This window comes from Hyalella azteca, unplaced genomic scaffold (genome assembly GCF_000764305.2).
Source record: "Hyalella azteca isolate HAZT.00-mixed unplaced genomic scaffold, Hazt_2.0.2 contig5529, whole genome shotgun sequence".
NCBI lineage: Eukaryota > Metazoa > Arthropoda > Malacostraca > Amphipoda > Hyalellidae > Hyalella > Hyalella azteca.
Genome location: NW_025935717.1, coordinates 188,235 through 332,413, shown reverse-complemented (window position 1 = coordinate 332,413; position 144,179 = coordinate 188,235). Strand labels below are relative to the sequence as shown.

The following is a 144,179-nucleotide window of genomic DNA, read 5'->3' as shown; positions in this document are numbered from 1 at the left end:
AAATCAGAAATAGTTATTTTTCAACTGCGTCACAAAATTTATTATTGCGACGTTATAATAACTAATAAATCCAATTAAGACTTCCGGTTATATGAATTAATAACTAAATTAAGTTCGTTTCCGTTTTCTCTGCTATCGTTGGATATTCACAATGACTACAATGGAGAAATCGATATACGTTGTAATTTTTAGCAAGATTTTATAAGCGAAAATTGTGTACATTTCACAAATATTGGTATAGTAAATATTTGTAAATAATGTAAATGTAAATATTTCACAAATATTATACAAAAAATTGTTCGTGGTAAAAATAATATCTGGAAACAGCGGAAGACGGATGTCGTAGCTATGAATAGTGTAATTGTCCACAGCTGATTAACCATTCAAACTTATTTGTTTTAATATACTCATTTCATAAATATCTTTTGTGTTATTATTTACGAATTGAGATATTAGACCGATTCAAGATGGATCCTGAAATCACCCTTTTCTATCACAAATATTTAATATATTTAATGTCCATGGCAGATACTCAAGGTATTTTAATAAATCCCACTTATAGCCAAACAATACTTACAGAGAAGCCACCGGATTTTTTGTAGCCTTTTTTATGCTTGTCAAAGAGCGAGTCGAAGTTCTCATGCGACTGAAAATGTTTTTTCATGTCATTTTCGTCGTAATAATCTTTCTTTTTGGAGTAAATTTTGGTGTGGTGATGCGTTTTTGAACCCTGTTGAACAAAGGATTTTTTTTAGTTGAAAAATTCAACAAAATTCTAGCGTCATAAAATATTTGTACCAACCATCGACAACTATATACAACTTCCCGAAATTTAAAAATACAACTATTTAAAATTTTGAACTATTTTTCTATATACAACTTCAGATCATAATTTTAATTAATATATTAAGACAATTAGCTCACCTTATCATGATGTCCTTTCTTGAATGTTTTCTTCGAGCCTTTTTTATGCCCTTTCTTTCCCTTTTTTCCTTTCTTAAAGTGGCCTTTATAGGACTCCTGGTGCTCTTTTTCGTGATGTTTCTTGCCGCCTTTGTCGATGAATTTCTGTTCAATTTTTTTTCATGAGTTGGTGCAGTTTTATTGAAATTTTGTATGAAAAATCATTACAGCAAATAGAAAGGGAGATTTCCGTCAAGTTCAATATAAATATGAAATTTGTTGAATAACTATTGATTGTTCAAGGATATTGCTATCACAAGTATTTCAGTATTTGAGAGGCTATTGAAATAAGGCTATTATTTAGGTATATATTTAAAAATCCCCCGGAAAATCATTCCTTAAAAGGCATTAATACTGCTGCTTGCCTAAAACGAGCCCAATACTAATTGAAATGAATTTCAAACTGCAAAAGATAATTTTAACATATTTTGCACGTGCTTTGAAAGATCTGAAGTCGAGGTTTAATAGAAAAATTAATTTAAGATAAATATTTTAGTTTAGAGTAAAAAACGAAACCGAGGAAGAGAAAACAGTTGCGCTGCTGCTTTACCATTTGATTCACATATTTAAAAGTGCAGTGTATTTCTCATATAATTTGACTAAAATTTCACCTTGTGGTGCTTCTTGTCGTGCGCTTTGTGCTGTTCTTTCTTGAAGCCTTCCTTCTCTTTCCCTCCTTTACTGGCTTCAGTTCCTTCTTCTTTGTATAGCTTTTTCTGGGCGCCTGAGGATTCGTGGTAGTCTAATGGGAGATAAAATATTATAAATGTGAGAATATGATATTATTTCATCATTAATGACTCAATATTGATCATATTACTGTACGATATTATGCATTAATAATTTTCGTGTGTGAACTTCTATCATGGCAAAATGGCTACATAAACACTAAAATTTGCTTCCCGCATAACGTTCAGATTGTACGATTGATACCTCTGTACGACGGTTTTAGAGAATTTCCTAAACATTATACAATAATTGTATATCTGTGTAAATTTGAGAATAGCATTTTATGGTGCATTAAACATAGGATTTATATTTTCAGCATGAGCTTTTGCTGGTATTGTTGGTATCATTACATCAGAATTATTTTTTATATTGCGGATAAGTTATTTTCCTACCATCGAAAATACTAGTACTTCGTTATTACCAGTTATCTGGGCTAATTTAGCTTTGGCATTTTATAATCCGTTATCAGTAGCCATTTTATTTCCTTTAGTTACGCGAAAAGTGGAAACTATAATGGCTACTGGAACCACAACCTCGTTGAAGTTAATTGGAGTTTGTCCATATCCAGCGAACCTGTCAAATGTCATAGACATGAATAATTAATAGGTAAGCGGTAAGTAAAAAAAATTGATATGTGTTACTGCAGAAAAATCGAAAAAATTACTGCATAACGATTTCAACGAACAAACCTTTTCCCCCGTGAGGATGGCCATGTCCATCGGAAGAGGCTGGTTTTATTTCTTCAGACCCTACGACAAGTGAGACTTGTTGACTTTTTTCTTTCTTCAGTACGGGACCGAGGGCCTGTGGGCTTTCACCTTTAGCCCTAACTTCAATGCCAGAATTATCACTTTCAATTTTATCCTGAATATGAGCCGGTATTTTATTCTGAACTGAATGACCAACATTAGGTTGAAGTTGTTCATGACCAGAAACGGTTTGAGCTGCTGGATGAACATCATGAGGCTGAGGTTGCTCTGAACTTGCGACTGGCTGAAGTTGTTCATGGCCTACAGAAATTGGAGCTTGTGTAGGAGTAACGGGGGCTTGAACTGGTTGGTACACTATTTCAGGTTGAATATGCTGGTTGGCAGAGTAATCGCCTCCACCAATACTATTTTCAAGCACAGATATGATCACTGGTTTTTGAGAAGGTTGATTTCTAAGGGAACTTGTTTTCTGGCTATTATCGAGTGATTGGTTTTGTACAATCTGGGATTGTTGTTCAAATCCTCCTTGTGGAGAATCCGAGGCGTATTGAGTAGGTGAGGGGTGTATAGGCATATTTTGTTGAGCATGAGGCTGTCGGGCATGAGGTTGTTGAGCATTCAATTGCTGATGATCATAAAGAGTTGGCTCTTCCGGAACATTTGATGCATGTTCGTCAGCAGCCGCTGGCAGCTGATGTGTAACCGAGGATTGTTGTTGCACGACTTTTGGTTGTTGATGTATTTTAGGACGATATTGGTGGACAGCCGGTTGTTGCTGATTATCAACGGACTGTTGGCGCTGGACCAAGTATGGCGGTCGCGTATCAGACGATTGTTGATAATGCGTCGGCTCCTCTAAACTTGATGGTCCAGAAAAAACGATTGCATTCAAATTTTGTTGAACCCTTCTATCATTTGCCTTCGCCAATGCATCAGCTGCAGCGTTTAATTTATCTTGGGTGTCCGTTTGATCATTAAGAGTCTTAGCATTCAATGAAACAGTAATTGACTTATTAGTGGATGACGTTCCACCTCCAGATGGTGTTTTTACAAAGAGGGCTTGAGTAACTCCCGGATCGTTGCCCAGGTTAGGAGCCTCAGTATTAGATACCTTTTCAATATTCAGTAGAGTTGAGTCTTTTGGTTCACCGGCATTGTGATTTTCTTGACCATTTTCAGGAAGAGGAGCTGTTACTACACTTGTTTGAATCAATGCTTTATCTAATGCCTGCTGGGGTAGTTCTGCGTCAAGTTCTTGATGAAACACGGTGATATTTGGACGTATAGTTTGGTTGAATGACCGAATCGCCGATGGGGTTGGAACCGGGCTCGATAGACCTCCAGCATTTTGAACGACTTCTTGTGCATCCGCTTGGACGTGGGAATTCCTTCTTAGTTTTTGGCCAAAACCTCCAAAATCTGGACCTATTAAGTGCAGAAGCAGCTCATCTTCACTTAGTTCATGGCTACGAGCGGGGTGTGCTAACACGTTCGAGCTCTGCTGCACAATAAAGTCTTCTTTTACAGAAGTTAGCTTTTCAGGATGGCTAACCACCTGACGATGAACAATGTTCGGATTTTGATCGGAAATTCGATCATGAGGGACGACCACGTTCGCAGGTTGTGCTGTACTTTTTTCAAACGAAGCATATGAAACTACTGACTGCCGCTCGTCGGTTTGCTTTAAACCTGTAAGCAACGGCAAATGCATGATTTTAATAGGCTCGGGAGTCGGAGCATTCCTAATGCGACTCTTGGTATCGACTTCATTGTTCTGTGGCATGGCTGTGTCGGTAAAGTAAAAGATGGAAGATGTTGAAGATTCATTTGGTACCGAGGCTTGAGTGGTAGAAAACGCAGTGGATATACCAGAGCTACCAGGCTGGTAGATTATAACAGGAACAGGGACCTCTTGAGCTGACTGAGCTTGGAGGTCTCCACTGAGTGATTGAGCTTGCAATAACCTCTCGTGTTCTGCCTGCTGTTGTTGCTGGAGAAGCTGTTGTTGTTGCTGCTGTAGCAGCAATTGTTGTAACTGAAGCTTCTGCAAGTTTTCGAGGTGCTGCTTATTGAAATGAGGATTATTCTGTTGTTGTTTCTGTAGTTCTTGTTGTTGCTGTTGTTGTTGTTTTTGTAGGTATTGTTGTTGCTGATGATGTTGTTCCAGAGGCTGAACCTCGATATTGATGGCAAGCCCTTGTTTGACGGGACTTTTTGAAACTTTATCATCTAATTCAGCAACGGCTGGAGAATTCATTCCCGTAGACGCCGGTTTCAAAACGGTAGTCGAGACAATTTTTTTGACAGGCGCGCTATGGGACCCTTTATCCCCGTGGCCATGTCCTTTTCCATGTCCTGAAGACTCTCCTTTGGCCTCCTTATGTCCTTCTTTACCTTCGTATGCTTTGTGGTGGTCTTCGTGGTGCTTGTGACCAAAGGATTTGGAATCTCCTTCCTTGTGCTTGTGTTTTTTGCTCTTGTCACTGTGGCCTTTTTCGCCATGGGCGGCATGCTCCTTTAGAGCCTGTAAAGAAATTAATGAATTTTTAACGATACAAAATTCTGGAAAATTCTAATTTGACTTTCTTAATTTAATTTAAATTTAATTTTTCATTTTTTTTTAATCAGCATGTACGCAAAAAACGAGCACGAAGCAGGAAGTCATGAAAAATCAAAATTGGTTAATATCAGAAAAAAAATCATGTATTTGTTTAACTGGAACAAATAATGCAACAAAAAATAAGCCTGTATAAATTCACTTGAAATACGTGAAGGAAACTCCAATGTTGAATTCAACCCTTTTTTGCCCATACATTTCTTCCGTTAATTCATCTAATTTCAGGCAAGGGATCAGTTTCATGGCATGATTATATCGATCATCATTTTCTGTATTTTTCTGGTCTTTCCTCTGACATCTAAATTTTAATATATAATCTCCGTCAATAAAAGTTGACAAAAAAAGCTACTAAACAAACGAAAATTGACAAAGGCAATGGATTTCCAGCTTTTCTTTATTTCTCTTTTTTGGCATATTTTCCCCATTGCCTTGCTCCATTTATAATCAATTTATTAAATATCTTCCGAACAATTACTTGTAGAATCATTTATTTCATTTTAATGCATTACTCATGCTGGTCCAAGCAGTCTTTATTTCTTAGTTTGTCTCTTTTTATAATTTCTAATTCATTTCATCTTGCAAGTTAAATATAAATGCAAACTCATCTTCTAAACTTTCAGTTTTTTTCTATATATTTATTAAAGCTTTTAACTATGACAAACCTCCTCGACGGTTTTCATTAATTAATATTTTCAGCTGCACTGCAATAAGGCTATCATTTTATTATTCCAATTTTATAGTAAATTAATGCCAACTAACCTAACCTAACCTAACCTAACCTAACCTCATGTGCAGTTTTACGTTAAATTTTTTTCACCATACTATCACTACATACTGTACTATCACTGATAGTTTAGAATCACTTTTTCACCATACTATCTTCCTATCACCACACTATCACTACATACTGTACTATATCAGTAGGAGTTAATCATGAAGCTGGTCCTATAAAGCCTGGAATTGATAAGGTCTGTAATCAGTAGGAGTTAATCATGAAGCTGGTCTTATGAATCCTGGAATTGATAAGGTCTGTTATCAGTAGGAGTTAATCATGAAGCTAGTCTTATAAAGCCTGGAATTGATAAGGTCTGTTATCAGTAGGAGTCTATCACGAAGCTAGTCTTATAAAGCCTGGAATTACGATGTAATTAATTAATTAAACGTAATTAATTACGAATTACGATTAATTTTACGACTATAAATTCGATGCGTAAATGGTCATTCAGTGAATATTAAGTTGATCAATTAACAGTTCAGTCACACTCAATAATTCATTTATGAAAAAAACTAATTACGAATTAATCATTACTTCATGCATTTACTTAAGTCATTTTTAACAACAATTTACTTCACAATAGACTCTCATCTTTCTGTGATTGCTATTTAAAATTTCAAAATACTCATATGTACCTACTTACCTCAGTTTACCCTTACAAGATAAGTTCCTCCAGCATCACTCGACAAATTTTATAACAGTGTCAATGATAGTTCCTCTACTACCTTTAGCAACACTCATTAATTTCATAATATTGTCGATGATAGCTCTTCTATTACCTTTTTCTTCTGCCCCTTGTTCGTATGTTTTTTGAACCCTTCCTTATGTCCCTTCTTTCCCTCGGCGTGCTCGTGGTAGTGATGTTCATGATGGTCTTTATGCTCACCACCACCGTATTTCTTTCCCTTCTCGGTGTGGTGCTTCTAATATGGCAAAGATCATACAATAATACAACAATTTCTGTGACATCAGCATTATTTTCCTAATCTCAAATTCAGCCCGCGAACAGCAGGCGGTCTCTATTGAGACTCTTTATTTAAAATTAATATTACATTTGGATTATAACGGTGGAAACATTTGGATTTGAATTTGTTTAGAGTCACAATTTTGATTGTACTTGATTTATTTTAGTGGAATCCTTTGCCTTGTGTTCACTTTTAATACTATTTTCAACATAATTTCAATAATATTTCAAAATATTTTCGATATTAATCTCAATATTAATGTAATTAGTATAATTCCAATAATATTCTCAACATATTTTGATAATATTTCCAATATAATATCAATTACATTTTAAATAAAATTTCAATACGACTCTCAATATAATTTCAATAATATTTTTATTTAGAATTTTCAAAAATATTTTCCCTAATAATTTTCACTAATATTTCTGCTCATAATTTTCAATGTTCCAAGTCACTTTTTCGTGTTGTTTTGCGTAGTCTTTAAGATGGGCGCCTTTGTGGAAGCTATCGCCGCTGTGGCCGCTCTTCTTCTTAGATGAATGGCCTTTTTTGTGGCCCGAGAGCTGCTTGCTGTAACCTGTAAGCACAAAATTATACACAAAAATAATGAGTGGGACTTTGTTCAAATAGCAATACACTTTTTGCCATCGTGTAAGTCATAGTGACCCACTAAAGGGAAAAAGTGCGTCTCTATCTCTGTTCCAGCTGTTGATAAGGAAGTGCGCCTCTATCTCTGTTCGTGCTGTTGGTAAGAAAGTGCGTCTCTATCTCTGTTCGTGCTGTTGATAAGAAAGTGCGTCTCTATCTCTGTTCGTGCTGTTGGTAAGAAAGTGCGTCTCTATCTCTGTCCGTGCTGTTGATAAGAAAGTGCGTCTCCATCTCTGTTCGTGCTGTTGATAAGAAAGTGCGTCTCCATCTCTGTTCGTGCCGTTGATCAGAAAGTGCGTCTCTATCTGGACACTATAACCATTAATTAATTTTTTGAGTGTAACGAGACAAATTTTAATGAGAAAAAATTACTGGATGTAAGAGTATACTAATTATTGTAAAATAGACGTAAAAAATTAAATTTGAAAAAAAAAATAAAATTCGGAAAAAAATTAAAATTCTGAAAATAAATTAGAATTTCGAAAAAATATTATTATTAAAGTAGGGATAAATTAAGAGTGATTAGGCAGAAGCAATTGCCTTCATTTTTTTAGAATTGGTAGACGAAATGCGGAATTAAGAATAAAGTGAATAAAGGGAAAGTGTGATTTATTAAAATATTTTATTGAAAGGAAGTAGCGCAATGATGGAAAAATTTAACTGAACAAAGTACCTAAACAAAACATTCTGAAATAAATGTAGCCTAAGAACATAATCAAAACCTAATAACTTATAGCCTTGCGCTGTTATTTGATCTAAGTTAAGAGATAATGCAACCAGAGCGGCATTCTACTTTTAAAAATCATTGATGTGTCAATAAATGGTTATGAATTGTGATTATTATTATAACAAATTAAATTTTCATTCAATAAATTAACTCGCACCTGAAGACTCGGCAAGAAGATCCTCAATGTTAAGCGGTTTACGATCCTTTACTTCGTCGCCGGATCGTCCGATAAGCTCCGACAACGCAGCGAAACGTGCCTGCACTCAGAGAAATGTGTGAGATTTTGTCTAAATATCGATGTAATTTTTACTAGTGTGTGTGTGTGTACGTGTCACCCTGACCCAGTCTAGCCTGGCAAAAGGGCACATCCATGTCGCCTTTAACCAAAAATTCGTGCTGTTAGTGAGAAAATGTGCCTCTATTTGTACAATTTGACTCAATTCGTTTTCTATGAGTGCTGTCATTTTTGTACTATCATGGCGGGCAGGATATACGTGCCTTAATACAGAACTTTATATTGATTCTTCCGGTATACTAGTTTACCTTTACTAAATAAATAGCTGTTAACTCCGCACCATTACAAGTTTTAAATCTTTTGCTAAATGCAACATCTCCACTATGCACCGTCGGAAAAAAAACTACTTCAATATTCTAGAAAAAACTTTGTTATAGATTTGTAAAAACTATTTTAATATTAGTACACATAGTATGAAACAAGAAGAATTATTATAGATACGATTTAGAAAAATTACAATCTGATCGTCTAATCCTGGTAACGAAATTGCACAAAGAAACACACGTGCTTGTAGGCCCCAAAAAAACCATAACTAGTAATTTCCCCAGAAAAAAAAATAACCTCAAATGCTTGCAGATCCCTCAGCGCTCTGTGATGCGATGTGGTGGTGCTGATGGTGGTAGCTGTGGTGGTGATGATGATGGTAAGCACCACCACGATGGTGGTGGGTGGCACTCTAAATTGGTACCAGGCACTCATCTGCGAATATTAATTTCTAATTATTCTCGATAAATATGTCAATCACCCCCAGCTTCGGTGTTTTAGGCATAAAAATGTATTACTCTTTTAATTTTTCATCTTCTATAATATGATGCAAACTAGCTGATGAAAGTTTGGTAAATCATATGCCATATCGTCAGGAAAAAAATTAAATATAAAATGACCGTTTAAATTAAAACGAACTCGAAATTGCTCGTTCGTATGAATTTTTCATGTCAGTATAAACTATATATTTATGTAAACATTGATTGCTATATTGCAGGATCTATTTAGCTCGTTATACTTCTTAGTTTCTATTATATATGTAATATGTATTAGTTAAAATTGTTCATTCGTTAGCTTAAATTAAATGGAGTTTGTATTGTATTTTATTCCCATTCCGAAGCCAAAGCCGTGCCAGCCAAGCGCGTCACTGGCTTCGAACAATGATTGGCTTCGTCTTCCGGCGTGCAATCACCAATCCGATAAAAACTTAATCGATTGTTAGGATACGATTGTAGTAAATAAGAGATGATCATAAACTGTAGCGTTTTTAAAGTAGTAGACTTCTTTCATCGGGATAATTTTAGATCTCCATACTCAACATCGGACAAGTTCCAACATCTCTCAACATCGGACAAGATCCAACATCCTCCCTCAACATCGGACAAGTTACAACATCTTCCTTCAACATCGGACAAGTTACAACATCTCTCAATATCGGACAAGATCCAACATCTTCCCCCAACATCGGACAAGTTACAACATCTTCCTTCAACATCGGACAAGTTACAACTCCAACATCTTTCAACATCGGACAAGTTCCAACATCTTTCAACATCGGACAAGTTCCAACATCTTTCAACATCGGACAAGTTCCAACATCTTTCAATATCGGACAAGTTCCAACATTTCTCAACATCGGACAAGTTCTCTCAACATATGACAAGTTCCAACATCTTCTCTAACATTGGACTAAATCCAACATTTTCTCTCAACATCGGACAAGTTCCAGCATCTTCTCTCAACATCGGACATGTTACAACATATTCCCTCAACATCGGACAAGTTACAACATCTTCCTTCAACATCGGACAAGATCCAACATCTTCTCTCGACATCGGACAAGTTCCAACATCTGCTCTCAACATTGGAAAAGTTCCAACATCTCTCAATCTCGGGCAAGTTCCAATATCTTCTTTGAATACCGTACAAGTTCCAACATCTCTCAATATCGGACAAGTTCCAACATCTTCTCGCAACATCGGACAAGTTCCAACATCTTCTCGCAACATCGGACAAGTTTCATCAAAACAAAACCCAGTGCCGTATCACGAATCACGGATGCTCAATCGCGGCCTAAATTTGGCAACCGTGAGGATTGCTTGCCGTTAAATCGTCACGTCAGACTTATACGTCAGGGTGCAAAAACTGTGTGGAGTCATGCTACGTCAGGGTGCAAAAACTGTGTGGAGTCATGCTACGTCAGGGTGCAAAAACTGTGTGGAGTCATGCTACGTCAGGGTGCAAAAACTGTGTTGAGTCATGCTACGTCAGGACGTTATGTTTCGATGGGAGGTATTAATCAAAGCAAGTACCTAATTAAAATTTTATATGTTTTTCTTGATTCGAAAATGATAATTTTGTAATTACAAGAAACGGGGAAAGCCATTCAAGATATTTGGTATCCTAGAACCCAGTTTATGATTATTTTTTTTTTAATGAATAGTGCCATAGGCATATAGGTTAGCTAGGGTGCCTGGTTTATGTACAAAGGAATTAAATAGTGGTCAATCGGAAATAATATAATTTTTGGGAACAATTTGACCCTAAAGGCTGAAATAAATTTTTGTGTTGGCGTTCACACAGTGGGCTTGCAAACCTAAACCGGTCATCAAAAATTCAACTTTTAACGTTAGTAGACTGTTCAATGTCAATATTTATTGAGTTGTAAATTAACTAACTGATAGAATGCTTCTAAAATGCACAAAACCATTTATAATTATTAAACGTGCAAAACATTAGCATTTGAAATTATGATATAATAAAGTAGATATCACGGCGAAATAAATAACAGTGAACTTCATCAAAAATAATTAATTCTAGTATATATAGTTTGAGTTTCAGGACGGTGCAATGAAGCATTCATTGTTCGCTGATTTTATTACTTTTCAGCATGGTACTTAAAATCCCTTAAAATTTTATAAAAATATGCGTATTTCCTACATTCGTTCATACATACGTACTCTTAGCAATTTAATAAAGGGCTGATGGAACCACCATAACCGCACAACTGATAACTCGTAGATAATCGTACGAGAAAATGCATTAAAGGCCTTATGGTTACAGTTCAGAGTACCAGGATTGTAGCTGCAATTTGTGGGTTCGATCCCAGGTACCCACTACAGTTCTGGATCAAATCAGCGAAGAGGCCGGGCGGTTAAGCACAACAAATTTGGTTCAGTGAATTGCGTATTCGAGATCGCAACAAGCTGTGAATATTCTCCGATATTAGGCATCGGCGACAGGAACGCTGTCGCCGCTGACACTGCTAATGAACGCTGACACTGCTATACTACATCATAATATACTAAGCTATAATAAATTAAACTATACTACTATATACTAAGTAGAATTGGTCACCTTGACGTCCGATCTCCTCGACGTCCAGCGGCCGACTGAGTGATAATCCCTCGTACGTTATAATCGTCCCCTCGTAAGTGAGTGCTTCTCTTCTTCACGCTGCATTCGCCTCTCAGTAACAATGCTTGTAGGTAACCGCGACTGCCTTGCACCACAATCACTCTCCCTAACGCATCTTGCAACAAACCAATCGTCTGCATCCGGCCGCAAATTTTTTTTATTTCCAGATCCGATTGCATTTCGCCAGCTTTTTGCATCTATCAGTAATTCTTTACAATTTGTATCATGGATTTTAATTTTTGTCAATGTAGTTGAATTTGCTTCAATTCTTTTCACTGATTTATGTTTCCGGCAGATTTTAGTTTGCCGGACACATGTTTGATGGAGATGGGATCAAGATTTCATATCCCATTGGGACTGTAAATGGTCGTTTCAGTATGCTGGCTTTTATTTGTACAATTCAAAATAAGGTTTCGATTTCAGCTTGCATCGTTTCACTCTCATTTCTCTCTTTGCTCAAGTTGAACCGCTGTTTCATTCCAAACATCATTCATGCAGCTATTAGTTGTTTAACTTTTTAAATTTTCTTTTAACGTGAACACTTTTATGTTCACCAAAATGGTTTTTCTGTTCATGGTTATTTTTCGTTATTAGTCATTGTTGCTGTCTGAGCAAATATTTTCAAGTGAAGCTAATCTTCATTAAAACCATTTTTTCATCAAAACAAACTGCGAAGAATTCAGACTTTTTCCTAAGCGTCAATCAACTCCGCATTTGAATTAAAAAATATATATAATAATCACGTGTCTATGTTCTGAAACTGAGACTCTCTTTCATCATTCGTCATTTACTCCGCTTTGAAATTCAAACCCATCATCGTCGATTTAATCCATAAGAATATACGCGATTTGCGATTTACAGCAGCATCGATTTACGCTTTGAAATTTATGTCACCAGTGGAGCGATTCATAAATAATTTTCGACTCTTGATTTTTTTCCGTCATACTCAACAACAATTAGTACGTGCATTCTTGCAACAATTCAAATAATTTATTGAACATTTGATATTATAGGTATTGAACGATTTAATGAGATATTCGTAAAATTTTCAGTTATCAATGGCATTTCCACATGTTGTCAAAGCAACCTCGATTTAGCTGTGCTTGTGATCAATAAGTCTGCATCTAGAAGGTCTTAACATGAAGTATTAAATACAAAGTTACGCATGAAAGAGAAAATTAACAAAAGAGTCTAAGCTTCATTAAACGGTAAAACGAGTGATGTAGTTCTTCACTATAGATGGAGCTAGCGTCGCCAAGCGTTAACGTCCGCACAATGAGTTGCATTGTACAAAACTTTTTAACCTTAACTTTTACAGAGTCTGTCAAGCTCGGACGAGTGCACAACCGCTTACGATGTACCAGGATATCATAGCTCAGATCGTCCAATGCATCCGGAATCCTGGAAACGAATGAACAATCATGACTCGTCCTTAGGTCACGTTGCTATATACAAATAAATCTTCATCAGAGACATATTTTCAAAAATTTTATATCCATAAAACGCTTCGAGTCATAGACAGTTATTTGCATTTTTATTTGGCTTTTTCGATGCTGCGATGATGATGGGTCCAGTCATTTTTATCATATGAAATTATAAATCTGTTCATGTTCAGAGTACCAACATCGGAGAGAGAGAGTTGTGGGTTCGATCCAGCTACCTGTGACAGTTCTGGTCGAAATTGGCGAAATAGCCGCACGGTTAAGCACAGCAAATTTTGAGCAGTGAGTTCCATGTTCGAGTCCCTCAACCAGCTGTGAAATTCTGCGATGGTCAAATCGGCGACGGTTCTCACGGCTAATCAATTCTGTCACCGATAATTCTATTAATACGTATATTACTCAATAGATTATGCTTACTTTCAATGACATTTCTGCGCAGCATAGCGAAAACTAAGTCGGATAGGAAAGTAGGAAAGGTGCAGTGTCTTGGGAGCGGCTACAATACTGCATACATGCATGATCGCTGTGGTCTGACAAGGGAATGGGGCTTTTCTCAGTATAGAGGTTGTCTACGGATATCATCCTGAGGCAACCCGTGACAAGCCTCAAGGCAGAATTGTTATTTTAAGTATTGAAACGGCTGCTCGAGAGGTGACTGTTGGAATATGGGGCTGCATACTTTTGTGAATTGTTCATGGATGGCCTCGAGATAGTCTTTTAGGAGATCTTAATGTCACCCTCGAACAAGCCACTGTTGGGGTCGGCCAGGGCTTTCAGTATGCACATAAAGACACCTGTCTAGTTGGCATTGGTCGGGATTTTGAAAATATAATATAACATAACATAGTGATGTCGGCGCTGAAGTGTAGGCCTGATGTGGCCTTTCGCCGATTTTTTTCCTTTTCGTGCCTTGTTCATAGAAGATCTAAAATCGTGTCATTTGACCGGATCTTTTCATGACTGACGATAGTTTGAAGTAGCTACTAGACTTACACCAGGTTCGATAATGAGCTAGGCATTTCAAATCTGAACATATCTTTTTCCATAGCTTTATCTATTCTGTTCTTGAACGCGTTCATACTTGGAGCGCCAACGATGTCATCGGGGAGGCTGTTCCACATGTCGGTGATTCGAAGCGAGAAGAAATTTTGTCGCGTGGAGAAGTTGCAGCGTAGTTTTTTTAGCTTATAGCCGTGGCCCCTGGTGTTGGTTCTTGTTTCAAATTCTAGTAACCCTTCAGGGACCTTGTATACCAGAGGAATGTAGCTATTGTACACCGTGGCCTAGGTAAGAATGCGTAGTTGGGGTGTTCGTGGTGAAAAAGGTCAACGATAACTGGCCCCGGGGGCTACGGCCAACTTCTTGGCAGCGAACCATGGATACACGGACCAGATGGAGACGTGGACCAGATGGATGCGCGGACCAGATGGAGACGCGGAGCAGATGGAGACGTGAACCAGATGAAGACGCGGACCAGATGGAGTCATACAAGAGCTCAGCTCGACAGCAGGGACGAAGGTTCTTATGTCGTCGACGTAGCAGGCGACCGAACCCTACTATGCAGCCGTAGGTGAAGTGATTAGGAAGTGAAGAGGTCACGTTCTTTGTGGGACTTCCGAGTGTATGGTAAAGGACGCTGGTGACTACTGCTGGATTCAAGTGTCATTATAATTGGGGAATTAATTTACATTAAATGCGTTACTTTCCGTGAATATGTTGGTGGCTACCGTGTACAATTAGTTCCATCCTTGTGATTCTATGCAAATTCGTTGTATTTGCAAAGAAGAAATTTTAATATTGCACGACTCGTTTAAGGCTGATATTTTATCTTTTTAAATACTCAAAGCAGCCCCATACTGCTTGAGCTAAAGATATTCTCTAGCTTTATTTTGTTTTGCACTAATTTGGATTGCTCGACAGTTTTCTACATGAAAAATATGTGAAAACAATTATTTTGCAGTCAAAGCATTTTCATTTTTGTCTAACAACTTATTTTTCATTACACGTATTCTAGATTAAATGTGAGTTTTCATGAATGTTTTTTTTCATGTTGGATCCCCTGCTGAAGTGTTGAAGTTGTGGTGTTTGTGTGGATTTCAGACTCTGTACATCTAATTGATTTTCGTATATATAACCACTGAACGGAGGTGGGCAGTAGCGCGCTACATGTAGCGGCCGCTTCTGGAGCCGCTATATTTTCAGTAGCGGTAGCACCCGCTACATATTTAAGCAGCGATAGGAGGTTTTGCCGCTACAGCGCTACCGCTACATTTATAGATAAAGCCTTTTAGATTTTACTTAATAGTATTAAATATTATTGAAAAACCAGCATGATACATTATACATTATATAAATTACAGAATAAAACTGTACAAAAGATTTCGGTGTAATGTTGTCAACCGCAGCCTGTTACTAGTGTCAACATGTTAGTTGTTAGTCCAGAGGTGGGCAGTAGCGCGCTACATGTAGCGGTAGCGGTAGCGGCGCTGCATTTAAAGCAATGTAGCGGTAGCGGTAGCGCCCGCTACATTTAGAGCATGTAGCGGTAGCGGTAGCGGCCGCTACATTTCAAAGTAGCGCTACCCAGCTCTGTCACTGGGCAGGGTTGCTCACTGATTAAAGTTCAGAGTACCAAGATTTTAGCAGAGAGGTGCGGGTTCGATCCCAGCTCTGTGCGGCAGTTTCTGGTCAGAATCGGTAAGGAGGCCGGGCGGTTAAGCACAGGAAATTTGATGCAGTGAGTTGCGAGTTTGAGCCCGCAACAAGCTGTGGATATTCTGCAATGTTATGAATCCGCGATAGGCGATAATAAACGCTGAAACCGCAATATATATGAATGATTGTGGATTTAAACAATCATAAATAAAGTTCAAATTATTGAAAGTAATATTTATTTTAATAAATACGTAAATTTTTGCGTGATTTTATTTCAAATAGAACTGAAATATTCACAGGAATCAATGAAAGGTAATTTCATTCTAGATGAAATGAAATATTTAGATTGACTTTCACGTTTATGAGAGTTCCGAATACATTAGAATTTTACACCAATACACGAATAAAAATTGTAAGCAATGCATTTTGCTTGAAATACCTGAAAATGTTTCATCTGTTAGTTTAAAAGCAAAGAAAATTAACAATTTTTTCGCTATTGCCATGTTCTAATACAAAACAGTCCGCTATGAATTAGGAATCAAAAACAATGTATAAAGTTTCACCTAGCGTCAAAAAATACTCTTCAATGAAAAAAATTATGTAACTCTCAATTCACTTAGACTATATTTGAGGGAGGTTATTGTGGTTAAAAGCTGCCAAAAATTTAATTGAACTGGCTTAGGTGCGTGATTATTCTTATTCTTCAGCGGAAAAACATCCTCTAAATGGGAGTAAATGTGAGAATATGTTCAACATGTTTGTACACGCTCACTGAAATACGCTGTTTCCATTAAAGCTAGTTAATGTAGTTTTCCAAATTCTTCCAATTTCATCTACCTGAATTATTCTCTATATCAGTTTTTTTGTCAATAGCAGCGTTATATCCACAGAACCACTTGACGCCATCTTGCGTTGTACGTCCGGCATTGTAGTACGTGTGGTGTTCAAGTTATCACAACACTGACTAGCCTGTACGTGAGTTTTACTTTTAAACTTCAGAGTTTTCTGAGAAAAACTAATTTAAGTTATACAAATTCGACTTGAGTTTCATTTTCATCCTATTATTTAGTTTCAGTGCTGCAATCAAGCAAGAGATAACTGAATTTTTGAAGAGTAGGTAGGTATTTGTATTCTCATTCTGGCTCTCTTAATAATAGCCTACCTACTTTGCTACTTAGACTCTTAGAGTTAGAGACAGACTAAATTAAAGTTAATCTTTATGTTAACTGCTCGAAAATTGTTTGTATGGAAATGGAAAGAAGACTAAGAATGTTTTCATCCCAGTCATTTGTTATTCATCTTATGATTAGACTGGAAACAATTGAGTCCTTTTGAATAATTTTTTACTGCGTGAACCTACTACGGACTACCAAACTTGTTATTACTTGTAGTAGATCGCTACATTCTAATCAAATGTATTGTATACTAGTAGGCTTACTAGGCTACCTACCTAGGTACTACGTACTAGGTAGTGTTTGTAGTGACTACAAACTCATTTCTACAATTACTCAAATTACTTCAAAATCAAAAACTTGATACAAAAAAATTATTACAATTCCTCAACTCATTACTACAAAATACATACCATCAAACGGAACGGTATTATTGCAGATTAACTACATCCAAAAAAAGGGTGTTTTTTTTTTAATTATATGTTTTTTGGGGTGTAGATTACGAATCTGAAATCCATTTTTGGCGGTCGGCATCGGAAAACCGATTTTTTTCGCGACTTACTAACATGGGGGTTACGTAACTTATGTTACCCACTCACCTTTATTTACTAACATGGGGGTTACGTAACTTACGTTACCCACTCACCTTTATATAAAGGGTCGGATTGTTCATCGAAATTTTACAAAAAGCTCTTAGGTTGGGTTAAGTCAGCCAAGTTCCTTTTTTTAGATAGCATTTTGATCTAAAAGGAACCTGGGCGAACCAACCCAACCTGCGAGTTGGCGTTAGGTTGTGATCTCTCGATGTGGCAATGTATCTCCAGATTTATGGACAAAGAAGACGAAAATGTTACCCGTTGCAGTGCAACGGGTAACATTTTCGTCTTCTTCTCGCAGAGATTTTGCAGATTTTAGGCATTTTTAGCGCGATTTTTGGGTCGGAAAAAATCGGTTTTCCGATGCCGACCGCCAAAAATGGATTTCAGATTCGTAATCTACACCCCAAAAAACATATAATTCAAAAAAAAAAACACCCTTTTTTTTGGATGTAGTTAATCTGCAATAATACCAACGGAATGGGGTAAAAAGGGATGGGTGGGGTAAATAGGGACGCACGTCCCAAATTTTGTAGAAATGTTGTAGCAGCTAAACTAATCAAAATATTGCAAAACTAAATATAGTGGTGTAAACTTCAACATATTTACTATGATCAGTATGATACTATCTAGGTAATTAGGTATTATGTATAAAGCTAGTCAAGAAATCAAACATTTACTATCTCTAAAAAATTGCTGAAAAAAAAGTGTGAAAAGTGCAATTTTGGAAAAGTACCTCTGCTAAGGTCTGGACTCTCTGGAGCAAAAAAATATTCGCTCATTTCGCTGTATTGAAAAATCTTACTGACATGAAAGATTGAAAGTTGCACCCAGGTGTTGGCTTGAAAATGTAATTGACAGAATTTACCTATCTCATTCAAAAAAAAATGGCAGCCATTTCCGTGCGATGGGGTAAAAAGGGATGCCCCTCTGGGGTAAATAGGGACACCCTCAAAAATGCATTTACAGTAGAGGCTCCGTTAACAAAAAAAAAATTGATTAACAACAAAGAATTTTGATTACATTTACCTTGCTCGGTGAAAAAAAAATCACTTAGCTATCGAAAAATTAGTGCATCATCGATCGTCACAAAATTGTACATAGAATGCTATATATAGAATTGTGCACCGGGCATCATAGAATGGAAAGTAATTGACCTAAACTATGATTTATTTCTTCAAAACATATGATGGTTGTCACTAAAACATTAGTTTCTGTTTCAGGTATGTTTTTCATGATCTTTTTTGTTACGGTGAAGTGAAATCACTAGACTCAATTGAAATTGTGCGAAATTACAAACCATCCTGTAAGCTTTCAGATACAGAAGAAATGCTACATGGCCACTGATATGAAGCTTGCAGTGGACAAGGTTGTTGTCAATGCTCAATGGCATGTCCATCAGAGTCCATGGATACAGTAATATCACATTATTAATACCGGTACAATAATTAATGAATATGGTAATATCATATCACTAAAGGAAAAACAAGTAAAAATCACAGAAAATGTCATTTATTTTACATCTACATCATCTACAATGAAAGAGGAGGACTTCAGATTACTGTTAGTAATAGATGAGTACACTCTGCATGCTTCAAACGTTTTAAAATTAACTTTTATTGCAAGTGTCTTGGATTACCCCGTTTCAGGGGTAAATTTGGACGGTTTTATTTTGCATCTGGCACCTTACAAATACCATATGGAATTTTTTTGAAGATGCACTGATTAATTACCGTATTATTAATGTGATACCGTAAAATGGGGTAACTTAGACCACTTTTTTTATAAATGATGCCATTTTTTTACTTGTTAAATTAAACTTGCATTGAAACATGCAAAATACAGGTCTATACTCTAGCTTCACTCACCATAAATTGCTGGCTCCTGCCTCTCATAGTCTTTATGTAATTTCAAAAAAAGTGATGGTCTTTGTTACCCCAGCTCTTGGGGTAACTTAGACCGGGTGGTAAAATCAATTATATTTTTTGGTAAAATAACTCCAAATAACTCCAGGTTTTGGTGCATTGTAGTAGAACTCTTCTAGTTAAATATGCAAATCACAAACTTGAGGAAAGTGTCATAGTTTGCAAATGAGGGGTGCCGCCCCATAATGAGGGAAATGTGACTACCTAATGGCAGCCCTGATGGGGTAATATTGACTGGCTTGGAAATTAAGTTAAAATTACCATATATAAGACTCTGTATAGTCTGAAACATGAAGAAAAAACATAAATTGGCTGTCAAACATAAAATATGTTATATATGGTAATTTTATATTAACTTCCAAGCTGGTCTATGTTACCCCATCAGGGCTGACATTAGGTGGTCTAAGTTACCCCATTTGGGGGTGGCACCCCCCATTTGCAAACTATGACACTTTCCTAAAATTTGTCATTTGCATATGTAACTAGAAGAGTTCTACTACAATGCATCAAAACCTGGAGTTATTTAACCAAAAAAATTGTAGGGGGTACTCTGACAGGCTTTAAATAATAGTTTTTTTTTTTTTTTGTGGGTCACATTTTTAATTTCTTAACCTATTAGATATGCAAACTTTTTAAATCTTTCTATTGTGTTATGTAGCCTCAGTATTAGGCCTTTAATGCCCATTGACAAAATTTTTCTATGTCAAATAGTTTGTGAGTTGTGGGGGTTTTTGTTAAAAAACGAAAAATGGTCTAAGTTACCCCGCCAGTCTAAGTTACCCCATTTTACAGTATTACTGTATCCATGGACATGCCATTGAGCATTGACAATGACCTTGTCCACTGCAAGCTTCATATTTCAGCAGCCATGTAGCATTTCTTCTGTATCTGTAAGCTTACAGGATGGTTTGTAATTTCGCACAATTTTAATCAAGTCAAGTGATTCCACTATAACAAAAAAGATCGTAAAAAACATACCTGAAACAGAAAATAATGTTTTGGTGACAACCATCATATGTTTTGGAGAAATAAATCCCAGTACTGTAAAATGGGGTAACTTTGACCACTTTTTTTCAAGACAATGCCATTTTTTTACTACATAAGTTAAACTTAAATTGAAACATGCAAAATACAGGTCTATGCTCTAGCTTTACTCACCATAAATTGCTGGCTCCTGCCTCTCATAGTTTTGATGTAATTTAAAAAAAGTGATGGTCTTTGTTACCCCAGCTCTTGGGGTTTCTTTGACCGGGTGGTAAAATCAATTTAATTTTTTGGTCAAATAACTCCAAATAACTCAGGTTGTGGTGCATTGTAGTAGAACTCTTCTAGTTACATATGCAAAAGACAGATTTTAGGAAAGTGTCATAGTTTGCAAATGGGGGTGCCGCCGCCCAATTGGCGAAATGTGACCACCTAATGGCAGCCATGACGGGGTAACATAGACCGGTTTGAAAATTGAGTTAAAATTACCATGTATAAGACTCTGTAGAGTCTGAAACATAAAGAAAAAAACATTAATAGGTGTATCAAACATAAAATATGTTATATAGGTACCTATGGTAATTTTAACTTAATTTCCAAGCCGGTCAATGTTACCCCGTCACGGCTGTCAGCAGGTGGTCAAAGTTCCCCCATTGGGGGGCAGTGCCCCCCATTTGCAAACTATGACACTTTCCTAAAATTTGTCTTTTGCATATGTAACTAGAAGAGTTCTACTACAATGCATCAAAACCTGGAGTTATTTTACCAAAAAATAGAATATTGGAGGGGCTACTCCAACAGGCTTTAAATAATAGCTCTTCTTCGTGAGTCACATTATTAATTTTTTAACCTGTTAGATATGCAAACTTTTTAAATCTTTCTACTGTGTTACGTAGCCTCAGTATTAGGCCTTTGATGGCCATTGACAAAATTTTTCTATGTCAAATCGCTTTTGAGTTTTGGGGGTTTTTGTTAAAAAAACGAAAAGTGGTCAAAGTTACCCCGCCGGTCAAAGTAACCCCATTTTACGGTACACAATTCTATATAGCATTCTATGTACAATTTTGCGACGACCGATGATGCACTAATTTTTCGAGAAGTGAATTTTTTTCGCCAATCGAGGTAAATGTAATCAAAATTTTTTGTTGTTAATCAATTTCTTTGTTAACTGGAGCCTTTGCTAACTGAGGTTCTACTGTAAATGCATTTTTAAGGGTGTCCCTAATAACCCCAGGAGGGGGGTGTCCCTTTTTACCCCATCACGTGGAAATGGCTGCCATTTTTTTTAATGAGATAGGCAAATTCCATCAATTACATTTTCAAGCCAACACCTGGGTGCAACTTTTATGTAAGTAAAATTTTTTAATGCGGCAAATATTTTTTTTGCTCCGGACCTTAGCAGAAGTAATTTTCCATAATCGCATTTTTCACACTTTATCAGTGATTTTTTAGAGATAGTAAATGTTTGATTTCTTGACTAGCTTTATACATAATAGATAGTAAAAATGTTTAAATTTACCCCACTTTTTTTATTTTTTTGCAATATTTTTATTAGTTTAGCTGCTACAACATTTCTACAAAATGTGGGATGCTTGTCCTGATTTACCCCGCTCGTCCCTTTTTACTCCGTTTGACAGTAGGTAGTCTGTTATCCCATTTTGCGGCATGGTAATTAATGAATTTGGTAATATGATATCAATTAAGAAAAAACAAGTAAAAATCACAGAAAATTTCATTTATTCTACATCTACATCATCTACAATGAAAGAGGAGGACTTCAGAGTACTGTTAGTTATGGACGAGTACACTCTGCATGCTTCAAACATTTTTAAATTAAGTTTTATTGCAAGTGTCCCGGATTACCCCGTTCCCAGGGGTAATTTGGGATACTTTTATTTTGCGTCTGGCGCCTCACGTATAGCATATGGAATTTTTCGGTGATGCAATTTGATAGCCCTTGCAAAGAGCTTTAAAATGAGCCCAAACTTGTTTCTGAAATGTTTCATGGTAAGAAGTTATTAACAAAAAACGCTCAAAACCGTCCCTTATTACCCCATCTTACGGTACATTCCTAACTATCTAACAATTATGTTTAGCTTATAAAAAGTATATACTGTGTCAAGTAACTACCTACTTGCACAAAAACAGAATTGTTAACCCTGAACTGATATTTTTGGCAATGGGATGTTTTTTTCTGCAAAACTTACAAATGTTCCTTCCATCTGATCTAATATATACGTGTGTATTTCAACTCTTACATCTAATGCAAATCAAATGAAAGATACTAATTTGTTCTGTTTTACAGGTGAATCTACCCAAATTTTACAGAATGGATTTGGGACCTCCTTTAAACCTCTCCAAGTCAGCTAAGCCAGCACCAAGCAGTCCCACCAAAAAGACTGCAATCTTAACTACAAAGAAATTTTTCTGCAGAAAGCCTGTCAAGAAGAAAATATCTACAGAAGAGAAAGATTCTTCAGACTTTCATTTGGATGACAATGCTGCAGATCGGGCTGATAATGATGTCAGTTGTGATGAAAGTATTCATGATCAGATAGTGTCCAATTCTTCTATAAGAGTTTCATCAAGTGAGAGAGAAAGTGATAGCATCAACTCAATCACTCACATTGTGAGTATTTTTGATGCTGCTAATGGCATACCTGAGTGCCAGAATCTTCCTCTTATTGAAGGAACTGTTGTTGATGCTGCAGCATGCAAGAAAACTCCTGATAATGCTGACTTGCTTGATGAGGGTGAAATCAGCTTGGCTGCTGGAGAAGTTGATGACAATGAATACAAGTGCAAGCAATGTGGCCAAACCTTTGCAAGAGCATCTCAGCTGCGCACGCATTTCAAGCATAAGCATTCTACTCTCAAGGGGGTGAGTGTGTTGTGGGGAATTTGGGGAAGGTAGCTCTGGGGTAATACTTTCAAAACTTGCATCAAGTCCATGTGGCCAATTTAATGTGCATAGTGGTCGATTTCTTATATGTGATTGGTAAGTTTAGCCTGAAAAGTGGTAAGTAATTGACTGAAAGAGTTGAGAATTTGTAACTAATTTGAAAGTACATCCCTAGCACATTTATTGCTCTGAATTGGTGTCCTGTTTTATACTGGTGTGAAGAGTCACAATGTTCTCTCCATCAGCATTTTTGCTTTGATGTTGCTAAGGCCCAGTATGGCTGAAATTGAAATACCAACGTTATTGTGTTTAAATACTATTTTTGACCTCTTTTCAATCATGCTAGTATTTCTTACTTGCTTGGATTTAAAAGCCTGTACAGTAGTGCGCAAGAAACCTATGCAAGTACAAAGGAATATCATTAACATCTTTGTCACTCACTTTAGTTCACTATCATTTTTTTTTTTTGTACCCAGATATACACTTGAATAACTAGGTAATGAATAGATGTACATTTTCAATGCTCCAATATTTGGTTTTAATGTAATAATTATTCTTCATTCATGAATAATAATAGATAAATTGTGTATTGAGTCTTCAACCAACAAATGCTATGTTTCTAAGTGTATCACTACTCTTGTTAAGTAATATCTTAATCAAGTAAATATGCCCCAAAACTTTCTTTCTCTGAGGGTACTGTATTCTTCATTAGCTTGTCAAAATATGGAAATTACAAAAATTGAATTGAAAAAAATGATAGAAAATTGACGTATTGGATTTTTCATTGCTGACAAACTATTGAATGCAGGTCAACCTTTGAATCACATTGTAGTTGAATAATTATTGTCATGTGAATCTACTTTAGAAGCCTTTTCTTAAGTTTCAATATCTATTCATGTCTGATGGAATATGTTGTCCTTCCAATAATGGTGACATATGCTCTTTGAAACGCAAAGCCCTTTGAGTTAGGCTTTTAGAAACTAATTGATGTGAAATTATTTGTAATTTCAGGAAGCCAAGTACGAGTGTGATGAATGCAACGCAACGTTCAGTCGATCAAGCCAGCTTCTTCAGCACCGCCAGACCCATAAGCCTTTTGACGTGACCATCTGCAACCAATGCAACATACCTCTTAATTCTTACGATGAACTCAAGCTACACTACAAAATGCACAGCAAAGCTCATCAGTGTCAGGAGTGTGGCATGACTTTCTCACAGAAAGTTTACCTCACGGTCCATGCCCGCACACACAGTGGGGAGAAGCCCTTCAAGTGCAACTTATGCTCATCTTCTTTCAAGCAGCTGTCACATCTCACAACCCATAAGAGAACTCACACTCACGAACAGCCATTTATATGCCCCTTCTGCCCTGCCCGATTCTCACAGAGCAGCAGCTTGAAAAGGCACAATCGCGTGCACACTGGCGAGAAGCCATACACTTGCACCTTCTGCTCCTCAGCTTTCTCTGACAAGCGCAACCTGACACGCCACATGATGTCACATAAAGGCATTAAACCATATGAGTGCTCTCACTGCCAAGCCAAGTTCTCTCAGAAGATCGACCTACATCGACACAATTTATCGCATTTAGGAGTAAAACCTTTCAAATGTTCCATTTGTAGCGTGTCGTTTAGCAGAAAGAATAACTTGCTTTGGCATGAACGCACTCACGACGAGAAAACATCACTGCAGACTTGTGCTGCTTGCGGCATCAGGTTCAGCAACGTGCGTGACCTGAAGAGGCATTACAAGGAACACAATCTCTCCAAATCACTGTCTTGTAAAATTTGTGGAGCAGTTGTGTCATGTCGCTTCTCTCTCGTGCGACACATGAAGACACACACGGACGTACGCTCATTCGAGTGTTCCATGTGTCCTGCCACCTTCATGCAGGTGGGAACTCTCAAGAAACATGAGATGCGTCACACCGGCGAGAAGAATTTCAAGTGCAATATTTGTGATAAAGCATTCTTCGATGCGCGTTGTGTAAAGAGGCATCGAGTGATGGTGCATGGTGAAGAAAGATTCATAAAAGGGGAAGATGATGAAGGTATTGGGGGAAATTCCCGCAACGAAGCTTTTACGACCGTATATGATCAAAAACCTATTGTTACCCCTACTTCTAAGAGCCCTGCTGTTCCTGCTGCCTCCCCAGGAGTTGCTCAGTTGTCTTCACCGAAAAAGGAGGTAGTTGTTGCCAATGGCATGAGTAACGGTAGCAGGAGCATTACAGTGGAAGAAGCTAGTGGCACTGAGAATCAATTTGAAGCTGTTATGGCTGTAGCTGAACAAACAGGAAGTGACGGAACTCCTACATTGGTGTTCTCTCAAGCAGGGGAAGCTCCCAAAGCATACAGACTTGCCGGGAATTGTCAAAATGAACAGAACCATTTCATTACCTTCTTGGAGGGCAATCAATGGCAAACCTGGTGTATGTGCAATCCCCAGAATCTCCCACCGGAAAATGCTACGCTCACGGACACGAAGCCTGTTAATGTTGGCCATGGAGGTATACAAAATGTAATTCCTGGTACTATTTTCTTCAAGAATCCATCTGCCTCTGACCTTCAAAATTCAGAAATCTCAGTTGATCCATTGGAAGGAAACTGTGCTACTCAAGTACTTAATGTTAGCGGTTCTTCCATTCAGGATGCGCCGTCTTGTTTTGAAACTGAACAGGAGCCCCAATTCAGCTATACAACGGACAGGTTTCCTAATCACGTTATCGAATCTGAATCTAATTCAGTATACACCTTTACCCCGGACGGCGACTCGTATTTGGTACAACCTGCGTCCAGTGACATGGGTTGTGGTGAGGATGGCGCCCATGTGTCGGATTTTCACCCTCCTGAGCTGATGAGACAAGCCTGTGACGAATCCCTGCTGTCACATCTTGAAGACAACTCAAAGGATACAAAACACGAAATACAATTTAAGGATACATATATATCCAATGATTACAACCTTACGGTAAAAAACCCAACTACAGGTAATATTCACATCTCGGGAAAGATAAACGAGCGCGATCCCTTGCAAATAGTCCAGACCACTTCTGAAAGTAATATCGGCAGTAAACAGCGGAAAAAATTTCAATGCACCGTTTGCTACAGATGGTTTTTCAGAAAAGTTCATTTGACGATCCATATGAGACGTCATACCAAAGAAAAACCCTTTAAGTGTTCTATTTGCTTTGCTATGTTCACTCACAACAACACACTTGTGGCCCACATGCGCTCACATACTGGAGAAAAACCTTTCAAGTGCACAGTTTGCAATGTAGGCTTTGCCCAAAAGAGCAACCTAACAGCTCACATGAGGATTCATACAGGTGAAAAGCCCTACCGCTGTGACTTGTGCAATATGGGCTTTCGTCAAGCTAGTCATCTGCCCACGCATCGCAGAACACATTCAAACGAGCGGCCTTATGAATGTTCCTTGTGTTTCAAACGCTTCACTCAGAACAGTGCATTGAAAAGGCATATGAAGACCCACAGCCGCAGGAAGTCAAGCAGTCTTTCTTGTTCAAAGTGTCACGAGCGTTTCCATAGTGAAGAAGAGCTCAAGGAGCATTCCTTGTTGCATGAAGATGAAGTTTTTGCCTACACGTGTGCTGTTGAAAACTGTGGTGAAACGTATGCTAGTAAAAAACTTTTTGACGACCATATCTCGTCCGCACATTCGTGTCCAACCTCTGATGTGACGACCAGTGACATTAATATTAAAACAGTCTTATCTCGCTCCACAAAGGCCAGTAACGAAAATCATATAAGTTCCAGACAAGGTAAAATTCGAACAAAGTCGTCCAAATTTAAAGGTGGTGTTGGAAAATCTTCATCAAATAACGTAGCAGGTAAGAAGAAAAGAAAACTTCATGATCTACCAGAAATTGCAAGTAGTAAAGGCAGCTCGAGTTCTAGAGTTACGGTCCCGAGTCGAAGTAGTGAACGAATTCGCACTGCGTCGTCTCGTCCAAAACCTACAAAAGACCCTGACTTTATCACGGGCGAGTTTATCAGCTTGAGTGAGGAAACTTTTGAGGATCAATCCTCTGATTCCAGCAGCAACTCTCATAAGAAAATCACCACAGATAAGACTAAAGTGGTCAACTTCATGGGCGAATGGTGCTTCTGTGAGGTGCCTCATGGCGCGGATGAGCCTCATTCTAGCAACTGTCGACCTATGGTCACGCAAACGGAACAACGGCAGGCATTCACGGCTTCCGATATATCAACAGAGAGTATAACAGTCAGCAAAAAAGTGTTTAATGTCAATCAAGAAGAGTCTGGTTCTGAATTTTATGCCGTGGTTGATGAGAAAGGCAACCTGATGAAGACATCTGTAACACAAATTCTCAATTCCAATGAGGGAACAAATGTTGGGGAGATCATATCAGAAAAACATCCATCGATCATTGAGTCATTACCAACCGTTATCCCTAATATGAGTGAGAATAACTCTGAGGAACTACATAACTCTCTTCAAACAAGGGAATCTATAATGCTGCAGACTTCAGCTGCAGGTAGCATCGTGAGCGTACCCAATGGGCTTACTGTCCACAGCGACGTTCATACTGATGAAACGAAATCTCAAAAAACCTCAAACAGTATCAGTTATGAGCCCGGCATTTCCATACCTCAAAGCATGGGGTCGAACATCACAGAAAGCCATCGACTGTTAGAAATGACTCCTATGGTGCCCTCGGGAGGCGTTCTGCAGTTGTTGGATGACAGCAGAGTACAAATCGTGGGAACTGTTGGCACGGACGGCAAGATGCAACTCTTTGACCACAGCAACATCCAAGTGGTGGACACCGTACATATCCGTGCCTTGGGCACAGTAACTTCGTCTGCATCTACTTCTATTGCAGGAGAAAATCAAATTATGTCATCGAGTTCGGGTCTCAGTGGATCGTTTGACCGTGTTCAATTGTACGACTGCAATCAGGTCCAGATAATAAACAATGGAAATGAAATGCGAATTGTCAACAACAATTGCAACAATCAAGTGCAGATAGTCAACAACGACTGTAATAACCGAGTGCAGATTGTCAACAACGACTGTAATAACCGAGTGCAGATTGTCAACAACGATTGTAATAACCAAGTGCAGATTGTCAACAACGATTGTAATAACCGTGTGCAGATTGTCAACAACGATTTCAGCAACAGATTGCAGATCGTGAGCAGACAAAACTGCGATGATGCTGCAGGTAGCGCCGCGCTTGCTGGTCACAACGCTGGTGGCCGCCACAGCAGCGGGCTGCAGGTGCTGACATGCTCAGACTCCACGCTCTACCTTGACGCCTCAGCAATGATTGTGGATAATCAAGATGGCTCTGCCTACTCGAGCGTGCAGCAGGTTTGTATAGTAATAGTTGAAATGTGAGTGAGTAAATAATGCTCGCTGTGAAATTTTCTCCTAATAGGCTTTTTAATGTTGATCTAATTCGTAATTATCCAATATTATCCATTTTCAACAGCGGCAATCTTATTATTTTGGGGTCGTCTTCACATTCATCTGTTTTGGGAACTTTAAGTAGCGAATAATAGGGCCGACCACTGTATTATATTGGTAACTATTAATGGCGTACTGAGTTTTTATCAGCACCGGCAATAAATTAATTTGCATCGATATTGCTTTCCAAGATTTATCCGTACATTTCTCATGGGTTCAAATCAATGAGTACAATAATGCAGTGAGTACTGAGTTATATTTTTTTTGTTATTTTATGTCATGAAAAGCCATATTCTCAGTGGTTTGTCGTATTTTCAGGCGATGCTGTCGGACGTCTCAGGACTGGAAGGAGGCAGTTTGGTCATCAGGAGCTACGCGTGTCCTTTGTGCTCAGTTGTACACTCACAGTGGCGGCCGTTCATAGCTCACGTCAAGGAGGTGCATCCTCAGCATCACATGTGTTCCGTGTGCTACAAAGTCTTCAGTAAATCGTCGGAGCTCAAAACTCATTTTAGTGACAAACATTCACTTACTATCAGTACCGGGTCTGAGACTACAACCAAACTGGGTTGCTTTGAATGCAACTTGCACTTCAAAGATGAATTCGACCTGTCCAAGCATCTCAGCGACGCTCATGCGACCCAGGAAACTGTAAGTGCAGATGTGAATGAGGCAGTTCCTGATAAACGTCGAGCAGAAAGTACCACTCGACGAAGAAAAATTCCCATCAAGGGCAAAGGTCCCAAACGCTCGGAGCAAATTACATTGGTTCACCACAGTTTACCAGACACTGTGATTTTGTCAGCCAATAGTTTCAACGACCTTGGCTCGCATGTAGTCAACATCCACGGTCAAGACTCGAATGGCTTGAGCTCAACGACTGTTCATTCTAATTCCTCGATCTCTGGAGGTATTTGTGTGATAAACTCTAACCCTTCTGTTACTCTTAGTGCCGCTAGTGGGACATCTAAATCTAACTCTACAATATTCCCTAGTTCAAGTAATACTTCCAATGATACAGAAAACGTAAGTGTGCGGTTTGGTTCTATGGAATCTTTCAACATAGTTCCTGAATCTACGCAAAATGTCAATTCAATCAGTCAAGCTAACTCGGATTCCTCAGCAGCAGTGAGAACTTCGTGCGACGGCGAGAAAAAGTTCAATCGCGCTTCCCATGCAAAGCGGCGTCAGAAAGCAGAGAAACACACTTGCAAATTTTGCCTCGAAAAATTCACTTCACAGTGCGACCTGGAGCGACACGTGCTCCAGCACACGGGCGTAAAGCCTCACGCATGTGCCACTTGCGGTGCATCCTTCACACGAAAGAGCAGCCTGAATAACCACGAGAGAATACATTCCGGCATCAAGCCATACATGTGTAGTGCGTGCAACAAGTCCTTCTCATACAGATACCAGTTTAACAAGCACCAGAGTACGGCGCACAGCAATAATTAAGCCTTAATTGTCATTTGTCCATAAAGAATTCACATGTATGATGGAAACCAACATGACCCTGACCGACTACCGGTATCAAGATGGAAATTATACGCGTGTTGTACTTTTATGCTTATGTTGATGATCAGAGTATAATGATAATGAGTAAAATGATCGTGCACCATCTGATCAAGGTACTTGTGTGCGGATAAGTAAATTTGTGAAGCACTAAACGTACCGGTACATACATTCCGTGATTCACTACTGTTATTCGTAAAGTTTGAAAATATGACTTAGAGTTCCATCTCCAATTTTGTTTTACGAGGTAAATTGTATCCATATACTCGTATTTATATATACCTATAGATCATGTAAATTCACGTTCATTATACTTGCTTCCTACTTTTATTTTAGTTATTTATTTTCTAATTATTGGATTTTATTAACGTTTTCCTGCACGATCTGCATTTGGTGTAAATGTATAACTTCTTTCCATGCACTCAAGGGCAGTGATCTAATTTAGCACATGGGCCTCAACCTCGTTGTACACTTAAAACTATTTAACATTATGTAATGATAACAAAAAGTATATAACATGAAGTTTAGCTCGTGATTTTTCTTTTAAATTAAGTAGTTTCTAATACTCGTATCGAAAATTTGGAGTACTTTAGCTGACTGTGTGCACAGCCTATTGATACTTATTGGCTTGCTAATAATTACTGATATTTTTTATTAGTGGAATGCAAGTTTAGACACAGTGACATTCCTTGAGTGTCTAACTCTGTGTAAGTTTATAAGCACCTGTACCAATGCTTTAATTATAGCCCCCAAACTTTATTTTATGTTCATTTATGGTAAATTTATGGTGACGTATTGAATATATTTAGGTATAATACATGGTACAATTTAAATATTATTTAAGCATTAAGGAAAAGTTGGCACTGTTGTTCGCATACACGTCTAAGGATGGATGTAAGCGTTTGTTGTTACTACTATTTCTTATTTATAATAAATAATTCCTTTATAGGACGAGTTAGACACCTCATTTTATGTGAAATTTAAGGAAGATAAGTTTAAGTGCGATCTCTCTGAACTAAACCATCTATCTTGCTTAGATCGCAAAGTAGTTCTCATTAGTAAAAAGAAAGTGTTCCGATTCTTTAATCATTTCCGTTGACTACCTCTTACTATTTTATTTAAATCTTATGAATGAAACATTTTCACTCCAATTTGTTCCAAAGCCGAGCCTTGTTCGCTATATTTTAGACGTCAATTATATACCGCTAGTTCTCTTATCCTCCGCTTACTTTAAGTGATGTCAACAAACTTGCGTGTAAATCCGTCCTGTTTGACGCATAGATACTTAAATTTCACTTAATACCGTAGGTGCACGGTTCTCAAGTTGCTTATAATAAATTACTTTCAATGCTTTGGATTGCTTTATATTATATAAATGTTTGATCTAGAGCCAACTTATGCATGACTTTGTTGCGCCTGTGTGAGTTTAAAAAGGCTATAATAAATAATGATGTACAATTGGGAGCATTTAATTCACTACGGTTTCTCCTAGTTTCATGGTCTTTGACCGCAATGATGACCGTTTTGGTCCAATTCAAAATTGGGCTTCATTCTAGTTTCTCTGATTCACTAGTTGCAGCTTGATAGTAAGTTAAACGGCTGTCGTTGCAGTTGCTGGTATGAATGACTTCTTTTCTTTGTTGGTTTGTCATCAGATATTTCAATTTCTCATTTAAAGTATTAATTGCAACGGTTATTCGGTATTGAATTAATAAAGCTGGGTATAAATCTACAATGTAATGAATTCTTTTTTATAACAACTTGCATGTAATCCACGTATTTGTTATTTTGGTCGTGGCAATTAACGCTGTTTGATTGTTCCTGTTATGAATCGCTGAAAAGTAAAGCATAGCAAATTTTATTTATCTTGCCTCTTATTATTCTCATCCAGCTAGTCGAAATTTGGCACTCGCCAACATTTTCAAGTGTATTCATCTTAGTTTTAGATAGTCGCCTATTAACAGCTTTCCTTAAATTGCTCGGGTTCTCGCATGAAGGTGGCCAGCGTCTCGTGTAGTTGTCCTCTTGTATGAAAAATTTCTTCTCTCCTGCACTCCTCATGTTTCTTAGCTATTAATCTTCTGACATTTTAGCGTTGTTCCTTTCTCGCCAGCTTCAGTCGACCAGCCATTTCACATGTGAAACTTCCGCCCCCTCAGGGTGATGAACACATCTCGCTTTGAGAAATTTGCTGAGATTGCAACCTTATACTTGGTGTGCTGAGTTGGCTCATGATTTAAGTACAGTGCGATACACCTTTGTACAAATCTGAAAGATTATTCAAACACTCTCCACCCATTTTACGTCAATTAATCAATTGCTCCTTTCTAAAAGTAAAAGCTTTCGTGCTGGCTTATAACCTAGCTAATAGGTGATCAATTTTCGTTAGGTACTCGATTCATCTTTCAAAGCTTCTTACAGTTTTATTTTATAAGGACAGTTTTATTTTATCACAAAGGGATATTATAAATTACATGAATACCTATATGAAGATGTGTGAACTCACACTGAAGGTTCACGTCTGTTCAAGCGGACGAAGAAAGAACGAGGACTTCAGTTCAGGCAGTGAGAGCACTAAAAGTATATTACAGGAAGGCAAGGAATGGTCCGGCGTGGAGAGTTGTCAATGGCTCAATGCCGAGTTAGTCAATGCCTCAATCGTGACTCTTAACTTTAAAGAGACATTTAGACTGCAATTAGGCATTTATTTGTTTATGTTGGCTAGCTGCCACGCGTCACATATTCGTTTTTTTAGTAGGAGAAGAGGGAAATTGGGTCAGGCAGAATTATCGCAGAAACAACATTAGAGAGCAAAGGCTAGAGTAGAATAGACTTCACTCGGCCGGGGCTCAGCGGCTCAGCCTAGCTACCTACTATGCCACTATCAGTGACTATGGTCACTAGACTGGTCTATAGAGTAGTGGGCAGTGGTGAGTGGGGTGAAATTTGTGCTTACCAGTAGGGTAGCTACCGTAGTAACCGTACTAGGTACTAGGGTAGGCCTAGCCTGGTACTACTGGTAGTACCTACCTATGAAACTATGAATTGTGTGAGCATAAAATGAAATTTGTAAAGAGAAGTTAAAAAGAAAATTCTTATCATATATGGGAAGATAGGAAAATGATTGCAATCAATTGAAATTGACTTAAAAAGTTAAGAGACAAGTTTTCTTTCATTTCATCATTCATGGGCTAGCGCCTAGCCGCCTAGCCCTAGTAGCTTTTGGGCCCATAGCAAATCTAGATTCTAGAATATTGGGTAGAAATATTGAAAAATTACAGGTGAAAAAATTGTTTCACAACCTCAGGACTCTGAACTCACTGAAGTCACAGGTTTTTAATTTTAGAAAATCACAGGCAAAATTCTTCAAACATGAAACATATACTTCTTGTTTGTATTTTTTAGAAGTAATTAGTCAAGCGTTCTAAGTCAAGGTGAAATTGATGATGAGCATGGTAACCTAACAATTTTTTATCTCATTCATAGGTGACTTGACTGACTTCTGCTTCTGAAGTTCTGTAGTAGGGTTACTAGGGTAAACGCATAGTGACAAACCAGAGATTTTTTAGAATCAGTTCATTTTTCATCTCATTTACTCAAGATTTAAACCAATTTCTTATGTATGATAATGCTGGTGGTATCCATGATACTTTGCTTGTCTACTTATAGGACTCAAAAATGAACTTGAGGGAGAGTCTAAAAAACTCTCTGCTTTGCCACTATGCTTTACTTGTCTACTTATAGGACTCAAAAATGAACTTGAGGGAGAGTCTAAAAAACTCTCTGCTTTGCCACTATGGAACGCGCCATACCCAGGATGGTGCCGTTTTCCGCGGATTAATCCGGCGTAAACGAGACTCCAAGCCCTTCTACTGGCGTACAACGCGGCGTACAAAGAGCTAAAATAACGTTATTGGCGCACACGCCCGGCGTACGTCCGCATCTGGCTTGTCTCGACCTCGACGTACGTCTGCATCTGGGCGATCTGGCTTATCAATCGTAAAGTACATGTGCCTGTGTCGATCATGCAGCATTGGTGAGGGTTACACTTCCGTTTTTAGCAAGCATATTGGCAACTTTCTTTCCTGGCGTACTGGCGTACATCCGAAAACGAACCTCCGGCGTACACGCTGCACCTTCCTGACCATGGGGAACGCGGTATATTCCGACATCGTAGGTAATTCTGTCACCTCTCCAGCTTTTTTCCTTTATATTAAGCTTTGTTTTAGTTCCATGCATTTGTTGATGGTTGGAATGGTGACGTCATACAATTGCGCGTCAAAATACTGCCAAAACACTAGGTCTTGGCCATCTAGTGGGAAAATATTGAGATCCAAAGAGAGACAATGCATGCCACCTGGTGAGATCATCGAAAAATGTGTCAAATTTGACAGTTGACCTTGCTCAATCAAATAGTGAATAACTGTTTTTATAGGAAGAATATTATGGATTGAGACTTTTAAATACGTCTGTGAATATATTAGGAATCCTTTAAGTATACTTGTATTCGCTGATTTCAAGTCGTAAATAAATTAGTAGATGATTAAGTTGAGAAATGGATTTAGACACATGAAAACTAATTCCAACACAACTTGAATTGGACACACACAGATTGTTCCAAGCTTTGTACAAAAATTGAAATTTGCTTGATTAAAAGCCTAATAGCTGTTAATTAAAACGTAATTAAGTAGTGTTCTTTATTCGTTAGTGTTCTAATTCAAAGCCGTGTTGTATCCCAATTATTGGGATGTATTGTGACCCAATATAGCTCACACAGCGTACGCCGTACGGAATTCGAACACGTGGATGTCGGCATTACGTATCAGTTAAATTTGAAGCGCTGACGCAATACGACTCACCACGTGCCGAATATTGCCACACACAGTGTTGGAATATAGCGATTTGGTAGGTTTGCATTCTAAAGGCTTTTAAATAGATATGGCAACATTTTGTGACGTTTCATCGTTGCTGGCGCGTAGTACGGTGTTTTGCGAGTCAAATAAAGCAAACAGAACTCGAGTAACGCATACGGTTTTTTTTTTATAGTTTTTCATTTCTCGATGCGTCCTTAATGTGTCGGAATATACCGTGTTTACCCTATATACTTGATTTTCATCAGTGATCACAAGTCACAACTCACAAGCATCAAGCATGAAAAACATCTCACTTTAGGGCTGTGATTAGAGCTTTCCTGCCCTTTCCAGAACTGTGATTGTGATATTCCTGCCAGATGAATTACCTCCTATCTAATTTTAACAAAAAGGCACAATTGGGCGACGAGTTTACAAACGTATTAAAATTTGTCACGCCGGAGCCATGAGATTTCAGAAACAAGTAGGGAAATTCCAATCCTGAATTTACTGTGATCACTGATTAGCAAATCATGGGTCAATAGCCATTGGCCTATTAATGACTTCCAAGTTCCAAGCTGTAAAGCATAGTGTCCAATCACCAATTTTTCATAATCAGGTTTTTTTTAATTTTCTCTTCTGCTCAATATTTAAGCCAATATTTTATGTGTGATAAACCTTGTATGATGGTATTGGTATCCATGATACATTACTTGTCTACTTAAAGTTTACCTTTGAGGAAGTCAAAAACAAACTTTAGGAGGATTTTAAAAAATTCTCTGCTTTGCTTTGACACTATGCTGCACAGCATGGCAAATAGGTAGAGAATACCAATTTCATTGCACCAAAGAGATTTGGATTAAGGTGGATGCCAACTATGCCTCTCCACAAATTACAACTTAAGATTCATATGGCCAGTGCCTCGTATCAATCTACAGTCTACACGGTGTGTAGATTGCCCAATGCCCACTACAGCAAAGAGCATACACAACCCAACCCCATTCAACTAAACCCAATCAAACGATACGCTGTAACCGGGCGCACTAGCGGGTGGAACAAACTCGTTGTTCACTTACTGAAATTTACTCTTATAGTGCTCGTCACAGAAAACGGGAATTAATGAATTACTTAGGGATTTGCTTTTATTTAAGTATTTATTTTCATTTATTAAAAGAAAAGCCAATATGTTAAAATTTTTATACAATAAAAAATAGTTTGCCAAACTCAGTCAAAACCGAATCAATAACCACTCAAATAAACTAAAGACAGTAAACATGAAACTATGGAATGAAACAATTTGTGGAGTGAAACGCACAGCAACTGAAACAAACAAATGAACATCAATATACATGCAATAAGAGACATAATAATTTATTTGCTGTGTGAGGGAATTTAGTAAAGTTAATTTGACTTTAAACATGATCAACAAAATAGGATAGTGAATTAAGGAATATATTATATAGAATTAAAACAGTGACGAGCAAATGCAAGTGCAGATCTTTTAAGTGCAAAAATGATTTAAGAAAACAATCAAAGTAATTATTGCAAGCACAAGCATCGCACTAAAAATTAATCAAGCTGACAGATATGAAAAGAACCATTGTAACAATAAATGACAATACAATGAATGAGAACCAAAATGCATAAAACAATCAGCCTAAAATATGTACATTAGACATAATTGATAATTAAATAATTGGTAATTAAATAATTGATAATTACTAAACAGCCAACTCACCAACTGGTGATGTCGGTGCGAGTTTCAGAACATTCTGTTAACTCGAGACAAGTTTATTTGGCATGCATTAATATAGGTTTATGGGGTCGTTCAATACCTGAAACGAGACATAAAACATAGGGCGACATTAGACACAAATGCATGAAATATGACAAATAATAACCATGTTTGCAATAAGTGAAAACAATAAATAAATGAAATCGATAATAGACATTTGTTAGCTGAAACACATGAGCTTGGTCTGCCCTAAGATTACCCCCGGTAACAACGCAACATAGTGCAATTCAAACCAATTCAATCCTGCCTAATTCAACCTCACATCCTCACCCAATTCATCCCAAAGAAATTCATCCCAACCTAATTCACCCCAACCAAATTCATCCCAACCATATTCAAATTTCAACCAATCCCAACCCCATCCAAATGAACCCTATCCAATATAGCCCAAACCTATTCAACCCAACCCAATGTAATCCTAATTCCTAACCAATTCAACCCAACCTAATGCAGCCACAAGCAATTCAACCCAAGGCAATTCAATCTAACCCAAATCAATTACCTTTTTGTAGCCACAAGAGTGGTACTAAATAAATCATATCTTATTTTATTACCAAAAAGCTGCAAGATTTCAAATTTAACAAAAATGTATGACTTTGGAGCCTTGATAGCATTCTAATAAATGATAAATTTTTCTAGAATCCTGCTCATTTCTAATTCCCTGCTTTACTTCAAAATTTCTTTCAATATCTATATGATGGTGTTAATTTTAAGGTTGCTTTACTGGTCTCAACATACTCAGGAAGATGTTGGCTTTTTGGCCTAAGATGATGGATTTCCATTTCACATGGATAATTTCCATGTGAAATAAACTTCCTGAAACCAGTGTATGCCAATTCTTGGTCTGAATTAGTCAGTCAAATTGTCATATCATGACATGAAAGTGAATATACCAGTATCTATCTTCCACTTGGAGTATAAGGTGATGTATTCTGAGGCAAGTAACTTTCAATTATGTGCAATTGTTAAGCACATTTGCATTTCTTGTCCAGTGAAAGCCATTGGAAAATTGCTAATAACTGCGTTTGTTTATTTTTACCAGAAAAATTCTAACAAAAAAAATAGTACATCTGTATGACCAGGAGAGTTTTGGTATAGGTATAAAGTAAAATATTGCCAGTAATTTTATATGCATAAAAACTCAGCTGTTTAATTATTCCTTTATTCCAGCTAAAAACTTTTAGTTAGGGAAAGATATTTTTATCGTGCTGTATGATTTCCATTTGGTAATTTCCTCTAGTTTATTGCAAACAATAAAATAGGATGACATCTACTTACCGGTTGCGCGTGAGATGTGCTGGACCCAACTCAGTGCCTCTCATTGACTTCTTACAACCAGAGTCAACCTTTGAGAACTTACATCAGATTTTATCCTCAGCTACAGAAATTCCTGAGCATCAGATCAAAATTTTGTGTGGTGAGTGATAGATATTTACTAATATATCCTTGTTTCCTTGTAATTTTAAAACAAAGAACCCACAAAAATTTGCCTTGTCTTATAAACATTAAAATTTTAGAATCCAGGTCAATTAATTTTTTAGCCAACTTCTTTGTTTTTAAATTCATAGTAAATTTGCAATTTAGAAAATCAGATGACCTTAGCATCTTGGTTCTCACATTCTAGATTGTTCTAGGCCTTGTATGATGATGCTGACACATGTCAATCAACTATTGAATATCTATGATTTTCAGTGTCAATAATTTGAATGGATTTTTGAAAGATCATTATGATACCATATTTATTAATCTAGATCTATAATTTTTCTGCCATCTCTTCTTATATGTAACTTAAGTCCACTATAACTACCTATTTGATAATTAGTTTTCAGTAAGTTTGTATCTATCATCAAGCTGATGTTGTGATTTAATGCTTTTATTTCATTTTAAATATGTTTATTTACAGTATATGATATTTTATACTTGTGTGGTTTATAAAGATGTTTGTAGATCAGCTCCCATTTCAACTAAATCTTGATCTTCCATGCAGGTTATCCTCCTAAGCCATTGAAGGGCTATGAATTTTCACAGCTGAAGGAAGTTGGCATAAAAAATGGAGATGTTCTCATTGTTGAGAAGAGAACAAGCACTGACCCCAAACTCTATTCTGAAGGACCTCCTCAAACATCTGTGGTGTCTGAATCAAAACCAGATGCTACTGAGCTACCCATAGCATTGGAACCTATTGATAATGCAGCCCAGAATTGTATAAATACACCTTCTTCTCCCACGAGAATTGGTACAACTGAAATTAATGGTCCTATGGCTATAAACAAAGTTTGTGAAGAATCTGCTGAAGTTTTAGACGCAGCCAATTTAGTGCAGCAAACAGCTCAACCAAGTAAAAAAGTCTCATCCATCCCTAAATTAGACAGGCAAGAGGAAACTACTCACAGTAAAGCACCAAAGCGATCTGCTTCTGGTGTGAGTATTATTCAGTAGGTGGATATTAAATATTGCTATTAGTAATCAATCAAAAATTTACATGAAAAAAATAATAATATATACCATACATGTTAAAAAATAGTTCCATATTTGTTGTGTTGTTACACTATATGTAAAAATAATAATACTATAGATGATAATCTCAACTTTAATTGTTAACACTAAATTTATTTTAAATTAGCTACACTGACTGACAAGCTCAGAAGCCTCACCAATTAGATGATTCTACCTTGCAATATCTTTTTTTTTATCTGGCAATTGATTGCTAGACTAACACAGTACATGGCTGAAATGTGGAAGTTATTAGCTTCAGTAACTTGAATTGAATTGAAAATTTAATTGAATCAGTAGATGCTATTTTTTTATGAACTTGATCATGTTGCTATGCTCCCATATTAAAAATCATCCAATTGTTTTGACTATTGTTTTCACTGACTTTTTAATGTATTTACAAACAATTTTTTATTATCAAATAAACAACATTTTCCATTTTTTTACTGAAATTTATATTTACTGATATTCAAATTTATTTCTACCAGCAGAAGATAAAAACTGGACGTGCTTCTGAGACGAGTGTGATGCTGCCTCCTGGAAGCGCTCATGGTGTTCTGCAGAAGCTTGAGGTTCCTTCAGATAACTCGTGTCTTTTTGCATCAATGGTTTATGTGCTGCACGGTGAGCAAACTATTCTTGTATCTTTTATTATTGTATTTATCAAATACGTACAAGACAAAGCTGCAAGAAATAATTTCTTCCAGTGTGGAGCTTAAATTTACATAGGAATCTATACCTTCATATATCCATCAAAGAATGTTAGTTGGCTATTAACACATTAACTGTTGAGTGGTGTATATATGTGTACCTACAAGTAACTACGTGTAGATATTATATCCATGTGTACATCATTCTTCATGCGTTTACTATGTAATGTACATGTATAAATTGTTCTAAAAAGGATGGGTAAGTATGTGAAAATTATTCCCTGATAATTATATTATGGGCTCGTCTTCCCTAACTGAAATAGCAATTATCAAACTTATGAGAGAATTCAAATTTGTCACCTGCTGGTAGCAAAGTCCAGAATTTGAGTTATTGCAATCAATTTGTTAATGAGGTCTGTGCGATATTATTATCTCGTGAGTACACATTGATTATTGTTCGAATTTATTTCTATTCTATTAAAAGTAAAATATCACTTTCCCCTTCCATCATCACTTTTTTAAATTAATGAGGAAATTTTGTGATGGCAGGAAGCATCTGCAGTTCACGGGTCCAGGATTTGCGTCGTGAGGTGGCGGAGGCCGTGCGGATGAGACACGACCTTATCCCTGACGAGGTGCTGGACAAGCCACGGGCCCAGTACTGCGCCTGGATCATCAGGGACCAGAGCTGGGGAGGCGAGATAGAGCTGGCCGTGCTCAGTGACCTCTACGCCGTTGAAATTGTCACTGTTGATGCCAGAACTGCTAGGATTAACAGGTACTCAGTGACCTCTACGCCGTTGAGATCGTCACTGTTGATGCCAGAACTGCTAGGATTAACAGTTACTCAGTGACCTCTACGCCGTTGAGATCGTTACTGTTGATGCCAGAACTGCTAGGATTAACAGGTACTCAGTGACCTCTACGCTTTGAGATCGTCACTGTTTATGCTGGGATTCACCTATGTTTTGGATAAATATCGGTTGTATAAATAGCTGGAGTTGACTTTTCCAAAAATAATTTTTTTTTCATTCATTTCCCTATCAAGTATTAAATTCATTGAACGCAAATAAATCGTAATAAATTTGTTCCAATTGGCTTTTCTACTCGCCATAAAGAGATGCCTGTCGGACACCACCACTGCGGTGCTTCGAGTGGTCTTTCATAATCTCTTTCCTCAAGAAAAACTCTTTCCTGAAGAACGTAGCCTATAACACTTCTGGACGGTAGCATTATCAGCTGCAAGCCACCAGACAGATCACATCCATTAAAGCAGATCAATCAGCCCTGAGGAAAGTGGTTTTTGTTGTTGTTGTTGTTGTTAGTTGCCCTCCGAGGAAAGTGGTCATATGGCTGATTGGTTGTCATACAGAAATATGCTAGGCGTTCCATTCAGGGCTGATTGGTGCACAAATTTGGTGCCCGGCTGCGCTCCCGCCTTTCTTTCTTCAGTGCACTTGTTGAAACCCTCTGTATGTTCATAATTAATATCCAGAGCCTTTCAACATTTGGGTATTAAAATATTCAAATGACCCTTTTATGTTAATGCATTGTTTTTGTATGAGCAGGTTTGGGGAGTCCTCCAAGTATCCGTTGCGCGTCTTCCTCCTCTATGACGGCATCCACTATGATCCTCTGCACATGGAATCTCCGGTGGTAAACGTAAGCCTCATAACCTGCAGAGTAAATAGCTCATTCAAATAAGCAGGGCATTTTAATATTTCTAATTGTTACGTAGATAATGACGAAATGAACGTACATGTTTCCCGTCGTTAGAAAATTCAATGAATGGTGATAATTTTTCGCATTGAATTGTTTTTTACATCAGTACTTTGATACGCGGTCAGTTGCAAGTTAATAATATAGGTATAGTTACCATTTTACCAATTGCGGCGCAATTACTGCATAGTAACGATTTAAAAACACTTCTAGTTTTTTTCAAGTAATATGATTGTAAATGCATATTCTACACATTTTCTGTGACAGTCTTATGATTATAATATACCTTCACAAGTCGAATCGACCATGGTCGTGATTTTAATGGACCTAGTGTAAAAAAATAGAAGAAATCTTATTGTAGGCTGATTGGATTTCAACTACTTAGGTATTCATCTTATATAGCAACAATACTAAACTAACACTTGTTCGCACAGGGTACGGGTATGTCTTGGGTTATAGGTGTTCATCCCATGTTAGCAACAATACTAAACCAACGCCTATACGCATAGGGCATGTATCGAGTTATACAGTGGCGGGAAATAAATATTCGTACACTTGAAAAATCGTATTTTAATGTATGTAAGTACACAAACTTAACAGGAAAAGTGATTTAAATTATGTATAGAGACGCATAGTATTCAAAAATACTATCAAAAGAAATTAAATCTCAATGCAACAAAAAACAATGCAACATGTTCACTTGTCGGGTGAAAAAAGTATTCGTACAAAACAATATGTATTAAATTAAAATAATGCGGATTTATTGTTTTGTACGAATACTTTTTTCACTCGAAAAGTGAACATGTTGCATTGTTTTTTGTTGCATTGAGATTTAATTTCTTTTGATAGTATTTTTGAATACTATGCGTCTCTATACATAATTTAAATCACTTTTCCTGTTAAGTTTGTGTACTTACATACATTAAAATACGATTTTTCAAGTGTACGAATATTTATTTCCCCCCACTGTAGGTATTCATCCTATGTTTGCAAGACTACTAAACTTTTACTTATTCGCACAGGGCATGTATTACACGTCGTTTTCGAGCAACGACGATGCAATTCTGGCGCAGGCTTTGGAGTTGGCATCGCAGGCTCACGCCAGTGGCAGCTTCACCAACACCGACAACTTCACGCTTCAGTGCGGCCAGTGTGGCCTTAAGCTGCGGGGTGAGACGGAGGCTGTACAGCACGCCAAGTCCACGGCACACACTGCCTTCGAGGAGGTTAAGGCCTGCTAGTCTTCAAAGACTTTATACAACTGAATATTACAACGTTTAATCGACTTACAAACGATGGTATGGTACATTATTAGATGAAGAGTTTCGATTTTAGTAAATTCTTCCACGCCTGGGAAATATACTACAGCTTAATTTGGAAGCTGCATCATGAAGGCCTAAGAGAACTGATTTTCCTGACGCCTGTGGCGTCTATGAACATTGAAATAATCTCTAAATTGATAGCCTTACAGTTTCCGAATACCGTAATTTGTAATATACAAAAGTGAAGTTCAAAGAAAGTATCAGTGTACTTCCAGCATTAAGTTACCGATTTATGTAGCTTTTTAAAGAGGGCACCATTTCTCTAATTTATTCTGTTTTTTTTTCCAAAAGTGTTAAGTTATCACTAGTGCAATGTAATATCAATGCAATGTTTAGTCACGAGTAAATCATCCGATTCCAATAACGCCATCCGCGCCTCTAAGAAAGAAGAATTTTGTTAACCTCTTTTTTTTCATGACCTTTTGAGCAGCCTTTATGGTGTACCGAGACCAGCTTTGTATTGGAAATTCATGACATGATGACTTCTTGCGTTGAATTCCTATTCAGTGAGTGTAATACGGAAATAATCGGCATCGAAATTCATCACTTCAGTATAACTGATGCTTGAAAATCTGATCTCAACTTTTAAAGAAGCTTCTGGTCTGCTCATTTTAGTGTTATGCGTACTTTATTCGGTATAAATGGATGAAATTTATTTTGCATCTTGTTTTATGTTTATTGTTTGCTATATTGTATCAAGTAATACTGTCGATTTAATTGGTTCTTGCAACTTCAGGTTACCTTCGTTTCTTCCATGGAAAGTACAGATACTTTAAGTTTTTTTTAGTGTCAATAAGTTACTCATAAGTTCATCTTTTCATTAAAATTATAAACTCGTTCTTACCTCTAACTTATTGGTTTTTAATTTATAAAACGTTTTGAAACTGTTTATGTTTAAAATCAGCTTGTACTTCCTTTAGGTATTAAATTATTATATAGTTTCTAGTAGCTATAAGCGGTGTTACGAACGATCGCGTTATATTTTTAACTATTAAGGAATTACGATTTTCTGATGTAGTTATCCCGATGACTCGAAGAAAGCTCCACATTTAATTTCCATAAGACGCGCGTACGCTTTTGAATGAAAATTATGATTTAAAATTTTCTTCAATGGTTTATAACTCATCTATATTAGTGGAGGAGAAGCCTTCACTGATGTTATGAAGGCAGGCAGGGTAGAGGCGGCCACAGCGCCATAGATGAGTGAGTTATAATGTCCGGACGGGGAGAAGGAATGATGTTATCCTTTCTTAAGTGTGGATCAGGAACTTCTTTTGATGTACTCTGGTGCTGCAAGAAGTATGGTTAAGGGAGTGATCCCTTAACGCACGCGGCTGGGAGACTAGGCTAAAAACTGCCATGTCGTAGCCACGTCCAGAAATGTCCTAGTTATCCAGGCAGTCGTCGACGCCATCATTGTCATGAAGTTGGTGAGAAGTAGCTCCGTCCAGCTGTTTATTTTCACCCGGGAGGCCGTGAGAGCTCCTATCGACGACGCAGCGACTCGTCTCACCCATAGCTGAGAAATGATCGACAGGGTCGAAGCCGTTTTAAAGCAACGTGACTAGGCGAGGCTTGAGGTGGTTGGATCAAACGGGATTATGACGATGCTAGAATTAAACATAGCCGCGCTGTACTGGCCTTGCACAGTTTCTTGATGACGTTTTGAGTAAGTGTGTTTTTGTGCGCCCACTACTGAGCCACTAGTTTAGAGCAGCGCACATCTCTTTAGCCAAACGGAAGTTCAGCGCAAATGAATCTCCATTGCCGTTTTTCACACTGCTCCACTGTACCTGATAATGGCTACTCTGTCTGTTCTTCACGACATTATTCATGATATCCATTTATGTATGTCTATCTTGAAGTCATGTCTACGTATGTCTATCTTGAAGTCAATGAGCTCAGAGTTCAAGGCATTTAATTGAATAACTCTTGTTCATAACTTGATGTTGTTCATTGTAAGGTGCGCTCCGCCTCACTTGGGCCTCAGGGTTGAGAAGCTGCATCTATTGTCCTTGCAATCTTGGGTGGTACTTATAGGACAAAATGAGTGGTAATATGACTCGGGTTTTTTCATAATAAGAAGACTAACACTACGATAGTCAAATCGTCTGTAAATTTTAAAATTTTCTTTCAATGACGACACTTTAAAGAATGATAATAAATAAATTATTGTATTCTGACTGCTAAAATTACGCAGTTTATTCTTTTTTAATAGACTCTTTTATAAAAATGTCAAATGTAAATCTACACATACGCAAAAAATATATATATTCTAATCATGCCACATGCTAGACTCTTGGATTTCTCTAACCAGCCATCAGTTCAGTTGCAGGTCTGTGGCTACATTTTATATGAATCTGCTTTTGTGTTAAAATGAATTCATGTTACAACTCTTATCCTCATCCTTTGTCCGTGAATACATGAACCGTTTAAATCTTATACGTCTCTACAGACATGCTACATAGTTCCCTTCAGTGGATGAAGGGTTTTATTGAACCCACCTAGCCACCTGCGGTTACATATATTGTGGCTTGTGTCAACGGGTATATATTTATAATGTGTATTGATTGGTCTGAAAAACGATTGAAAATCACAAGAATTCGTGTAGCCCATACCAAAGCGTATTATTCTGAGGTATTTTATATGTATTTATTTCACGATAAGGCGTGTGTTATCAATTTTTCTTATGTAATAATGTAATCCGGTAATCAGCTTTCCAATTTATGAAAAACCTCTATTTTATAAAAATTGGTTTCAGCCAAGATTATGTATTTTAAACACGCTGCATGAGATTTATTCAAAATCAAAAGCTTAACTTCTCGTGTAAATTTTTGAGTCTCACTCATGCCGCCCTGGACGTTAATTTTAGCACTCTGTCAAGAATGAGTTTTCAGAGAAATTTTCAATATCAATGCACGATAATGGTAATATTGATGGAAATATTCCTATTTTTCGTTACTTTTATGTCATTCGCCGCACTAATACACTTTTTAGGTACTCCCTTGCATAAAATTACATACAAAGCATAAATATTCTGATATTCATAATTATGATGAAATTATTTTGTTTACTCAAATTTATCCGTTGCTGACATCGATACTTGCCCCAAAGTTCATAATTATTATCAACGACAACCTCAATGTTTGGAGACATCCACATTTGTGTGTTCAGAGGCTTGCTAACCTCTCAAGTGACGCTTGATGCTTCTTTGACTAATGATTTTATTAAGATTTACATTTAAATAATTGCTCAAGACTTCCAGCTTTAGTGACTATTTAATAAAAGAAGCGTCACGCTTCGTAAGGTCCAGCTGTATTACTTGACCTCTGTTCGGGAAATTAGTTTGTCCGGTCGTGTTTTCCGGTCGTGTTCTGTAGTTCGTTTACTTATTTTAGATGTAGGTAAAGGCCAGGAGATAAGATCCCAGTGCATCGTCAACGTCAACACTTGTGACATGGTGTTTTTTGTCTTTGCTTCGTTAATTTTTTTCTAAGACTATGCTTAGGCTATATCCCATAGGATACATCAAGATTTTTATAAATTTCCATGATAAGACTTTCCGCTCTCATTCTGCCCTCGGCCATAATGATCTCCAAACTGAAGCTAATTAGAATAAGTTCAGATTTGTTTTCTATACAATGTACGTAAATGACAAATAAATGTCCATCTCGATGATTTGTCAGTGGGCATTTCTGAACATAAATTTCAGGAAAAATATTTAACAAATAAAGAAATGGATTGATTCCCCAAGGAGATGCTAATGTTATTTCAGCATCTAGGGGCATTCATGGTCCCCGGGCACTCTAAAATGACTACAAAATTTCGCAATTATGATTTCTGAACCTTTCACCTCTTCAATAAATTGACTATCTACCTAATGGAGTCCAATGTTTACTGCATGCATACCGTTGAACGTGACTTAAATACTTCAATAGATTGTTGATTGACCGATAAATTCAAACAATTGGGTAAAAAGAAAATGTATTGTTTGTGGTCATTTTTTGCATTGATATCACAATTTTTGCTTCTTAAGGTTGAAACTGAGTTCTTCACCCGAGACCGCATCCTCAGCCAAGTTTCTCTTCTTGTGTTGGGGCGACCAGTACTTCAGGCTTCCATTTTCGAGGGTTACGAAGATATCAGAGTTAGGAAGGTAGACACTGTCGAACACCTCGACTGTTTTGCTGCCTTGCAGCTCGAGCGCCGAGTGAGGGAACAGCATTTTCTTGTTCCTGTCGAAACGCAGCGTTCTGATACATGCATTTACGTGAGTCGAAAGTCCCAGGTTAGAGCCAAACATCAAAATAGGGTCCTGAGTTTTGGTGTAGTTTAAGGAGAGGAAATGACACTGTTCTGGGGTGGTACGCCTCATTGCTTTGCAGTATTTCTTGGGCTTGAGATCAGCAAGAGGTTCCGTGTCTTCAATATCCCAATACTGAATTACCTGAGAAAAATTAATTGCAAACAGTTTACTTTCGTGATCTTGGTGGCTGTCCCAGATGATCGAATCTGGAGTCGTTTCAAAATTAATGCACTGAGTGAAAGCATCGGACTCTGATGACTTCGAAACATCAAATATATTGATGAGGTTATCCATAGCAGCCGAGGCTAGCTCAGCTCGTTTATAAGGGTGGAAGTGAACTGCAGTCACATCGTCTGAATGACTGTCAGCGTACGCCCCAAGAAGCTGTTGTTGTTTCCTGACGTCCCAGAAGAGAAGGTATGCATCCTCATTTATAAACGTGGTTCCAGTGCAAAGAAATTCTCCAGTATTATTCAAGTCGAGGCAAGTGAATGGCATCCCCTTACCACCCTCATTTTTGTACTCATAAGTGTGCTCAAACTGGTTGCTTCTCATGTCCCTTACTTTCACTGTACCATCCACACTGCAAGAATAAACTATTTTGTTGTTTGTGGGACAATATCTTATGCCTGTCACTTCTTGCTCATGTGCCTTGAAGGTAGAGAGTGAGTTCCCAACATTGCAATCATAGCAGCTGACCTCTCCGTTCTTACTTCCAATAGCAAGTGATTCTTCTGAGGCACCAACAGCAATTTTAACATATGCTGTGTTTCTGGAGCTGTCAGATAGAGAGATTTTCTTACTCACTCTATACTTCAGTGGAAAAATACTCATTAGTTCACTTTCTGTACAAGAATCTGCATCCTCAACATAATAATCCTTGATATCCAAGTCTTGTGAGGCCATGGTGTCAACTTTCAACAGAGTATCTGCAAAAAAAGAGTAAATGTTAGCTTAAACTTGTATGCATGCACTAGTGCATCATTCAACTTTATTATTACTGAAAAGTTAATCTCAGCAATCATCACTACTCACAAAACTCATTAGGCCTAACTAGCCTATTGGGAGCAGAGAAGGGGAATGGCAAGTGCACAAGACAAGACTATGGGACAAATGGAAAGAATGAGATACAAGGGGAGAAATGTCTAAATTTAAAAATATATAAGGTTAAAAAACATACCACTTTCATTGCCTTTACCATGCTAACATTAAAGATTTTATTTTTCTCGAGGCTTATGAAATCTGATACAGCTTCAAACTTAAGATATTTCCATGGACCATGGCTCATGAATCAAACTCGTGGATTTTTTATATGGCAGCAAGTTTTATAAACTTATAAGATCTGGCAGTGATAAATAAGTTGACAAACTTGAAAATCAGGCTAAAAAGCCAAAATCAAACTATGAATGAAAGAAAAACACTTAAGAACATGGTAAATTTTGCCCATTTCTATGTTGGTATGTCCTTATACCTTATCCAATTTTTTTAGTAAAAAGTAAATAAATGACACATTGTTGTTCACAATGTTTGAAAATCACTCATGATCCTATCATTTTTACCAACAATTTTCTAAGAATACAGTCAATAGCTACCTATTCCCGATTGAAAGATGATCAAATAGAGAAAACATGTGAATAATAATTTAGGCAGAAATTTCTGAAACCATACATAGGTATGTTAACTACATTTTAAATTTGTTTGGTTTGTTTGTGCTACTAGGCTGCTAGGCTGACTGCTAGCCACTTAAAATAAAAGTTACGTAGGCCTCTAACTATTTTGTTTATAAACTAGATTCTTCCTCTTCAAGTCCAGTGGCTGAGTGGCATAATATTGTGCAAATTCAGAAACTGCAAACAATAGTGTCATTGATGGTTGTTGATAAATGATATTACTTAGCCTATTAGTAAACATGTTTTGACAATGTTAGGCTACAGTCATTAAAAGTTTAAGCAGTCAGACTTCTGATCCATTTTTAACTCTGATGACTAATGACTCTAATGTGCATAGTGGCAAAGCAGATGCTTTTTTTTTGGAGCATTATCATACTTACATAAGAAATTGTTTTAAAACTTCAGTAGATGAGGAAATTATAAATGAACTGATTAGCTACTTCAATGATATCTGGTGCTGAACTGCTGATGTGATTATTTATTGCGGTTTGGTAGGAAAGCCGTAAAGGCAAGACTGAGTCATAGTTAATGTCACAGAATTAAACAATAACAATTAAATGAATTCATCGTCCCAAATTCAGTACTATAAAGTTGAATATGTAAACTGAGTCAGATTCTGCTCAAACTTACAGCCAAAGCAAAGCCCAATGCGGCAACAAGTCAACAACGACGTTTCACTGGCACCCACATGCACATGCACACTATCCGCCGAACCGCCGATCCTCTCACCGCGGATAGAACTGAAAATATTCCGGTTTACTGAGGAAGTTTATTATAAATATTTTCATTTCGAAGATTCCATTTCAAGTCTTGCTGAGCAGTATGTACCACTGAAAATTCATAAATTTACCAATCCCATGATAAACGAGATGCACCTATATTCTGTTAATTCTGCGCCAGAGTAATACGAGCACATATCATGTAAATCTCACGTGCGTTAAATTTTACATTGAAATGTCAAACCTGCCACTTCACCTAGTAGAAATTCGCTTAACTTATGCAATTGGAACTTTTACTTTTGGATATACTTTTTTAAACACGTTCCAGTGAATTTATAACTGCTTTAAGTGTATAGTCAGTAAGTAAAATTGGTCATCTGCTCTCCCGTTTTCGTTGAAAACAGCATGGGTGAAAAAGAAGGATGCCACGCTCACCACAGCTTTACGGGTACATCCATAATAAAATTTAATGCTACTATCATCTGTCAGTGGAACCATTATCAAATTTAATGCTAAGTGAATTTACGAAATTTTACGTATCAGGGAATTGCAGATGAAGTAAGTGAATTGCAGATGAAGTACGGTACTATCATTGCTATTGAGCACGTACAGGTCAGCGGTAGTCATCATTCTTCCATGCACATCACATTTTTCGTTAGTAGACAATTATTGTTTCTCGATGTTAATGAATCCTGAGAGAGTAACTATGGTCACCATGGATGCCAATAGGAAACTCAAACGCTAAGAAAATTTTTATTCTTTGGCAGTTATTCACAAAGTGCCATACGCCTTGAGCATCATCTACAAAATAAGACCAGTAATGTGCAACACTTAGTGCATCTTGCTCTTAATGACATTAAGTATTAAAAAAAGTACGTACATATATGACTTTGAAGAGTCATAGATGTCCCAATACATGTATACATGTCCCAATGATCTCTTTGTATTGAGAACTTTCATAGAGGTAAAAAAAATCCAAGTCATCAATTAAAAACATTCCCCGTTAAATTTTACTAAGCATTTCTTTCACAATACCCATAAGTCCAAATCCAAAACATGCTTATTGAAACTCTTTTGAAAGCAATCGACAGGCTAACACTTTATTATAGACGAAAAAACACAATAACGTGTCGAACAAAAAGAATTCCACAAGTCTTTTCCAACAGACTCGTGACTGATTTTCGCCCTCTAGCGATTTCAACCACTTATATGTAACACTAAAGCAATTATTCAGGATTACATTTTCCATATAGACGAGAAGCAAGTTATTATCACTATATACCTATTATTCTTTGTATGCAAATAAGATCAACTTTATTTCTAAATTAAATTTTTATACATTTAGCATGCAAGGCACCAATAACATTATCAAAATACCATTATCATCAGTAAAGTTTTACGTAGTCTCACAAGGCCGACAAGGGTACAGATTTTTTAGGAATCATTCAAACATGTTTCACAATTCTCCCACATTAACTTGGGCCAAAACATTTTCCTCAATTTGACAACAAAATTTATTGATTAAAACTTAACACTTGGCTTTGTAACTAAACCGACGCCCAAACCACTGTAAAACAATTTAATGAAAGCAATATCTTAATTTTTTTTCCATTTACGCAAGGGAACCTCAGTTTAATCACATATTACAAGCGTTCATCTCTACAAAATATATTCAAAAATAACCTTTTATATTTCTATAATTAAATCGAACATTGATATCAATAATAATGACTCATTCATCGAGAGCCAAGGCATTTATGATGTGTAGGCTGACTCTGCTATAATAAGCGCCCACAGCTGAAGAGCTAGAGTTCTGATGTCGTTAGTTTTAGTGACAGCAGCGTTCGTGGGGCAGGCAGGACCATGATGAGCGTCACCGCCTAGCAACATTTCACCGTCGCCTGGCAACATTTCATTTGCGCTTTGCGTATGCGAGTACAATGGTGATTCTAAGCATGTTAATGCCCGAGTATTGTTGGCACAACATACCGAATTTTCGTTCGTATCAAGGCTTGGCGTAGCTGAAGTTTTATTTTTCTCTTCTGCGTGAGGGATGGAAAATTCAGTCGTTGCTGCTAAATTTGGCACATTTGTTGACACTGATAACGTTTCACAATAAAAGTTCACCGCTATGCAGTTAACTGGTAGTTCATTTTCACTACCCACGCTCTCTTCAATATCTCCAAAAGAATTTGCCAACATGGCGACATGGAGGCAGCTTGTGACGTCTTCTCCAGGGACAAAACTTGAATTTCCATCTTCATTTAAGGCCGAGAAATTTGTTGCATCGTCGCCAGGCAGAGTAGAGGAAGTTGTTGCACGAGTGCCAGTGAACTCGGTGGTCAAAAACTGATCACGAGCTGAAAGTTTTGGCGAAAATTTTCCAAGTTTTACATCGACTACAGGGGCAGCCTGCTCTGCCGTTGAGAGGTCTGCTGCCTGACCTAACGTTGAGAGATCAGCTGCCTGACCTGCCGTTGAGAGATCAGCTGCCTGACCTGCCGTTGAGAGATCTGCTGCCTGACCTGCCGTTGAGAGGTCTGCTGCCTGACCTGCCGTTGAGAGATCTGCTGCCTGACCTGCCGTTGAGAGGTCCGCTATCTGACCTGCCGTTGAGAGATCCGCTATCTGACCTGCCGTTGAGAGATCCGCTATCTGACCTGCCGTTGAGAGATCCGCTGTGTTACCTGCCGTTGAGAGATCAGCTGTGTTACCTGCCGTTGAGAGATCTGCTGCCTGACCTGCTGATGAGAGGTCTGCTGTCTGACCAGATTTCGACACCTCCATGGTAATTGTCGACTCTATTTGCCCATTCAAGAGGTCAAAACGTAGAAGCCCTGCATGTGGCTGCCCTCCAAACGAATCAATTGGCACATTAGAAATACCCAAGTGAGACGCGGCTTGAGATATCGCTGAAGAGGCAGGCTTGGAGTTTGCGAATTCAGCACGGGTTTGTTGCGCCTCTTTCTCGGTGATGCGTGCGAGCACCGGTAGAATATTCTTCATGAACTCCTCGAGTGATGAAGACTGCGCGGCTACAGAGACTGACGCTCGGTGACCTGTGAAATCGAATACGATTAGAAAACTTTATAGTTTTAAAATTTAACAGTTATTAACGCGCACATGGAAGATGTCTCTACTTAGAAAGGATGCTATGATGAACGGTGAGAAGTTTCAGCATTTGACAGTGACATGGAGGAAATCACGAAATTAAAATCAGGAGCATTTATCATCCATAGCATAGAACACCTGCAACATTTTACTCACATTCGATAAAAACATTTAAGCCTAGCGAATTCTCCAACGTGACTCGCTGCTCCTCAATCCACCCGAAGACATCGCCGTCGTTCGATGGAGTCACGTACGTTAGATCTTCGACACTTAATTTCTTGGAAATTTCCTCTTCCGTGACTATTCCTTTGGAGAGACGATAATTAGTATCGTAACTTACAGGACCTGAAAACAGCGTAGAGGCTTCATCGATCTTTCCCGCTGATTCATTAATATCTGCAACGATCTTGGTGCCAGAGAAATTATCACATGAAATTAAATGATCATTCTTGGTCAGCGAGAAGCCATTCGATGGTGCGAGTGCATGAGCTGAATATCCCAGAGAATTATTGTGCGAATTATATGGTTCGTCAGGCATTTGTTTGACCTCACATATAATATCAGTTAGGCTTTGCACTGAGTTTATAATATCTCGATTTTTGGACTCAAAATCAGAGAAATCACCACGTGAGGTTGTCGGGAAACACAACAATATTCCATCAATATCACTAGCACTTTGATCGCCTATTGTGGCCTCGGTTACGACGTCAGGGACACCATTTAATATATTATTTAAAGGTTTTTCACTTTCCATAAATGCAGATTCGTTGGCGCCAGAAAAACTTGGCAATACAGGCTGTTCTCCTTTAGGAATTAATTTATTGACATCCATCATTTCGTGCCGTTCATTCACACCAATTGAAGCCGACTCGACGACCTTAGGTGTTAATGTCCCTGTATTTCTAAGCGTCAAAATGGGAGGCAGGTCTAGACTCATCTCTTCGTGCAAAACATCAATAGTTGGATATAAAAATGTAGCACTTGTAAAAGACTCGCAGTGAGTTTGTTCATTGGAATTCTCTTCAGGCAAAGTGCTGAAATTCCCAATGATTTCAGGCTGGTCAATAGAATTTGGCACCTGCAAGTTCGCTGACAAACGGTTTTCAACCACGATATCACAAGCAGAAGATCCACTGCACATTTTATTAGGACTCTGATATTTTTCAGCGGGATTACACGATGCGGCATCGATGTTAAATTCAGCACCAGTTCTCATACTCCGAGACTGGGCCAGATTTTTGGACAAAGTGTCTTGTACTTCATGATCATTACGACAAATCTCCATAGAGCTTTCCAATGAACTGGCTATTTCAGGGAATACAGGCTCCTCATTTTCCGCAGTAAATTCTTTTTCGATCGCGGTCTCCTTAGGAAATTCACATTTCTCTGATGCACTACTACAAGGTGCTTTTTCAACCACAGTTACGTTCATTTCTCTGGAAAAAGAATGCGTTGCAGAAACGTCAACCGATGGAACAAACTTCTCATTTGAATTGTCCGGTGGTAGATCCTCCAGATCCAAATTTTCATGTCGTGGAGCAGTGCAAATAAGATCTGTCGAATTCATTGCCGTCGTCACTTCAGAGTTAGAACCGCAACCAGAACTCAGGGTAGACCACAGACAGCTGTACAAGTGATCCACAATTTTCATTTCGAAAGCTGATCTTTCCTGGATACTGAATCGCTCAACAAAACCATCATTCACTTCATGGGCGCTTGCAACATTAATGGAGCCGAGTGAATGTAAAGATAGACTGTCTTCAGCTAAACAAGAGGAGTTTGATTTGTCGCCCTCACACCCAATTTGAGAAGCAGAAGAGGTACAATCCACACACGTATTAACAAGAGAGCCCAACACCTGTTTCGATATCTTACTAGTCTCGTTTGGGAAAGTCTCTGCTTGCTCAACGTCTTCACATTTGCCGTCAACAGCGCCAGCCAGCAGCTGAGCACTCAGACGCTCCTTGGACTTCTCAATAATATTTGACACAAGGATCATGGCGAGTCTCCGTATGCATCTCTCCCGTTCCACGGAATCTAGTGGCACGACCATGGCTTGAGGTTCTGGTGACTTGACATGGTTGTTGATAGATGACGGGTCGGGTTCGCGAGGAATCGCGTCTATTGCTTTCACATCTTTGCTCGATTCTGTTAACAAATCTTCATCGCAATGATCGACAGGCGATGACAAGTTTTTATCTAGAGTAGTAGACTTAGAGCTTAATTGATCAATTTTGTTTATTTTACAGGTGTTTGAAAGGCGACTATCGAGATCTTCACTAGTTATATCCGAGTGAGTACACTGACTAGTAATAGTACGGTAACCGCTTTCGCTCGAACACGCCGTTTTAGGGGTCATAGTGAATTTGGCGTCGTACGGCAGATACGATTTATTGTCAACAGCATCGGGTTCGCCCAAGCTAGAAACGACATTGTCACAAAATTGGGTGCTAGTCGGGCAAGACTGAATAACATCGACGCTTGATGGCGAGAATGTTATTTGCACGTTCTCTTCAGACAGGATTTCTGCAGGAAGTTCTAATGGGGGCCTCTGGATATCTTCGCACGAATCATCCATTTTATACTTGGAGAGCTCTTTCACCTCCGATTGGGGCTTTGCCGAGACAATCTTACGCAGAAAATCCGAGAAACTTCGTCTGGATTTGACCAAATTAGGGTTACCTAATTGGTTTTTACCTGCACCCGCACCTATCTCCTCTACTTCAGAACTGGACTCCCCAGATGAAAGGACCACAGTTTCTGACGAGACATTTTCTGATTTGGCAACAACAAAAGTAGATTTGAGGTCAGGGTTGCTCCCCGCAGCATTTACTTTCTTCTGAGATTCGCGTCGTAGCAGGATATTTATAAGTCGCTTTTGAGGTTTAGGAACTTTGAAATTACTGTTTTTAAATTCTTCATTCTGGCATTCCGTACCAGCAATATAATTTTCTTCAGACACTGATGAGTCACTTATGGAATATGTGCGACTCAACTTATTTTTTCCTTCTTCGGAAGACAATATGTAAGTCTTATCGGCCAAGACATTTTCCGAATGCTGAGATTCTGTAACAGGGTGGTACTTCCTTGGTGAATTAAAAGTAGTACTGTCCACTTCCTGACTCCCACGATTAACACCACAAGAAAAACGCTTTGTAGTAAAACATCTTTGAGATTTTGCAGGCGAATTTTCTTTAATAAGACTCTCAATGAGGGCACTAGTCTGAAACGAGTCTAGGGTTGCTTCCACAACGCGTGCGTTACTTAAAATGTCCATAACATCATCGGCAGGACGCTTCAACCATTGTCGTCGCTCATTGAAAGGCGGGCAGTCGTCTCTAGAGTGCTCCGATCTCCTAGCAAAGCTTTTCTGTTCAATGGGACTTACGTTTGGTATAGTAACTTTTACTAGTTCGGAACCACTGACGCACGAAACATGGTTATTAATAGCTTCGAAACCAATTGGAGCATTTCGAGACAAGTTTAGAGTACGAGCCGAGGCATCGAGACAAGGATCCACTAAAACACTATCCGTGTGTATAACTCGGTAGCCAGGGCCGTGAGCTATAACTTTGTCAGTGGTGGAGTCCATCTTGGAGCTGGTGATTTCAAGAGGCATTTCGTGGAGGGCGGCTGGATCCCAGGGATGCCATGCCGATCTAGGTTGTTTCAGGGGAGTACTTGAAACCAAGCTGCTGTCTTCTCGCAAGCTGGGAACGATGTCAGGAAATTTTGCAGGTATTTCGTGGTCATTAGAATCTACGCGATTTTTGGTCGATTTTAAAGTCACCTTATCAACGGCAGCAGCGGGGGTATTATATTGAGATCTATTGTTCTGCTCAATGGCGCCATAGGACAATATTTTAGAAACTACATCTATTTTTTTATCAAAATCTTTACTAATGCAAATTTCTTTGTTAGCTTTGTTTTTTATCTCTATCTTATCATCGAGAATCTTTCCACAGAGATCAAACTCGGTGATTGCACCTAATTTGCTAGATTTACCAGAGTCCAGCATGCAAATGCCAGGGATTTGATAATCTTGATCCTCCTCAAACCACGTGTGGTCACATAAAGAAGCTGTGTCTCCGTCGTCTTGTTGGGAACACCAATCATCATCTAATAAAGATTCTGCAGATTTTCTTCTCAAAATCTTCATTTCATGAGAGGTGTTTCTTGGCAAACGCGCTTCCTGTTTGACGGAATAGCTCTGTTGAACACAATACTTTCCTTCGTGAATATCTTTCAGTATTAATTCGACAGAAGGAGCAAGTAGCTTCGGTTCTGGTTCTGAGTTATCTTTCTCTGGAGGGATGCAAGGACTTTCAAGCTTAGATGGTGTAGCCAAAAGTTTACACCTCAATCCTTCGATTGATTTACTTTTCCTTCTTTTTCTAGGCTCCAGTAGAGTGTTCTCACCATTTGAACTAATATTGCACTGTTTGATGTTTTTTCCGATCAGCTTCCTGGAAGACACTAATGAAAATTTGGATATACCTTTAGGTGGAGTACGTTTAGCTAGCCCTGAACTCTTCAATGGTGAAGATTTCCTGCCAATTTTTCTTTGCACTGCACTTTGTCCATACTTGGCAGCTGGACCAGTGATGTTAGTAGCACTAAAACTTACTCTGCCACTTCCAAGGTGTTCAGCATCTTTGCGCTCCCTCAGAGCAACCATCAGATCGTTATTACCAGCAATACCATCCAGAAACTTAGGCACTCGCTCTAGTACGATTTTTTTAGCAAGTATTGTGGTGACTGAAGGACGATGTACGGGGTTGCTTTGTAAAATTTGCCTGATGAGTGCTTTGAGATCCCAACTGAACTTAGAAGGAACTGGTTGATATGAACCTTTCATGATTTTCAGAACCAAGCTCTTCATGCACGTGGCTTCAAAGGGATGCTTTAATGCTACCATCTCGTACAATACACATCCCAGCGCCCATACATCACTTTTGCTATTGTATGGTTTATTCTGACACATTTCCGGGGATAAATAATAGGGTGTTCCAATGCATGTACTTGCTAGTTCCTTACTGCTTTCCAGCACCTTGGATATACCGAAATCACCAAGCTTAATTCTTCCATCTTCAGTGAGAAACACATTCTGGGATTTTATGTCCCGATGTAGAATATGCCTGTCATGTATGTATTTCACTGCAAGGCATAGCTGAACAAACCAGTCCAATATCCTTTCTTGTGGAAAAAGAACTCCTCCTCTTTGATTCAGGACATTTCGTAGGTCTCCACCGCCACAATACTCCATGGCAATGACGAGCTCTCCTTCAAGCTCAAGGCTGTGCTTGAACTGAGTAATGTGAGGATGACTGAGGCTGGATAGCACCTGTGAGATAAGAGAAACAGTCAAAAATCTTTGCCAAGTGATTACTGACGTAATTTATGCAAATGAAACTTTTTCAATAAAGAATAAACTACAATCAACTATTTCATTACAACACATGCCAATTGCGCAAAAATTAGTTATGTACCGGTAGTTATATAGTTTCTCCTTACCAGCACTTCTTTCATAGCATCTGCAACTGCTTGGCGTGTGAGTTTCCTGAGTGGTATTTTCTTCAAAACAAGAAGTTCAGACGATGTCTTGTGTCTTGCAAGAAAAGCACTTCCAAATGAGCCTTCACCCAATACTCGCACCATCACATACTGATCCATTTTTACTTAGGAATGTATATACTGTAAAATAAAGAGTATGGAGTTTTCTAATTACTTTGAGCATGCCTTAATAATTGAGTGTAATAGGTACTTTTTAACAGAAGATGTAAGGCATTCAGAGACTAGTTATTGCTTGCACTCTATCCACAAACCTCAATGAAAGTATATACACTTGCTTAAGAATTAATCAAATAGATAAACAAAACATTAATTTTCAGAAATAGGCTTTAATTGAAAAGAAATGGAGGAGAAATAATGCTTCTTCTGTAATTGCAAGTTCCTGCTTTCTAGAAGGTATTTATTTTTAGGAATGGTGTAGAAGCATATCAAATATATACCTATACTAGTACCCACAATTCAAATTAGAACACATTAGTCCTAAGATCACTTGATTGCTTGAATTTTAAATTTATCAGAAATTTTAAAACAAAAAATTGCACAAAAATTCACAAAATCTTCATAGAAGAAAAAGTGTTGGAGTCCAGCTCCAAACTAGTCAATTTGACAATCTTAAAATATCAGCACAATCACAATGTGCAGCAGTGAAATGTAACTGCATCTGCCCTTAGTTAGCCTAGCTGATGTATGATTCTATAGCTATCTTCTTTCCAATTGTAGTGGCAATGTGGCATGGAGGCGGATAATTTTGTAATGTGCTCAGTTACATGTCCAGTATAGAAGTAGGTAGGTACGGTACGTACCTATTTAAGGGTCTCTGCATGACCTCTACCTCAGCTCTTTTGCCTAGGCATTAAACAGCCTTGGTCCCTTTTAGGAAAGGCAAACCCTCAGAGCTTGCAATCAATGTGAAAACAGAGAGAGCAACATTTCTAAGAGCCTAGCACAAAACGGCCTTCAAGGTAAATAAAAATATTAAACTCTAAAGTACCTATATGAACTACTACCTACAATCTATTATGCTGGTAACACCCAAAATAGATAATTAGACAGAAGCCACCTGTGAATCAAACAAAAAAGGGCAATTTCACCTGAATCTGGCCAATTTCACCTGTTTCTATGACCTTTCTATCATTTCTCAATTTCTTCAGTGAAAAACAAGAAAAACAGCCCTTTTTCACAGGCAATTTTTAAAAACCATCCATGAACCTGTCGTTTTCACCTAGAATTTTTAGCACCTTCTGCCTGAAAATCAAAATTGGGATAACAACTTGCCCTAATTGGAAAATTTGGCAGAAATATCTCTGAATGCATCAATGCAACTAAAATGAACATGCTTGTAGTTGTAGATGTAGTCAGCTTCACCTGTATGCTATTGCTGTATCTATAATCTGTAGCTCTTGGCAGATTTCTTTAATAAATTATATGTATAGGATATATTGTATATTTTTGCCTGCAATTTCTGGAAATTACTGTGTAAATAAACTTTTTACTTGTAATATAAAGGAAACTTTGCCCAATATTCAAAATTAGAATTTGCCTATTCCAATGGTCTTTGACAAATTTCTGTATTAAAAATTAAGAAAAACTATATATTTTGGTCATATTTTTTCAAAATTTTGAATAAAAGATTTTATATTCATAATTATTATAATTTTTTTTGTAATTCAGCCCACTAATCCAGATTCAAAATTATATACTTACCTAAATTTAATGCTGGTGAGACTGTCTCAACAAAAATCATGTCACATTTTAAGATTTTTAATATCTATATACTTCATTTCAATATAGATATATTTAATTTGCAAAATGCAACTTTTAGCTTCAAGTAGGTTCCCAGGGCAGAAAGTGGGTGAATATAAAAAGATCTTTGGCAATGCATCAGCAGCAAAATTTATGCCTTCAGAAGATCTTGCCACACATTTGGATTGAAATTATTGCATTTTAAAAACTATTGCAAATCTGAAAGATTGCAAGTGCACACAGTAAGGTTTCAGGTGTATTGGATGGATTAGGATGCAGTGAAGCTTGTCTGAAAATCAGTTGTGATGAGTAAGTGTTGCAGTGCATGGAGACCAGGGTGCATCCGTGCAGAGAGTGCAAGCAGCGTCAACAACTGCCAAGATATGGTTTTTTAGCCCAAAGCATCGCTGGCCATTTTTCCGTTGCAGGGTAATTTTTAATAAGAAAGTGCTGCAAGCAACTTTGATAGTATATCCTTTACTATTCACGCACCGCAACACTTACACAGAACGCAACTCAGGATTGGAATTTTTCTACTTGTTTATGAAATCTTGTGGCTCTAACGTGACAAAATTTTAATACAATTGGAATCTTGCAGCCTGATTGTGCCTTTTTGTTAACAAATAGGCAGGAGGTAATTCATCTGACAGAAATCTCGCGGTTTCGGAAATGGCAGGAAAGTTCTAGTTGCAGACCTAAAGGTAGATGTTTTCCACGTTTAATGCAACTGATCCAGACAAGCTTCACTGCATCCTGATCCTGATTCTTCCCGCAGACAGGAAACCTTACTGAGTGTGAGTGTGCTTGCAGTCTTTCAGATTTCCATTAATTTCATGGTTATTTGTCATATGCAGTAATTTCAATCCAAATGTGTTGGCAAGATCTTCATCTTCAGAAGGCATAGATTTTGCTGCCGATGCGTTGCCAAAGATCTTGTGATATTCACCCACGTTCTGCGCAGTAGCATCATAGCATGGAGAGTAAGGGATGTACTATCAAAGTTGTTAGCAGCATTTCTTATTAAAAATTACTCAGCGATGCATCTTGAAAGTAGCTTGCAACGCTTTGGGCTAAAAATTCATATCTTGGCATTGCCAAGATATGTTGCCTACGATATGTTGCCCAAGATATGTTCAAGTAGAGGATGTTGCCAACTCAGTGAGTTGGCAACACTGCTTGCACCCTGGGTAGCCAGGGTAGGTTCTTTCTAATTTAATAGGAACTACATTTCCAGTCAATCCAGTGCTCCTATGCAGCTATGCCAGGCTGCCCATAATTTTTTTTATATATATTTCATTAATTATTATTTATAGAAATTTGCAGTTTAATAGTTGAACCAAACATTTTTTAATATATAAATATTATATTCAAATTAATTCAAAATAAATGAACTAGGTCACAGACTCTCAGGCTCACAGCCCACGCCCCCCCATGGGCCACGGCCATAGGTGGCTTAGCCTAGGTGCCACAAAATTTTAAGCAGTTATAACTTATTTATAGATGGTCATCTTCCACAATCCGCACCTTGTGACCTTGACATTGACAAGGCAGCAAGCCCGAGCAAGGCCGAACAGGTTCGAACCAAAACTAAGAAATGGAAACTAGGCCATTTTGGCAATTTGCCCTTTGGGCCTTTTGTCAATTGTTTCGATGTTAAAACTTAAAGAAGGGTTCTAAACTTCTAATATTGACGAAATCCGAAGTTTCAGATTAAATTTACACATAGATAATTGAACAATATATTTTCCAAAAAGCTAATAACATTCCTACTAGAACGTAATTGAGGAAGAGCATTTGACAGAAATTGTTTCACGAACGTCAAACACCGCGCATTCTGTCAAGCTTTTCGTCTCCCATGGCAACGAATTTCTGAATTCGGATCATTGTCAGTTCCGATCAAACGTAATCTCGCAGTTTCATTTTAAATATACATTCAAATTGCGTACGATAACTTCATTTTATACTACGTTGTTATTATATAATATAAGATATAACATAATCTAAGAAAAAAATGCATTTGCTAGAGAGGAATTATTAGATACTATTTCTCATTCTAATCAAGCTTATAAAAATATCTCAAATTTATTAGTTTAAAAACGCTTGTCGTGAAACTTTTTTTCCTGTACTATTTACACATGCTATCGTTCTAAAATTGAACAATTTCACTGTAATTTTATAATATCACTTCCATCAGTAAGAAAGTATCTCTGCGAGTTTCATCAGAAATTAGCTTCAAAGATCATAATTTAAAGTGAAATTTTAGCACTTACATTCGGGCGGGAATCCGTTTTGATAGCAGCATCGATGGCTGATGTGGAGATATGTGTGGACAACCTGGAGTCGTGTTTAGCTGCGGCTGAAGGAGGCTGCTCCAGAATAGAGTTGTGTTCTTCTTTGGCGGAGGGAGGACTAACTCCAACTCCTGCCTTCCTCGTCGCTGCTAAGAAACTTATCTCCGTTCCCATGTGAGATTTTACTCCTTATATTGTGGTTAAATCTATGGTTAATGGGGCATGAACTTTATTTGAAGTCAATGAAACCTAGTAGATTTTTTATTACATTTTAGGCACCGTTATATTCTATGAATGCAATAATGTTTATTTAGTTCATTTTTTACAAGTGATTACTAAATTTTACGTAGAGCATTGTCAGATTACTAATAATAATTGTCCGAAGACGGCTAACATCAATTGTTGAAGCCTAGCTATTTGAATTGAAATAATCTTAATAAATCAAAGAGTTAAGGGTTATTACTATGAAATCTCTATATCGTGCTCTCTAGATCTGTCTTTCATTTATTAACGATGTAAATTCCTCATCGACGCTTAATTGGGAAAATCAGCAGAAAAATTTATCATAAAGAACTTTTGGGTTTTTAATGTGTCTTTTCATTAACAGACAGATTCTATGTGAAAATTTCTTTTTATTGACTTCTTGCATATTTTGGCTTTGGCCAGTTTTTGCATGGTGCGTTGTCGCGGCGGTGACATGGTCTATAGCGACACCGAGGCTGAGCTGTTACTACACGAGGCTGAAGATCTCGTTAGGGCGGGGGCTGATGGTCTGGTATTTGGTGCCCTACGGAGTGACGGGTCTCTGGACGAGGACCTGTGTCGGCGAATGAAAGCGGTGAGTGTTGCCCTTTCTATTGACACAAAGGAAAAAGAAGGTGGATGGTACCCTTTGTGTTGACCCACCGGAAAAGAAGGAGGGTGGTGTCCTTGTGTTGACCCACCGGAAAGGAAAGTGAGTGGTGCCTTTTATATTAACCCACCTGAAAAAGGTGGATGGTGCCCTCTGTATTGACCCACCGGAAAAGAAGGTGGGTGATGCCCTATCTGTTGGAGCAAGAGAGAAGTCAGTTATCATGCTGGTGGACTAGTAAGGGAGGTGGGCGGGGCCCTTTTGTGTAATATTGGGCACATAATGGATACACGACTCTCTACACATTTTATATGCTCAAAGTCTAATAAAGCCATCTAGTATAAAGTTAGACGTTGACCAGTTAGAAGCAAGATGTTGGCTTCACCATAATATTTCGAGGAAAATAATGTTGAAGGAAAAGGTGCGTAGTGATTCTACGCGGAGGAACGGAGTTAGCTTCAAGTCGCGTACTGTTGCGGAATATTTGTGAATTATAACACAACAGTTATTCGATAATAAAAACAATTTCTAGAAGACAACACAATTGCAAATAAGGACAAGTCTTGAGTGATAGACACGTCATGCACGATCAACGTCATCTAGTATAGCAGAAAAGCTCAGTGGTTCAGAATACCAGGATTGGAGCAGTGAGGTGCGGGTTCGATCCCAGCTCGGTGCGACAATTCTTGTAAAAATCGTCGAGGAGGGCGGGCGGTCAAGCAACGTAAAATTGGAACAGTGAGTTGCGTGGCCGAGACCCGCAACAATTTGTGAATGTTCCGCGATGTTATGAATCGGCGACAGGTCTAACGGCCTTTTCACCGCTGACGCCGCTATTAATTGATGCATCAATGTCGAACATCCCATACAGGTGGCCGGCGCTCTCCCGTGTACGTTTCACAGGGCATTTGATCTGCTAAGCGATCCCGTGCAGCAGCTGGAGAAGATCATAGCTCTCGGCTACAGCAGGGTTCTTACGAGGTCAGTTTGAACTGTATCAATTTCTTAGCTGTCCTCTCACAAATGTTGCCAAGAGGGTGATTTATTAATGTGTGTACACCGAGTTCTTATTCTCTGTAAAAAATAGTGCCATCAGAAGGACAGATTTTAAAACTTTGATCGATATATTGTCAGCAATAAAAAATATGACTTTCTCGTCGGACAACCGGAATTATAAATATTGTCAGCAATAAAAAATATGACTTTCTCGTCGGACAACCGGAATTATAATTAAATGCGATGAAAAGAATTATAATTAAAAAAGAATCATAATTAAGGGCGTTGAATATCGTTACTTCTCATACACATTCAAGATTGCTTCCATTATTCGAGAACATTTTGATTATTGTTGGCCACAGCGCGTTGAGCAAATGTTAATTATTTTCTTGTGCGTTCTTTGACTCTAATGTAGTGTTAATAATTAATTAATCCTAATTTGAGTTTTAAATATAATCTCTTATCAGCGGCTGTGAGTCAACAGCCTTGCGCGGTGCTGCAACCATCAAGGCACTCGTCCAGGCAGCGGACGGCAGAATAGGTAATATCTTCTTTATGATTAATGATAAGTGAGTAATGCCTGTCAAATTATATATTCTAAATACAATCAAAGAATCTTGGCTACAAAAATGAATGAAGTTTCAGCTTTACACGTCGACATGACTAGATAGATTACTGCGACTGCATGGTTCGCTGTTCCGCAGGTATTAGTTACAGCATTAGCATTGATTGATTGCTGATTCATAGGTGGGTATTACGTATTAGTAATGGTTGATTGATGATTCATAGGTGGGTATTAGTGATGATTGACTGATGATTCATAGGTGGGTATTAGTAATGGTTGATTGATGATTCATAGGTGGGTATTAGTGATGATTGATTGATGATTCATAGGTGGGTATTAGACTGTTAGTAATGGTTGATTGACGATTCCTAGGTGGGTATTAGTGATGATTGATTGCTGATTCATAGGTGGGTATTGGTAATGATTGATTGTTGATTTATAGATGAAGTAGATGTTTGTTGTAAAGGATTGGTCCAGTGAGTTAACATTTAAGTACCCGTTTGATCAGCTGAGGGCTAGAAATTGTAAATATTACATATTAATAATTTATTAATATATATTATTAACTTGAACATTTATTCATACTGGTACGGCGATGAAGTGCACAAATCTAGTCTCATTATTTGCGCATCATTGATACAAAAATTTCTGCATTTTATATAATAAATTTCAGATAACCATGTTTTTACCAAGGACCATTGTTAGGACGATTAATTATAACCGTATAACTGCTCTCCAGGCCCATGAATTGCAAGATATGTTAGGATAAACCAAGTTATTAACAAGCTCTACGTACAAAACTTCACTCAGTTGTCACTATTTTTCTGACACTTGCACATTAATATTGCGCATTACCACTCATGAATTGTAAATATTTTCCAAAATTCATAAACGGAAGTGAAGTGACGGCTTATATGCAACCAAGTTGTGGACACAATTTCTATCATTTCCGTCCGCAGGTATCATGGCTGGAGCTGGCATCAAGTCTACCAACGTAGCATCATTTCCTCCCGTCCTCAGGTATCATGGCTGGAGCTGGCATCAAGTCTACTAACGTAGCAGAGATCGTAGCCTCCACCGGCGTGCAGTCGGTTCACGCGTCAGCCCGCGTTTGCAGGTGAATATTTTACATTCTTAGCTAAAATTTATTCTTTAAACCTCATCCAATAATTTAATCGATTAAACAATCCCATCTAGCCAAACGATATGCAATAATCGAATCGATTAAATGATCGCATCTAGTAAGGTATGCGATAATCGAATCGATTAAATTATCGCTTCTATTACGGTATTCAATAATCGAATCGATTAAATTATCGTTTCTATTACGGTATGCGATAATCGAATCGATTAAATTATTGCATCTAGCCAAACGGTATGCAATAATCGAATCGATTATATTGTCGCATCTAGCCAAACGTATGTTCCACTTAAAGAATTGTGAGATCCAGAGCCATTTTACTAGGTGTTGTGAAAGAGCTAATTCGGCCAACAATCTTCTGCCCTCAATCACTCTGCTGATGACTGAAATACTGCATCTCCAAGCACTTTTTTGGAGCTCTGTATAATATTTTATGAAGACCATAAAATGCATCGAGAGACCTTAATTGGAGCAAAAAAATTTGTGCAAAATTTCTAAACTCAGACAAATTTGAATCCTTTGTCACAGTAATCCTCTCTCATAAAGAGATCTGGCTGGTCTGAACCTGGCTAGAAGTTGGCAAACAAGGCCTGTATCCTACTATCAATAATAGTTACTAGTTCTTAACTCTGCAAGCCAAAAATTAATGGATTTCTAAGCTATACCCACTAATCACAGGCGTGCAATCGGCCTCATGTTACCGAAGCAGGTTTTGATAGTACTGCACGTGTAGCTTGGAATTGGTATCTTGCATTTCAATTATAAGAACACAATTTAATTTAAATACAAGATTCCGGCCAGCAGCAATGAAAAAAATCAGCAATATCAGGGCAGCGCAGTGTTTGCAAAACGACTGTCTCAGCTGCCATTGATTTTCATACTTTCGTATTGAAATCACACTTCTCATACATTCATACCATTGATTTTTCGACACTTTCGAACACATACGAGCATAATACAATCTATTTGCTCAGTTATTTATGTATAAATTACAAATTACAGTTGGCTTGTGATCTATACTATAGCTAAAATAATGAATCATGCTCATCAATCTATTAAAGTACTTATATAAGTTCAATATCGTTCCACAGTATGTATGAAATATGTCAATAAACACTCATACCGTATTACTCCCAGGACATGGTTAGAATTTTGTTATTAATTATACTTTGATCATTTTATTTATATATATTAGCTTACTACATATATTATATTAGCTTACTACATATATTAATATGTAGTAAGCTGTCGATTTTTAAACACTCGTATTCCACATATACTCGTACATCAAAGGCGCAGTTCAACCTCCGTGACGGTCAACATGGGGTCGACCGACGATACCACGCGATGGGTGTGCGACGCAACTGAAGTGAAGAAAATCGTTTCTATAATGAATAATATTCAATAAATTATACTTTAAATCGAAAATGACAATCATACTCAAATGAAAGACCCATATGCTCATAAATGACACTCATGCATAAAATTAATGCCCCTTAATGCTCAAAAATCCCACTTCTGAAGTTATCGAATAATTATGGAACTAATTATGGAAAACTACTGTTGTGGACTATTGAGCTGTAGTATTCTAATCCAGCATTTTTCATATTATGATGCAGTCGCAGTAATCTATCGAATCATGTCGACGTGGAAAGTTGAAACTTTATAAATTCCTCAGTTGTATGAACTTGTAATTTTTATTTTCCTGTATAATTGCCATTGGGAATTTAAAGGTAAGAAAACGTGTTGCTCGTAGAGAAACGTACAATATTGTTTATTGTTCGTCAGTAGAGCCTGTGTGGTATCAATACAGATGTCGTTATCACAGACTGATTATTTTCCTATCGTGCATTGAGTAATCTGCTTCGAGGGTCCTTCTCTATATTAAATATCACTTTTTTTCCTGTCTAGTTCTTGAATGTTACCAGAGATATATTCTAGTGTGATCAACATGCAGGCATACTTATGGCAACTTGTTCGTAAGAATTGAAGTTTTTATTTTTGCAAGATTCCTAATTCATTCATTTTTATATATCACGTATGGTAACGTTATTAATAGGCTAAACGGAAAAAATCATTTTACCCGGCATCGCTACTCTGCGAATAAAAAAATCTCGCGAGTCTTCGAAAATGCCGCTGTATGTGTGGATATTGTTTATATTATATGGGCCGCATCCATATACTATCGTTCATATACCATCGTTTATATACTATCGTGCATTTGCATATACCATCGTCCAAAGACTCTTGGCGAGATGCACTTAGACGAGGCCAATAACGTGTACCGATCTTACGTATCCTTTCAATTGTATAACGAAGATAAAAATATGTGCACTCTCCGTACCCAAGCCCTGAGGAAAGGTGCCAGAATTTTTTCTGTGGTGGGCGCTGCTTTCCCTCGAGATTAAATACACGTCTTTCACTGTGGAGTTGAAAAACTTAAAACAATGCATCAAGACGTAGCCTATGAAGATGATTATCAGCGAACAAAGTAACAAATGAAAAGCAAAAAGAACCAACTACTCAGAAACAGCGATATAAAATTCAAAGAACTGGTGCCGCGGTTCTCCCTATTCCACCAATAGAAGAAAGTAGGAGTAAATTTCAATTTATATTACGATATTATGCTGATGTATTTGTTCATAAATGAATTGCCTTCTACCTTATGGACCTGTAAAAGTATGGTAGCTATTTAGGTAAAAGGTCAGTTTTGAAGAGATCAGCTGGACAAAAGTCCATTCAAGATACCAGGTTATTGATGTTACTTAGGCAAATCAGCGGGAATGTTCTGTTAAAGCAAAAGATTCTAAGTGAACTTGCATTCTACTGTTCATCACCGTTTACCATTATTTGATTGAATGGTAATACGTAATACCCTATTGACGCTATTGTCATAGGAATAAAATTGTTGATTTAGATGTATTGGCAGTACCTATTGCTGCTAAACAACTTTGATAAAACGAATGTGATTCCCAATAAAATTTGCCGAATTTCAAGATTTAAACTAGAATTCATGTTTAAATATATATTATGTTTTGGGATTAGTTAGAAATACAGTATTGTACTCATGATTGTACTCGTCTAACAGAGTAATATGTCAGATTCATACGTCTGGTAGCTACATTGGAAGCAGTGTCAAACCGGGCATGGGTCACCTGCTCTCTACAGTCATGTAAGTTGAGTTGATAGTGTTGGTTGTGCAGATAGCGCTCGTGTAATGTGACACTGGATGGACAACTTGGAGTCGAACTTGCTGAAATGAGTGAGAATTTTGATATTTAAAAAATACCAATTTTACAGTATATAAAATGGTTTGGGAGTAATGATTACAAAACTTTCTACTCATTTAGTACGAGAAATGAAGAATTTATAATGGCTCTCTGAATTCCTATTGGGTCAGGGGCTACTGAGTATACTGACGGTAAACTGACCTAATGATCCATCTACAATTTCTATCAAATTAGCAGTAATATCATTTTTGGTTGTTGTCATGTTAAAGTTGTATGTATCTAATGTATGTACGACTACGGGTCATATTAATTATCAAACCTTTCTCAGTTTTACCTTGAAAGTTTGCCACTGTGTCTCAGACTCCCAGACCCCATCAGCCATCACGGCATCACCCATGTTGCCAGTTCCTGATTTTTCTGTGATTTCTTCATTCTTGTGTAGACCGTCACTGTGCAAAAGTGTGCATTGTGGTATTGACAGATATGTGATTATGTCACCGTGTGATTACTTAATTTCTAACCAGTGCAACTGCAATGCCTGATTGCCTGTCATCATGAGTCAGGCCTTAGCTAGCCCTGCTAGCCTAGCCCTAAGCCAGTCGCTGCAGTCAGCCTCACTTCCCTCAAGCTACCTGCTCTCTATCATGGCTCTTGCTTGTCAATTGTCATGACTCAGAAACATGAGACCATAAATGAATTATAAAATTGAATATTTTGAAAATATATGAAAAAAATATAATTAATGGCATCACTTTCACTAGATCAGTTGAGTTCAGTCATAAGAACTTTAATTGGTATTGGCCCTATTTTATCTTGTATCTGCTTATCAGCAATTTATTGTTGATATTTCATTCTAAATTTATTTCAAAATATAGTGACTAAATGAGTGAGCCGTAGGGCATAGGCATAGAGGAATAATCCAGTGCCAAAAAGTGCATATCTAATTTTTTGGACTGTGTTTTCTGACCCAAAAGGAAAAGCCAGAAGCCAGAACCCAGAAGCCATTTGTGAATGAGATAGGAATGCCTGTGTCATGTGTGCTAAAAATTTCACCCATTCCTATGGCAGTATGGCACTTTCCCAATTTCTTTTGTTCATTTAATCTTTAAAGAACATAGCAGTTTGCCCATGAGTGATATTCTTAAATCACCTGTGAAATGATCTTTTTTGCCTGTGATTTCTGGGGAAATCTGTCCAATATTTCCATTTGGTATTTCTGAGTAAATTCTGACTAAAGAAAAAGTTGAGTGGGTTTGATAAATTGCTCTTTGTTAATATACTATACTTTCTTCAAATGAAATTTTTAATTAAAGTAAAACCTTTAAAATCTGTGTTTTAAGATGTAATTCACATGACCTTACCAGTTACCCTTACCACTTTATTAATAAACAGAAAGCACAGTTATAATCAGAAAAAATTGAATGACCTTGAAAAGGCTTGATGTATTTTTAAATTTTCAAATTTCTTCAATTCTTTCTTAATTTTCACTGTACCTCATTCTTGCTAGTATTGCTACATCTCCAAAGACTTGGGCCAGACCTACATTTTTCTTCTAAGGTAAGATTTAATTCCTTATGCAATCTTTTTAATCAATTTTATGTACCGTCAACCGGGGCTACTCAGGACTGGCGGGGTAACTCGGGACAGTCCTCCGACACGGCATAAAACTGTTATTGTATCAAAACTAATTGGAATATTGCAAAACTAAATATAGTGGCGTAAACGTCAACATTTTTCCTATCTATGTAGTATAAAGGAAGTCGAAAAATACTACATTTACTAGCTTTGAATAATTACTGAAAAAATGGTGAAAAATGCTATTTTGAAAAGTTACTTCAGCTAAGGTCTGTAGTAAAAAAAATATTTGCCATATTAAAAAATTTTACTTACATAAAAGTTGCACCCAGGTGTTGGCTTGAAAACGGTATTTGCAGAATTTACATACCTCAATCCAAAAAAAAAAATGGCAGCCATTTCCGCATGGCGGGGCTACTCAGGACACCCCCAAAAACACATTTACAGTAGAATCTCAGTAAGCAAAGGCTCCAGTTAAGAAAAAAATTGATTAAAAACAAAGAATATTGAATACATTTACCTCGCTTGGCGAAAAACATTTCACTTATCAAAAAATTAGTGCATCATCGGTCATCACAAAATTGTGCATAGAATGTCATATACTATTGAATTGTGCACCAGGCATCATAGAATGAAAAGTAATAGACCTAAACTATGATTTATTTCTGCCAAACATATGATGATTGTCACTAAAACAATCCTTTCTGTTTCAGGTATGTTTTTCACGATTTTTTTATAGGTAGTAAATTCACTTAACCTAATTAAAATAGTGTGAAATTACAAGCTATCCTGTAAGCTTACAGATACAGAAAAAATGCTATAAGGCTGCTGATATGAAGCTTGCAGTGGACAAGGTTGTTGTAAATGCTCAATGGCATGTTCATGGATACGGTAATATCACATCAATAATACGATAATTGCATATCAATAATACGGTAATCAATGTATATGGTAATATCATATCAATAAAGAAAAAATGAGCAAAAATCACTGAAAATGTCATTTATTCTACCTCTGCATCATCTACAATGAAAGAGGAGGACTTCAGAGTACTGTTAGTAATGGATGAGTACAGTCTGCATGCTTCAAACGTTTTGAAATGAAGTTTTATTGCAGGTGTTTCACACTCTTTTTTTGCTTCTGGCACCTTACGAATAGCATATGGAATTTTTTTGAAGATGCCATTCGATAGCCCTCGCAAAGAGTTATAAAATGAGCCTAAACTTGTGTATGAAATGTTTCATGGTAAGAAGTTATTAACAAAAAACCCTCAAAACCGTCCTGAGTTGATGGTACTGTAAAATGGGGTAACTTGGACTACTTTTTTTTAAATGATGCCATTTTTTTACCAGCTAAAGTAAACTTAAATTGAAACGTGCAAAATACAGGTCTATACTCTAGGTTTACTTACCATAAATTGCTGGCTCCTGCCTCACATAGTCTTTATGTAATTCCAAAAAAAGTGATGGTCTTTGTTACCCCAGCTGTTGGGGTATCTTAGACTGGGTGGTAAAATCAATTATATTTTTTGGTAAAATATCTCCAAATGAATCCAGCTTTTGGTGCATTGTAATTTGTAGTAGAACTCTTCTAGTTACACATGCAAATGACAAATTTGAGGAAAGTGTCCTAGTTTGCAAATGGGGGGTGCTGCCCCCAAATGGGGGAACTTAGATCACCTAATGTCAGCTGTGAAGGAGTAATATTGACCGGCTCAGAAATTAAGTTAAAATTGCCATATATAAGACTCTGTAGAGTCTGAAACATAAAGAAAAACATTAACCCATTAATGACGAGAATTATTTACTGAATTTTTTTTTTTTTTTGTTTCTTGTGAGAATATTATCATTTGTGATGGTAATAAACAAAAAATATGTTCATATATTTATTTTTCGTTGTATGTGAAAAATTATAGCTTGATTCCATATGGAACCGCTCGGCATTAACGTAACGTTTCTTCAAACAACACTTTTTCCGATAGTAAATCAAGCAAGGTTATGCATAATGGATAATACGTATTCATAATGGACAATATATATACCGGTACTGATGATAAATCAATCATGGCAGAATACAATTTAATTTTTAGCATAGAATGCTTCCATTCATTCAAAATGAATAGGAAGGTTTCCCATTTTACGAATGTTTGTGGGTGCGTTCTCAACATTGTTTACGAAGCACTGCATTTGCAGTGCTTCTGATGTCTCTTTGCTGGCCAATGTTGTTGATTGTTGTATTGCACTTCATCAAGGATCAAAGTTGAAGGGTGCACTATAGACCCTGATTGTTTTATTTAGGGTCTCCTGCATTATTACATTTCCTAACCGATCTTTTTGAAAATTTATTGCACTAGCCATTCTTTTTTTCAAATGTTTTTTGAGAAGCCAAATGAGACCAGAATAGATATCATATATAATATGTTGGCTTGGGACCAATTGTATCATGTTTATGGGACCAATCCATGTTCCAGCCCATGAATAAGTTTCTTTTTGTATTAGATCCTCCGATTGGCTTCAATTGCAGAAAAATATCCTCTGATTTATCTGCTGCCCAAAGTTTATAACTAAATCTTGCGGGCTAGCCTCGTATATGTCGTAGTATATGACCACAGTTGACTTTCTTCTCTATCGAAAGTAATTGTTTTCACATTTGGTGATTACTGTTGCTGCAATGACTATTCTCGATAGGCGAGCAGAATTGCCAGTGGCTGCGTCATCTTAGTTATCTGAATTGCAGTATGTTTCGCTTGTTGCTGCTTCTGTGAACGGTTCAGTAGCAAATATTTGATCTTCGTGTTATTCTTCTCTCGAAATCTCAATTATTTCATGTGATGATCTGCCAAAATACAATTAGAAAAAAAGTGACTCGGGATGAACAATCGTATAGTGTTCAACGTACCTACTTTTCCAAATATTTCAACTTTCGGGATATATATTCCTAACAGCTCTAAAGATAATAGTTCACTAACAAATAACAGAAAGACTGTTGATCTAAGATCTAAATAAATAATTTTTAAGTACAAACAAGTTTTTGAAATACAATGCGTAACTATATCACAAAAAAAAATCTACTGGGAAAGTGAGATGACCGGAATGCTTACACTACTGCCGAGCGGTTCCATTTGGAACCAGACAAAATATTTCATGATCTAAAAGACTTTTAGAAACATTATATCACGTAATACCATATACAGAATTAAAAGTACTCTCTTTATCGATAAAATTATGCATCTAACTTATAAATAATATATTTTTAGAACGAACTACTTACGTTTCTCTGCAAAGATGTCAAGCCCTCCTGTCTGACACCCGGTACTTACAATCTTTTAATGTTAACTGAGCAGGGAGTACCGTAGTCGGTGCAGCAGAACCAAACGTTGCCAGAACACGTCCAAGATGTGTATCAAACCTACGCATCCACTAGTATATTGATTTGACCATACAATTTTATTATGAATCCATTTTTTTCCGCTGGTTCCAAATGGAACCGCTCGGCATTAATGGGTTAATAGGTGTATCAAACATGAAATATGTTATATACGTATGGTAATTTTAAATTTATTTCCAAGCCGGTCTATGTTACCCCATCAGGGCTGACATTAGGTGATCTAAGTTCTCCCATTCGGGGGTGGTGCCCCCCATTCTCAAACTATGACACTTTCCTCAAATTTGTCATTTGCATATGTAACCAGAAGAGTTCTACTACATTGCACCAAAACCTGGAGTTATTTCACCAGAAAAATAAAAAACTTGGAAGGGGTTCTATGACAGGCTTTAAATAATAGCTCTTTGTTGTGGGTCACATTTTTCATTTTTTAACCTACCTTATTAGATATGCATAATTTTTTATCTTTCTATTGTATTACGCAGCCTCAGTATTAGGCCTTTAATGCCCATTGACAAAATTTTTCTATGTCAAATAGTTTTTGAGTTCTGGGGGTTTTTGTTAAAAAAACTAAAAGTGGTCTAAGTTACCCCGGGAGTCTAAAGTTTATCAGTAGCAAATTATACAATTAATTCATAAACTATACCTAGATTCTTTAATCTTACCATTGAGCTTGATGTCAATGATGCCTGTTTTTCTTGTCAGCCAGATTTGAAAAACCCTATTTTACACCAAATATCATATCTTGAAAGTAAAACGTCATGTATTTTGACTAGGTACTTTGTGAGATCTCTCAACAAATTTTATTAGGAGAAAATATCTGTATCGGAGATCTCTATGAATCTTTTTTTTTTTTTTTTTTTGCCTCGATCAACCTTGTTTCAACCACTACCAATTTTATGACTCCCTTTCAACCCCTACCAATTTATCAACATGTTGAGTTCTGTTTTTGACCCGCATGACTTGATATCAACCAGGTTGCCAAACCTTACATATATTTTACTAGAGTGCTTTAAAACAACTACTAAATAACTACTACTAAAATAAGCTTCTGGAAGCTTTAATTTAATATACATAGGTTCTTTATCTATAAACTTGTTAACCATGTTCCATTTGCTTATTGAGAATTCATGTTTGCTGTTATATCAAAAGTTTGTATAAACAACTTTCATGCAAAGTTTATGAGCAAGTACAGTTACAAGGAATTCATCTCAATTTACTGATTTCCTTGATGTTTCCAGATGGATTCCCTTATATCTTGGACACTCTTTATTGGCTTGGCCATCATAGCCTTTGTTGGCTATTTTGGACCCATGGCCCTGTACAAAACTTTCTTCAGAGATGTAAGGTAAGAAATTAGAACCGATTATGTTCATAAGAAGTTAAGTACCGTAGTTTATATATTATATAGGCATATATAGTATGCATGTTCTCAAAAATATCATGATTTTTTGTGGAAAAAACATGTGTGCGTATATCTGTGTATTTATTCAAACTTTCAGAATCATTTTTCCACACTTTTAAAAAATGAAAGGCAAGTGCCTTCCTATACCCCTAATTCATATAATATTTAAAATAAAAGGTTACTGCTAGAAGGTAACTAAGAGCTTGCTATGTAGTCTACCATATAGTTTCTTACCAATCAATTACATGTCACTTGATGTTTATGCTGATTAAGAGCCATTGTTCTGAAAAAATATACCGTGGAGATAGGAAGATTTGTGGTGAGAGCCTCCTGATAATTATGTGATGCTGCGCACCACTGCTATGTTTGTTGTTACTGAGAGCCTATTATTTGAGACTTCATGGTGAACTGTTTAGGTAAAGCAACTTTAAAGATTATGAATCTTATATTGACAGAAATGTTAGGGTCTATGGTAATTGGTCAAGTCTTTTATATATAATGGTCATTTCAATGCCATGGAGGTGAGACATGAAAAACAGATGCTGTCATGCTACCTCAGTGGGAGAGCTTCTTTCTTATCACTGCCTGCCATTGTTTCTCAAGTGCATAGATACACATAGGTACATACATTCTTAAGTCCTTAATATCTGGCTTGCTATCTTCATCTTCAATTGCTCAATAATAAGTTGTTCTTTGTGTTGATGATTTACTGGAATAATGAAAATTATTTGTCTCTAGAAAAAGTGATTAGTATTGGTATTATTATTTGTCAAGAAAATTATTTATCAAGTTTATTATTTGAAAATTATTTGTCTAGAAAATTGTAAAGTCTCTTGAAGTTTGATGATGAAATAATACCTACGGTATTACCGTATGTTATTCTTTATGTTGAGGGTTCACTGGAATTTTTTAACTTTGAGCAGAAACTTGGATGTAGGACTTTCAGGAATAGGATTGTTGAGCTAGTTTAGTGGACACAAGTTAGAGATGAAGATGCTGTTACTAGGTACTAGTTGCTGCTGCTACTAGATGCTGTTACTAGGTCCCCTATCACCCCACTATGTGGAATGATAGATATTGCTCATCATTGGTTCTGTGATAACTCCTTGTGTTTAGGTTATCATTAAATACTAGTACTCATCATTTGACTTTTAATTATATTATTATATCATACTCATCATTTGACATAAATACTAGTACCTACTCATTTGACTTTTCATTAACTTGAACGGTGTGTACCAGTGTTTTTAGGTACATATAATGTCTATTCAAAACTCCAGCATGGATGTCACATTTTATTCATTTATTTGTTTAATCTCATTTCTATCATCTTCACTATTGATGAATAGTTCTGGTTCAAATGAATAAATAATATATATAGGCCTTAACTATGGCTAATGTTCCATACGCAAATACAAGATGTGCCTTTAAAGAGTCCCATAGTCTCAGTACAGGCCTTTGAATCGACGTGAATTCTTCTGGCCGCAATTTTTTAAATTTTGGTACTGGGTTATTGAAGCTGCATTGCCATTTGTCTGCTGTAAATATATTGTTAATGGTTTTCCAGTCTCAAATTAATATGTTTACTAGTTTTTAATGCAGGCAGATTAAAGTGTTTATGATAGGATTAGTCTTTAATTGTCCATTTACTCTAAAATTTAGTTTTGCAAATATTTCATAATTTTAACATTCTATTGATTATAATTGTATTCTTGAAATTTTTGAGCTAATGGAGCTCTGGTCTTTAGAATTATTATTAGTAGAAAATTGGTGAATTAACATTTAATTTTCTTTGCATTTTCAATCTTGTTTAATTTGAGATGTGAACAAACTGGTAATTTCAAACTTTTATTTCACACTGCTCCTGGTTTTTGGTAACATATATCAGGATGTACAATGTTCTTGAGGTTACTGTTCTCATGATAATATATTGGTACGTAAAATGTTCTAGACTAATAGCCCATTAAAAACTATCCAAATTAACAAGATTTGGCAAGTTCGCCTTACTGACTGACCGAGACCTCAATGGAGTTGTGATATTGTCACTTGGCATTTATATACATAGATGCGCGAATGTAATCCTAAATATAACTTTTTTCGTCCACTGGTTCCCTCAAATGTCTATTGTATTTTGGACAGTTTTTTTTATTTGTTCTTACACCTGACATGTTAATTTGTGTAGGTAATAGATATTGATCGCATAATTTTTATATTCGTGAAATTTAATCTTCAAATGCTCTGATAATGTTTTTCATAAGCGTTTTCATGAGCTTTAAACTACCCTAAATCCGGTAATTTTTCTGTAAATTGGAAAAATTGCTGTTAAGTTTATCGTTGTGTCAGTGGAAATTTTCTGTGATTGAAATGAAATAACCGAGAATGCGAGACGAATATTTCTTAATCTAGATTGACCACGGCGGTTCAAGTGCGATCTCGTAAAGCTAACCTCCCCGCAGTTTTCGGGTAAACTGTATCAAAATGGACTGACATCGTCGAAGTCAGTCACAGTCTCACAGACAGATAGTATGTATTCCCCGCAGTTTTCGGGTAAAGTGTATCAAAATAGACACTGACATCGTCGAAGTCAGTCACAGACAGATAGTATGAACTTGGATGACAATCGATCGAGTCTATCCTGCGAACATGAAGTTTCCGTGCACCGTCGCCCCTAAGCCTTCAACTACCTGCATCCGGCCACGCGCCCACCATTCATCCTACTCGGAACATACATCCTATACATGTATAAATGTATATATGTATAAATGCTACTCTGACTGACAAGCTGTAACGTCAATGTCGCTCATGTCGCTGGCCTTCAATAGAAACGATATATTTCATAAACAAATCCGAACCTCCATTTTCTAGCGAGATCGAAACAGCATCGTAGTTTTTATATAATAATCAAACCATGAAGTCGTACTTCAAACCAGTATAATACGTTTTCTGTTGACGAGTGACGAGTTAGTGTATTATCTGTTGATTCACGACTCGTGTTTCAAGACGGTAAAGCATATGTTGTTTTTATACTGGCATGAGGGAGTGGAGCATCCTTGTATTTTTGCTCCATTTGAATGCATTGAGTGAATTCAATCACACCTCACGGATTTGAAGAAGGAAGTTAGTTCGCTTTGTTCATAATGATAATGAGCACTCACGAGAAACTATACGCAGAAGAAACGAACAAAACCAAAGAATGGTGCGCACTAATTGATTGTGAGTAATAACTGGAGTGATGGGTGAGGTTCAGTAATAACTGGAGTGATGGGTGAGGTTCAGTAATAACTGGAGTGATGGGTGAGGTTCAGTAATAACTGGAGTGATGGGTGAGGTTCAGCAATAACTGGAGTGATGGGTGAGGTTCAGTAATAACTGGAGTGATGGGTGAGGTTCAGCAATAACTGGGAGTGATAGGTGAGGTTCAGTAATAACTGGAGTGATGGGTGAGGTTTAGTAAAATTTAATAAAAAGACCAGTAAAATTTGATTGAAACTCATCTGCTCGGTTAAACTTTTAACGCCCATCTGTACATATGTCTCCTTTAAGGTAGCGCTTTTTGTTCACGTCTGAAGCTCTTCCGTTTAATTGGACAAACATATATCTTAATTTCAGGCTGCGCAATGACCAAGTGTACATACATATGTAACCTGACCAATTTATTTCAATTAGCGAATTTCATCAATGTGGTAAGGTTGTAATATTGTGTTGAACTCTCGCAAGAAAATTGGTCGCTATAAGGTCAAATTAGCGAGTTGTACATAGTCTGGGTGGCATGAAAATTAAGGGAACGAGCTGACCAATCACCATTTTACCTACTGCATGACATGTTGCATGATATAACAGTCTTCTTCTGTTTTGCGTGTATACTGCATTCTCGTTTTACCGACGTTTCAACGTAACCAACGGTTACCAACCATTTCAACTATAGTGCATTTGTCAACGTCCGCGTAAGAAGAGGGAAGTTGTATTTTAAAGCTGAAATGTCATTTTATTTTCGAATTGTAAATTTGATTAAAGAATAAAATGTCGGTTTCATTAAAATATGAAAACAGCACTTGAACGGGTGTTACATGATGAATTTGAATTCGATCTGGTCTCTTTTTGATTACGCTGCTATCAAAATTATTCACTTGTTTCGGAATGACTAGATTATTCACTTGTTTCGGAATGACTAGATTATTCACTTGTTTCGGAATGACTAGATTATTCACTTGTTTCGGAATGATTAGATTATTCACTTGTTTCGGAATGATGTTATCGGGATGACTAGATTTGGAATAACGGTATTCTAAGATAGCAATAATTATCGATCCCAGGCAACGCATGCCTAACCTGCTAGTTATATATTTAATGGTTCATTTTGTAAGCAAATTTATTTCCTCTTGAAGTCTTTCATTTTACACCTAGCATGGTAGAAATGAGCGTATGGTAGACGATTTATCCCATATTAATCTGAATTCCTAAACTATCCACTAATAGCTGCATTCTAAAGGGAAACTTGCGTGATTCAGGTACGTCGATGTAGCTTCATAATAAATAAGCACAATTCGCGTTGAATGACAAATGCAATTGTGATCTTCTATATATAGAAGGAGACGGTGCATTACCCAGACGGTAAGGATTGAATATTGTCTAGTTATTATTCTTTTTAATTCAGTATATTCGATTTACTTGCTTTAAATTAACGAGTAGTATTACGATTGTGATACTAGCACCTCACGTGGCCACGATTGGTATCGTCTGTGTTGGGTCGTTGCTACGATACAGACGACCTTCGCACTCTCTGTCATACTCGATGCCAGTGAAGACTCGGTGACATCGTCGTTATACACACGTCTACGTATCTGCGGGTTTACATACGAAATTAAACTAACATCTGTTTCACTTCTACATAGATTGGCGCTTAATATTAAGTAGATTCTATATAGGTACATTTGTGCCTTATAATGTGTAGATTATATATAGGTTCGCGCTTTATATTATGAAGATCCTAGGTACATTTGTGCGTTATATTATATAGAGTATATGTTGATTTGCGTTTTATATTACATTATAGATTCTATGTACACGCGTGCTTTATATTGTGTAGATTACATGTAGATTCGCATTTTATATTGTGTAGATTCTATGTAGATTGGTGCTTTGAGCCTTGCTGTGTTGATGCATACAGTCTTGTTTGCAGGAATATTTTGTGTTGTTCGGAAACGGCGTTAATAAAATATGGGGCGATTGTAGCTATCAGGATTTCGGAAACCTGTTTCGTTCTGTTTTTTATAGAGACGTTGACTAATTTTAACGTTTGACTTTGACTAATTATTGAGCGTGACAATTTTATGCTCAGTGAGCAAGAAGGTGTTGGTAGCAGCAGCCAAGAGTTCTGCAACATCGCTGCATGGATATGAAAATGTTCCTCTATTTATTCTTCCATTTTGTGCGTCGTACTCACTGTTTGATTTCTCCCGAAATGTTTGAATTCGTTCTAGTGCTATTTATATAAATAGTTGTTCGTGCTCATTCCAATCTTTCTAATGGTTTACTTTGCATGAGAAGTTGATCTTCCGCTGCACGTATTCATTTGTAGTTTGATTTGACGCAACTAATAGAGCTTGATGATTTAAGTCTGATTTATTATCTTTCATCTTTCGAGCTTGCGGATTCAATTGCAGCCTCGCCAAATGAAATGTGCATATATATAATATATAGGTAATACCAATACGTTCTTGGTGGCTGTACACAATATTATGAGCACATTATTGGTGGTTGTATACAATATTATGAGCACATTATTGGTGGCTGTACACAATATTATGAGCACATTATTGGTGGCTGTACACCATATTATGAGCTCATTATAGTTTATTGGTGGCTGTGCACAATATTATGAGCTCATTATTGGTGGCTGTACACAATATTATGAGCACATTATTGGTGGCTGTATACAATATTATGAGCTCATTATTGGTGGCTGCACTCAATATTATGAGCTCATTATTGGTGGCCGTGCACTAGCCTACCACCGGCTACTCTTGGTCCTCACATTTTAATTCTATTGTTGGTCTGGCAAGATGCCCACCTCTTATTTTACCGTCTACAGGCGTGCATTGCATTGCTGAGACATACGCGTCTGGCACGTGTAGCGCGCTCTATATACTTGCATAATTTTTACTGATAATGGCGATACTTATTTACAGTGATAGTATTGGTATTACTGATGAAGTTGTGATGGTATTTGCGTGACCGATGTATAGTTGTGATGTTATTTGCGTTACCGATGTATAGTTGTGATAGTATTTGCATTACTGATGAAGTTGCGCTTGTATTTTTTCCGTAAGTGTTACTCGCTTAACTGAACAAAAACTATTATAAAGATCGTAGCCCACATCAGTAGTGTAGCTGTACTACAAAATGATATCCTCAATACAGCTTCACTATTGCTATTCGAACGAAATTTTAACCACACGTACCAAGAAAAATTTTTGAGAACCAGTTCCGTGTGTTTAAAAACTTGAAGTGTTTAGTATTGTCGATAAAAAATTGATTGAAGAAACCCGATGTCCTTCTTCAAAATTAAATTGTGAACTGCATAGCGTCGACCGCATGGTTATTTTGTCCAGGATTATTGTTGACTAAAATGAAAGCTTTTTACATTTAAAATCAATGCGTTGGACTAGATCTATCCCGAAGCACATGTCTGTGGTATTATCAAGCAATTTTTTTAATTGCTCGAGACTATACCATTAGCAGACAGTGGCAAGAAAATTCCCCATTTTTTTAGACGTTTTCAGTAAATGTGTTGTAATTTTTTTGCATTTTTAGCGCACTTTCTCATTTATGGAAAAAAAGGCGCTATTGTGCTCGTCATGTCCATCCGTCCGTCTGTCCGTCCGTCTGTCCGTGACTTCACGTTTTCGTCGACGAGAAAATGCGTTCTCTGTCACTCACTGCAGTGAGTACTGAGTTATATTTTTTATATAACGGTAGATTTACGGTTTAATTAAGCAATCGAATGATATCATACTTTTTGACACATTGAATACATAGCCAGTTAAGGGATTTTTTAATTACCTCATAGGACCCAATTACAGGATTACTCCTGTTTGCTGGACTGGAGATTGAGACACTCCTGCGGTCACGGCCAAGGTTTTACCTGTACCCATATTTTTCAAAATCAAGATATGTTTGTAAAATAGGCCTAAGCCCAATAGCTCGCTCAAACTTCGTCCTCGCCTCGAATCTCGTTTAGGCTCACTGAAAAACAACCAAAATTGAGAGTTCACGTTAACAACCAAACTCAAGCTTGCTTTGATCCATTCTGTATTAAAATTTATAAGTTGCATCTTAATTGATATCTTTTTCCATTAGTGTGTTGCGAATAATTCTTGATAATTATGATTATTAATTGTGTTCTAATTAAGGAGAATAAATTTTTACGATGTCATGTGTAACCGACTGTCGATGTTCTGATTTATAAATCCGCTATCTTGTGGAATTATCAGTGATACATGTGATAACTAACGTTCTCAAACGATTAATTATAATGCTTAATCCTTCTTCTAAGCTTTCTTGTCCAGTAACAAACGTAATCGCAGTATATTGAGTCATGCGTAAACTGAACATCTGAAATGGGTACACGTAAAATTAAATCAAACGTTTTCGTGCCATTTCAAACCAAAGGTTGCAGGCGAATTTGAATCAAGTGGTTGCAGACAAATCAAGTCGAATGGTTGAAGTCCAATTCAAGTCAAATGGTTGCCAGTAAAATTAAATCAAATGTTTTCATGCCAATTTAAATCAAATGCTTGCAGGCAAAATTACGCAAAATTAATCAAATGGTTGCAGACAAAATGCAATCTTGCCTTGAACTGATGCAACAGAAAATTGACGAACTGCAGAGCAATCAAACATCCCGAGGCTGTTAAAAGTTAACGTGTTTGTCACTGTGTAAATTCTACACTTGCATATGGCCTTCAGGAGGCTTTGTATTGCGGAAACATTATATGCAAGTCACTACGCCTTCAATTGCTGTGTATAAAACTGGTCATTAACGAGCTCATCACATGTGTGGTCATACTACAGCTTACATATATAAGCGTATATGCGCGTCCAATTGACGGAAAATACGTAGAATTGCGATTTTTTATATAAAATAGTTGTTGAAATCAGATAAAATGTTCTCTCGTTCATAATAATGTTGGTTAATTCATGATAATGAAAATTCCGTGCATTAACAAACGAAAATAATTTTTCTGAGCTGAAAACTATTTTCAACATTATTTCACGAGTCAGAAGTCTTCTGAGCTGCGTCTAAAGCTGAAATTATACAGTCAAGGTTATATTGCAAATTCGAAAAAGTTTATTACATGAACTGAGTAAAGGTATCACTGATACGACGGTTAGGCTTCACAAAAAGGCAAGGCTATAGCACATGTTTACTGACACATACTGGTGCAGCTGGTGCGAAAAAGAAGTGTTTGCTGTGCAAAATATCTTTTAATTACGTGAATAATTATTCTTTCTGCATCAGTTGGTTATTCTACATTCTTTACCATTATCCAGCCTTCGCCAGCTTTGAATCAGCAATAGCTGCAAGCGATTTTTTTACCGCTGTCTGCATGTTGCTCAATATGCGTGCGGATCTCATTAAACTATTTATATTTTATAATTATGATCTCCATATTCATTCAAATCGGCAATCATGACCTGAAACTTTTCTAATTGTCAGCAGAAATTGAAGAGTAAGAGACTAGTAGTTTCCTTGTAGTCTCTGAATCACTAAGTTGGAGTAGTTATGCTTGGATCTTGTCCTGCTCTATCTAGTGATCCAAAAGTTCATATTTTGATTGTGTTTCATCTCGAATGTGGACTGCAATTTATTTGAAAATTATAAAAGCAAATAAATAACTCTGTTGTTATTATGAATAATGGAGCATCCAATCGAAAAGTGTTTTTGATGGATCCATGTTGTCTCATGAGCGTAACTGGAATAAAAAATTCTATGTGCAGCTAAAGTAGTCATTTATATTTTTTAATTAGGTGTCAGTGGCTAGTAACTTTCATATTACTGGCCATTGAACATCCAGGACCATAAAGGTGCGTGGTTTTAGGCACCACCCTGCACTATGGTATCACTGAAAGAAATTAGAGCCATGTTGTCCAAATATTGACACGCTTTCTATACGTAGTGCTGACACACTTTTTACCGGGCCAAAAAGGCTCAGGCTCGTACAAAAGCATAACTACAATAATATTTGGACAATGTTTCATTAATTCATTTCTTTAAGTACATCATGACCTGATGGTTGCTGGTGCTGACTGCTTTTGCCACGAACTGCTTCCGTGATCCGTATAACAATGTCCCTATAGGAGTTATATTTGAATGCACGAGGCAGCATCAAGTTTCTATGAATTTTGTAATAGCTGATAGCTCAATGCTTGGCAATTTATTCATAGTATGGCATGAATATCCAAGAAAATCTCGTAAATAGAAATTAATTTGTTGAATTATTTTTTATAACTCGATAACGATTGGGTAAATTGAGTTGTGCGTACATATGCCGATATATTGTCGCGTGCCTCACCTGAATGTTTTGATTTAATACTAAGCACGAGACCTTGATGCCTGAAGAGATTAATTTTTCTTTATCATAAAATTTCTCTTTCGTATCACAATTCAGAAATATTCTTGCTCATTTGCATCTTTAATGAACTGCAAATTCATGCACGATGAAAGTTCATCTGAAGGCAACGTGAGAGACGAGGAGATTTAAAGTTCTTTCATTAAACTTATGTTCATCTTACAACTATCAACGTTCAGAGCATGCACGCTCTTATCTAAGACTATAGTATATTACATGCATTAAATTCGTTAGTTAATTACTAACTAAATTTTTCTTACAAATTATGGTGATGTTGTTAGTTTTGTTGAAATTCTTTGTATATATTAATCGGAGGCTTTCTTGCATTAGCGCCAGGTAATGATAACGATAATGAATTGATATGAATTCATTACAGAAACATAATTCAATAGAATTAATCAACTGGGATTGATAGTTCGTTTGCTCAACAAATTTGGGATTTTTTATGTCCGTTCAGTGTTAATTGCATTTATGGTGGTCTATAAGTTAACCTCATATTCATTAGGTTAATTTTACGTCAGTGTTACCGTGTACAATTTCTATCTATTCGGTGCTACTTATGAAATGAGTTGTCAGCTCCGGAATAGATAGATGAGCCATTAAGTACCGCTTATCAGCTGCTATACTAACAACGCTGGGTAGTCAGCACTCGAGATTATTCACCGATGAGTTTGTATTGGTGAAATAATCCAAAGGTCAAGAGAACATATAGTTCTGAGTATATTATATGCATAATCTATAAAAATTTCAATTTCAAACGTAGTTATGCACCGTATTTTATATCACTATTTGTCTCAGTAGCTCGCCGTCATCTGTTCAATTAGTTAATAATTTAATAACAATAATGTAATAATGTTTTTTGGGGGTCTTCTACATTTGTCAATGCTACTCTTATTTAAACGTCAACACTATTTTAATCTAAACGTCAACGCGATACAAATCTATGTAATGCTTACGTGAGTTATCGCTTGTACACAAATTATTTTATTTTAAGACAAGTTGACCAAGTGTGATCGCACTGCAGAAAACTAAAGACAGGTTAATTACCAAGTTCTGGGTTTTAGATCGCAAAGCAATTTAATTTGAATCATAAGTATTTATCTGTTTAGGTTATCACGTGCGCGATTCTGGGTGATGAATTACCTACCGAATAGTTGTTTAATAATGTTTAAAAATAATTTAAATAGTTTAATTGTCAATTGTTAATAGTTTAATTGTCACAGCAGCCTTGCATCTTCCCATGCACCAGCGCGATGTCGCGGTATAGTGCATGGAAACAGTGCAAACATTCGCATCACCGCGAATATTTTGATCCTCTGAATTGAGAGTCACAAGTTGAATCTTCTTATCATTGTTATACCTACACTGCTATTGTATGACAATAGCTCGCTTCACTCATTGTTTGGTTCCAGACATCACGTGTACCGTGTATTGCGAAGGATATCACACTATACATGCTGCATGACTTGACTAGACTATTACTATTCTCGGCTGCTTGGTGTGAGGTTGGAAGTAGCGTGACGCCTGGCGTTTGATGTCGCTTATTATCTATTGCTTGCATTTCTGCTGCATATGTGTTTCATCTAGTTAATATGCTGCATTGAATGAAATAGTGATGTATGAAGGGTATTTATACGAATGACACGTTTGTGTAGAGTGTGTAAGTGCTGACGTTGAACATTCAACTCGATATTGAATTTACGTGTTCTGTAAAGTGTTGTGTTTCAGCTTTGTAATATTGTATTTCTTGTATATGTATTTATATTGTATGGTATCTCTTCAATCGCACTGTATTGCTCCGTGGAATTTTTATTGTTCGTTGCTGTACATATCATCCATAAGGGCCAAGCGATGTAAATAATTAAGGTAAATAATAATAAATCAATAGAATTTCACGTGCATGATTCGAAATGAGATTATTTTACTACGAAACTCGCGTGTCTGGTATGAACGATTCTTTTAAAGCTAATAATTACTTAAATGTTAATTAGCATAAAGAATTCACTGCTTGATGAACGTAGAGGTCAAAGCATTATTTGGTGTCCGGGTGAAAGGACGTTCACTGGTGAAGTTTGATGTGACGCGTTTCCTGTGGACGAATTTGCTCATCGAGTGGAATTTTGGAGGGGAATGTAGGAACAAGTGCACTAATCATATTAGATCTAGAAATTTTTTACTAGATATGTATTTATTTCTAGCTTATATTTTTTAACATTTCAGGTCACCAGACTGGTTCAATGTAAGATCTAGAAATTTTTTACAATAATTTTATTTTATTTCTAGCTTATATTTGGAACTGTCCAGGTTACCAGACTGGATCAATCTTGAATATATGAACCACGTTACCTTGAATGCCGCCCTGCATAATCCAGCTGTCATCATGTCCATCTTGATGAAGACTCGGCATTCATGGCCAGGATTTCCTGTTGCTTTCTCGTCCACGTCTGTCGAGGCATCAGCCAACAACCCATTGCAATAGCATCAAACATCTGTCAATCATCTCCATTTTTGATCATATCTATTTTTGATCCATTTATGATCATAAACATTTATGATCATATCTATTTTTGATCACATCTATTTATGATCACATCCATTTTTTATCATATCTATTTATGATCCTTTTATGATCATAAACATTTATGATCATATCCATTTTTGATCACATCTATTTATGATCCTTTTATGATCATAAACATTTATGATAATATCTATTTTTGATCACATCTATTTATGATCATATCCATTTTTGATCATATCTATTTATGATCATATCCATTTTTTATCACATCCATGTTTGATCATATCCATTTTTGATTATATCTTTGTTCTGAATAAGCTATTGCCGACTTTTGATTTTTTTTTAAATCGTATTTATTATTTTTTATTACACTTTCATTTTAGCTTTTTAAAGCTTTAAGATAAACAAAATCATTTGTTATGTTCATTTAAAAGTTACATTATGTCTACAAATTAACTGAAAATGTTTTCAGTATGGCAGGAAATTCTCCTGTTTCGACTTGAGAAAGTTATTATTATTATTTATTTTAAGAAGATATTATTGGTTTCCCCTTGATACTTTCATTACGTGTGTTATAAAGCTATTTTTCGCATTAAGACTCAATCTCAATTACTTGCCACTACTAATTTTTACGAAAAATTGGGTTTTCGATTGTAGAAATCCGCAACTTTCTTTCTGCAGTTTGTAGAAATCCGCAACTTTCTACCTCTGTTTGTGACACGAAGCCTCTAACGAAAGATTGAATATTAATAATGATGATTTTGTAATTCGCAGTGTTGAATATGACCGTGCAGGGGTAGATGAAGATCAATAACTATGATTGGCTTAATTATGATGAAATGCATAAAGATATTCGTTTTTGTGCATGTCGAATGATTTTTTAGTTACTCCCAGTCATTACGTTTTCTTCGAAGCTTTGGGATGAATGATAGAAAACGTAATTTTCATGGGTTACTCAAGCATAACACCAATGGTAGCAAGTGATCTTCGAATTCTGTCGTCCAACGGATAAATAGTTATTTTTACCCTTTCAATATTCAATATTACTTGTTATATTTCAAATAAACTGATTGTTCCGAAACATTTATTTTAATACTGGAAAATCGATATATATTTTTATGTACTCGCACGCTTTAACTTGAAACTCTAAATTTCATTCTCATCCGCAATAGCAAAAACATTTTTCTGCAATACAGTACGTGTTCTCGTTTAAGTAAGCACGTCTGACGCAGTAGCCGCTGGTTGCATAATATTATTTTTTGCAGCTAGCAATTGAAGCGTCAACCGCTCAGCCGCCCTTGACCGGCGCTGTGCGATTGTTGTTGTTGTTCGTTCACAGATGCTGCTCAAACTCTAAGAAATAAGTGAGACTTTGTTCAAATATACAAATAATCATCCACTTTTTAGTCTTGCGAGTGTCACTCTGACCCATTTTGGCCAGGCTAAATGGTGTATCAGTGTTACGTAGAAACAGTTCATCAATTGGCGTTATTTGGGCAATATAATCCATTTGTTTTTCTGATAGACGTATTGCTGCAGTTATTGCGCGACGTTTTTCTGTGGTCAGTTTCACTCTCCGGTATTTCGGCAACGTCTGTTTTAGTGTACGATATGACTACATGTTCATCACTGCATGGCGGAACTGTACGTTTATTATCAAAATCAGGTTATTATTCAATACTTGTTCAGTATTTCTTCGCTGTTTCAGTATAACAAACTGCTTATATTGTCCTACGGTGTTTCAAGAAAACATATCCATACAACACGTGCAAATGAATATTGAATTTTGAAGAGTTTCCTGTAGCGGTTCAAATATTTATTTCATTAAATTAAAAGATACAGGCTCATCAGCCAAAGTTTCTATGCGTTTTTTAACAAGCTGGTATTTTTCAAGTTCGTTTCAGACGACATTTTTCCAATTTCATATGCGAATTTTTTTCATGTGGCTTTTGTTAATGAGAAATTTTCGGATATATATATATATATATTCTACTTTAAATTATCCGGTCTACTATCCTGCTTTCGTTTTTATCCATTTTGTTTTGCGTGGCTTGCGCTAATCTGAACGAAGCTGTTATTATGTGAATCTACACCGCTTCTATTTGTGAGACTCTTCGCTACATTAAAAGAGGCTCTTGTCGCAGTTTTTATCATTATTAGGTTTAACATTTTTCTTATATTGGGAAGCCCGAAACCAGGTTTTTTTCAGTTTTCTTCTATACAAACGGCCCCACCTTCACCCCCGAATTCTTTACCCAGGCTCACCAAAGTAGAGGTCGAGGCACTGTCTCCACTTCTGGGCTCTAGCTTCCAGAACACTGTTCCAGACTCAGTGTCATTTCGGTCGCGGAAGACTGAGGTTGTGTTGGTCGTGTGTCTTATCCCTCAGTGGCGAGGGTCTTTCCGCAGATCTGGTTATGTTGATAGGTTGCGTCGTTTTTCGCAATATTTCCTGAAATCCCGGACGCTACAGACTTTCTTCACTGCAATCAAATGCAATTCGTCATTATTTCTATTGTGCTAACAATCAAGGCTATATCTGTGACGACACCGCGTGTGGGATTTTGTCAAATGAATACGCCTGATAATTCTAAATTTTCCATGGTTTTCATTAGCTTTGAGGTCAGCCTGCTTTTACGCTTATAATTATAGTTAAATTAGCAATGACCTTGTCTCTGTGGGTCGGAAACGTGATTGGATTTGCGCTAGTTTTTCTTTTCTTTTTTTTTTTGCTAGTAACAAACTAGTATTTTGTGGTGTTACAGACAGCCTGCAAATTCTTCAATTGACAGATAAAATTCCCCCGAATTCAATGGGACATTATTTTATTTTTATCTCTGAATAGTATGTCAGACTTCCATTAATCATTGAAAGTTGATGTCAAGAAAAAGGATATGATCTGGAAGTATTAATGCCAAGGGAACGAATGTAATTCTCTTGAGTCATTTGTACTGCGCCACAGCAATGACTTGACCACTTGCTAGAAATTTGATGACTCATGCGCAAAACATTTTTTTAAGACATCGCATTAGAATGATAAATGAAGGTCTCACGAAGGACATGCAGTGAAGGTCATCTTTGATATCAGATGTTGGCTTGGCTGCCCAATAATGCGGGGTCGGCATTTCCTACGAACTATTCAGCCAATAGGTACTGATTATTATTCATTCCGCTCACTGTGCGTTCGGCACTTCTTCACTGTATTGCTTTGATTTGATACAGGAAATTTCTGATGAATTCCTACGTGTTATTATTACTTTAAAGGGCCGCTTGCACGTTAAGATAATTCCAAATAATAGGCATCCTGCCAGGAACGGAGGCTGGGATGACAGCTTGTACGTTAAGATAATTCCAATTAATAGGCATCCTGCCAGGAACGGAGGCTGCGATGACGGCTTGTTCGTTAAAATAATTCTCACTGATGGCCGCCATCCTAGCTACCCGGGACGCGGGATAGGATTACGCGACTCCTCGTTAGGACTAATACAACTCTCCTAGAACAGCTTATCTGCACAAGCAAACTGGGACTTCTTTGACACAGGAAGATATTAGGATATTCCTTAGAATATTTTACTTTGCTTCCACAGTTTTTTTCAGGTTCCTGGGCATCTCGACATTCGAGACATTTCATCATTGGGACATTTTCATCGTTTTATCCTTTACCAATTTAATCTAATCTAACTTACATGTACTTATGTTTGCATGGTGCACTTAATGCAATGATGAAATTATATAATGAATTGCAATAATGATGAAATGTCCCAATTATGAATTGCTTTAGTGATGAAATTTCTAATATGATGAGGTGTCTGGTCTCCGATTCTTCCTTCACTGGTGCAGCTTAGGGTTCGACTCCGATAGCTCGATCGTTACTCCTTCTATTAACCGAATTTGATTGAAAAAAAAATTTTTTACTGGTGGGCTTGAGATGTTATTTGTACTTGTTTCTATCAATTTCATACTGGTCAGAAAGCCTATTGAATGAGACGGCAGTGAAAGTTTTTAAAAATGTATATATATTCTTCTTGACGTCACTTTTGTAATTTGAACGTTCATGTAACTACTGCGCCTGCAGTTATATGCTTATTATCAATGCAGCTCCATCCTTCGTTCAACTCTGACAAGGGACTGTGATGACTAAAAAGAAGCATGCGGTTTACTAGTGTGTTTATTAACTATTTGATATTCAGCGTTGTTTGTACAATGTCTTCCTGAGATTTTAACGCACATTATTTTATGGTTTCAGGGCATCTGGACTTTTTGTTTGACCAATTAAGCGCATGGTTTGAATTTTTATTTAGTAAATAATAGACTAAGCTATAACTCCACGACCTGAGCTTATTAATAGAAAAATACAGGGCACTTTAATGCTATGACTTCAAATCCCGTCTCACTTGAGTTCTCGGTTCTGCATACATATACGGATTAATATTGTCTACAGGACTATATTGGTCATAAGCCGAATGCTCAAGCAAGGTTTTTTTGTGTATTCGGGATATCCTCTTTTATTTTCTTTTATGTTGCGTAAACTTATTTTTCATCAATCTTGGAGAAGATTAGGCTTCTTTAGGCCTTGTCGAAAACCTGAAATGGGCTGGACTCCGTATGACCAACGTTCAGCGAACAGTTTAGCTGCGGTGATAACATCAGATGGGTTGGTGAAATAAGTTTTTTTCATATATTTCATTCCTGAAAATGTAGGAGCCAAAATTAGGAGCCTGGTGGTCGAATTCGGTGTTAATTTACATTGTATAGACGTCTAAGGATATCCATCGCATAAGTCCGTAACTCCAGCATTCGATACGTTCCATTGTCACTGAGTTCGCGGTATATCATCATGTATATGATTATGCCTGGTAGCTAATGCAAGTCTTCACAGCATATGTCTTTTTAGTATACGTCTTGGTAGTATGAATCTTTGTAATAAAAGTCTTCGGCCGACCTAGAGCGGCCGTGTGATGCAACATGGATCACTACTTGCGCGTGCGCGGCGTTCACGTCTCCCGTTGTTGGCGTGCGCTGTTCGAGGTTACGGTCTCAGAATCATGAGAACATTATTACATAGCCGGAATTCAAGGAAATCGTTACTTCATTATGCTTCCGATCTCTTCTTCTAGGTGTAGTCTCTTTCCTGTTTTTTTTTTTTCAATAGATTCGTTTCCTTTTTCAAACATTTTTTTTTATCTTTCACTTTATTAACTTAACAATTCCCCTGGCTTAAATGTGATAAATTTTCCGTTAACACAAACAAATTTCATTGGAGTTCTTCACTAACTCTTAATTCTTCACTCTTAAACATTGTATTCTAATAACCTGAGTCGTACTCTGGGAAGACTTTGACCTCGCCAGACGCCGCGGCTCTCTCTTTCTGCTAGCGCGTGTCATCTCGGTTTCAAGGTTGACATTTAAGCGCCTACGTGCGAACCGCTGCTGTTGTTCCCTCTCTTTGTGATGCGTATAATAAGTTAATAACAGGTTATTATAATAGTTTAGTGCTTACTAGGACAATCTCTTCGATTTTCATTAGTTTTGAGCTCTGTACCTGCGAAGCGCTGCTGTTATTCCCTCTCTTTGTGATGCGTATAATAACAGGTTATTATAATAGCTTCGTGGTTACTAGGATAATTTCTTCAGCTTTCTTTATTTATATGCGTTTTACCAGCGAATCGCTGTTAACTGTTGTTTTTCACGTTGTGATGCGTGTAATTACGTGTAATAGCTGGTTATTGAAATAGTAACTTGGTCTCAAGGATTATTTTACGGTGTTCAATTTTCATTATTTTTATGTGATTCAAGTGGGTATATTAATTTACGATATACTTTTTGATTCTTCATTGACTTGTAATGCGCACATCGCTCATGCCAGGGCAGTTTGGGGTTCTTGGTTTCATTTTAATTAATGGGGGTTTAAATAATTGCTCAACGTTATACATGCACTTACAAGCTCATAATTTAATTAAGATGTGTTCCTCAGTAAAATATGTTTATAAACTGTCGTCATAAACATCATAATATGTTCTTTCAGTCGTGCTCCAATTAACTACTTCATATTCAGGAGCAAAATTTAAACAAAATTTCTTATTTCACTTCTGCACTTCTAGGAAATGGAGTCATTGAGTGGAGAAAAAAATTTGCATGTTTTTTCCTTTCCCAATTGAAGAAATTTGTGTACTTTTAGGTTATTTCCTATATTTTGTAATGATCCATCACTGTGGACATTGTTGCTCAGGGTTCAAGTATATGAATGGCGATCGTTCCATGATTGTACATACCGGTAATCATGTACAATAACATAATCATCAACATAATCCTCTTGTACATTGCCTGACATAATTGCACACATTATACTTTCATGGGTGCTTCTTTCTCAGCCGAGATTGTGCTTATCATTGACTCTGAATTCGTACACCAACGTTTGGATCGGCAACACAGTTTTTTTCTTGCATCACAAAAGCTCTAATTCTAATTTTACAGTAACTTCTCATAAGGCGAGTTGAAAAACCCGGTGGAAATTTTGATATTCTTGACTTCGTAAATGTTCGCTTGAAATGAGCTTGAGTTTATACCCAAATGAAAATGATTAACTCACTATAGGGCTATGTAGGTCGCTACAACCGGTCACCATGAGGTTTGTGAAACCGGTTCCACAGTTCGTACCGTTATCCCGCCTAGTACCCTGCATCGGCGCTTGTGCATACCAGAATACGTACCCAATTTTATGCACTAACCAAATCGTTTTCTTGACCTATTATGACCACTTCATCACATTAATCATTAGTTTCTGTACTCACAATGATTTCGACTCATCAAAACATCTCTCATCGTCACTTTAATCATTGCATGGATTCCGAACACTACGAAGTCCAGCTACGTCTCCCGATCAACTTTTTCTCCTAGGAAGAAAATTCATTTTCCTGTATCCGCTATTGGCACCGAAGCATCATATATTTCCTGCATGTATATGTATATATATATGTGTGGCAACATTTCAGCCATAGATAATACCCATATTAAAGAATAGATTGATTTCGGAGCCCACCGGGGGGAAATCACTGAGCTCGACTGTTTTTTTTTCAACGAGTCATGAACCGAATAAATCTTGTTTCAGATTTGGGTCGAGTTCCTGCTTCTTAGTTGTCTGAATGACGATTTGGTTCAGGTTATGTCTCCATAACTGTGCGGCATGTATATTTCAACCCATTGTTTTTGGGCGGGCGAGCAATTTCGTGTATTTGGGTCGAACGAATCTCGGTCGACGTTTGGTATTCGTAAGCGAACCAATAGAAGTGTGTGCGCTACGTTAAGTAGTAAGTGTGATCATGTTGTGCAGCAATTACTGAAAAGCATCACATTCTAAATATTTTGTTTGCCTTCGTGTTATTAAGCTCTAACAAGCCATGCGTTCTTAGAATGTTGTCGTCTCTTGCGGAATTTCATTTTGAAGCTCAATTTTCATGCATTAAAACGAATGTTACTATCCTTATAACCGAGTTGAGGTATTCGAAAAAAATATATCAGTTTTATTTCCTGCAAAAACTAAATGAATTTGATAATTTTCAGTTATAGCAACCATTAAATAGAATCATCTTTATACTGCGTGGTACCTCGACCAGACTCGCCTAGGACGTTACTCGCAATAGAATTTTTGATCACAATATAATAGAATTTTTTGATAGAATTTGCTCCCTGGTTTTTTGTACTTTGTTTGACTTCTGCTTGGGATACTTTTCTCCATCTTGCAAGCAGCTTGAACTGTGTTCTGCATGGGTCTCTTCAACAGGCTTCTGCATGACTAATTTATCTATCTACTGCTTATTTGAAACCCGTTTTTGCAGTACTCACTCAATGCATTACCTGGCTTACTTATTTGGATAGGTTTCTCTGTATGAATCTGTTCAACGTATGAAGACCCTATTTTTTTAGTTTATGTTGTACAATCGATTTTTTAATTGTTAAATAAATTTAATTTCGTTCGCGTTCAAATTGCAAGTATTTGAGTCTTAAAATGACGACTTGACGCATTGGAGTTTCGACAATTGATTATAATTATTTGATTTCCAGTTGATTGAAATTTCAACTAAATTATATTTACTTTTGCTCTTTGGCTTATTGTTAACTAATTAGTAATGCATGTAGCTGCTGTAGATTGCCTGGAATGACTTGGAAAAGTCGTGTTTTTGAGAATCGCATTCTACTGTAGAGTCGTATCTGCAATCGCCACCATATGTTATAGGTCGCTTCTTGAGTCGTAACTACTGATTACTCTGGAAGATGAAGTGAAGCTACTTTTAGGATTGAATTCAAGTCCTTGGTCCATTTTCCTTGACCGCTTTATTTCGTTCTAGCTTAGTGTATGCCAGTTACCCTAATGCTTTTGACAGCCTTTATTTATCTTTATTACCACGTTTTTCTTAGCTCGCTTTCGTGTCTGTCTGTGATGATCAAATCCTGCAATCGATATTTCACCAACTTTCCCGCTAGCTAGCGCTCTGAAACTTTTAGGGAAGCTCAACCACCGATAACAATACAATAATCAATGATTTGTTGCACGTTTCCAGGCGTATATATTACCGAACCTTTCTTTATTACAGCCACGCACCTAGATAAATACGGGAACAACAATGTATCCCCTCGAATACAATTTTCTACAGAACTTTGAAAAGAATTTTCTTTTGTGCATTTGCGTGGTCAACTGAAATGAAATGAATATTATGTAGGATGGTTGACCTTTTTGCAGTAGTTATAAACTCTAAAGGAACTCACAAGCAGGGGTTGGGAACCTTTTTATCGATGATACGCTTCGTATCATCGATACGTACGTCGAGTCAAGTAAATTGGCTCGCAACAACGTTTTTCATGTGTAGCAACGGACTAAAAAGGAGAAAATTAAATACTTAAAAACTAAAAAGTAGAAAATAAAATGTATAAAAAAAATTTTAAAGACCACGTTTTTCATGTGGACTCAAAAGTAGAAAATAATTTTTCGGCAGCTACTGATCTCTGTTTGCTTTCATTCTCTTGATCTTTTGTATTTCAGTTAAAATATTTTACAACATCTAAAACAAAAAACGTGGGGCGCATCTTCATTTAGGCATGCCTTAATTTCAATTTTGAATTCAACAACTATTTCGAATTATATCAGCAATACACTTATCAAATTTCAATGAACCATCATATTCATCATACCAAGTAATCACCAAACAATTAAATACATATGCGCCCCTACGTTTTTCGTTTTAGATGTTGTAAAAAATTTTAACTGAAATACAAAAGACCAAGAGAATGAAAGCAAACAGAGATCAGTAGCTGCCGAAAAATTATTTTCTACTTTTGAGTCCACATGAAAAACGTGGTCTTTAAAATTTTTTTTATACATTTTATTACAGAATGCCCTTTGTTGCATGAACAGCTGCCGTTATTAAGACCTATATATTGTTTGCCCGCACTTCCCGCGCATGAACCTGAAATAGTGTGTTTTATCCACGTATTTTACGCTTAATATTTGACTTGAAGACCTATACTCAACTGCACCAGACTAATAACTGTGTGACTCTGACAGATCTTTTGTTTGTCGCATGATTGATTATACGAATTTTTTTAAGTAACTCGAGATGAAATCGTTATTTTTTGGTCTTTGTAGGAGTGTTCCTCACAGAAAAGTCAAGCTCTTAAACAAAACTGTTCACCCTCATGCAAATATATTGTGTTCTAACTCTGCAAGTGCCAAGTTGTTGAGGTATTCATTTTCTGGTATCAAGTGCTACAGAAACTTGAAGTATTTGCCTAGCTCTGTTAGAGTACAGGATCACATAGATATTATTGCCCGTCATTGGAATCGTCACATCGACTCATTTTTAGAAAATTTGAACGAGTCGTACCCTGGTAACCTGACAATGGGCGTTCACGCGGTTCTTGTAAATTCCGAAAACTCGGATGACCGACCAAGTTTTGCTGCCGTAAATCTTGCGCTGGAGTTGGACCAAGGAGACATCCGTGAACACGAAGGAAAAAGCGCTGATGCCAAGGATCTCTTCCCTCTTACGACGGTCCTCCACTCGAGTCTTCCTTCGCAGATCGAAAAAAATGAATTTAATTCGTCTTCCGTCACTTCTTCCAAGACTCCGTCCACGTCTGCGGACACACATTCTACCAGTTCCCGCACTGAATCGCCTATTGACTCCGACACAATCCACTCCAATATTAATTCTCAGTCTACGGAATCACTTAATTCTGTCTCTGATTTAGCCACGTCAAAGAGAATGGCTGCATCGGAAGAATGCAATACAACGCGCTTGTCGAATGCATCCGAATCCAAAATAGCAACGACAAGTGTGTCAGAAACTCGTCCTTCATTGTCATCGAAAGTTAGAGTCCATCCTATTGGTGAGGCAAGTCACAAACGAAAGTCGACAGTGTGCGCAGATGCAAGTGATGTGCTTGCCATGATCTCGCTGTCGCAGTCCCGGGACGATCAGAAAGGCGTTCGTCATGCCTTTGCCAGAGGGTGGAATATTCTCAAACGCGTGCAAACGGTCCCGCGAGATTTGAGGTAATAAATTTGTATTCGCCCTTTACTTTTTTGTCATGGATAAAATTTGTCTACCGATTTTTTAAAGTTTTCAAACCATTTTCATAGATATTTTTAATCTTTATTTATTTTCTTTGTCAGGTTTAAAATTAGTCTCTTGATTTTCGCAGGTTTAAAAGCGTAGTATTTCTTAGATTTGTTTCCTTGTCTTTAATAGAATGTCAGACCAGACTAGTAAATTTTTAATAATGATTTCCCTGATCACGAGTTTGTTATATGACTGCTGAGTCATCTCATTTTTTAATTCTTATCTGAGTGCGTAATGGTTTAGGCCTATGTCATATTTGACGATTCCTGTAGAATTTTCGGGCATCTTGTAATTTTTTTTAGTGTAAAATGTAACTTTTCTGCTATTTTTTGTCTTTTAAGCTTTTTAATCTTACCACAATCAAGATTTATACCTAAAAATATTATCAAATGTTTTATTGTGTCTGAATTGTGTACTTATGTAATTATGTTACTGGACATCAATACATATGGCATTTAGGCACGGTTATTTTACACTCGCATTTTAGTAAGTGCTTTCATTAATTTCGAGAATTTATGTATCAAATGCCATGTATTAAATTGAACTAGAACAGGAAGTAACTGCTGCCAAATGTACTCTTACCTAGAAGCACATGTAAAGGTAGCGCCTTGTGGTCAAGGCTGACCTCGCTAATATATACAAGTATTAACACTTCCGTGAAGTGTCAACTTCGCTGTGTGGTTCTGTGTACCTGTTCAATGAACAGCACACAAGCGATCCCATGTCAATAAATGAACGTGCAATCAGAGAAATGAGTGAGACTTCGGCCAAATAGCGATGCGCTTTTTGCCGTTGTGTGTGTCATCCTGACACAGTTTGGCTCTGCAAAAGGTATATCAGTGCAACATGCACGAAGTGGGTCACTATTTTGACAATGCGACCCCATTAATTTTCTTAGTGTGGGAGATTCCTGTGCTACAGAATTATGTTATTTAATTAATATTATTTATTAATTATTTATTATAATTTATTTTTCTAATTATGTTATTTATTAATTATGTTACAAATTAAAATATTATAAAGACACTTGACATGTTCCAGCATGTCGGATGGAAGTATTTTAGCTGAAATAATTAGTTAATTTTTGTTATCAAGTTTAAAGCAGAGAATCATCAATGTCTCATGTTAGTTTCCTAATTTCAGACTCGTGCGGGCTTGAAGGGTTTTGCGTCCACCAAAACTAAATTTTCTGCTTTAATTAAAAATTAAAAACAAAAAAAAAATCTCAATAATTTGCCATATCTTATTTCAAATATTGAGTTGCGTTGCTATATGCGCCTTTTCCTTAGAAGCATGCCAGGTATCGGCGAACCTTTTATACGTAAGCCATAACAAAAGCGCTCGCATGGACGCGACAATGAAGCTCGGAATTATTTTTTAAATAAATTTCCTAGCTTGTAAGTTTTTGAACGAGTTTTTACACATGCGAAAGAACTTGTTGAACCACCCATTAGTCTCGCCACATTCTTGTAACGATGACTCGCGTCAGATGTACATTTAATTCTCTGCACATTGCCTCAGTTTAACCCTCTTTCATGGAATTGTTCACAGTTTATGCGTGACCATTACTTGTACGTCTATTTCTCGACATGTCCACGAGTTAACCCTTACTCATAAACGCTTCCCAGCTTAATTAAATCGTTCAGTGATGCTATATATGGCGTATTTCAGGGCGTATTTTACACCTGAACGGGCATATTCCATACCTACACTCAATGTGTTAATCTCTGTCGTGGAGGGATGTCCACGATAATGTTGTCGGCATTTGGCTGTTGCAGGGCTTGCCGTTGGCAGCGTTTGACCGCGACCAGTTTTGTCTGCGTCTTACCTTGTATTTATCCTTAAAACTTGCATTCGGGGTTTTTAGAGTTAATGAATTCATGATTTAAAGATATTGAATTCATGAAAATGAAGTAAGTAACCCTACGCGTCACAGAACGCACATGGTGCTGAATCTATAATTTTCTAGCCGTTGCAGAGAAATGAAACTTTATTGTGAAATTTAAATGAGAAATTTCTAATGAAATTAGCTCCACGTAAAAACGGTTGAAACTATACGCACCGTATTTCTCCGTTATTATATTTCTCCGTCACTGTATTTCTCCGTCACTGTATTTCTCCGTCACTGTATTTTTCCGTCACTGTATTTCTCCGTCACTGTATTTCTCCGTCACTGTATTTCTTTTCGTGATGACAAACGATCAATTTTAAATGTGTAGGTTAATAGATCATTATGTCGAGGCATGAGGTGCGATCAAATCTACTCATTCAATGAAGATTCCCGATGATTTCTTATAGTTTTGTATCGATGTAATATACTAATTTAATAATTTATCTCCCGAATAATATTCCTCCCAAAACTGATTAAATCTACATTTTTACATTTATTTCCTCAGTTATTATCGAGGTTTTTTTCTCTGTTATTCTCAGTGTTGCGTTTTTTTTCTTTTTCAAACCATTAAATCGACTTGATTTGCTGCTCGGGGGCACACTTGACTGTTATGCAAAAACCTGACCTTGCCGGAATTTTTGGGCCAGTTTTTATGCCTGCGGATGAACTTGAACTGCCCTTCAGACTCGGCCGCCTATTGTCGCTCTGACTTGATTTACCCTTCAGACTCGGCCGCCTGTTGTCGCTCTGACTTGAATTACCCTTCAGACTCGGCCGCCTGTTGTCGCTCTGACTTGAATTACCCTTCAGACTCTGCCGCCTCTTGTCGCTCTGAGACTCGTCAACATCACTTTTATACGTTTAGCTCACGGCACATTGAATAACTTTTGCTCTTATTCGTGAAATTTTTCACATTAATTCATGAAATTACGTCTCCATTAAGTGTTCCTTTAGTTACCGACACGTTTCCTCCCGCATTCATGATATTACTCACATTTCGGGAGTCACCATTACAAGAACGTCTATTTCTTTTCACGATTTTTCCCTTATTCATGATATATTATTCACATTTTCGTCGTCTTCATTACTTTGACGTTGATTTTTCTGCGCATTGCCTCAATAAATGAAATGGCTCACATTTTGGAGTCACCATTACTTGTACGTCGAGTTTTCTATTCATCGCCCAAGTTAACATTTGCTCATTAAATTACTCACAGTGTGGCGAAAAAATACGATCGTATTTTTTTGTTCACAAATTCTTTTCTTGCCCCCATGATTCCCAGAAATTCTGCATGCCCTTGTAAATTTTAAGATGGCCTCAGTTCTAGTTTTTCTTTCGAGCATCGCGGAACTGGATTTTTTTCATCATTTATCCGACCTCTAGCTGCAAGTGCGCTAAGAGAACAAGTTTAGAATCATCTGTTATCAATTAATATAACGATCGACTTTTGGGTGCGGAGCGATAAATCTTATATATGATCGTTTAGCTCGTTATTTGTTTTTCACTAGTCTTTTTTGAGCAGACACACACTACAGAATTTTTTATTCAATATCATTCAATAATTTATTTTTAGGAACATCGCACTCTTTACTTACAAAAATTTCGTCAAATCTTGCGAAAAAATTTTCGTACGACTTCAAATGTTGCTTCAAATATGATATGCAGTCAATTATTAGTTTCCTTGATTATTTTAATAATTTAAAAATACGGTAGGCGTTTTTTGATGCCAATACTTGACTCGCTGCTCACCGGAATTTGTCCAAAAATCTTCTAATACGCTAGAAAATTGTGATTAACAGTGCAGCCGTAGATTTGCACTTCAAAATTAACTATCATTACGTGCTTTCCCTAATTTGTAAATTTAACTAATAATTATAAATAATTAACAATTCAAATGAATAATTAACTATTAAACAATTGATTTATCTCAAATAATGTCTTTGACAGAGGGTTGTCTCGCTACGTACGCATCCTGTACCGTATGCGCTCAGCCAAGAACCGCAACCTGAACGTGCCCACTGCCTTTGATGAGACCTGCGCCAAACATCCTCATAAGATCGCCTTCCTCTTCGAGGATGAGAAGTGGGACTTTGCCAGGGTAAGATGGTGCTTAATTTCTGTGATTATTGTGTTAACTCTCTAAATACACTCTTTTTCAAACATATTAACATCAGAGTATGTTTTTGAAAGTTGGAAACATTCCTCAAAATCGTCGTAATGTTCGAGAGTGAGAAGTGGGACTTTGCCAGGATAAGATGATGCTCAATTTCTGTTATTATTGTGTTAGCTCTTGCACACTTTTTCAAACATATACTAACAACTGCAAATTGTATTTCAACGGTGAAAACATTCATCAAGATCGTCGTAATGTTCGAGAGTGAGAAGTGGGACTTAACTGATAAGATGATGCTCAATTTCTGTGATTAATGTGTTAACTCTTTAGAAGCACACATTTTCAAACATATTAACAGCAGCGAATTGTATTTAAAAGGTGGAAACATTCTTTAAGATCGGCTTAATATTCGAGAGGAGACTGTAACTTGGCTGGTGTAATTTGGTGCTAGTTTTAAGTGATAGTGGTTTGGATTGGCCCTTTAGAGTTTAGATGTAACTTTTGGAAAATATCTCAAAAGCATAGAATTGTATTTCAAAGGTGAAAACATAGCTGAAGATCATCATATGTTCGAGAGGAAAAGTGGGACTTTGCCGGAGTAATTTGCCGCGAAAATGGCGTTAACAATTTTAATATCGATGTCAAATATCTCAAAAGCATCAAGTTACATTCCAAACGTGGAAAGCTACATTAGCTGATATTTTTTATTCATAACGTTTCAGTTGCAGTTCTTCGTTGATACAAGCAGAACGTTTTTCGTCCAGTGCCGATTTAAAATTTTTACTATAATCTACAAGCATAGAACATAGAGACGCTTTTAAATAATTAATCGTTTGTTAAAATCTTCAATCTCTATTTCATGTATTGATTACTTTTAAATAATATGCATTCAAACAATCATACTATACGCATTGAATCATGCGAGGATTTTTAAAACTATTTAAACGATCTTGGAATTGAAAGGCAAATCTTAATGTCGAACTCCTCATGATTTACTTGCGTTTGCTTCACAGTGACAAGCGTCGCTTTACGGTGCTCGAAAAGATATACAGTAGGATAGCCTCTAAAGCAAATCATGGATCTCACACAATGAACTGTAAAATGATCACCCCTCATTGCAATTCAGAACGTGATTGAAAATTCTTGAAAGGTTGTGGCAAAAATTTCTAAGAAGGGTATTTGGTATTCAGCCTAGTGGAGAAAAAGTTACGCTTAATTTTATGTTCCTTTTTCGTAGATAATTGTACGTTTAATAGTTCAATACCCATATAAATTGCGTAAACCATTATAAATGAGTACTATATTGTGCTGCAGCTCGCATCGCATGCATGCTGGCCGCGAGTCGAGCTGACATGGGCCGATCAATTCTGTTATCGTGCGATATGCTTTGTAATCAATAATTTATACACACATTCACTTATACATTATACAATAACTTGTACATTAACGAAACTTAAGATTTTAATTCTCGTGTGTTATTCTTTCTCCATTCCTCTATGGTTCATACCTGCGATGAAGTTATACTTTTATTTTCAATGACGCTGACGATGTACTTTTATTGATGACTATAAGGTTCTCATTAAAATGTACCTAAAATATTTTAAAGCGCGTCTAAAAAAAGAAATAACATTCGATCAATAAATGATAATTGTGTCAGAAGAATTCAATACCTGGAGAAAATGATGTTTGCTGTTGTCATTAACATTAATGTCAGATACGTTTTGGACAAAAATAAATATTCTTCACGATTCCATCTTGGTATATTCAGCAAATAATTCTCTAACTCAAGGTTTGAGCTTTGATATTAATTCTCTCGTGTATCAGACAAAAATTAATATTCTCCATCTTTCCGTCTCGATATATTCAGCAAATAAATCTCTATCTCAAGATTTGAGCTTTGATATTAATTCCCTGTGTACCTCTCAGGTACAATCCCTGAGCCTGAGGGTAGCACAGGCCTTCAGAGGGAAGGTGGCTAAGGGTGAAGCTGTGGCGCTGCTCATGGAGAACAGAGTCGAGTACATCGCCATATGGCTTGGGCTCGCCAGGGTCTGTACAATTATTATTACTAATATATTATTACTTAACTAATAATATATTATTATTATAATATAATTATCTGTATAATTATATTATCAGGGTCTGTATAATATTATCAATATTACAATTAATTATTCATATTGATATCTTGTGATCAAGTTTAATTTGATTACTCATTTTCAATGCTTGAAAATATTACTAAGTGTTTAACAGCTTGATGCATTTACATAGTACATCTTTATTCAACCTTGTCTCTGTTAGCTCCCATATTCTCTGTTATCTGTTGCGTCGTGTGTTCACGTATATCGTTGATACATCTCAACTCAACTGATAAAGAAGGCTGTTGGTAAAATGCTCCACTATGAAAAAAAATTATTACCGGTTGCTTGTATGATTGTTCTGTAAACCTAGTACATTGACGTGAACGGCTGTTAAGAACATTAGACGCTAAGAAGGCGTTCAAATGATAATTCAATGCTGGATGAGATCTAAACAAGTTAAAATGCATCAATGATTGTTCATTAGTTAAGCAAATAAAGTAAATAGTATTGTAATAAATAAATAGATAGTATTGTTATTAATCGCAGTTAGGTGCAGTGCCAGCACTGCTGAACAGCAACCTGCGCCACAAGAGTCTCGCGCACTGCATCACCACTGCAGACTGCAAGCTCATCATATGTAGCCACGAACTGCAGGACGGTCAGTTGTATAACCTATTGTCTACGTATACATCTAACCTGCTATTAAATTTAATTGAATCACCTATCCCTTAATACTTAAATCGTATTTGCAGATCCTGTAATAGGGTATATATAAAAGTCCCTCAGTTATATAACCAAATGTTTATTTGGCCTGCTATTAAATTGAATTGAATTACCTATCCCTTAATACTTATCAGATCCTGTAATAAGGGATATTAAAAGTCCCTGCACAATTATAATAATAATTATAATAATCGTAAACAGAGGAGGAATTATTCTTGCCTAAAACGATATGCTATAATCTGAGGAAATACCGTTAGTCGGTTTGGTCGATTCCCATACAAACTGCCTTGAAATTCGAATTATCTCTTTTAATTATTCATAAATTTGAAGACACCCAAATTAAACCCTTACATTAAACAAAAAGTAATTACAACCTTCAATTTTTTAACGTTGCAGCCTGTTATTAATATTTAATTATAAATATATGTATTTTATTTATTATTTATTAGTAATAATAATAATAGTAATAATTAATTATCAATAACAATATGTATAATGATATATTATGAAATAAGATTCAATAATTCAACATAATAATTAAACTGAACGTTATGAAATTCGACCGCAGCCATCGAAGAAGTTCGCAGCGACGTGTCGGCGCTGCCGGTGTACGTGTTCGGGACAAGTCAGGACAGCTCCAAGACACCGTTGCCAGGTACCGCCGTACTATCATTTATAATAGATATTTTTATGAATAGCATAACTATAATAGTTAACATAATACTGTGACTAATGCAAGGCACCCTCTTCTCAAACACTAAACTATCGCAATCATGATAGTTAGAATAATACCGATTGAAATGTGCGTCATCCTGAGCGTACATATACTAAACTATCATAATCATGATAGTTAGCATCATGATACTGTGATAAATGTGGGACATTCTTCTTATTCTTACACTAAACTATCATAATCATGATAGTTAGCATCATAATACTGTGGTAAATGCGGGACAAGCCTTCTTATTCTTACATTAAACTATCATAATCGTTATAGTTAGCATCCTAATGCCGTGGAAAATGCTAGGCATACTGATCGCGCACTTGACCAATATGATCGCCTAAGATTCATAAGAACGACGAATAACATAAATATGTTACGTTGTGACGAATTTTTTTTCGATTTCTGAGCTGCTGTTGTCAGTAAATTTCAAAACTATTCACCATTCATATTAAAAAAAGATGAATTTTAATGCCGTGGGACTGAAATGATTTCAATTCGCAACGCATAAATTTTGCACCAAGAAACGTGCATAAATTTTGCAACCTTTGACAAAATTCAAACTTTATAAAAAACCTTACTTAACATAAACTAAAACAACTTATACATCTTAAATTTAACAAAATTAAAGGAGCTTAAAGTATAAAATATTTTCGGACTGCAGGAAGCAAGGACCTGGACAGTCTCCTGAAGGATGCGCCGGAGGAGGTTCCTCCTGAGCAGTCGAGCGTCAACTTCACGGACAAGATCGTCTACATCTACACGTCCGGCACCACCGGCCTGCCCAAGGCGGCCGTCATCACGCATTCCAGGTACGGCCGCGTGTGAATATTTACATTTAGGCGCGTATGAATATTTTAGAGGCGCGTAGGAATATCGTAGAGGCGCGTAAGATTATCGTAGAGGCGCGTAGGAATATCGTGGAGGTGCGTAGGAATATCGTGGAGGAGCGTATAGAATATCGTGGTGGCGCGTAGGAATATCGTCGAGTTTGGTCCCAAGTGAGTAAAGTCATTCAGTAGGCGAAAAGTTCGATGTCATATCTGAAAGAATATACGATTTAAAAATACTCCAGCATTTCAGGATTGCACAGAACGATCTTCTAATGAATCTGTAAATTCATTAAATCACTAACTTATTAGGAAGTAAAATCAAAGTAGTGGAGGGTTCGCTGGACTTTATATGCTCAATGCATCGCGGGACGCGCAAAATAAGTTGGCAATGGAGTTCATTTGCCGCTGTGTTGGTGAGAAGAATTGCCAGGGAAGTAAATTGCTTTTTAAAAGCCGTTATCCTGCATCATCATTCATTTAGTGTGCGGGTATTGAATCATGATTCGTTACTGGTCTCGCTTCCCGATTTTGATTGAATAATCCATGTTAATCTCTGTTCTATGTTCTGGTCTGATGCTCCGGAATAGACACAGTAAGGGAAATAAGTATTTAGTCAATCACCAATTGTGCAAGTTCTCCCACTTAAAGTGATGAGAGAGGCCTGTTATGATATCATAGGTAGACCTCAACTATGAGAGACAAAATGTGACAAAAAAATTTTAGAAAATCATTTGTCGGACTTTCAAAGATGTTATTTGAAAATGATTGTGGAAAATAAATATTTGGTCACCTACAAACAATCAAGATTTCTAGCTGTCACAGGCCTGTAACTAATTTTTTCAAGAGGCTTCACTTTACCCCATTCATTACCTGTATTAATGGAACCTGTTTGAAGTCGTTAACTGTATAAAAGACACCTGCCCACAACCTCAAACAGTCGCACTCGAAACTTCACAATGTTGAAGACGAAAGAGCTGCCGGAGGACACCAGAAACCGAATTGTAGCCCTGCACACGGCTGGGAAGACTGAATCCGCAAGAGGCAAGAAATCTACCGTGAGAGGAATAATCAGAAAATGGAAGACATACAAGACCACTACTAATCTCCCTCGATTTGGGGCTCCAGTCAAGATCTCAGCGCGTGGGGTCAATACGATCACAAGAACGGTGAGGAAAAATCTCAGAACCACAAGGAGGGATCTGGTGAATGACCTATAGTAAGCTGGGACCAACGTTACAAAGGCTGCCATCAGCAACACGCTACGATGCCAGGGGCTAAGATCTTGCAGTGTTAGACGTGTCCCCATGCTTAAGCTAGTCCATATCGAGGCACGTCTCAAGTTTGCTAGAGAGCATTTGAATGTTCCAGAAGAGTATTGGGAGAATGTCACATGGTCAGACAGAACCAAAGTAGGACTATTTGGTAAAAACACAACTCGTCGTGTTTGGAGGGAAGTGAGTGCAGAGTTTCACCCCAAGAACACCATACCATCTGTGAAGCATGGTGGGTGGCAACATTTAGCTTTGGGGCTGTTTTTATGCAAAGGGACCAGGACGGCTGGTCCGTGTACATGAAGGAATAAATAGGGCCATGTATCGTGAGATTTTGGGTGCAAACCTCCTTCCATCCGCAAGGGCAATGGAGATGAAACGTGGCTGGGTCTTTCAGCATGACAATGATCCCAAGCATGAGATGAACTTTTGTTATTGACCAATTACTTATTTTCCACCATTATTTGCAAATAACATCTTTAAAAGTCCGACAAAATGATTTCTCAACTTTTTTCGCATTTTATCTCTCATAAATGAAGTCTACCTAAGATGTCAATTACAGGCCTCTCTCATCACTTTAAGTGGGAGAACTTGCACAATTGGTGACTGACTAAATACTTATTTTCACCACTGTACATGATCTTTCTCCTGCAACAGAGCTCTATTGATGGCCCCAGCTTCGTATTTAACTTTAATCTTTCTCCTGCAACAGAGCTCTATTGATGGCCCCAGCTTCGTATTTAGCTATGGACTTCCTGGAGACTGACGTGATTTATTCGCCGCTGCCGCTATACCACATGTCAGCTGGTGTGCTCGTGGTCGGCCTTGCTTTGTTCAATGGATGCACGGCGGCGTTAGCGCGGAAATTCTCTGCTTCGAAATACTGGACTGACTGCATCAAATATGATGCCACGGTGCGCTCATCTGACACTCGTCCTTCATTTCACGGCCTGTTGCAGTGGGCATGGAATGATTTCGTTCAGTGCAAGTGATTGTGGCGATCATTGTTGTCGGTGGAAATGTGGTGTTATCCGTATCGTAAATATGACTCGTATGTTTAGGTCATTTGGCACACGCGTGTAAGAATTCAGAAGCATCGCTGCTGCAAGTGCACTGTGGTATCTTGGATTACACCGTCGATTTCATACGCTGCTTTGTGTGTGTGTGTGTGTGTGTGTGTGTGTGAGGTTGCTGTTGTTATTTGTTTTGTGTGTGATGCTACAAATTTCATTTTATTTTGCGGCTTCAGTTGCTGAAAGTTTTTGATGTGTGATATACATTTTCCTTTTTTTTCCTTGCGTGATTTCAATTTTTTTACGTTTATCTTTTTCGTGTTCAAGCGTCACTCAGCGTCTTTTGATTTGTTGTCTCTTTTCCTAAATTCTTCTCACATCTTATTGATTTTGCAGTAAACAAAATTTCCATCTTTGACCGACAGTTCTGTGTGCCACCCGCTGATTCCACGCCATGCATGCAGCCCTTTTTTAAATATTTTGTTATGGTTGACCACATATATTTTCTTGAGTTATCCATGTATTTGAAGCAGCTTTACCATTATCCTTTGCGTGTACATATTAGCTTGCTGTCTCTTTGTAATAATTTATTGTATGCATTTTCGTTATCAACTTGATGTTTTTCGCAATGCTTGATCTGTGTTTTTGGCATTGTATTTTTTTATTTGAATTCACGCATGACACAGCTCTGTGTGATTTCTTTCCTCACCATTGATTTTCCACCTCATTCCGCATATCTATTTAATTTATTATCAGTTCTCTTGAATTTAGTTGATTGAATCCGCTTCCATTAGGCCTCGACGGTCTAATCTTCGTCATCGTAGCTACATTGCAAGGCTTCGGTTATCTCGGCTCTTGAAGAAGCCGATGACACGTTGACTTGTGTGTTCAAGACGAAACCCCTTCTGAATTCTGAATAGGGGATTAAAAGCAGCTGGTAATCAGCTTTAAATTTCGCTAATCGGCTTTCAATTTCGTTAATCGACTCTCAATATCGCTAATCATCCACTGTTTGATCTTGGTGCATTAATGCTCTACGATAATAATGCGCGCAAAAGAAAATTTGTTTCACATCGAGTAGTCGCGGGAATAGAACAGTGACGATCACCGCATGACGGTGACTAATAACCTAAAGTCTGTCAATTGATACTTTTTATGTCGATGATTCTGCGGCTATAGTGAGAAACACGTGCAGCTGTGAGTTCGTTCCCGTTATGTTATGTTATTGTTCTCTCTCCTCCTTACAATCACCGGAAGATTGTAATCACGGCTCCCACGTTCGGTTCTGTATCAGAAAGCGGCGAAGTCTTGGTGAATCAAAGAGATCATGCGAATGTTTCCGCTCAATCTTTAGGTCATCGGTGCGTCGCCTTAATAAATTTGCTTCCTTTTGTGCTGCGAGCCTAAAGACGGGAGACTTACAGGTACCAATACCTAGTACATATGGGAGACTTACAGGTACATAAAGGCAGGAGACTTGCAGGTACCTACATATAAGATACTTACAGGTGCCTAAAAACAAGACGTACAGGTACTGTAATGTACATGTACCTGAAGACAGGAGACGTACATGTACTGCAATTTTCCTGAAGAAAGAAGACGTACAGGTACTGTAAATATACATATACCTAAAGAAAGAAGACGTACAGGTACTTGTTCGCTGCCGTTGGCATGCTGTGCATGGTGGGGATCACGCCTGACGACACGCTGTACGAGCCGCTGCCCCTGTACCACACGGCGGGCGGCAACATCGGCGTGGGCATGACCATCTCGGACGGCGTCACCGTCGCTATTAAGAAGAAGTTCTCAGTGCGCACCTACTTCCCTGACTGCGAACGTTACGGCTGTACGGTCAGTGATGCTCTCTCTAAACAATATCTTGCTGAGGCCGTACTATCGGAAATGGGTTAAAGTTTGTTATTCCGTAAGCAAATCAGTGGCGGATTTTCAAGCTAAACCCAGCATTCACTGACCAGATATTTGTAGCTACGTGAACTTAGGTCTCTATTTGTACCGATGCCGCTATGTATATTTAGGCCTTTATTTGTACTGATGCCACTACGTGTGCGTATGCATCTATTTGTACTAATGTAGCTACGTGTACTTAGGCCTTTTTTGCACTGATGCCACTACGTGTACTTAGGCCTTCATTTGTACTGATGCCGCTAAGTGTACTTGAGTGAGTTTTGATAGTACGGCCTCTTTGCTAAACTTTCCTTTGGTAAAACTGGTGATTCCCATTTTCATTTATAGAGGGCAGTTCTAATTTCACTCTAAGATCTCGGTGAAAAATAATGATTTTCTAATACGTTGCATACTAACTACATCCTAAAGGAACTTGGTCTATTTTTGGACACACTTTATGTGTGGCAGCGACTGAGTATCTTGGTGACGCATTTACCATTGAACAATTAAATTAAAATAATCCATTTATCATCGACAATATTGCCTACATGATACAAGTAATGTTTACCTACAAGACTGATATTTATACATTCGTTCAATCCCTATACAAATGCTACATATGCTAGTTGCTTGCTTCTGCACCAAAAAAAAGTTATAATCATTGTTCCCTGTATTTTTAGATGTAGGAAATCGACTGAAGGGAAATTCAAAGAATTTTTATTTGCTTTCTCAAATATATTATTCGCTAACACTATATCCGCTTGAGAGCCAAATTCAGCCTCTGAAATTGTTGTTGTATATTCAGCCTCTGATTATATTATTATTATTATATAAAAATTCAGCCTCTGATGTTTGATTATTTTTAAGCTAAGAGGCAGTTTAAAGAATGCTATGAGTTGACTGTCGGGATGGTGCATTTCGTGCTCATGCTGACATTCAGTTGTGTTGACTTTCATTCTGCATATAGTGTTGATTTGCAGTCAATATATAAACGTTGATTTTTCATATCGCTGTTATATTGATTTTCTTGGATGTCTGCAAACTAGGCTGGCTTCGGCCTTGCAAGGGTGCCAGTCGTAGATGGGAATAGTGAATCCTACTCTGATAATTTATTAAATATCTGCCTGAGAATATGAAAGCAGTTATTTTCTTTGAAAATTTAGAAAATACTGCTTTTAAATTCATTTGGTAATTTAGAAAATAACAGCAATCAACTTTCAACGTTATTAACTTTGGACGCTATTAACATTTTCAAATAAAATTCATCGCAGCTTCTTATTTTTTGAAATTTTATTCATTATATAGACTGTTTTACTTTTTTCCATGCTTCCTTCACATGTTCATTGTTTCCTATTGTACCTGCGTTTGAATATATGTAGATGTATGTATGCCTGTGATCTGTTCCCACAATATTCTATTTGTTGGCTGTATTGCAGCTTTGCATATTTCACAGCATTGCTTTCACTAGCCTAATGCAAAGTATATTGGTGGCTATCGTGTTTTTTATGCATCATTTACGTTCGTAAGTGATTGTTTTTTATGTGGAGGTTTTGATTTTGCTTACAAACTAACTTTCCTAATGGCTTGTCGCTGCTCAATTCTGTTAACTAAAATGCTGTTAACTTCGTGCATGAAAAAGCTGGGGGCAAAGAGAATTCCAGTTAAAAATCGAGTATGAAGAAATATTCTTTTCAAATGCATTGATTTATTGAAATTCGCTCTTGCAGTCCAGATAAAGTTCACGAAGGCAAAGTTTGTGGTACGAAGCTCTGGTCAAAATATCACTAATAAATTAACTGAAGCTCGCATAACACAGCAAATCTTTCAACCCTTTTGCCATTTGGCGTCGTACTTGGTAAAATATTGATATAGGAGTCCTTGGAAAAACAGTTGGCCCCTAATTTTTCATGTTCTGTAATCGATCTTGTGCGTCATTTCAGTGGCTCAGTACGCCCAAATGTTTCGTATCTACTGAAGTAGGTATCTATATACACTTGAATACACTTCCGAGTTGATTCAGTACGCCATAATGTTAGTATCAACTGAAGTATCTACACTTGAATACACTTCTGAGTTGACTAAATGAACGAAACACTGCCACCTACTTGCTGTATCTCTCTATGAAGTACCGTATAACCTCTTACATTTACAACACATTAGTAACGTAACGTCACTTCTTCTATTTATAACACGTTAGTAACGTAACGTCACTTCTTATATTTACAACATATTAGTAACGTAACGTCACTTCTGTTACAACGACAATTGTTGGTCGCGGTCATCTGAGTGCCTGGATTGTGTGGAAATGTGCTGGCTGTATGTTATTTATTCTTATTTATTATATATTATTATATTTTTGATTTAACATTAACGATTCGTTGGGCGAGTTGAAGATAGTGCTAGCAATTTTTCTTAGATATCATTAATTTCTTTAGTGGGTGTTATACTATTTTCATGTTAGTAATAATGTCACTTGTTTGCTTTAATCGCAAATTCACTAAAAACTTAAAAGCAAATAAAACTCCACAAAAATTCATAGTATCTTTAAAGAAAACGTTTCGGAGTGCAGCTCCATCGTCAGTTCGAAAATTCTAGAACACAGATAAATCAGTAATTAGTACAGTCATGATTGCAACAAAAAACCTAAGCTGTAAAACCTATCTATTTACAATTTCAAGCGGGTAAGAGCTAAAAGCTAAATTCAAACTAGGCCTCTGTTTAAAAATATACAATGATTCTAAAATGGCAAATCAGAAACACCGGAACTGGAAGCTAAAACTTTGAAGTCATTGTCAGAAACTGGAACATCGCAGTGCTCGGCGTGAACCCGCACAGCTGAATGAGGGGGGCGCGACAGTAAGTTACCAGTTCTACAACTCCTGCCCTTATGTTCTGCGACCCTAGAATAAAGATTGCGAGACGTCATCCCGACGTACGCAGATGCACATCGTGCACAACTATATTCATAAACTAGGGACGCTCGCATATGCATAGGGAGAGTATCTTTGTACATAAAAAAAAGAACCGATTTTAAAATGGTTGACCAATATAACACGTAGGTTAACATTTGCGAAATACTTAGAAAACAGAAGTTTTAGCTCCCTTGACATAGTTTGGGATGCAGGGCCGAAATATGGAAGAGAGAAATAAACAACATCCCTACTGTCGCGCTCGGGGGCAACCTCATTGTACCGCTTGGACATGAATTTCTTTATTTGGGTAATCACCAGATTAGTCGGAAATCCATTAAGCGAAAAAATATTGCGTAAAAATTCGAATTCAGCGTTCAGAATATTGTGAGTAGAACAAATTCGAAAGCCCCGATGTAAAAGTGTTTGAATCCCATTAATCTTAAATCGAAAGGAGCAAAAGCTAAAAAAGCTGGTACTGAGACCTGTGAAAGTCAATTTTCGGAATACAGAAGTTTGAAAACGGCCATTAGATTTAGTAATATTGCAATCGAGGAAGGATAGGCTATTGTTAGATTCCAGTTCCATGGTAAATTTGATGGATTTTTGCTGCGAATTTAGGTAATCGAAAAAGAGTTTAACATGAGAAGGATGCTTAAAAAGTAAAAAAGTGTCATCAACGTATCTGTTGTAGAATATTGGCTTAAAATCAAGAGGGCAATTGGACAGCCAGGACACCTCGTGAAAACACATAAAAATATTCGCAAAGGTTGGGCCGAGTGGAAGACCCATACCCAAATCGTCAATCTGTCGGTAAAGCTTGTTAGCAAATATGAAAAAATAGTTTAAAACAGATAATTCCAAAAGAGATTTAAACAAATTACGTTTCAAACCAATAACGAGATCATTTACATCCTTAAACAAAGAATTCAGGCATATATCTATGGTTTCATGAAGAGGCACATTAGTAAATAACAAAGATACTATGAATTTTTGTGGAGTTTTCTTTGCTTTTAAGTTTTTAGTATTTTCATGTTATCCAAAATCTTACTAATATTGATTGTTTTATCGAGAAATTTTTCGCATTTTTCTATTTTTACAAATATAATTTTTGTTTCCGAGTATATAGATGATTGAAACATTTCTAGTCTCACTATTGAACGCATGATCGAATCCTAGTCATGCATGAAGACGTTATACGAATATAAATATATTGAGGTAACCATGAATATTTGGTATGAATAATATTGTGAGGTGTGGCGGCATGGGCAGGTTGCCCAATACATCGGAGAAATCTGCCGGTATCTTCTGAACAGCCCGCCTTCCCCTGCTGACAAGCAGCACAAGGTGAGTTGTGACTCTTTCTTTATGTAAAGAACATTTTGTTTTGTGCTTATTCCGTTTACTTTATTGTTTACTATCAGATTTGGTCTTAGAAATTCATCATTTATTTCATGATGATATATTTCATAATCATACAGCTTTTCTCTTATTGTGGTTCGTTTACTGTGCACTATCAGATTTGGTCTTAGAAATTCAGCATTTGTTTTATAATCATCCATCTTTTCTCTGGTTCGTTTTCTGTGCATTATAAGATTTTTTCATAAAATTTCTGCATTCTGATAAGAGTTATATTGAAAATATAAATAAGAAAATTATCAACAGAAAATAAAATTTTCTCTTGAAAATAGAACTTCCCCAATCTTTAACTCGCTATCTGTGCACAATTACTACCAACTTGTAATAGTAGCGCTACGGAAAACTCGGAGCTTTGAAATATTGTATAATGTACCGTAGTCAGTAGTCGAGAATTATAATTCATACCTACTTTATTAACCTTATTTTCAGAGGTTGAATGTGATTAACAAACCTTACAAATAACATTGACGACAGTTAATGTAGCCGTAGAAAATGATTGATGTCGGTTAATATGTCGAAAAGCGATGGTTAAGATTGCTTAATCTATCCATTAAAATAAAATTGACAAACATGGCGACACCAAAGTTAGCTGTAAACGGTCAATCATTTTGATCCGAAGCTTGAGCCAAACGATTGTCTAATTTGTGATTGACCGCATTGGAACCTGTTTGACGCTTGAAGCGATGCTTGCTTGTGATTGATAAAAAATTTTATTGATAGAAATATCACATTTTTTTAGGAAATGCCAGGCCAAGTCCGTATTTGAAACCATTATGTGCGTGATGATGTTGATGATGATGCTGACGAGTGTGCGTGTTGCGTACAGTTGCGCGTGGTGTTCGGCAACGGACTGCGGCCACAGATCTGGCAGCAGTTCCAGGACCGCTTCGCCATCCCGCGCGTGGCTGAGTTCTACGGCTCTACTGAAGGCAATGCCAACATAGGTGAGCCATGCGCCTGTTGCCTCCTACGGCTCTACTGAAGGCAATATGCCAACATAGGTGAGCCATGCGCCTGTTGCCTCCTACGGCTCTACTGAAGGCAATATGCCAACATAGGCCAACTGAAGGCATAGGCCGCGCTCATGCCATTTTTTCATTGTCTCGCTGATGTTAAATGTATGCTGACTTATTGGTACGACGTCTCACAAGCTTGTTCAAGAGAGATGTGCCAAGCTTTAAGCTGGAGAATATAACCTTCAGCTTCTTAAGGGTTATAGTCTCAGTGGTGAAGATTAATTATCAGTTCAATTATAGTTGAAATGCATTAAGGTGAGTAAGAATATATTGGTGAGTATAAGAATATATACTCCCTTGTTCGTAGCCATGTTGGAGCTTCCTTTGAATGAAATTATTTTTTACGGTACGGCTACATGCGCATGCTTCATGCACTAGCTTTCCATTGATCTCAGGGCATTATTCCACATCCATGAATATTATAGCCTATAATTTCTTGTGGCTAATTGTTAACTTAGATACTCGGTATATAAAAAATTCGCTAAGTATTATATAATAAAAAAGCTAAGTATTAGTTAAATATTACGCGATTCTGGCCGCGCAGAAAATCGTTTTAATTTTATGTATTTTCATGTTTCCCCAATCTAAATAATTTATTTACCGACGAAACCCAAATTTCAACTTTTTTCAATTCTTTGCAGTATGTGTGAAAAAGAGCGCTAATGCTTTCATTTCTTTCATCATCTGACCTATAAAGAACGATGACAAAAGTAACATGTGATGTCGTGTGTGGCAGTTAATATGGACGGGCGTGTGGGGGCCGTGGGCTTCCTGTCAGTGCTGCTGCCCTCGGTGTACCCGTGCGCCCTCATCAAGGTGGACCCTGAGACCGGCGCCCCTCTCAGGGACAGACACGGCGTCTGCCTCAGGTGTAAGCCAGGTCAGAGAGACTTGTCTGCGCTCATTATACAGATACTAATTTATAACCCCTAGAAAATTCAAAATATCGATATCGATTCAATATCGAGATTGTGAATTTTCTTGGCGTTTTCTTTGCTTTTAAATTCCTTGTGAACTTGCGTTATAAGCAGAGTAATAATATAAGTACTGATTTATGTAATATTAATTAGAGATAGTAATTTCTGTAATAATTAATAGAAATATTAATTGCTGTAATAATTAATAGAGATACTAATTGCTGTAATAATTATTAGAGATACCAATTTCTCTAGTATTAAATAGAAAAACTAATTTCTCTAATATTAAATAGAAAAACTAATTTCTGTAATATCAAATAGAAATAATACTTTCTGTAATATTAAATTGAAAAACTAATTTCTGTTATATTATCAACTTTGGTGCTCATCTTTGGTAATAGAAAGAAATTTTTGAGTGAAAAGAGACAGAACACAAGACCTGTGTGCACGGCGCGTTCATTTAACTAGCGGTTTCTTCTTAAAAGTAATGAGCACTGCTTACCGAAAACCTGTTAATTAAATCTGTAACAGTTTCATAATTAATATTAATAGTTTGATTGTTATTCGTAATTCTATTCAATGGCAGGTTAAAATTTCAGGCACGTAAACACGGCCTGAAACTTACCAGACGAGACAGGTTACATTTGTTCGTCTTCATAAGAATTTTAATATGGAATTCTAACGCAAATTCGCGAAAAGCCCGATTTAATCAAGAATAAGAGATGTGGTGGTCGGTGATTAATGTGGTGGTTCTTGATCAAAATATTCCAATGGAGTTTCTGAATATGATTTCTTATATCAGGAGAGCCAGGGGAGTTCGTTGGCTAGATCATCAATACATTTTCTGATTAAAATACTTCAATTGAGCTTCTAAATACATTTTTTATATCAGGAGAGCCAGGGGTGTTCGTTGGCAAGATTTAATGCCTTATACCAGTAGCATTCTATTGGGCATTAAGTAGAATTCTACTGGGCAAGAAATTCTACTGGGCATTGCCTTCAGTAGAGCCGTAGGAAACGAAACTTTAATAATTGAGTTAGTAGTGCACGCGTGGTATAATTCACTCGAATTGTGACAAGTAAAAGGTAGCTATACTGATAATTAACTGAAAAATAAAGTTCGGCTATTTTTTTCACCACTATATCGTCTTGAATCCAATTTGGGAACGCATGAATGATTTATACCCCTTTACCCATTGCATTCACTCTATGATACTGATAATTTTCTATTTTGAAATAATTTTTTTTTCTTAAACGCTCTGTAGCTTTTGTTTGGTTTCGATGGATAATATATAACGCTATTCGTCTCAGTCAAACAATATTTCGCGTGCGCAACATGTACTTAATGAAACTATAACGTAAATAATTCCGTGTATGGCTTAATGTCTGCTCTTGTTGTTGTAAAAACAAATTGCATGACTGGCTTTTCTAATGAATTTTTAAATGGTTTGATTTCCTTTGACTGTACAGGAGATCTACCGGCCATGTTAAAAAAATCTCGTGACTGATATTTCTGTCGAATATTTAAATGGGGGGTGTAATTTATTTTAACTGCACAGGAGACCTGCCGGTGATATTAACTAGTCTCATGACTGTTTTTTTATCGCATGTCTACTATAAATGAAGGTTTAATTTCAATATAATTTATGTGCGCAGGAGACCTGCTGGTGATGGACGACGAAGGGTACCTGTACTTCAAGGACCGCACGGGCGACACCTTCAGGTGGAAGGGCGAGAACGTGAGCACCGCTGAGGTGGAGAACCACCTCTCTGCCCTCGTCAGGAGCAGCGACCTCTGCGTCTACGGCGTCCAAGTACGCACTGCTGTCTGCATTTGTTTCTTGACCGCAGGATTTGAGTGTGGATGACATTTTTTTTATGAGGAAAATGTGTTTATTCCCTTAAAAGTGTAAAAATTCTTACGTTACTGTTAAAATAAATATACTCCTGACTAGTATAGCTCCCTGACTCTACCTACCCTGACTTTCTATTTCTTGACTCTGACCTTCCTCCTGCCTCCTCTAACCCCCCATTCCCTGACCTATGCCCATTCCTGATCTCCCCAGCCTCCCCTAACCCCCTGTCGCCCCCCACAGATCCCCCAGACGGAGGGCAGGGCGGGCATGGCGGCGGTGGTGGACGTGGACGGGTCGCTGGACGTGCAGGAGGTGGCCAGGGGCGTGACGGCTCTGCTGCCTGCCTACGCGCGCCCGCTGCTACTTAGGACCGTCAAGCATATGGAGATGACCGGTATAATATGTCTTATATATAAAACTATAATATATCTTGTATATAACACCTATAATAGGTATATCTTATATACATGTACGATAATATCAGTATAATATATCTAATATGCATATACGATAAAATCAGTGTAATATATCTAATATGCATAGACGATAATATCAGTATAATATATCTAATGTACATGTACGATTATATCAGTATAATATATCTAATGTGCATATACGATTATATCAGTATAATATATCTAATGTGCATATACGAGGATATCAGTATAATATATCTAATATGCATATGCGATAATACCAGAATAATATATTTAATGATGTAAAGAAATAAGACTACTTGTAAGTCCTCAAAAACGTAGTGTTAAGTCTATCTAATAATATAGATAAATAAACCCAGGTCCACTTACTAATATTTGTAAATAAAGGTCATTAACTTCTGCACATATAGAGAACGTTAGGTCTATCAAAAAATATACGTAAAAAAAATCTAGTATAAATGTTTCCAAACTTCGCGCGTATTTGAATTTTGCCTCCATAAATATCCAATACATTCTTCACTAATGTTTAGTGGTGGATTGAAGGACTCAATGCCTTCAATATTTCTTCCGTAAGACAAATTATTATTATCATTATAATTACATTATTAGTCACATTATTTGCTTCAAAGGTTCTTGTTCCAAATTTAAATTGTAGTGAACTCACATAAACGATGATTACACTAATACGTTTTGTGCAGGTACATACAAATTACGGAAGACCGAGCTGCAAAAAGAAGGCTTCGACATCACCGTCATCAAGGACCCGGTCTACATCCTCGACCCCAAATCCGTCACATACAAGCGTCTGGATGAGCGGCTCTATGAACAGCTCATGTCGGGCGCTCTCAAGGTCTAGTTATTGGGTTAGAAGTCTCAAGGTCTGGCGTCAAGGCATCAAGGTCTGGCGTCAAGGTCTATGTGAGCATCGAGGTCTTGGCGTCAAGTTCTATGTAGGCATCGAGGTCTCGGCGTCAACGTCTATGTAGGCATCGAGGTCTTGGCGTCAAGTTCTATGTAGGCATCGAGGTCTCGGCGTCAACGTCTATGTAGGCATCGAGGTCTTGGCGTCAAGGTCTATGTAGGCATCGAGGTCTCGGCGTCAAGGTCTATGTAGGCATCGAGGTCTCGGCGTTAAGGTCTATGTAGGCATCGAGGTCTCAGTGTCAAGGTCTATGTAGGCATCGAGGTCTCGGCGTCAAGGTCTATGTAGGCATCGAGGTCTCGGCGTTAAGGTCTATGTAGGCATCGAGGTCTCGGTGTCAAGGTCTATGTAGGCATCGATGTCTAAGTGTCAAGGTCCAAAAGCCATGGTCGTTGTGTCAATGTTGTAAGTCTCAAGGTCTATAAGGAAAGAGATCTAGATAGGTATCAAGGTCCTTGTGTATGGTCTTGGCGTCAAGATTTAGGTGTCGAGGTGTTGGTCGGAACAGCTTTGAGAGCGAATAGATGTCTAGCTCGACCTTCATTATTTTAAGCATTGTGGCATATGGCGATTAATTTTTAAAGCATTCAGCCAGTTACTTTTGAAGATAATTATAAATATGATAGTACGATGTCATCGACAGATGTGCGTGTATCTTCACGAAATGAGCATTTCTTGAAATAAAAAGTAAATAAATGGAAAATTTTAACCATCTCTGAAAAAAAGGTCTTAACTGCCCCGTTTTTATAGGAATAAATGTCAGTTGCGACTCCAACTTCTGCCATTTTTAACTGCGCTTATGTTTCAATGCGCGGCTGTGATGATTGTCATTTCAAATATGTATTGTTCTGTTGAATTATCTGTACTACTTACTTCAATAATGTTCTGATTGAGGATTGTTCTTTGCTCCCACTTGTTGGGGTGGTGCAATGAAACCAATCAAATGGTCACATATTTGAGCGATTTCTAATTGTTAAAATAAATTTATTTCCTTCGATTTAGGAATTTTAGCTATGGATTTTATATTCCGAGATTTTAATTTACAAAAAAGTTTGAAGAATTGTTGATAAGTTCAATTCGTGATGGCGCGTAACCAGAATTTAGTTGAGTTGTGTAAGATTTTGCTCCTTCTGTCAAGATCCTCTGATTAAAGCTGTACTCTTGTATGGATTGCTATAAATTCCTAGGTTGAGTCCTCGTGTATGATTTTTTGGCCAGATCATAATCCTTGCATAATTATTTATTGCATATACTCATTTGTATAGAGAATACATACTTTATTTTTTGAACTTTATACTTTTTTTCTATTATTATTACATCAGTAGGCGTTGCTGGACCCGCCAGCGGTCTGGAGTCCGATAAACTCTGCGGGCTGGAGTCCGATAAACTCAGTGGGCTGAAGTCCGATAAACTCAGCGGGCTGAAGTCCGATAAACTCAGCGGGCTGGTGTCCGATAGACGCAGCGGGCTGGTGTCCGATAGACGCAGCGGGCTGGTGTCGCAAGCATTGTTGTGTTGGTAGACGACGCGTGTTGTAGTCTTAAGACATAGTGTGTAGACTCAGCGTGCGTCCAAAGCTGTAGTTATTCCTATAGTTTATCTCCTTCTAGTAATTAATTGTGGGGTCCTAAGTTGCTCATTCCTGCCATCTTGCAATGCGCCATAAAATATTTACTGTAGCTATGAGAAGAATCTGCTCTCAGTCTTCAGATAATATCTACTAAGAATTACATTCTTTATTTTCTCTCGCTGCTTTAGTGTTGAACGAACTGTGATGATTAAAAATTAATTCATGGGATAAATTAGAAATTATGCTGCGATTTTCCAGATTCACTACAATTTCTCAAATGAAAGTTTTTCTTGAAAGCTCAATTCGAATGCTGTGAGAATATAACATTTACCTCAAGTCAACCTGTAGGTGATTGAAGATACATAATTTTTGCCCTTGTATATGTCGGAGTTGTTATAGAATAATAAGGTTATATATGGGATATCCCTGATGAGTTTGACCGTAGCTGAGAGGAATTTTCTTGGCTTCTGCTGTAAGGGAGATGAGTTAAGCTTGAAGTGAACTTCGATAAAAGGGATGAAGGTTTTTTCTGTTTTGTCGGCTTGACATATAACGGATCATAGAATTCATGTCCCTCCACCAGTTGTCGATGTTGAGCGATTACTCGATTTGCTAGTTAAGGTCTTGGACATTTTTCATGTTTTCGACGAGTTGAAACTTCGTGCGTCGTGCAGGACTGAGGCTGGTTTCTGCTTGTTGTATTGGCTCCTCCTCAGTGTCGGCCTCGAAATTTTTTAACTTTCTTCGTTATATGGGAATTCTCTAATTTATGACACCATAATTGCTAATAAAAACGATGATTTGTACTAATTTTTAATTTAAATTTATTTTCATTTGAATAGAAATATACTGGCTCTTTAATTTTATTGTAGCGTAAATTTGAGTAAAGTCATCACCCTCTAATCCATCGACTGCATTTATATTTTTTTAATGCGAATAATAAATTTAAATAAAGATATCAACCTTTTGGATTTTAGGTCATTCAATTGGTAAAGTCGAACTAGGCTTGTCTTCTCGCTTTCGTGTGAGGGTTTCGTCTAGTGGGTGTTGCTCAGACACATAGTCCGGTCGTAGTTTATTTTTTCCGTCTTATGCGTAGCCTTGAAATAAATATTTCGTTATGTTTAAATAAGCTTGCGCACGTAGTATCCCTTTATGTTCATATGTGCCTTCGTTGCCTAGTCAGACGCTGCACTGGAATCATTCATTTGTCCTACAATTCTTTAATTTGTTCAATGCCTGTAAAGTTATGCTTCACTTCTTCTAAAGCTAGCAGTTTTCACAGTCTTTTTTAAAGCATTTTGTCTATTGACTATATGCATCTTTCCAGCATTACTCGCCTCTCGCATTGGTTAAGAAGAATCTAATGGAAGAGTAAAATTCCCGTCATCGGCATGTACCAGAAACAGTGAGCAAAATTTGATGTGAAATTAAGCCACCGACTCGGCTGTCTTGATCCTTTGTCTGTTTGTGTGTGTGTGTGTGTGTGTGTGTGTGTGTGTGTGTGTGTGTGTGTGTATTTTTTTAGTGTTTGTGTTAATTTTTAGGTTATCGTAGAGTACTTATGTCCTTTGAGTACAAGGCAATTAGTGACCACCTCGTAATACGTAGGCTTTTTCCAACACTGAGGTATGGACTTAACGTTGAATGTATCTATAGGATCTAAGAAAATTACTTTGCATGCCTGAATAATAAGACAAACTTGGTACATTTATGGTGAGTGCTAAGCATTGTTCGGCATTCCTTAATTTCTCTTGAATTGATGAAATGATTTAAAATATACTTGACTTGAGGATGTGTGACTGAAAAGTAACGCTACTGCATAATTAATAGATTAAGTTGCTTTTCGGCTATTTTAGTAACTTGAAATAAATGTAAAATAACTTGGATAAATGTCAGCCACCTGTATAACTATAGCTTCCTATGTGGAAACTTGAGCCCGAGATATGTTATGTTTCCCTAGCTTCTATATTATGTGACATAGATATTTTTGTTGTACAAACTTCAGTTGCAAATGTGATAGTTAAATTGTTTTTAATAAAACTAGAGGCAACGCTTTTTTTATTCTGCTTTATCGTGTTTCAGTATACTGTGGCTTTTTTAATGAAATTCCGAGGAATAATTTTATGAAAGGTTATTACGTTGTATTTCACTATTTTACATTGTCTTTTAAAAATGTATATAAACCCTTAACAGCAATTTTTTATAACTGCTCATTGTCGCCATGTTCTCGTGTATCAATGAAAAATGAGCTTGAAGTCTAAATGGCGGACAATATTATTATTATTGTTACTCTACGAAGCAGTTATCCTGGTGTCTGGTTCAAACGAACCTCGAGGAGACGTTTCACAGAAATTTAATAATAGATAAATATTACCGGACGATACCAAATAAATTGCGATTTATAGGTTCAAGAAAAGAAAAGCTGAAATAGAACTAAACGTTATTGACACCTTATTTGTTGAAATGATTCTGGTAAGCCGTAAACTAGAGACATATCGATATGTATGTGTCAGTCGGCCTGACAGTTTTCATCCATTGCAGCCATTGCACCATAGCCGTTGAAAAATAAATCAGTTCAATTTACAACCAGGTGGCTGATAATTGAAATGATTCAAGTTGATCAAATATTTATTTGAGATCATTTTTTGCTTATTTCTTAGGCTGAGAATCAAGGCTATAGATACGTACTCTTATTAAAAAATTTTTGTCTTCATTTCGTGATCGCTAAAGGGTAAAGCGCTGAAAATTTAAAGCTGCTGGAAGCCCAAATCATGAAGTAAAATTTGTTCGTGTCGATTGATTGATAAGCTATCACAATGTATCGTCGATTTGAACGTGTGTGAAACGCAAATAATAATTGAACACGAATGTGCAGGGAGTTTTGAATTTATTTGATTGCTATCCATGGTTAAACTATGTAGTATATAGTTCAACCATGGGTATACCGGTGCATCTACGATTACATCTTCTGAAATATCGACATATCTTTTTCGTGTTTCTCACTATCAATTTTTAGTTAAGTAGATTGTTCTTTTTAAAATTTTCATGCATCGGCTTCTGAATTTATTTTCTCAATAATCAACAAGAGCATTCACAGATAAATTTTATTCAGCATGCTATTGTCGGTTGAATTGGACAAATGTCGTTTAGCTTCTTCTTGGTAAATCCCAATCAACTGTCTTTTGACTCTTTATACTCTGCGGACGCTTGCCGCGTAGTGTAATAAATGTGCAGCGTATTTTAGTAGGAGAGTATAAGGAGAAGGAGGGCAAGCGTGAGCATTGTTAGGTATAGTAAAATACTGAATTAATACGTAGCCTCTTATTTCAATAAAGTAACCGACAAAATGGGCACGCCCGGTAAGTTGTTTGATGTTACAGCTAAATATAAGGATTATTGTTAATGCATTTAAGAAATTGCCTTAAAAATAAGTTAAATTTACTGCTGCTTCAGCCGTTCACGTTCAGCGGTCAGGCTGAGTCAGCCTGCTTGTAACGTGCAAGATTCATCAGGCTTGTAATAGATCTCGTTCAGTAATTTCATCTAAATGCCTACATCGTAAAGTTGATTTTTTAACAGATTTAATTTAATAATAACTTTAGTATAATATCTTTGGAATAGATTGTAAATTGTAGAATTATAGCATTTATAGGTAGGACACATAGCTACAATTTCATAACTAGGAGGTAGGTAGAAATTTGCTGACTGGACTGTTCAAAAATCTTTCAGTATCTAAGGCTTCTTTAGTTTGTGTGAATTTTTGGAAAAAATGAAAGAGCACATGAAATTATTAGAAAACCGGCATTTTTTTTAAAGGCGATTTGAAAGTCCGATTTGGCGGTACCTAAAGGGTTAATTAAAAAGTTTTAAGTTTTTATTTAAGCTTTTTTTACACACAGCTTGGAATGAGCTGTGTGTCTAATTCCAAGCTGTGTCGGAATTAGTTTTTATGTGTCTAAAACCATCGCTCAACTTGATCATCTATTAATTTATTTACCTACCACTTGAAATCAGTAGGTAGGTAAAAAGTTTATGAATGTTTGTTATAAATTTGCTGACTGGACTGTTCAAAAATCTTTCAGTATCTAAGGCTTCTTCTGTTTGTGTGAATTTTTTGAAAAAATGAAAGAGCACATGAAATTATTAGAAAACCGGCGTTTTTTTTAAAGGTGACTTGAAAGTCCGATTTGGCGTTGATGGGTTAATTAAAAAGTTTTAGTTTTTATTTAAGCTTTTTTTACACACAGCTTGGAATGAGCTGTGTGTCTAATTCCAAGCTGTGTCAGAATTAGTTTTTATGTGTCTAAAACCATCGCTCAACTTGATCATCTATTAATTTATTTACCACTTGAAATCAGCAAATACAAGTATACTTAAAGGATTCCTAATATATTCACAGACTTATTTAAAATTCTCAAACCATAATATTCTTTCTACACAAACAGTTTATCACTATTTGGTAGAGCAAAATCAACTATCAACTTTGACACGCTTCTCGATGTTCTCACTGGGTGACGTGCACTGTCTCTCATTGGATCTTAACATTTTCCCGCCTGACGGCCCAGACCTAGTGTTTTGGCAATAGTATGACATCACTATTTCAACCATCAATGAATGCGTGGAACTAAGACAAAGCTTAATATGAAGGAAAAAGTTAAGAAGTGTTGGAATTTACCCACGATGTCGGAATATACCGCATTTACCCTATTAAGTCCTATAAGTTGACCAGTGAAGTATCCTGGATACCAGCATTATCGTACGCAAGAAATTGGTTGAAATTTTAGGTAAATTAGGAAATTAAAAATGAACTGATTCTAAAAAATCTCTGGGTTGTCACTCTGTAGGTGCAAGCAGCAATATAAATTCAACATATGGATTTATACCCCAAAGCGTCACCAGCCATTTTCAAGATTTGCCGCCGGGTAATTTTAATATGAAAATGCTGCTAACAGCTTTGATAGTATATCCCTTACTCTCCATGCCCTGCAACATGTATAGCTCAGCTGCTATCTAGCAGCCGGACATATGGCGTCATATATTGAGAGCGGCAAAGTATAGGGAGGCTTGACATGATTCTGCCGCCTGGACTGCCAAGAAATGGTGCTGTACTTGTAACAACAAAGTTATCGTGAACCCTACGTCCTAGTAACCATTGATTAGTTCTAGAATTATTATTGTTCTCGTTATTCACTGCATCTACCACTTGCGGTCTTTCAGATTTTCAACTATTTTCTAAATAGTCGGCCGAAGACTGGTGAATATCTAGAATGCAATAATTTCAATCCAAATGTGTCGGCCAGACTTCTGAAGGCGTGAATGCTGCTGATGACTGATGAGTTGCAAAAGATCTTGCGATATTCACCCACTTTCTGCACATTGGAATTAGTTTTTCTATACATTTGGAATATTATTTCCATTGAAATTATTAACTTTTGTCAATTTGATAGGAGTTGATTTATGTGAAAGGAATCCTGTGATTCCAAAAATAGTAGGACAGCTCTAGTTGTGGCTCAAAAAGTAGACATATTCCAGGCCATCTCTGCAAGCTTAGGAGAATAATTTTTGAGTTGAAACCGCATTTGCTATGTCATGACTGGAAGAATGGGCAGAAGCCACCTGTGAATTGGATAAAAACAGTGAATCTAGCCTATTTAAACTGTTTTCCTAATCTCTCTGACACAAAATGAGAATAATGGCTTATTTTAAATTATAATGTAACAAATCTTTAATTTCTGGCAGAATTCAACATCAATATTGATGATAATAACCAATGTTATCAATATCAAAAGTCCTATAAATTGTATGAAAACACTAGTATCACTTAAAACTATAATCACTTACCAAACATAATATTATTAAACAAACATGACTATTGAAACATAAATAAGATTTATTATGATAAATTCTCCATTATGGATTTCACCTTGTGCTGTACACTCAAAAATTTGAATTTAATTTCTGCAATAAATTATTTCATGTCAGTTTCTTAAGATAATTTCCTAAGCAAGAATTGTGTGTAACCAAATTAAAGATGATTTAAACTCTACAAAACTTTGATTTCTTGAATGGCAGTCTCTTCATCATTTAATTAAAATCATTGATTCCCATAGCCATACATGACAATTTTTTTTAAACCTCAACTACCAATTTAAGTCAATTGATAAGCCAATCAATTCATTATCTGGGGATATAATTTTTCACAACATTTTGAATCATTTTATGGGCAGTTATGGCTATTGCATTTGTTAGCATTTGCATCACTGGTGTGAGAATTTTTATTGTATTGCTGTTTTGAAATACATTATGTGGACATCATTATGTGAACATTTTTATAATGATGTTGCTTTGGAATACATTTATTTATACCTATGCCTGTGTCACTTGCAAATTTGAAACTTTCTTTAGAGTTCATTGAATTTTTATTAATCCCATTTATATTTTTCAGGATTTTCTCCAAGAGGTTTTGGTGGTGGAAGAGGCCGCGGTGGTGATCGTGGTGGTGGTGGTGGCTTCCGTGGTCGTGGCGGATTTGGGGACAGAGGTGGTCGCGGTGGGGGTCGTGGTGGTGACCGTGGTGGATTTGGTGGTGACCGTGGAGGCCGTGGTCGAGGTGGCGGCAGAGGAGGTGGATTTGGCGGCCGTGGCCGTGGACGCGGGGGCGGAGGACGTGGTAAGATCTGATTATTTCCATGTGTACAAATGAAAGCAGTTGCTGAGTATTGAAAGCCATCCCTACAGTGCATTAATTATTGTGATTTTTTGGCTTTTAAACAAAATTCAATCTGTTTTCATATATCAATGTAGATGGTACAAATGGTGTGATATATTGTATATAATTACCATATTGCTTTCATAAATATCTACAATCTAGTGGCTGGGGCAGGTTGTTTTTCATTTGGCTGTATCCAGATGTGTGTTATGCTTCTTATTTGTCTTGAAAATTTTCTAACATTTTTGTTTACTTTGGGATATATCCAAGACTTCTGTCAGCATTTTCTGTTAAGAAAGCCTATTAGAGGTATTCCATTGAACCTGATATTCCGCTGCATTATCCATTGTGCCACATTTTTTTTCATTCAGGATTTTGTCAAAAGTAAAAGTAATTTTTGCAGTTTTACTATAATATTTGTCTAATTATGTATAAAATATATCTTTGTTAAAGGAGGTGGCAAGGCAATGCTGGAGCCTCATCGTCACGAAGGAATTTACATTGCCAGAGGCAAGGAGGATGTCCTGGTCACCCGCAACATGGTGCCTGGCGAGAGCGTCTACGGAGAGAAAAGAATGGAGATTGAGGTAGAGGGATGATCTCTAACCGCATGATATTACTATAGAAACCTGCTAAATTGCCAATAATATAAAATCTTGGCCAATTTCTATCTAACAGATTCCAATAAATGTACATGCATTGTATAAATTTCAATCAAGCTCCACCAAATTGTGGTGATTTTTAGGTTATTTTTCAATTAGGAAACAATTTTCATTCAATTGCTACAATTTCTGGATAGAGCAATTGTTAGAATTATTTCTCTGTTCCTAACCAGTAATAAATGTGTACAGGAAAGCTATTTTACAGTTGAGAACAACTTTTTTTTACAGCAGATGGATTTTAACAACCTTCATCTACTTACCAGACCAATCACGAGGCAATCATTCGGAAAACTATTCAAAGTACATATTTTCTGAAGTGTAAAACTTTTCTTTATCCGCATATCTTTCACCCCGTAGGACAGAGAATCCGGCAACAAGGTGGAGTACAGAGTCTGGAATCCCTTCAGATCTAAGCTCGCCGCCAGCGTGGTGGGTGGCGTAGACAGCATACACATGCCCAAGGGCTCCAAAGTTCTTTATTTGGGTGCTGCCAATGGCACGACAGTTTCACATGTTTCTGACATCGTCGGAGAGGTAAGTCAATTAAGTTTACTTGTCTTGCATGCTAAATGTTAGGTATCTTTCATCTGCTTCTAGTGATTCTTATGTGAAATACTGCTTTTATTGGAAAAATCTCGTGTGAACCATAGCTAGACCAAACATATTTCCAATACTTGCACGAACACAAATTCAACTAAATGAAAGTTAAAACAAGCGCAATGGTATCATTCATTGTCTGTGTATTTGGTTACATAGGAATCTCCACTAGACATTTCCATTTATAAAGAGTCTTTTTTTCAGGAGGGAGCGGTGTATGCCGTAGAGTTCTCCGCGCGATCTGGTCGTGATCTTGTCAATATGGCTAAAAAGAGGCCCAACATCATACCCATTGTGGAAGATGCGCGTCATCCCCTAAAATACAGGTAACGTTTAAGAATTATAAATATCCTAGTAAAAGCAATGCTATAAGTTCTGCCAATGGCAATTTCTTCCTTACTGTTGAAAGGATGAACAAAAATAGAAAATTCAGTTGAGCCTGATGGTTTCGTATAAATATGTAAACTATTTTTAAAACTTTGAAAAAAATTCACCATCCATACGTATCCAGTGAGTAGATGTGGAGGCAGAAAGCCGCTTGTCTATCGTTTTTTACTTAAGAATTGCGAAGTTTAACATTAATTATTTTCATGAAGTGAGTTTTTTAATTTTTGACGGATACAAATAACGAATTGCCAACAAATTGAGGACAGACTAAGAAATTAATGACTGTAGTTTGATATGGCAACTAACACTTCATAAAATTATTCAATTTTTTTCGTTTTCGTTGACTAACACTGAGCTTTTCCTTCACCCAATTATTTTGCCTAATTCAATATTCGTTTAAAATTCAATTATTTTCAACGCGTACTGTTCAGGAACTAATTAAATGATAAGTAAGACTGATCGCCATCGTCTTCTAACATCTCCCGCCTTCAACAGGATGATGGTGCCAATGGTGGATACCATTTTTGCTGACGTTGCTCAGCCTGATCAGGCAAGAATCGTTGCCCTGAACGCCCAGTATTTCCTCAAACAAGGCAAGTACTGGCTGCGTGTGTATCATTCGTGCTACAAGCTATTTGATATTCTTCTATTGACGATTTCCGATCTAAATCTGACGTCGGTTGGTCCAAATTACTTTCGCGCGAAATTAGCTCATGAAAATTTGTCTTGAAAGTGGTGCTATAAACTTTTTTTTTGCGTGTAGTTAGCTCATAATAATTTTTCAAAAATTAATGTTGCACTTCTTGGATTTTGCCCGGAATTAGCCAGTAATAATTTGTGTAAAAATTAATGTTATATATATCTTGGATTGTGTGCGGAATCAGCCAATAATAATTTGTTTAAAAATTAATGCGATACTACGTAAATCGTGGGTTGCAGGTGGCCACTTTGTGATCAGCATTAAGGCAAACTGCATAGACTCTACAGCGCCTGCTGAGGCCGTCTTTGCCGGGGAAGTTGACAAGCTGAAGGCAGAGCGCCTCAAGCCCCTGGAGCAGCTTACGCTGGAGCCGTACGAGCGAGACCACGCAGTTGTTGTAGGAGTCTACCGGCCACCCGGCATGTAATTATTTTATCTAAATAAATAATCCTAAGTCGTCATGCGGATCATTACCATATCGATATGTTCAACTTTGGGTTCGATAATGCGGGGACGAGCATATAATTTCGTCGTTATATTAAAAGCTTTACTTTGAATTTGTTGTCATTAAAAGAAGTTAGTATCTCGCGTAACTGAAACATATTGAACGGACTATCGATGATCAAATAGTTCAATTGATAGCATAAGTTCATGCGAGTCGATATATGGATGAACGCCATTAAATTTCATTTATGAAATTGCATCATGTTTCGATTCGGAAAGAAAATTAAAGGCTTTTTGACAAAATATATTTACGATATTCAACAGAACCCTTAGCTTAATATTGCATCATTACGAATTATGGGTTTTCAGTTAAAACCCTGAACTACGAATATTATGACAGGGTTTACATATAAACAAAAATTCAATCTGACATTAAATCCTGTTTTCGTAACTTCTTGGCACTGACTTATTTTTAGTCCCTTTTCGTGACTTCTTGGCACTGACTCCTTTCCACCAAAAATGACGGTCGCCACAGCACCCTAGGTAAAACCTCGAATGGTGAAGATATTTTAATTACAGAATTGAATGAGGAATTATTATTGGAATTCAAGACGCACAGCCAGTGCTTAGTAATACTTAAACGAAAGAAAATTAATTCCTAGCCTATATCTTATCGCCATTGAATGACCCAAAGTCGAATACAGTACTAGTCATAGAGGATTCGTCTCATTAATAGTATATAAAACGAAAAATTTATCACTTTCAAGAGCCATAAGCGACTCCTATACAATAAAACTGCGCCAGAACTATGAAGCTCAAGATGTTGAGAACATAACACCTTCAGTTAAGAGTGAGGTGCTGCAAGAGGCCGGTGTCGCTGCTGGGCTCCAAAATAATCTTCTGCAGAGGCTTGAACTTAGGGTGATGCGATCCTCCAGCCAGGCCTAATACTACCGACTCGGTGGTGGTCAAGAAGGCGCCGCTGTCACGCATGCGGAGAAGTGAAACAAGTCTGCAAGAAATTTGCTCATCAAATTTCGGTATTCTTATCGACTAATTGTAATAAATCCTCACGTAAAGTACTTGACCTATTAGTTTGTAAATAAATCAGAAGTTATGGACGGAGCGTAGTTCGGAGGTACATTGGTAAATTACATGAATTTCGAGATGATTGAGAATGTGGGATCGAGTGAAGTTGTGGTTGAAGCGTTGGAAATATGCTGTATAATAATATAAGACAATCTTTACATAGCCTGGACTTCAGAAAATTATTTTGGTGAATTCAAGGAATAATGCACAGTGCGCTGTAGTCAGTAATTTCCATAATTGTTAAACAAAATTAATTAACAGACAATATCATCAAGTTCCCTATTCACAACAGCAGGTCCTGAGATAGAGACTAGGCAGGTTATTATGGTATTCCTTCACTGAGAATTGATAAAATTCATCCCAACTGCCTTCTTAAATAAGATAAAGTCCTGAATTTTCTTCGTGATTATTGAGTTATGCATCAACAACCAGTATGGCAAAAATATATATTCATCTTTTCATAATTTCTAATCTGCCCGCGTTCTCCAGACTATAATACTGTTTGGGTTAATCTGTTGAAAGATGGTCATGAAGTATTCAACATTTCATAAAATCAAACAGTTTGTTAGGATGCGAATGCCCTCAATGCACTCAGAAAAAGGAGCAAGACTTCATTCAAATAAACAATGCACTTTTTACTCTTGCCGGTTGCTGCGTGTCATCATGACTCAGTTTGGCCCAGCAAAGTGCGCATCAGTGCTACGTACAAAAAAAATGTGTCTCTAGTTGGATAATATGCCCCATTCATTTTTTTGACTGCATGTTTACCGGTCAGTCATTGAGCGAGATGACACGGCATCAGCAACAAGGTGCACGTTGATGCCATCCTGCAGCAGCTGCAGCGCTGTCTGCTGCACGCAAACATGACACTCTATTCCGCAGAGCACCACATTCTGCACCTGAGGAGGGCAATGAGGCTAATCAGAATGAAATAATAATAAACAAGTAAAGAATAAAATAGTGAAGAGATTATCATTAATAATTCCCAATATATATGAAGTTCAATCAAGAAAGTCCTTATGTGTGTTTATATATTTTATAACTGTAGAAGACATGTGCCTTCTACATGAGGTTGAATTGCACAAATAATTAAACAAGATAAAAAACTTGGGAAGAGAATAAAAATTAAATTATAGTCTATGGACTATTTAATGACTACTTTATGAACTAAAATTCTATTCATCATATTAATGTGATGGACAAAATTTATTGATAAATGGGACAAAACTCAACATAAAAGCACACATAGCTAAAACCAGGATGTACCTAGCAGGCAAATACACTAACCTCATGCTTTTTAATTGCTTCAACAACGTCAGGAACGCACATGGAGAACTGTGTCTTGTCAACAGGTTTGATGTCATATTTTTTCAACTCAAGCTCAGGAACAGTGTGGCCAAGCCCTTGGAAAAAATAGAAAAATTACTTGAGTATCTCCAAGTAGCACTAGCATCCTTCATAACTATCACCATCACTCCATCAGTAGGTATAAGACTTCATAAACCTAAAAGTAATCATTTCACTGAGAATAATTTACTCACCTTTGGGATATTGTTCAGTGCATATGACAGGCATGTCCATAATTTTGAAAGCTTCTATAAGTCTAGCAGAATTAGTGGAAATACCTTGAAAATATTGAATTTGATTTCTGAACTTTTCTTGCATGTCACATATAAAGAGCATGCTGTTGTTAACACTAAGCTTGCCAATGTTCCTCATTATTGTGCTAGACAGAGCCATTTTATGTTCTGTAGAAGGCCTACTGGAGTAATTTTCACAGCATCATAAAACACTCCAAAGCATTAATAACAAACATAAATGGTCTGCTTTCTTAACTATAAAATTTATATTTTTAGCTACATAAATTTAATAAAAGGTGTTCAATTTCAGCCCATTGCATCAATTTAAAAATAAATGTTGTTGGCAACATATAAAAAAACTATTTTGTAAACAAAACTGAGCAACAACTTTATAGTGTGATCTCAACAGGTTCATAATCATATGTATTCTGAGTTAACAATCAAACCATTCAAATTGTAGTTCTGAGTCTGATCAGTATTAGATATGATCATATATTTCATAGAAGAGGGCCATTGAGCCTTGAAGAGTAAGTCAAGTGCAAAGCAGTAGCTGCTGAGTGTCAACTTTGGTGTCATTGACTGTGAATCAGTGATTTAGTATCATTGACAGGTCGCCTGCTGAAGACCAGACCAGAGACCACCACTGCCCTGGAGCCTGGATGTAATGGACCATCATGATTTTTGCCTTCTGGAATGTAGCCTTCAACACTTCTGGACAATCATATCTAGGCAGTGGGTCGAACCAGCCCTCGGTCGAATGGCCACTTGTCAAAGGTCAATAAATTTTGGAACAGAACTATGCTATCTGAAACCTAACCTCAGATGCGGCGAATGTAAAATTATGTTTTAACGATGCCTGGAAGTCATATTTGATCTGTGGCCTGGTGGTGCACGGCAGGTTTTATGCAAGGTTGGAGGACGAAGCCAAGTGGTTCACAGGGGAATGCAGCCAGGCACCACCAATTTGTGCACCAATAAGCCCTGAATCGAATGCCTTGGATCTCTCCGTCTCTGGACATCCACCAATCAGCCGTGAACCACTCGGCTTTGCCCTCCTCTGGCCTTGTATGAAACCTACCGTGCACCACCAGGCCATGGATTGAATATGACTTCCAGGCATTGTTAAATTATGTAATTTTACGTTCGCTGCATCTAAGGTTAGGTTTCAGATAGCAGAGTTCTGTTCCAAAATTGATTCGTCCTTTGACAAGTGGCTGTTCAACCAAGGGCTGGTTCAACCCACAGCCTAGATTATGGCTAGATAGGATTGTACTTGTACAGAAGTGTTGAAGGCTACGCTCTGGAAGGCAGGAATCATGATGGTCCATTACATCCAGCCTCAGCATCCAGGGCAGTGGTGGTCATCAGCAGGTGACCCATTAAGGGCTGATTGGTGGATGTCCAGAGAGATCCAAGGCATTCAATTCAGGGCTTATAGGTGCACAAAATTGGTGGTGCATGGCTGCGCTCCCATATGCTGTACCAACTTGACGCTCAACTATATTGCAGAATATAGAATAGAGGTATAAAACTTATAGTATAGCCTAGTTATAAAAGTAATTAATAGAACAACATATTGATGGCAGCCCCTTCTATGCTCCTAATGCCACACTCAGGAAGATGTATATAAACGGGGAAATTTCCCGCGCATTTTTAGTTTTTTATATTTTCTTCGCGCACGCGTTCGTGCAAATCACGGTCATCGATTCCACGGCGCGCAGCACTCGGCGCGGGCCGCGGAGCCGTCCAACACAGTTCTGATTTAGACACAGTTTCCATCTGAATGGAATGGCAACATCGTCTGTAGATTACAAGTAATGCTTAACGATCTTCAACTTCGAGTGTGACGTGTCCCTCTGAAGCTATTCTCATTTTTATTAATGTTTGTTGTTTGCCTCTATAATTAACCTTCATCGTTACAATAAAAATGAAAATTTATAATTAAGATAGATTTCTTCCAGTGCCTGTGTTTTTTTAAGCAATTAGCACTTATTAGTGAATGAATGATATGCGGTGTGGTTCTTTAATCTTCACTTCTGCAGTTCGCGCAATCCCGGCCATCAATTCTATGCCGCACAAGAGCAGTTTGTGGAGGAACAGACGCAATACTCAGAACAGTATGCCTTTAATTATCCTTCAACAATATATGATTTTTCTTGATATGGAAATTTGGTGAATGAGAAATCTAGAACTTTATTTTGGAAGAAATTATCTCCAAAGTCATATGGCAACACTGAACACCATATTTTTACATTTCGTATGTTTAATAGCCGCAGTTTACGATTACCGTATGTTCCATATCCAGAAACTTCATGTTTATTATACTACAAGTAATGATCTTTATTTAATTATAGCCATATTGAAATGTTTTTTTTTTGTGAAGCCCGCTCCTAGATCATTAATGTTTTTATATACATCCTCATATTGTTAGGGATGCTCGCCGCTGCCATCAGATCTTAAAATGTAAAAGTTTATTAGATACAGATTTGTATGAATAATGCCATTCAATATTGTTAGCTACATTAAATTGAGGGTGGAACATGGGAATGGCAATGATTAATTTATCTGAAGCAACCTTTACAAAATTAGTGTCAAACAAGCAAACGGATGTCATGTCAACCGGAACTCGAACACCACAGAGTATTTTATGCAGCTAATTAATTTTGCAAACTTTGCTGGAAGAGAGATTATTGAATTTTAGAAAAAAGGTGGGATAATTCAATGAAGGGTGGTGGCAGAACTGCAATCTTGATACTCTATTGCGATTGTGGTACCTATGTAACAATTTTCACATGATAGTTATAATTTTTGCACATTCAAAGTACGCATGACATAACATAACGCACCCAGATTTGGAAACCATAATTGCTCAAATGAAGCAAAAATAAACAACAGACCATTGACCTATCTTGCAAATATATATATTCATATTTTGTATCACGTAGCATAATTACGCTCTGTAATTATGCCATATTGACCTAATTTGTATAGTCCATTTACGCGCATTGTTATTAGGTACGTATTGATTGTGTCGATTTTGCCGGCCGGGAGGATGTCGGTAATGTAGTCCTAACATTGGCATGCAGGATCGTACTGTTGACGTACAGGTTCATACCCTACTTGTTTCAATTGTATCAAGTAATATTACCGTTACTTTGTATGAAAATTCTTTGTTTCTTTCAAATTTAAGTACAACCACAGGTATGTCTGTCACCGGTCAAAGCTCTTCACAAACTCCACTGGTAAAATGAATCCAAAACAAAACTCGCAAGAAATCCTACCTAAATAATTACTTAGTTTTAAACCCAAAGGTCGCATCTGAGTCCCGCGGTCGCCGGTCTACGGCCTCAGATGCGACGCCGGTGCACCAGTGACCACGAGCTCTGCGCAGTCTACCGGATGGCGGGTGGTGCGTTTAGGAAGAAGGATCCAAGAAACGCGAAATCAAATAGGACTTCTGATGGAATAATTTTTAATCATTACTTCATGCGGCTCCTACTTTTGCATACGATTAGTTTAACCATTGTATTTAACATTCGATAGCATGGGATAGGAGGCCACGCTAAAGTTCAATAAAATTTCAGAAAAACTCGTTTTGCCCGTCATGAAAAGGGCAAGACAGCGGTAAGTCACTGTCAAAACTACAAAAGTCCTATGTTACATCAAACGACCGCTTGAGAAGTCACACTGTCACAAAGAGAATACTGCGCAAAGCTGCCCTCTCCACGGCACAATATCTTCCCGTTCACGCAATGCTTGAAATGGAATGCAACCACGCAATGTCTGTTTTGAATTTTTAATAGTTTGAAAATCAATATTTTGCACAGCCAGTGCGTATATAGGGCTCCTAGACATATAATAGTAATACGCAACCCACAATATTGCTCAATAATATTTAGCATTTAGGAGCTCCCCTCTGTTTCGTGCGAGGTACGTAGCAAAACAGTGTCCATAATATAGTTGTGGGTGCTGTACCGCCTGTACGTACTACGCAGTACGCACACCTAATATCAAACCATGATTATTTCTGTTTATGTGCACGTGGCGAATAAGTGATCACTTGCAAGTGGCGAATAATTGATTGTATTTGTATAGCGAACAATTAATCGTGTGCATGTGGCGAATAGGTGATCACTCACACGATGCGAGCGAATAAGTGATCGCTTGTCCGTGGCGAATATTTAATCGCATGTGTATGGCGAACAATTAATCGTGTGTATGTGGCGAATAAATGATCGGTTGCATCTGGCGAACAAATGATCGATCGCATGTGGCGAATAAGTGATCGTTTTTCTTGTGACGAAAAAATGACCTGTAAGATTGATATGGCCTGCACGTGACTGATCGTTTGCATCTGGTGAAAGGTGAATGTGAAAATTAAGATTCGAAGTCACCATCAAAATGAGGGCATCATCACATGAGGGTAAAAAGTGTTTTTTTTTCTTTACATGAATTTAGAACACATTTTAAAACTCAGTATAGCACCTCCAATGAGAGTTATAGGCTACGTGTACGTTTGTATGTGGCGAAAAGTTGATTGATTGGCGAATAGCTGACGAATAATTGATCGATAGCGGCGAATAATTGATCATTTGCAGTAGGCGAATGGTCGATCGCCATATATATATGGCGAATAACTAATTATGTGCGCGTATATATTATATGGCGAATAACTAATTATGTGTACGTGGCGAATAAATGATCGCTCGCACGTGGCCTAAAATTGATCGCATTTGTATGGCGAATAGGTGTGCATGTGGCGCGAAATTGCGTGCATGTGGCGAATTGGTGATCGCGCACACGTGGAGAATAAGTGATCGCTTGCCAGTGGCGAAAATTAATCGTATGTGATGGCGAATAATTAATCGTGTGCATGTGGTGAATAAATGATCGGTTGCATGTTGCGAACAAGTGATCGGTCGCATGTGGCGAATAAGTGATCGTTTTCTTGTGACGAAAAAATTACCTGTAATTACCTTTATAGCCACATGTCACCCAATCTACATGCGGTGGACGACGTCTGAGTTGCCCATCATTTGGTGCGGAATTAAGATTCGAAGTCACCATCAAAATGAGGGCACCATCACATGAGGGCAAAAAGTGCTCATTTCTTTACATGAATTTCGAACACATTTTAAAAATCAGTCAGATACATCCAATCATTTTAATCGACGTGGAAACTATTTAGCCCTCTTTTCAATCAATATTTAGGTAATGCATTTAGATGAAAATTTATTCTATGTTTTATCTATCCGAAAATCCGTCTACGGCCTTCTAAAAAAATCCGAACTGAGAATTAGACATTCCTCAGTCGGAATCACAGCGCATTAATTATTGTTAGAAGAAATACAGTAATGAAGGTCAATGCATTTATACTCGTTCGATGTTTTATGAAAATTTGTGATAAATTCTGCATAAATTCCAAAATTACAAATTGTCATAGTTAGATAAAGTGCGGGTTGTTTTTAAATTTATGTGCAAAGTCAATTTTACTTTAAATTAGGAAATGACAGATTCGTTGCAACTTGTCATATGAACTAATCATTTAAATACAAAAACTCAAAAAAAACTTGTTTGCAGTGAAAACTTATCGGAGTCCAGCTCCATCATCAGAAGAAAAACTTCATTAATACGATTTTGACCAAAATAGGACCTACGAATTGTCTAAGGAATGCAAAACCTATTGCATACGTTAGCAGCCACTTAAATTGCTACTTTCGAGATGCTACTTCAAGATCCCGAATAAATTTATTGAACTGAAACTTTAAACGCGTGCTGCGTCTAACCTTTACCAGGATATCTAGGTAGAAGCCGAGCCAACTGCCACAACCAAACATGATTGAGGCTGCATCTTTCCATCATAGAAGACCCGGTGCGGTACTCAATAGTAGCTCCATCGTCCCCTTAGATAATATAATTATAAGAAATCATGTATGAACGTGCGTTGATGTATACAATAGCAAGTGCGGATCCTAGGCCATCAAAGTACGTTTATGCATCATTGCAAAACAAACAGTTTTTGTATTCTTCAAAGTTCATCTTATTAACATATAATCTATATACTCGATGAATCGATACTAAACTTTTTTCACCGCGACATTGACAAATATACACGGCAAACTGTATAAACGTTGCTAAGGCGTCAGCAAACTTCATTTCTTTTATAAATGTTGCGAATTTGTTCAGTCGGAACTAATTGATGACAGATGTGTTTTGGTGAGAGCTTTCAAAATAATTGGCTCCTGGGCCTCCAGTCCTGGCCGTGGAAAATTTAACCGATTCGCTGTAACTATACGAAACACATAACGGTATATGTTTGTGTCAGAAACTGGCGATCATTTTCTAGATTAATAACAACAGGTTTGCCTCAAATGTCAATTTTTTCAATTGAAAAGATGTGATTAAGTCGACGTAAAAACATTAAAAAAATTCAATTTTCACCAGAAAATACGTCAATTAAGCTTATGTTGATTGATTCAAGTCTCCAAATGGACACGATCGCGTTCAATACCAATACTTCTCTTTAACTTCACTTCTTATGAAGTTAAAGAGAAGTGAAGTTAGAGAAGTCTTCACTTCACTGTCTGCCACAAATCTTATAATCGAAATTTAACACACTTCAACTTATCTTATCGATCTGAAATTTTGCACACTTGCCTTGCTGGAGACAATGCAAGAATCGAATTACAAAATAAACGATTTAATTTTTTTCCAATGTTAAAAAAACTGAAAAAATAATTTTGTCAGCTACAAATCTTATAACTGGTAATTGACACACTTTTAATTGTCCAATTTATCTGAAATTTTACACAATTGTGTGAATTGGAGGCAATGCATAAATCAATTGACAGAATAAATAATTTTGAAAAAATTATAGATTAAAAAAAAAATGAAAATTCAATTTTTTAATATTCGAAAATTAAATTAGAAATTCATTGTTTATCTTTAACATTGGAGACACTGGATTCTTTAGAAGTGTTGTCTTTAAAAAGTAATTCTCAAACGTAAATTATCATGGTTGAATTAATAAATTCAACCATGGTATATTATTTAGTGATGTGGTTACCATGATGTCTCATTTAGAGTTGAAGGTCCGTGATTCAAGAAGTGGACAAAAGAGATGACGTGGTCCGAGATTCTGCAGATGCTTTCGTGATAAAGGACTTTTTTTTAAAACTTTGTCACTTGTTAGTAGACGTCGTCACGTCGGTGCTCTCAACGACTTTATTTATACTCGTTCACGTACTATAATAATTGAGATTGTTGCAAATTCATTTCTGTTTGCCTTTTTTGCTAATAGGATTTTAGACCGGCATACAGGCCTATCCAGGCCTATTTATTTAATGCCGAAGATACTATACTATACTATAGGAAACCGGTACTGACTGACTATTGCCATCGGCATCGGAGCATCCTAGGAAACCGAACCGAGAATACCTAAGGCTAATGTAACACGCACTGAAGCACACGCATAGTGACAAAGCAGAGAGTTTTTTAGACTCTCCCTCAAGTTCATTTTTGAGTCCAATAAGTAGATCAGTAAAGTATCCTGGATACCAGCATTATCATACTTAAGAAATTGGTGTAAATCTTGAGTAAATGAGGAAATTAAAAATGAACTGATTCTAAAGAAGCTCTGGTTTGCCACTATGAGCACACGGCTCACGCCAAACGGCCGTACCCCTACTGGCCCTACAGCCCTACCATGGTCAGGAAGATGTGCCAGGTGCGCGGGAATTTATTTTGTCATTTTAACAACCTGCGCGGTGCGCCGTACTATGCCGGTAAAAAAATGCGCCATGCGCCGTACTTTTAGAAAGCTAAAATAGATTAAATATGGACGCGCGATGCAATCACACTGACCGTACACTGTACACACAAACGTGTATCCGCATTGTGTTGTGGTTGGATATGAGTTAAGTAGATTGCTAACGCGTCAACTCAGTTTCTAAGTGTCAGCACAGTTATGAATATTCATTCATAGATCACAATTCAATCAGACATGAATTACAAAACTAAAGAAGGCAACATGGCTTTAGATGTGCCATTGGTGCCTTCTAAGTTCTAATGAATGACTGGAGTCTGGACTGGTTGCGGCAAGTAAGGTATGAACCTGTATGTCAACAGTACGAACCTACATTCCCGAGTCCCGACATCCTCCCGGCCGGCCAAACTGACACGATCAATACCTAATAACAATGCGCGTAAATGGACTATACAAATTAGGTCAATACGGCATAATTACAGAGCGTAATTAAACTTTGTGATACAAAATATGAATATATATATTTGCAAGATAAGTCAATGGTCTGTTGTTTATTTTTGCTTCATTTGAGCAATAATGGTTTCCAAATCTGGGTGCGTTATGTTATGTGTACTTTGAATGTGCAAAAATTTCCGTGATTTGCACGAACGCCTGCACGAAAAAAATATAATTAGATTGATTTACGCGAGAAATTTCCCCGTTTATATACATCTTCCTGAGTGTGGCAGCCCTAACCCCTTCACCTTCAGAAAATCAGAAATATAATAAAATTTCAATTTTAAAGAAAAATAGAGATAATTTACAACTTATTCTTAATTCTTCTAGGAGATGTTGTCATTATAATTTACAACAAATTTAATGCTAGAAAATATTTAAAAAATAGCTTTCAACAGTGATTACTTTGAATTTTATGAGTAACTAACTGTTCATAATTATTTGTACCCTTTATTCCAGATCATTTATCAAAATAGGGTAAACGCGGTATATTCCGACACATTAAGGACACATCGAGAAATGAAAAACTATAAAAAAAAACGTATGAGTTACGTAAGTTCTGTTGCCTTCACATGACTCTCAAAACACTTCACTACGCGTCAGCAACGATGAAACGTCACAAAATGTCAAAATGTTGCCATATTTATTAAAAAGCCTTTAGAATGGAAACCTACCAAATCCCTATATTCCGTCACTTTGTGTAGCAATACTCGCCACGTGGTGAGTCGTATTGCGTCAGCGCTTCAGATTTAACTGATACGTATTTCAATGAACGCATGGAACTAAAACAAAGCTTAATATAAAGGAAAAGCTGGAGAGGTGACGGAATTACCTACGATGTCGGAATATACCGCGTTTACCCTAGTTAAAAAGAACTATTAATGAAAATAGTAGTAGATGCTAAATAATTGTATTTCAAAATTTAATGCTATTGAGCATTGTAATATTTTTCTCCACAAAGTTTGATGATATTTTTTCTACAATTTAGGGAAAAGCTAAAATATTGCTAAAAGTTTGAAGATGGAAAAGAATAAAAAGAGCTTAGTAATGATCTCAGAAACAAAATTGTGAATGTCCAGAAAGAGGTAAAAGAGGGGCTTGGATATAAACTAAAGCAATATCTAAGAAGTTTGAGGTTCCTACGTACGTCTACAATACAAAGCATTATAAAAAAATTTAAATAATTCAACACGGTGGATAACCTGGTTGTTTGAGGAAGGAAGGGGAAAAATCTCTCCTAGATGTGTTAGTAACATAATACAATCCCTTTGCAATAATCCTAGGATCATTAGCAAGGAAATTCTGTCAAATTTGGATGTTTAGATCGTATTTAAGTACTTATATCATTAGTCTGCTTATATCGCAAGTTCACAAGGAATTTAAAAGCAAAGAAAAGGCCAAGAAAATTCACCATATCGATATTGAAAACGTTTCGGAGTCCAGCTCCATCATCAGTTCGACTAAACTAAAAATGAATGAAATCACTTTGAAAGTCAAAATTCAAAGACAGACATAA

At 37.1% G+C, this 144,179-nt stretch overlaps 10 protein-coding genes and 1 long non-coding RNA gene across 16 annotated transcripts in view; 6 read left to right on the top strand and 5 right to left on the bottom strand.

The window, feature by feature from the left end:
• The window catches only part of LOC108677555 (alpha-protein kinase 1), a 7,294-nt gene extending 1,595 nt beyond the window's left edge, over positions 1 to 5,699 (bottom strand). The window contains exons 1-5 of the mRNA XM_018165784.2: positions 5,682 to 5,699; positions 2,382 to 4,926; positions 1,575 to 1,705; positions 925 to 1,068; positions 578 to 730 (exon numbers count right to left, since the gene is read on the bottom strand). Coding sequence (XP_018021273.1) covers positions 578 to 730; positions 925 to 1,068; positions 1,575 to 1,705; positions 2,382 to 4,926; positions 5,682 to 5,699 — 2,991 coding nt within the window. The remainder of the gene's footprint in view (positions 1 to 577; positions 731 to 924; positions 1,069 to 1,574; positions 1,706 to 2,381; positions 4,927 to 5,681) is intronic.
• An 892-nt stretch (positions 5,700 to 6,591) lies between these two features.
• LOC125177904 lies at positions 6,592 to 8,372 on the bottom strand. The gene is made up of 3 exons (XR_007156713.1): positions 8,295 to 8,372; positions 7,218 to 7,339; positions 6,592 to 6,717 (listed from the first exon to the last, which is right to left on the bottom strand). It is a non-coding gene; the product is annotated as an uncharacterized LOC125177904 (long non-coding RNA).
• An 8,312-nt stretch (positions 8,373 to 16,684) lies between these two features.
• LOC108677559 lies at positions 16,685 to 32,342 on the top strand. Its single transcript, XM_018165788.2, has 4 exons — positions 16,685 to 16,902; positions 22,914 to 23,489; positions 24,522 to 28,868; positions 29,283 to 32,342. Exons 2-4 carry the CDS (start codon positions 22,938 to 22,940, stop codon positions 30,417 to 30,419), a joined length of 6,036 nt encoding a protein of 2,011 aa, XP_018021277.1. The 5' UTR covers positions 16,685 to 16,902; positions 22,914 to 22,937; the 3' UTR covers positions 30,420 to 32,342.
• A 5,949-nt stretch (positions 32,343 to 38,291) lies between these two features.
• Positions 38,292 to 48,220, top strand: LOC108677561 (ubiquitin thioesterase OTU1). 2 transcript variants are annotated; one of them, XM_047880522.1, is made up of 7 exons: positions 38,292 to 38,538; positions 39,109 to 39,542; positions 40,106 to 40,238; positions 40,814 to 40,977; positions 41,043 to 41,107; positions 41,833 to 41,926; positions 43,006 to 48,220. In XM_047880522.1, exons 1-7 carry the CDS (start codon positions 38,385 to 38,387, stop codon positions 43,222 to 43,224), a joined length of 1,263 nt encoding a protein of 420 aa, XP_047736478.1. In that variant the 5' UTR covers positions 38,292 to 38,384; the 3' UTR covers positions 43,225 to 48,220. The 2 variants fall into 2 exon arrangements, with proteins under 2 accessions (XP_047736478.1, XP_018021281.1); XM_018165792.2 differs by lacking the exon at positions 41,043 to 41,107 and having other exon boundaries at positions 40,814 to 41,042.
• Positions 47,278 to 50,009, bottom strand: LOC108677562 (WD repeat-containing protein 89). Its single transcript, XM_018165793.2, has 2 exons — positions 49,912 to 50,009; positions 47,278 to 48,540 (listed from the first exon to the last, which is right to left on the bottom strand). The coding sequence occupies exon 2, from the start codon at positions 48,515 to 48,517 to the stop codon at positions 47,321 to 47,323; it is 1,197 nt and encodes a 398-aa protein (XP_018021282.1). The 5' UTR covers positions 48,518 to 48,540; positions 49,912 to 50,009; the 3' UTR covers positions 47,278 to 47,320.
• Positions 50,010 to 50,739: 730 nt separating this feature from the next.
• Positions 50,740 to 58,954, bottom strand: LOC108677560. Of its 2 annotated transcripts, XM_047880526.1 has the most exons (4): positions 58,626 to 58,954; positions 53,268 to 58,455; positions 52,715 to 53,059; positions 50,740 to 52,579 (listed from the first exon to the last, which is right to left on the bottom strand). In XM_047880526.1, the coding sequence occupies exons 1-4, from the start codon at positions 58,782 to 58,784 to the stop codon at positions 51,756 to 51,758; spliced, it is 6,516 nt and encodes a 2,171-aa protein (XP_047736482.1). In that variant the 5' UTR covers positions 58,785 to 58,954; the 3' UTR covers positions 50,740 to 51,755. The 2 variants fall into 2 exon arrangements, with proteins under 2 accessions (XP_047736482.1, XP_018021278.2); XM_018165789.2 differs by having other exon boundaries at positions 50,740 to 53,059.
• Positions 58,955 to 62,624: 3,670 nt separating this feature from the next.
• Positions 62,625 to 68,096, top strand: LOC108677564 (copper homeostasis protein cutC homolog). Of its 2 annotated transcripts, XM_018165795.1 has the most exons (6): positions 62,625 to 62,890; positions 63,383 to 63,554; positions 64,441 to 64,550; positions 65,033 to 65,106; positions 66,151 to 66,247; positions 67,565 to 68,096. In XM_018165795.1, the coding sequence occupies exons 1-6, from the start codon at positions 62,730 to 62,732 to the stop codon at positions 67,677 to 67,679; spliced, it is 729 nt and encodes a 242-aa protein (XP_018021284.1). In that variant the 5' UTR covers positions 62,625 to 62,729; the 3' UTR covers positions 67,680 to 68,096. The 2 variants fall into 2 exon arrangements, with proteins under 2 accessions (XP_018021284.1, XP_018021285.1); XM_018165796.2 differs by lacking the exon at positions 67,565 to 68,096 and having other exon boundaries at positions 66,090 to 66,234.
• A 2,786-nt stretch (positions 68,097 to 70,882) lies between these two features.
• On the top strand, positions 70,883 to 118,282 carry LOC108677553 (long-chain fatty acid transport protein 4). Of its 3 annotated transcripts, XM_047880532.1 has the most exons (12): positions 70,883 to 71,058; positions 75,702 to 75,808; positions 102,474 to 102,624; positions 104,566 to 104,688; positions 105,267 to 105,378; positions 106,012 to 106,098; positions 106,829 to 106,976; positions 110,931 to 111,132; positions 115,368 to 115,442; positions 116,341 to 116,458; positions 117,267 to 117,410; positions 118,250 to 118,282. In XM_047880532.1, the coding sequence occupies exons 2-12, from the start codon at positions 75,702 to 75,704 to the stop codon at positions 118,273 to 118,275; spliced, it is 1,293 nt and encodes a 430-aa protein (XP_047736488.1). In that variant the 5' UTR covers positions 70,883 to 71,058; the 3' UTR covers positions 118,276 to 118,282. The 3 variants fall into 3 exon arrangements, with proteins under 3 accessions (XP_047736488.1, XP_047736487.1, XP_047736486.1); XM_047880531.1 differs by lacking the exons at positions 70,883 to 71,058; positions 75,702 to 75,808; positions 110,931 to 111,132 and adding exons at positions 97,521 to 98,567; positions 108,981 to 109,182; XM_047880530.1 differs by lacking the exons at positions 70,883 to 71,058; positions 75,702 to 75,808 and adding an exon at positions 97,535 to 98,567.
• Positions 118,283 to 119,093: 811 nt separating this feature from the next.
• On the top strand, positions 119,094 to 123,254 carry LOC125177907 (long-chain fatty acid transport protein 4-like). The gene is made up of 3 exons (XM_047880538.1): positions 119,094 to 119,261; positions 119,544 to 119,697; positions 120,439 to 123,254. The coding sequence occupies exons 1-3, from the start codon at positions 119,094 to 119,096 to the stop codon at positions 120,594 to 120,596; spliced, it is 480 nt and encodes a 159-aa protein (XP_047736494.1). The 3' UTR covers positions 120,597 to 123,254.
• A 2,149-nt stretch (positions 123,255 to 125,403) lies between these two features.
• Positions 125,404 to 131,749, top strand: LOC108677563 (rRNA 2'-O-methyltransferase fibrillarin). Its single transcript, XM_018165794.2, has 7 exons — positions 125,404 to 125,594; positions 128,681 to 128,905; positions 129,398 to 129,531; positions 129,964 to 130,140; positions 130,408 to 130,529; positions 131,086 to 131,183; positions 131,530 to 131,749. Exons 1-7 carry the CDS (start codon positions 125,582 to 125,584, stop codon positions 131,715 to 131,717), a joined length of 957 nt encoding a protein of 318 aa, XP_018021283.1. The 5' UTR covers positions 125,404 to 125,581; the 3' UTR covers positions 131,718 to 131,749.
• Positions 131,750 to 132,022: 273 nt separating this feature from the next.
• On the bottom strand, positions 132,023 to 134,624 carry LOC108677558 (isochorismatase domain-containing protein 2-like). Its single transcript, XM_018165787.2, has 4 exons — positions 134,365 to 134,624; positions 134,111 to 134,226; positions 133,592 to 133,722; positions 132,023 to 132,746 (listed from the first exon to the last, which is right to left on the bottom strand). Exons 1-4 carry the CDS (start codon positions 134,561 to 134,563, stop codon positions 132,575 to 132,577), a joined length of 618 nt encoding a protein of 205 aa, XP_018021276.1. The 5' UTR covers positions 134,564 to 134,624; the 3' UTR covers positions 132,023 to 132,574.
• Between the last annotated feature and the right edge of the window lie 9,555 nt (positions 134,625 to 144,179).

What these genes read in the sequence shown, in the direction of transcription:
- LOC108677558 (XM_018165787.2), bottom strand. Translation starts at nt 134,563, where the DNA reads ATGGCTCTGTCTAGCACAATAATGAGGAACATTGGCAAGCTTAGTGTT. An exon ending in CACTGAACAATATCCCAAAG is followed by an intron (nt 134,227 to 134,364) that starts GTGAGTAAATTA and finishes ATTTTTTCCAAG; the next exon opens with GGCTTGGCCACACTGTTCCT. An exon ending in TCTCGCTCAATGACTGACCG is followed by an intron (nt 132,747 to 133,591) that starts GTAAACATGCAG and finishes AATTTCTTGCAG; the next exon opens with ACTTGTTTCACTTCTCCGCA.
- LOC108677563 (XM_018165794.2), top strand. An exon ending in ACGCGGGGGCGGAGGACGTG is followed by an intron (nt 128,906 to 129,397) that starts GTAAGATCTGAT and finishes TCTTTGTTAAAG; the next exon opens with GAGGTGGCAAGGCAATGCTG. An exon ending in CCAGTATTTCCTCAAACAAG is followed by an intron (nt 131,184 to 131,529) that starts GCAAGTACTGGC and finishes CGTGGGTTGCAG; the next exon opens with GTGGCCACTTTGTGATCAGC.
- LOC125177907 (XM_047880538.1), top strand. Translation starts at nt 119,094, where the DNA reads ATGTGCGCAGGAGACCTGCTGGTGATGGACGACGAAGGGTACCTGTAC. An exon ending in TCTGCGTCTACGGCGTCCAA is followed by an intron (nt 119,262 to 119,543) that starts GTACGCACTGCT and finishes CGCCCCCCACAG; the next exon opens with ATCCCCCAGACGGAGGGCAG. An exon ending in CAAGCATATGGAGATGACCG is followed by an intron (nt 119,698 to 120,438) that starts GTATAATATGTC and finishes CGTTTTGTGCAG; the next exon opens with GTACATACAAATTACGGAAG.
- LOC108677553 (XM_047880531.1), top strand. Translation starts at nt 97,630, where the DNA reads ATGAAATCGTTATTTTTTGGTCTTTGTAGGAGTGTTCCTCACAGAAAA. An exon ending in TAGCCACGAACTGCAGGACG is followed by an intron (nt 105,379 to 106,011) that starts GTCAGTTGTATA and finishes ATTCGACCGCAG; the next exon opens with CCATCGAAGAAGTTCGCAGC. An exon ending in GCCGTCATCACGCATTCCAG is followed by an intron (nt 106,977 to 108,980) that starts GTACGGCCGCGT and finishes CTCCTGCAACAG; the next exon opens with AGCTCTATTGATGGCCCCAG.
- LOC108677560 (XM_018165789.2), bottom strand. Translation starts at nt 58,784, where the DNA reads ATGGATCAGTATGTGATGGTGCGAGTATTGGGTGAAGGCTCATTTGGA. An exon ending in ATGCTATGAAAGAAGTGCTG is followed by an intron (nt 58,456 to 58,625) that starts GTAAGGAGAAAC and finishes CTTATCTCACAG; the next exon opens with GTGCTATCCAGCCTCAGTCA. An exon ending in CTTAAATGTTTTTATCGAAT is followed by an intron (nt 53,060 to 53,267) that starts GTGAGTAAAATG and finishes TCGATTTCACAG; the next exon opens with GTCACCGAGCGTCAGTCTCT.
- LOC108677564 (XM_018165795.1), top strand. Translation starts at nt 62,730, where the DNA reads ATGGCTGATGTGGAGATATGTGTGGACAACCTGGAGTCGTGTTTAGCT. An exon ending in TACAGCAGGGTTCTTACGAG is followed by an intron (nt 64,551 to 65,032) that starts GTCAGTTTGAAC and finishes ATCTCTTATCAG; the next exon opens with CGGCTGTGAGTCAACAGCCT. An exon ending in GCGTCAGCCCGCGTTTGCAG is followed by an intron (nt 66,248 to 67,564) that starts GTGAATATTTTA and finishes CGTACATCAAAG; the next exon opens with GCGCAGTTCAACCTCCGTGA.
- LOC108677559 (XM_018165788.2), top strand. Translation starts at nt 22,938, where the DNA reads ATGGATTTGGGACCTCCTTTAAACCTCTCCAAGTCAGCTAAGCCAGCA. An exon ending in AGCATTCTACTCTCAAGGGG is followed by an intron (nt 23,490 to 24,521) that starts GTGAGTGTGTTG and finishes TTGTAATTTCAG; the next exon opens with GAAGCCAAGTACGAGTGTGA. An exon ending in CCTACTCGAGCGTGCAGCAG is followed by an intron (nt 28,869 to 29,282) that starts GTTTGTATAGTA and finishes TCGTATTTTCAG; the next exon opens with GCGATGCTGTCGGACGTCTC.
- LOC108677562 (XM_018165793.2), bottom strand. Translation starts at nt 48,517, where the DNA reads ATGGCCTCACAAGACTTGGATATCAAGGATTATTATGTTGAGGATGCA.
- LOC108677561 (XM_047880522.1), top strand. Translation starts at nt 38,385, where the DNA reads ATGACATCTACTTACCGGTTGCGCGTGAGATGTGCTGGACCCAACTCA. An exon ending in AGAACTGCTAGGATTAACAG is followed by an intron (nt 41,108 to 41,832) that starts TTACTCAGTGAC and finishes TTGTATGAGCAG; the next exon opens with GTTTGGGGAGTCCTCCAAGT. An exon ending in TGGAATCTCCGGTGGTAAAC is followed by an intron (nt 41,927 to 43,005) that starts GTAAGCCTCATA and finishes TTATTCGCACAG; the next exon opens with GGCATGTATTACACGTCGTT.